The sequence below is a fragment of the Zootoca vivipara genome, chromosome 8 (genome assembly GCF_965207765.1).
Source record: "Zootoca vivipara chromosome 8, rZooViv2.hap1.1, whole genome shotgun sequence".
Lineage (NCBI taxonomy): Eukaryota > Metazoa > Chordata > Lepidosauria > Squamata > Lacertidae > Zootoca > Zootoca vivipara.
Genome location: NC_142591.1, coordinates 28694970 through 28839148, shown reverse-complemented (window position 1 = coordinate 28839148; position 144179 = coordinate 28694970). Strand labels below are relative to the sequence as shown.

Below are 144179 nucleotides of genomic sequence, written 5' to 3'. Positions count from 1 at the left end.
TCCCAAAGGGATGGTTTGTATATTTAATTTAATATCTCGGCTTATTATGTCTTTGATACCCTGTGAAACAACTATCCATTATTAACCTGAATACATTTCTACCAAAAGTGGGCCAATATTTCCTTGCTTCTTCAACATGAATCAGATAGGTACACTCGGATACAGTATATTTTTGCAATTCTGACAGGGATCAAATGTCATGTACAGTGGAACCTTGGTTCCCAAAAAGCTTGGCTCCCAAACAAAACGCCACAAACCTGGAAGTAAGTGTTCTTGTTTGTGAGTGTTTTTTGGAAGCCAAACATCCATTTTGACTGTCGGCATTGTTTCTGGGGCCAATCAGTCAATCAGAAGCCGTGCCTTGGTTTGCGAACGTTTTTGAAGTTGAACGGACTTCCAGAATGGATTGAGTTCGGGATCCAAGGTACTACTGTATACAATATATTATAAAAGTTTCTATTGAATCCACACAAAGTAAAATAGTTTTTGGCTTATGATTTCTATATATAATGCCATTCTATACCTGTCATTCTAACAATAATTTATTTCTCTGAATTTTGTTTTATTAGTTGTTCCTTGTAATATTTTGTAGATTTCTGATAATAATTCAAAAGATGGAAGAAGGCTGCTTATGTTTGTTCCTCTTACAACATTTTTATTGGGCTTCTAGATTGGCAATTTGGCATTTGGGTTGTTTTATGCAAGCTGAGCATATTAGAAAATAGCAAGTTGATTGCCACCTCTTCCTCCATTTATATGTATGAAACCGTGTACTAGTGCAACTAATATTGCACATGGTGATAATGGTTAATTTTTGGTGCAGATCAGTCATCCAGGCTGGAGTTTATTCAGATCTTTCAGTGATATGTTAAAAATCAGCAATAGAAAAATAAATATGATCTTAGGCAGAATCTTCATTTTTGCTTTTACTGACAATGAAATTAGTAATTCTACCAATCTACCTGTATACATACCCTGTTTGCTTTGTCCCAATATGGACAAGCAGTTGGTTTATAATAGATTTGAAATATTGATTGATAAAGATATGGATAGCTATTTTATTCTTGGTTGCTTAATGTGAGAAGGGAAGGGATATTTCCTTACTCACTTTATTTAAAAAAACCAACTACCTTCTGCTCCAGCGGTTTTCCCAAACCCATAGTCCTGCCACCATTTAATATTACTTATACTCTCCGCACCCTTAACTTACCAGTAACCTGAATAACTGTTGATATCAATGTACAGTAGAACAAAGACTATCAGGTATAGCTATTATATTTGACAAAGAAATCAATGTTTATTTATTGTATTATGCGGTGCACAAGTGCACAGTTACTTTATACTACCTACTTAAATGGATATGCACTTTGTTAACATGTTGCTTAAATGCAGCTTATTTTACACTATTACTAAACTAAGTCAGCTTTGAAGGACCTAATTTAAGATTATTTTGCCAGATTGTTCTTCTATTAACTCCACCCCAGCTAAGCCTCACCAACTCTATAACTGAAGACCTTTACTGAAGCCTCTCTTTTGACCTGTACTGAGCTGCTGAAGCATAGGGCTGTTTCCGTTGCTGTGCCCTGGAATCTTTCTCTCCTACCTGACACCAGACAGAGCCTGGCATTCCAAACTGCCTCTCACTTCTTCTCCCCTCTTCAGCCTGAGCCAAGCCAATTCAGCTACCCCAGCCTTCCCTTCAAGTCCTCTTCTCCCTTAATCTTCTTCCTCTGCTCTCTTCTTCTGGCTGCCTACCATGAACACCAAGCACCAACAAATGCTGATTCCTCTCTGAGCAACATGGACTAACCCTAACTGCCATATATTCACTTCTTCTGCCCCCTCTGGTCCAGCCCCAGCCAATCACATTGTTTAACTGAATATTCTAAACCTGCAACCACCAATCAAAATGTGGATACATTTTATCCTTCTTTTGCATACTGATAGTTCTGTCTGTTCCTTGGCTGTCTGTTAAGCTCCCCCAGTGACAGTTAAACCAAGTGCTACCTGATCAGGCAAAACACTTTCCCCATCAAATACATTACAAAAAAATTGACAGAGGTACTATTCAACTCAGTTTTACTTAGACTCATTGAAACCAAGGGACTTTAGTCATGTTCATTAATTGCTTTTGTTAATGTTGTGTTAATTGTCTAAGCATTTCTGTATTTCAGGAATGTTACAAGGGTAGGGCAAACATTTAAGCAATTTAGACCAGTTTCCTTTATAATATTCTACCAAATTGTGCTCCTAGGTTTCAGCCACTGCCGCATGGGACCCTTCTGTGCATGATTCAGTGCACTTGAATAGGGTAACACCTCCAAATGAGAGAATCTATTTGATTGTGAAGATTACAGTCCAACTCAGCCACCCTGCTGCAATGGAACTTGTGTTACGTAAAAGAATTGCTGCAAATATTTACAATAAACAGGTGATGGATGCATTCTGCTTAATGTATCGTGTTTTGGCTATATTTCTTTTTTGTTGTCTTAACTGTTGGGATAAAAATTAGAAATAATAAACTAAGCCAGGAAGTATGCACATACAATGCTGTTTTTTAAAAATAGAAAACCACAGAAATGTTTTATTGATGTTTAGTTTCGTTACCAAAATAACATGCAGAATAAGTTAAGGAACATAAACAAAAGAAGGTATACACAACTTGATAAAGGTTTAAAGAAAAAGATTATCTGATAGTTGTAGTAATTTACATTCCAATTTAGGCAATCAAATAAAGGTGTTTTTCCATAATGCTCCATGAGTTGATGGAGGGTGAAAACAATGTTCAATTGCTTTTACAAAGTAAAATAATACCATGTTTCTTTTAATTTTTTGCCATTCACAATGAGGTATTGGGTGGGATAAAAAATATGCTAGGGAGGCTGAATTGGGATGCCAGGATGGGAGTTAGCCCCTACCCCATTGCATGTGACATGAACCTGCAAGAAACCATTTTCTTAGCTTGCTTAATCACACTATTCATCATATGAATACTTTATTCTTTAATTCCCCCCTAGAGTTTTACCCAGAGTCTCAAACGAAGAATATCTTTGAAGAATATATGGTATGCTTGTGGTGTGGCCTATGAAATAGTTTCAAATATACCAAAGGTAAATTCTACTGTACTTTTTCAAGAAGATAGAATAAATGAAAAAAATCAAAGTAAAAGAGTGTCCTGTAAACTGCATCCTCAAAGTACTGTTTTAGGCATTCTGAAGTGGCATCTGTATAAGGAGTGCATAACGTTGCTTTCTGTTTTTGTCCCAGTTTTAAACAGATTAAATTAAATTAAACAGTTTAATTTTTAGGCCACAGAAGAAATTGAAGATCGGGAGACACTGGCTCTGATGGCAGCCAGAAATGAAAATGAGGGTGCATCTGATGGTGAAACTTACATTGAGAAGTATACTCGTGGAGTGTTGCAAGTAGAAAACATTTTGAGTCTTGAACGATTAAGACAGGTGAGTAGAAAAAAGCTTCAGGCCAAATTGGTTTATTTATTGTAAAACAATTGCCACAAGAGATGTCTCATATTTCCATTTTCTTTACCTTTACTATCAGAATGCTGGCAAACATTTAATGTGAACTTGCTCTTGGGATGCAATTTTGATATAATGTTCTATTGATTTGTCTTCAGAGACATCAAACCTGATTAAAATAAAAATGATTTTTTCTGTATTAATAAATATACCTTTATATATACTTTCTGAAGTGAGTTTTAATTTCCTTAGATCTCTATGTGAAACTATGGATTTCAAATTAGTCATTCTATCTTAACACAGGCAGTCACAGTCAAAGAGGCTATTTCTACTAAGACTCGACACATGCAGCGGAGTGTCAGTACACCAAACGTCCACAATGTAAGATAATTTTTCAAATATTACTAAAATTGTTAAGGTTGTAGACAAACATATTCATTTTGACCCTGGAGAAAATGAGATTAATCAGTAGAATAAGTTGTCAAAGGAAATTGTGGCATATTCTACATATTCCAGTAGTTATCAGGGATAATTGTCAGGGATAATTTAGGTTTAATGCTCTTTTCCTACATGCAAGTATAACCCTCCTTTCCTTTAAATCCAGGATATACAGTACATGGGTGTTCATGAAGTTATGTTGCCATGTTTGTCAGTCCATTGTTTATTTAACTTTCAAATGCAGTCTAGGCTTAGCAGTGGGTGAGGAGACTGTGGTTCTCATGTGAAGGCCAACCTGCTGCTAAGCAGGCTGATAGCATTCATTGGGCTCATATTTATTTATTGTTCTGTTTTAGGTATCCTGTACTCGATTAGATATTTCTGGCTGTGATGAAGATAAGGTATGATGAACATTAAGAAAAATGAACAGATGTGGTGGCACCTTTTTGAAAATGTAGTCAAATAGAATTGCCTTTTCCTTCCTATTTGATACAAGAAAGCCTTTAGTCTTCAGTAATAATTTGATGCATTACTGACTTGAGAAAATCAAGTTGAGCTGATCTCAGGGTGCTTCACAAAATAAAATATGAAAGACTGTCAGTTATTTCTCTGGTGCAGGGGCATGTGGTGGCGCAATAAATTTCTCAGGGTAGTTAATATTGAATCAATTACCAAAAAAAGTCCTAGGAATCTTCCTGTGAAATAGGAGAGATTACGGGGTATTTTTGTAATAGATTTTAACAAAATAAGACTGTGGTCCTAGACACACCATGGAGCAAGTACCACTGAATGCATTGGGGATACCTATACTTCTGAATAAAATGCACAGGATTGAATTGCATAAAATAAATTAGAAAGGTTTTGGTCGTACCGTAATAAAAAACATGTATGTGTGAGAGAACATTGACTACTTTGAAAGGATCTGAACTCGTTTTTTGTAGCTTGAAAATGAACATTTTCCGGTTGAGTTAGTGCTGTAGAGTGGAAGTGAAAAGGGCCGGTGAGGGGGAGAAAAGGGTCTTTTGTTTTTTTAAAGAAAGATGTTGAGGTTCCAGAGTGACGACCGTCCATTCAATGAGGACAAGTTTAGCCTCTCAGATGCAGGAAACAACTTATATCAGGACAAAGTATCCAAGCAAGATTCCAGTGGTGCTTGAGTGTTACCAGAAGGAGAAGACACTCCCTCAGTTGAGCAGGGGCAAATTCCTGGTTTCAGGGGATCTATCTATGTCTCAGTTTGTCTACAGTCTGAGGGCCCTCCTGTCCCTGACAGCCACTCAAGCATTCTACCTGCTGGTGGACAACAAGAGAGGCTGCCCTGCCTAAGCCTGACTGTTTCGGACGTCTGCGCAGCCAACAAATATGACAGCGGCTTCCTCTACGTTACCTATGCATCTCAAGATACGTTTGGTGATGTTGGCCCATGAGCCCATTCCAAGGAAGGCCTCTGCAGTCTTCCCCCTCCTCCCTTTCTCTCTGAGGCATAGTTACCGGTATCACAACATGGATTTTTAAACTGCTTTTGTGTAAGAGTGGCATGGGAGAAGAGTATTCACCATCAGCTCTGCTTTATTGTCATTGTCCCTGAAGCAACTGAACTACCTTCTATGTTGTATCTTCCTGAAAAGACGCCCAGATGACAGGGTGTATTTTAGGGTCATGTACTTTGTTAACCAACTCTGCAGGGCGATTACCTTAACCCACTGCCAGCTTATTATTTTATACTAATTTGTTCCCTTATCTCTTTAGACAGACATAGACATAGATATAAAAAAAGAGCATCACTACTATTGCACAGGAAACTTTTGTTTGGTTTTCTTTCTTATTTTAAGCAAATCTGATTGGCCTAATGGGGATCTGGAGGGTTCCACGAGTGGAAATTTTAACCGCACAGCTGTTTTTGTTACTTCATCTTTTTCTCCCCCCCCCCTTTTTTTTAAAAAAAGCCTTCTGACAAGACTGCAATAAAGAAATAAATGGGCACAATTACACTAAAAATAATAATGATGAACATTTTCCTGTTTCTTTTCTTGGTTGTTTATGACTTTAGGGTTGGTCAGAAGGTCATCTAGATGTATTAGATTGTTCTTCCAGTTATCAAGATGTATCATGTTATGGTACTTTACCCAGAGATTCTCCTCGCAGAAGTAAAGATGCTAGTGGTAAGATTTTTATTGTGTTTAGTTTTAATTGGGTCAATATATGAAATATATATACATATACATATACATCCTATATAATAAAGTCCAAGTGTCTCTGCATCCAGTCCCTGTGTCCCTGGGTTTGCGCTACTGCGCATGTGCCCCACGGACAGCCGTTGGGACTTGGAACACAGAGCGCTCGCGTGCGCGGTGCGCTTTCTCTCTCCCGCTCTCTCTCTCCCCCCCCCTCCGCTCTCCAGACTTAGGGGAACCGTAGTGCCTGACCGGACTGTGAGCAGCAGCAGCAGAAGGAGGAGGAGGAGCGGCGGCGGCGGCCTGGCTGCACCAGGCAGCTCATGGAAAGGCGTTTCCGCTTTCTACCCGCTCCTGCACCTCCCCCAGCCCAGCCTCCCCTGGAAAATGAGAGAGAGAGAGAGCTCTAGGCACACACTGTTTTTTGCCTCGCAGGCTCCCCTGGAGAGCTTTCCCGCGCGCGCCAGCTTCCCTTCGCGGAAACAAGCACCGTGTTCAAGGCTCCTTCCTCGAGAAGGCCTGCGTTTCCACAAGCCCCTACCACCTCGCGCAGAAAGGGGTGCTTTCCTCTCCCTCTCTTGGCTCGCCTGCTTTGCCTCAACGCCCCCCTCCTGCTTTTTCCCCTTCACACAGCCTGGGCCTCAGCCGTCTGTGCTCCATGAGGTCACTTGCTTCCATTCCCATTACTGCGGGCTCTCTTTCTTTCTTTTTTGCCTCCTTTTGCAAAGGGGGCTGTGGGAGGTGGGAGGGAGGGGAAAGGGGTGGTGGAAGAAGAACCGCTCGAGGCACACGAATGCATGTAATTTCCAGCCCCCACCATTCGGAGGGGGCAGAAAAGATTCGGCTGCGGAAAGAAGGGACTGGAGGTGGTTAATTGAGGCCAAAGCATCCGATGACATTCACACCAGGATGTTCTAGCACCCGTTAATTTAACGGGCTCAATGACACACACACACACACACACACACACACACACACACACACACACACATATATATATATATATATATATATATATATATATATATATATATGTGATGCAAAGGGTATTTCCCTCTGTTCCACTGTCTTTAAATTCTTGTGGTAAATATGTATGTGTAAAGCAGCATTCAGTCCTAACTAATACAGTGTTTTAATCTGCTCGCAAAGGCTATTTCTCCCATGATGGTGATGGTTAGCTTGTGGGTGCTTTGGTGCTGCAAGAGCCGAAAACAACTACAGTATCCCAGCACCCTTTAAGAAGGTTCTGAAGTTAAATGGGATGTGCCTCTCCAGACCGAGCACTTAGGATCATATACCAATACCAATATCTCCTAGAACAAGCCTTCATGGGGGTTGTCCTTTTTACCAAGTTATTATTTTATATAGTAGAATCAGTGCACATAGTGCTTTATGTAGTGATATGAGCAGTAAGACAGTTTCTCCCCTGAGGAGTTTACAAAAACAGAGGAAAGAGAAGTAGGAAAAGAAAATGTGCACATGCATATTTATGACAGCATAAAGGAAGAGGAGGGAGATTTAGTGATAAGAAGGAAAGGAAAGAATTATATTGGAAGCTGCCCAGAGTGGCTGGGGCAATCAAGTCAGATGGTCAGGGTACAATTATTATTACCATTATTACTATTATTATTATTACTATTATTATAATTATAATGAATAATTGTTTAGGGAACAAGTGGTTGAAATTTGGTTTTAGTACTAATAGTGTAGCTTTGTGACTTACTTTGTTTTAAACTGCTGAATTACATATAAGTTGTTACCTTATGCTGACCGGTACATTATCATTCTCTCTTGGGTTATATTAACCAGCAGCTGCACTGAAATTCTAGTGATGCTACGAGTCATATGTAAATAATTACCACTGTGTACTTCTACAAAAAAAATGGCAGACTTTTCCTTTTGAGACATCCACAGCTCATATTTAGTTCTCTTTGAAGTATGTTCTGAATTGAGACAAGCTTTTTGCTAAACTTCGTTTAAGCCAAACCTTCTTTATGCAAAAGGAGGGAGTTGTAGGCAATAAAGTATGTTTACTGTACAAATAGCAGAGAGCATGCTATGAGACATGCTGGACTGGTTTGCATATAATCCTGTACCTTGAGCAAACCTCTCAAACAGTGTGAGAGATGGCACTGTGGCTACAGGAGGAAGGGAAATCAGCAAAAGTTGCCATGCCCCCTCCCCGTTGCTTAATTAAAAGCCTTTTTCCATGGCAATAAAGTCTGGATCCAACCCTTTCTGTTACTCCACTGTTATTTTGTTGTACAAACAACAACATTTACCATGACTGGTAAGCAGGGAAATTAACATATTTCATAACATGGCACAAATGAGGATCTAATATGCTCATCATCATGGTTATTTCCTGTGGTGCTTTATAGCACTTTCTTTTTCATTTTTTACTTATTTTTGCAGTTGATGTTAGAATAACTAACCTATTTGTGTGTGTGTTTATTTTCATTATCCAAGGTTATGTATCAGAGAATCCACATGCATCAACTGTCAGCCCATTTAAAGCATTTTCTCCACAGCCACCCAAGTTTTTCAAACCTTTAATGCCAGTAAAAGAAGAGCATAAAAAGATCTCCTTTGAAAGTCGGCCTCTACTTAGTAAAGAGGTAGGTACTGTAGTTAAGAACTATTATCGTTTCTTAATCTTGATTAATTTATGTGCAAGTAGCTATTGTCTTTGCCAGTAAATAACTTGCAGCTTGCATTTGTGATACGGAGAATTCGGAATTCTACATTAAAATTCAGCAATTCCTTTTCTCTATACTGGAATGATAATCCTATTTCAGTTTTGTCTCCTTTTGTTCAGCATGGAGTGTGTTTCTGCTTAATCATTGTCTGTGTAAAACAGCTGTCCTGAATTGTCAATTTCTTTTATTAGGCTATAGGACCATTTTGGGAAACGGTGTCATGTTTTCCACAACTGAAGTCAAATGTGGTGTTGCATGGATTTCTGTAATTAACTTAGGGCATTTAACCTCCTTGCCTGAGTTGTTTTTAAAACATGTCCTCCTGTCTTACTAACATGCATGGGTTTGTAAATACCTTATTTGTGTGATGTTTTGTGTGTCTTAACCTTTGCAGAGCATGCCATCATCTCAGGTACATAGCGCTGGTTGTGTTGTGCCCTCAGGAAGTAATGCCAGTAGCATGCCAGTAGAACACAATAACATACATGAAGAAAATATTGTAAGTTTTGCATTGGTTTCTGTAGTGCCTGGTGGTGGTTTTAGGCCCTGTCATGGGGTGTAATTTTTGCTATACTGTAATAGTGAAGAAAACAGGATGTGCATACATGTGCATGTTGGCTTTTAAATATGTGGCAAAATGCATAATTTGTTACAATTATTTTAAATTGATCATTCATATATTTTGAAATGATCATTCATATATAAATTTTCAAGGGAAAATGTAGAACTTTGTTGGGCTTATTCACTGGTAAATTCAGAATGTCAGCATTCATGAACTTTCCAGTACTTCTACATGTTTAATTTGTAGATTGGTATAGACTGAAAAATGTAAATGTTGAAGTGTACAGCAAAGTAGACTTGCCATTCATTTTCATATATTTGAAATGTGCACCTTTCTTGGCTTCCTCACATAGACAATCAATTTTATAAAATAAAGTGTTGTATACCTAGCGTTTACACTGAACTGGATATACTGCAGTCTTGGGTTTAGGCCTGGTTTGGGGACTGAATAAACTTTGGTTGCACTGATGGATGACCTTTACCAAGAGGTAGATGGAATTGGGACCCTGTTACTCTTGCTTGGTCTTTCAGCTGCCTTTGATACCAGTGACCATGGTATCCTCCAGGATAAACTGTGTGGGGTGGGTATCAGAGGCACTGTATTACAGTGGTTCCATACCTACCTGCATAGCTGAGTCCAGAGAATAACATTGGGGGAGTGTTCTTTATCCCCTTGGGGTTCTAACATATATATGAAGTAGTTGGGAGTGGTCATTAGGAGTTTTGGAGCAGTACACTGATGATATGCAGCTCTATTTATCCATAACATCTGAATCTGGAGAGATTGTGCAAGCCCTGGACAAGAGACTGGATGTAGGCCAATAAATTGTGTTGGAATCTTATGAAGATTGAGGCTCTGTGAATAGGTGGTTCCCATTTCCAAATGATAGGCCAGTTGCCTCTTCTGATTGGGATTATGCTCCCTCTAAAGCATAATCCCTAAAGCATGCTCCCTCTAAAGCATCAAGAGGTACTCTAGGATACATCTTTGTCATTGAAGGCTAAAACATTTGCACTGGCTGCCTATATGCTATGCTACAAGCCCAGGTGCAAAGCCCTTGTGGAGATATGAAAGCTGCAAATAGGTTGGGTCCAAGATAATTTAGGTAACTATGTTGGTAGTTAATCCTCATCATCACCACAAAAGGCATTTTTTTTACCACTCATAGTCAAAGTACTTGCTTATTCTGATGCTACTTGACAGCAATTTATGGCCAATCTTGGTCTCTGGAAGCAGATAAGCTTGCAGTTACCTGGCAAGATTCTTAGAGATCAGGTCTCTGCCTAGAATGGTATGTAGTGAAGATAGGCCAGAAAGTTTGAAGTTAAGAGTGAAAGGAGATGAGGAGTAGGAATCAGAAGAGATAAGTAAAAAAAAATCATTTGTGAGGTTTTGGGTGGTGGGAGCAAGGAGAAAATATATCACGAGCTTTACATTTAGCTGTTGAAAGCACAGGAAAACCTTCAGCTCTTGGGGGGGGGGGGAGAGAAGTGTGGAGGGAGATTTAGGGAACAATTGCATTCCTGGTTGTGCTTTATCTTCTGAATTTCCTCTTTTTCCATTGCAGCCTTTATTGGCTTGGCTTGCCAATTGACCTGAAGACCCCATAGACAAGCCTGCTTTCATATATTTAACATCTATATGATGTGAGAAATCAGCCAGGATGTTTGTAGGGCATGGGAATCAATATGTCTCGCTGCTAATGGCACCCAGTGAGCTAGTTGTTGCAGGCAAAGAAGCAGCCAGAAAAGTTGGCAACCCTCTAAATTACACAGGAGCTTGGTTAGGGGGGGAAAGTTGGTAACCCTTAGTTCTAACCTTATTTCACTTAATAAATTAGCCACTTAATAGGCATGAACAGTTGTAAATAAATTATTGCCCTTCTAAATGGTGCCGTGTGATTTTATATTAATGAGTATCTTTCTTTCTCTCTGGGGTTTTTGATTTCAAGTTTGCCTGATTGTAGCATAGCCTTCTCAAAATGTAATCATATTTAATTAGCAAATATTCTGTGGTTATTCCAATTTCACCACTACCTTGGAGCTAGATGGCTATAGGTGTCAGTGCAGTGGACCTAGGTCCCAGATTTGTCTATGAGCAGATACATGGAGCTGCCACTATCCTTTTATGTTATGCTTTGTTTGTGGACAGCTAAGTGAACTTGATTGTGGTATCTATAAACAGCATTGCATTTTGGTTTACTGCACAGCATAATTCATTTCTATACAAAGAATGTGCAGAGAAAGCATTGAGACGATTTTGCACTTAGCTAGTGGAAGACTGGACCTGATGGTCAGGGCCCCCTTTACCTTTACCCTTTAGTGGAAGATTATATTTTAAATTATCTAAGTTTCTTTTGGTATAAAAACATCATTTACATTCACTGTTAAAATTACAATTATTTTCATATGTCAACAAATAGTTTTTGTCATAGACTGCAGAGCAGGTACTTATTGTCGTGTTCACCTGATACTGCCCAAACCTAATTTTCCCCTGGCTTTTATGTTTCCTCTGAAAGGATCCTTCAGTGTAGAAAAAGGTTGCAAGAATTTTTCACTTTTCAAGGACATTGACTGGACACAGTGTGCTGACTGTTGATTACTGAGCTAGTGGAGGATAAGCAAGAAGATTCTGAAATGATTAGACCATGTTGGACTAGTTAAAAATGTCTAATGAATGGTGAGCCCTATCTTACAGATTACTCAATCTATGTCATAGAAATCAATTTTTAGTGGGTAAAACTTCATTCAAGTTCTAACCAGTATACCTCTAACCACTTTTCAGTATTGGCACTGTTCCACAAATTGGATCGTATCATTATATTCAAACTTTATGGTCCTTCACAAGGAGTGCTAAAATTGTTGCTGTGCAACTTTAGATTGATATATCAGTGAGAACAACTTAATGTTAATTATGCTAAAACAAGTATTTTTGCCTTTGGAAAATATATATCTCGCCATAAATGGCCACTTGATAGTTAAGCCATTTAATAAATCTCTAATGTTAATAATTTGGGACCACTGTCTCAGAAAAATAATAATTTAACATGTCATTTAATCTTTACTAAGCATAAAGCTTTGAGAGCACTGCATGCTGTTTTTGGTTATGCAGAAGTCCCCTCCCAGCTGTATTACTGAACTGAGTTTTGGAGATTATCAGAAATAGAACATGTAGAAATTTCACAGAATGAATTTCTAAGATCTACGCTTAGAACCCTACATGGTACTCCAGTAGTTTGTTTTACTGCAGAAGTTGGATTAACGCCAACAAAGTTCCTCACTCTCATGCTGTTTGTATATTATTACAAGTACTGTAGTTTAGAATAAATTGTGATACAGTTTTGCAAAAATTATTCTTGGCGCAAAGCAGACTCAAATGCAAAAACAGTTGACTAGCTCACTGTGTGCAAATAATGTCACATCAGCCCCCATGACACCAAGAACTAATATTTAGCTTGCCATGACCACCCCCCTCCAATTATCCAAACTAAATTAAGGGTGTACCCTGTTTTCCCGAAAATAAGACATACCCATAAAATAAGCCGTAGCAGGATTTCTAAGCATTGCTGCAATATAAGCCATACCCCAAAAATAAGACATGGACACGGCGTCGTGCCCAGAGCCCTTCCCGCTGGAATAAGACACCCCCTGAAAATAAGCCATAGTGTGTGTCTGCTTGAGGAAAAATGAATATAAGACAGTGTCTTATTTTCGGGAAAACACTGTATTTCTATAATAAAGTTAGCAAAACACCCCACTCTTCTATTTTTTAAATATATCTATGATTATATAAAACATGCTTTTGAAGGTTATTTTCTGTGATTTCACACATTTTGTCCTATGTGTGGTCTTTTTCACACTGAGATTCCAAATCATGCATACTCTGTCTTGAGAAATTACGTATATCAGAAGTATCCTTTCAGAGCAATTGCTATTTGTGGAATGCAGTTTGTTGAGGTTTCTCAATATGTACTTAATTTTGTTATTTATACTAAACTCAAGAGGAAATTCCTGTAACCATTTTCAGGTAGCCTGGCCAATTTTGATGATTTAGCTAAAAAAAAAACATCACAACAACTCATAGAAATCAGTTACACTTAAGAGTTGCTAGAGTTGCTGTTACACAGAAATGGACAACATACCATAATTTACTGAAACAAATTCTGCAAACTGAAAAGTGTGTGATGCATGTAAAGATTTGGGCTTTGATCCTAACATCAATTCCATGGATGGAATGGAGTTCCTTTTCACAGAGTGGGCTTTCTTCTAAGCCCCTGAAATTTTTTCCTGAGGTTTAGGGGATTCTCCCAAGCAGTATACCCTGTTTCCCCTATTTTAAGACGTAGTCATAAAATAAGCCATAGCAGGATTCTTAAGCATTCAATGAATATAAGCCATAAACCAAAAATAAGACATAGTGATAGGTGCAGCAGCAATGCCAGCCACGGCAGCAGGAGGAGGAAAACATAAGACATCCCCTGAAAATAAGCCATTGTGTGTGTTTTTTGAGGAAAAATAAATATAAGATGGTGTCTTATTTTTAGAGAACCACGGTAGCATCTGATACAGGGGACTGCAGTAGGAAGCGGGTGGCATGACTACTTGGTTAAATAGAAGTGCCTTCTGCTTGTACACGATACCTTTTGGATGCAAATTCTAGAGTGCCTCTATATAGTTTGCTTGTTTTTACTTTAGGTGTAATTTTATAGGCTCACCACCTTCTGTCTACTTGCAATAGTGAGGATGAAGTCTTGCATAACCCACTTCAATTAAAGGAAATAGAAATCTTAGTAAGCTTTATTTAATCCCATTATACTTTCGCAAAAATCCTGGCTAGCACACAGGTGTGCAGTGCTTATCAGCAATAAGAATTTTCAACTCATCTGCATTACCATTACAAACTAGTTGGCTTGCCTATATCAGGCTTCCTCAATCTCGGCCCGCCAGATGTTTTGAGACTACAGTTCCCATCATCCCTGACCCACTAGTCCTGCTAGCTAGGGATCATGAGAATTGTAGCCCCAAAACATCTGGAGGGCCGAGGTTGAGGAAGCCTGGTCTACATACCCATAATTTTAAAGTGTAGAAGAAGCTTTGTAATGAGCAGGTGGGTGGGTGAGAGAAAGAAGTATATCCTAGGAAATTCAAACAAAGGTAACATATAGAGTGGTATTAAACTAAGTAACTACATGAGCAGAATGATTTCCATTTGCATAATGGAACTCTGAAATCTCCAAAGGATTGGGGAAACTCGTAGAACATATTTAGGTGGGGGTGGAAAGGGGGGGGTGTCCTTGCACTAATGGAACCACTACTTTGAATTCCACCCATAGATCAATAGCAATTTTAGCTAGATAATAGAAATTGTATCATAGCTGCCAAGTTATCCCTTTTTTTAAGGGATTTTCCCTTATGCTGAATAGGCTTCCTCGTGAGAAAAGGGAAAACTTGGCAGCTACCGGTATGAATTGTATACACAAATATTATATAAAAGTTACATGCATTACTAGAAGTAGTACAGAAAGAGCAGAAGCATTCCACTGCATACTTGAATGGGCAGGACATCATCTGTTAATGAGAGCTGATTACTTGTTCTGCATTGCTAGAAAACTATTTTCATTGCTTTAAAAGCAAAGCAATGCAGACCAATAGTTCCATGGTAAGACGCAGGTTTTTCCTAGTGCCTGATCAATTTCTCATAAGCTCCACTGTTTAAACTATGCCAGTATTTTCTATTGTTTAACACCTTGCCTATGAACACATAGTCCAGGACTAGTTTAATAGACTACTCCTACACTACCTTCCCTTCTTGTATCAAAGATTTAAAATCCACATGCATCTTATGATAGATGCAGACAGATGTTTAGTTCTAAATATTGTGTATATGGCAGTATGGCAATTAGGATGTAAACCGGAGTGAGCAGTTGAACCAGACTTTTACAAAATATTTTGTAGCCTGCTTCACCAGGGTTGGAATCTTGACAGAAATTTGCTGTAATCATTGCACATGGCAGGAATTTTGATAAAGCTAATTTAATCATTATCTTATTCAATTTAACACAGCTATGCAGGTGGCTAAAAATGGAGTTGCACAAAAACAAATTATTTGTATTGTATAAGAAAAAAATAAATGGCACTACAATCTATACATGGCCAATGAAACAATATTTATATTGGACTAACAAGTGAGACCTGAATTAGGATCAGACATCATTGCTTAAAATGTACAGATTAAACTCCTTGATAATGGGGTATCTAGTACCACTAGCCCAAAATAGCTTTAGACGGGTTGTTTCAGCTACAAGGGGTTCCACTCCCACCTGTCATACCTCAGTTAAACTGGGGGTGGGGTATGGCATGAGGAGTTGGCAAGTAAAAGAAAGTAAGAGCATTTCACTGGATGTGCTCAAATTATTGGGTAGCAAATTGGATCCCAATCATAAGGTGCATACACACATATATAATCATCTTAATTTCCTTGATAATCAAACTCTTAGAATTAAGTGAATGGCAAGTGTTCTCAAAATAGCCAAATTCTGGCAACATTCGGCATTAGCCAAGCAGATTTTTGCTTGTTCAGCAGAACTTCCCCTTCTCTCTTCCCACTTGCAACCCCTCCCTAAAAATCTGCTCCGGAGGGTTGGTGAAACCCTCCAGAGCAGATCTTTGGGGTACACAGGGGAGTGCAGGTGAGGCAAGAGGAAAAGGAATACTCATTGCACAAGTGGGCAGGCATTTATTTATCCTTCAGTGATAACTTGTCATGCCTTTGTTTAAAATGCACACGTAGTAACTTTAAATCTTTACAATTTTAGCAGGACTCTGAGGATGACGACGAGTTGGAGGCTATTAACAAGAAGCCTTATGTGCCCGAAGAATTTGCTGACTTCAGTGTCTACAATGCTAGCTTGGAAAACAGGGAATGGTTATCCTCTAAAGGAGACTTTGTAAACTCCCGTGTTGTTGAAAAAGAAGTATCTCGTAGTCCTACCACTAGTAGTATTACTAGTGGCTACTTTTCCCACAGTGCCTCTAATGCTACTTTGTCTGATATGCTTGTTCCCTGTAGTGATAGCACAGATCAATTAGCCAATCAGATGAGGGATTTGGATTCTAATGACCATTCTGTAGCCCATCTAACTCACGATTTAAGACCTTCAAACAAGGAGACTTCAGAACCAGAAAGAGACTTGGCAAAATATAAGGTGCTCATGTCACCAGTTAAAGAAAATAGTACCTTAGCAGCAGAGATTCCAATGTATGAAAGTACTACTACCATTCCCACACAGTTACAGTGCACAGGTTTGCATTCCTCAGCTAATAAAAACACACCACATGGGATTGAATTTCCATTTCGAGAAGCAACAGTTGAACACACTTCAAATGTTTTTGAGGATCACGCATTTACAGAATTCATGGGTGCTGAAGATGGAAAGGAACTTGAATGTTCTGTAGATCCACAGTTCTGTTCCATAGGCTCTTCTAGTCAAAAGAAAAAGGTCTCAACAGCTGGAATGAATTGTGCCTCAGGTTTCTCAGATAATATTTACAACCAGGACAATCCTTTGAGGCATTTGCAATCTGCACCAGTCGGATATCAGCGGTCAAACAGTACTGAAAATCCTTCATTGTCTGTCAGAATAAAAGAGGCTTCATATTGTCAGATGTATGCAGACTCTTTCCTAGCAGATGACTTCATTGGGAAAAATCATTTAGATGTCTCTCATTGTGAAGATGCTACTTCTGAAGAACACCCTAGCTGGGTGGAAGTGGGGGAACAAGTGTATATTGGTAGTAACAAGCCAGGAATAGTAAGATATGTTGGTCCTGTTGATTTTTCATCTGGTACCTGGGTTGGAATTGAATTACATTTTCAAACAGGTAAGATATGGTCCTTTCTGTTACATATTTAGAATCCTAGATACAAGTTGTCTGGTGATATTTGTATATCCCAGTATTTTAGGACTGGAGAAGTCCAACTGGTGAAATTAGTAATGCTTGTTTACTTTTATTCATTTACACCCCACCTTTCTTCCTTCATGAAACTCAAGGCAGCACACACAGGCATTTCATTGGGGACCCTAGAGGAAGGGGTGCAAAGTGGGGTTGGGTCCAAACCCTGGGATAATCGGGCAAAAAGACTGTTGTAATCAAAGCTAGTTGATAAAGAATAGAGAAAGCTGCAGCGTATCTGCTAGGACCAAGCAGATGATTCCATCGTCATGGGTGTAGAGCGTTGATGTGCCGTGAGGAGCTGTCAAATACTATTCCAATACTGGCCCAATCTGCATGTCACAGCAAGTCCTCGTTTGTCTTAAATCATGGTTTAATTGGATGCATGTGTCTCCCCTGCCTTGTTTCAAACAGGGAATACTGTGGCTTATTGTGTTTTCAAACAAACCACAAATGTTCTAGACTCTAGTCACAAAGAAGATCCAAATTTCTTGCAAGCTCTTCTCATAAGATAATCAAATATAGCCATCTTTAATTCCAACACTTTTTCTTACAAATTTTAATGATTAAAGAAATAAATTTAATCAAGATTATCTCACTTTATGTTCTGGACCTTAATTCACCATATGAGAGGGAAACATTGCTAAACAACTGAGGCAAGAAAATAAACCATCAGCAGCAAGCCAGAAATATACCAAGTATAGGGAAGGGGGAGAAACTGCACAAAGACCTTCATGGCAGAAGAGAGGCACTTTCACAATTAAACCATGGTTCAATACAAACAGACTTACAGTGTCATGCAAATGAGGCCATTGATTGCTACTGCATAGCAGAGACTTTCAAATATATTCTGATGTATTTGCATGTCACAATACTTCTAGAATACTTGCACAACCAGGGAATTTTATTTTAGAGAAGATTCATTAGTAAAATTGACAGCTGAAGATGTTGAGAGCTCTGAACAGGACTTTTCCCACAGGTTCCTTTAGTTAAGGACAGAATAAATTTATCCATAGAATCATGCAGTGCTTAATTGTCAGCAGCAGCAGAAAAATAAGCAACTGAAAATATGCCCAGACTGCTCATGGACACTATAGGGCATTGGTTACTAAAAAGTCACAATAGACTCAGAATTGCAGAGTTGGGACCCAAGGGTCATCTAGTCCAATCCCCTGCAATGCAGGAATCCAAACTACAGCATCACTGATGGCCATCCAGCCTCTGCTTAAAATTTAAAAAATAAATGTATAGTGCACAATTGTTTATTAAATTGGTATGATACACAACAATTGATGTGACCAGGCAAAAGCAGCACCATATTTTTCTATAAATTGCTGAAGTCTCTTTCCCCATTAAGATCATAGAGGAGCTGCTGTTCAACCAATTGGCTCATGAAGGAGTTAAGTAGGAATTGCAACTTCCAGTTTTTCAGATCAAACCACTTTACATACTGCAGAAAATATGAGTGCCACAATATGTCAGTTGCATCTTATTTTGTGCCATTTCAGTGCGCCCAGATGATACAGTTGGTTGAGGCTCTTGTGTGTGTTTTCTGATCACATGCTTCATCCTGTTTGTGATGTTTTCTATGCTTCCACCATGCTTGAGGCTTACATCTGATCAACCATGAGTAACACTTACCATTAGTTCCTCTTAACCAACTGGTTAGTACAACACAGTAAAGAGTGAGCCTTTGTAAGCATTAACCATGGTGAAGGCTAGTATCAATCACTATGCTTTAATAAAGATTTAATAATTCCTCCCATGGTTTCCAACTTCTGTTAATTCTTATTGGAATTATTTGTGTTTATTTAAGGGAAACATGATGGAACTGTAAAAGGCAGAGAGTACTTCCGCTGCAAACCACGACATGGGGTATTTGTTCGTCCTGAATGTGTCACTAAAACACCAGCTCCAACAAAGATATGCAGTAGCAGTTCACGATCTCAGGTATCATCCAGCATGGACACACGGAAGAATTCAGTTCTGCAGAAGTCACCCTCTTCCAAAGCAGAGGCAGAATCCTTCTGTCAATCAGGAGATGCAGCAGCTTCTGCTTTTTCTAGAAAACAGGAGATCAGGAAGTCTTGGATTAACTGAAGCTGCAGTTTTGTTCTTGTTTTTGCACTTGCAGCACACATCACTGTGTAGACATATTTTCAAAGTATTTGTATAGTTTTTAATTTGTTACTGAATGTTTGAGTCATGGGCACAATTCTCCGGTTCTCTTGAAAAATAAGTAATATATATATATATATTGAGTGTGTATCATTTGCCTGCCTAAAGGCAAACATGACTGCACACTAAATTAAAGTCAGGCTGAAATCCTAAATTCTCTTACCTGGGAGTAAGCTCCATTGAACTCAGTAGGTTTACTTCTGAATTGAAATGTAAAGGATTGTGCTGTTTGTAAATAAAACTATGAGGTACTTGACAATTTGCTACTTAACACATTAGATCAGGGGTCCCCAAACTACGGCCCCCGGGCCAGATGCGGCCCAATCGGCCTTCCAATCCGGCCCGCGACGACCCCCGCCACCCGCTGCCGCCGCCCGCTCTCACGGCGCGCGGCGCAGCGACGATCTAAAAAATCGGCAAAAAATCGCCGAAAATCCTTTGTGCGCATGCGTATGGGCCTCTCCCGACCCGGAAGAGGTCATTTCTGGTGCACTTCCGGGTCGGGGGAGGCCCATACGCATGCGCACAAGCGATTTTCGGCGATTTTTTCCCCGCCCGTGTGCGTGTGCGCATGCGCACGGGCGCGCACTCCCCCGCCCTCCGGCCCGCTGCGCGCGCACTCCCCTACCCTCCGGCCCACCGCGCAGTCGGCGCGGCGGGCACCGGCCCGCCGCGCGGTAAGTCTGGGGACCCCTGCATTAGATCATACAAAATATTGTGTGGGAGGGCAATGGGATGTAAATATGTATCTGAGGGGAAATCTACCATATGCTGTTACTTACCAAAGAACATGTATTAGAATGATACACTTGCTGTTTATATATTGGGTTGTATTGTATATGTTTGTTTTACTTGATAGCTTGTTGCCATATTTCTACAAGTTAACACCAGGCACCACGCTGCCTTATATCCTGTGTTTATTAAGCACACTGAAGAGACTGCTATCATTTTTGTTTTCTATTTTGTCTTCCTATGGGCCTGCCACTGTGCCAATTTGACATTTATTGAAAATATTAACAATGCCTAAAGTTTATGTGTTGGGCATTTTTCATGTGCCAACCAGGCAATCTGGGTGCAGAAACAGTATTACTGCAAAGGAGAAGGTGGACAAAATTTTCAACAAATGGCTTTTTTTTTTTTGGGGAAAATGGGGAAAATACAAAGCAGCAGTAGTGGATCACAACTACAAATCATGCACTGTTTGTTACTGGCAATGACCAATCTCAGATGAAATGTTCAGAAGTGATTTAATCTGTAAAGTTCATTTTAAATTGTGGATTTGTATTATGTGTTCGAAATGTTGGGGAACTATTCCATGTATAGATACTGTCTTGAATATTTGTAAAGTAGAAAATGGTAAAAAGGAAATACAAGAATGGCCTGCTGTATTCTTTATATTTTAGAAAGAAATTGAGATAATGGGACCTTACAGACAAGTTGCTGCTGTTCTTCGATTTATATGTATAGTAAGCTAACTCCTAGTATTTTGCAATTACTGTAAAGTGTAATTTATATTATATTTCTGCTATACTGTATCTAATTGGTTGGTACAGAACATTTTTGTGTTAGAATACAGATGGTTTACTTCAGATTTTATAAATGTTTCTGCCTATTTGACTCCATTTTCTGTAATATGACTTGAACAGATATATTGCTTAATTGGTTACTATTTCATAGCTTCATATATGCTGTATTTACCTTTTATATACATACTGAAAAGATAATACAGTATTAACTGAGGTATATTCATCACTGGTATCATCAAAAGCCCCTGCCAGGTAGTAAATGTTCTTCACATCAATTATGGGAAATATATAATGCTTGATACTTTCAGTTTATGAATTGTTCAGATTATTAGTATGGCTACAATTCTGTTAGCAGTTCTTTGTTCCAACAATAAATTTAGCCATACTTTTCTATATTGGCTGCAACATCAGTGTAATGTGGAGTAAACTACTACTGTTCATTACACTAGCCATATTTGGATGTTGCATTAAACTGACCTGAGTAATTCTAACATTTTTTGTGAAAACTGATGCTCTCCTTTCCTCCTTCCATGCAGCCAGGAGGCATTTGGAAACCTTTGGTTTTGGTTAAGTGTGGTTTGTCTTGTTCAAACCTGACAAACTCTGGATAATTGGCTTATTTTAAATGTCAAATAAAGGTTTGTAAAACTGGCTTATTTAAAGAAACCAAAATTAATGATAAGCATAGTTTTTAGACAATCCAACAAGCTGTGGTTAACTGAAAGTAGAAGTGAACGTTTCTGAAGCCCTCCTAGCCATGTGTGGGGTAGAGGGAAGACTGTAGTCTTGTTCATGTCTTACTAAACTAGTTTGGATGCATTTGGATGTCAAGCATACTGTGATGAAGTCCTTTATTGCTGAAATAGATTGCTTTTTGATAAGGTAGGTATGAATACATCAGTATAAAGCACAGAAGTGCTACTGAAACACAAAAATATTTTGTAATAATCCTGTAATAAATATTCATAGAGAATACTGCAAATTATAGAATGATGACTGCTTAAGTGATCTTAGTGTTCAGGTTACTTGAGCATGTTTCTAAACCTAATTTTGGCAGAAGTCTTCAGAGTGGCATATAGTTTGTGCACACAATTCTATTTATATTATGCAGAGCTGGGACTTTGTTAAGAGCTTCAGATAAAATATTGTCAAATTACTACACTACATGAAATATTGCTTTTTGTTAATGTACCAGTTTTAATGTTTTGCACTCAACCTGTCCCATTAAGGCATACACAATAATTTGTTTCGTTGGAATAGGTAACCTACCAGTATGTAATTTTTTTAGTCTTGAGGCTGTTGGTCCATTAGGGGGCAAAGTTTAGGTGGGGAAACATGCTAACAAAAAATAGATATGACCATTTAACAATTCAAAAATAATGTCCCAAGAAATTCTAATTCAGAGTTTACAGACTTTGTGAACTTCATCCTCTTCATTTTTTTGTTTTTATGCAACAGTTGACAATTTGCAGCTATGAGACAGCAGAAGCCAAACAATGTTCCACTGTCCTTGAAACTATCGAGTCTTTTTCTTTAGCTGTGACAACAAAAATTTAAAAAATCCTTCCAGTAGCACCTTAGAGACCAACTAAGTTTGTCGACAAACTTAGTTGGTTTCTAAGGTGCTACTGGAAGGATTTTTTTTATTATTGTTTTGACTACGTCAGACCAACACTGCTACCTACCTGTAACTAGTTCTTTAGCTGTGCTTATCTAAGACTTATGCAGATTCATTTAAGCTAGATGACTTACATTTTAACTAAAATGTGGTGCCTGGTAACCTACTACCCTAAATTAGGGTTGCCATATTTCAAAAAGTAAAAACCAGGACACCCCAAGAGTTGTTGAGCTTTATTTAGGAAGATGTCAAAAGATCCAGGACTTGCCTAAGATCCAGGACAAAGCTTTTGAAATCCCATTAATGGAACATATGGGACAGCCCTAACTAAAAATAATTTTTAAAAAATCCTTCCAGTAGCACCTTAGAGACCAACTAAGTTTGTCATAGGTATGAGCTGTCTATAAGGTGCTACTGGAAGGAATTTTTTTTATTTTTTGTTTCGACTACGTCAGACCAACACGGCTACCTACCTGTAACTAGCCCTAACTAAATGTACAATCTTTTTTACATACCAGTATGTAATTCAGTTTTTCATAAAGCATTCATGTAATTCTGCACCCAAAGTGCTTGGCTATTCAGAAACTTCAGATCCTATAGCACTGCTCTTTATGTTAGTATTTATCTACTTAAAGATGTTAGAGCTGGTTCCCATTTCACTGACTAAAGCTGTAGTCTGAATAGCTAGGGACTAAGCCTCCATGTGTAAAATGCAAAATTTCAGCAACCTTCATCCTAGTCTGAATTTACAAGTGTTTCATTTTAGCTTTGGTATTTTTGAGAGAAGACCAGGCAGTCAGAGTAGAGTGGCTGACTCTCTGGGACAGAGACTTAGTATTTGGCCCCTGTCTTCTGCTTCAGCCCTTAACTGTCAGGGGTCCTTTGCCTTTGCCTTAGGGACGTGGGTGGCGCTGTGGTCTAAACCACTGAGCCTCTTGGGCTTGTTGATCAGAAGGTCAGCAGTTAAAATCCCCGCAATGAGGTGAGCTCCCGTTGCTCGGTCCCAGCTCCTGGCAACCTAGGAGTTTGAAAGCATGCCAAAAAGTGCAAGTAGATAAATAGGTACCGCTCTGGCGGGAAGGTATACAGCATTTCCATGTGCTGCTCTGGTTTTGGTGTTTTGGTGTTTCGTTGCGCCAGAAGCGGCTTATGCTGGCCAGAGGACCTGGAAAAACTGCAGACAAACGGTGGGTCCCTCGACCTATAAAGCGAGATGAGCACCGCAACCCCAGAGTCGTCTGCGACTGGACTTAACTGTCAGGGGTCCTTTACCTTTACTTTTATCATTTGATACCTCTGGTTGGGTGACCCTGTTACCAAATGTCAGGTCTGCGTCCATAATAAGACCATGCTTCATCCATGGAGGTGGGATGGATGAAGAAGATAAACTGAGCTTGAATCCTAAAAACACAGGCACTATGGGAGAGTGGTTCCTGTTATGTATTAAGTTAACTGCAGTACTAGCCACCGTGGCTGCAGTTCTTACCCTGCCCATTGTGGCTGCAGTTCTCACTCAGGTCCACAATATGCAAATGAAGGATTGAGAGTGCTGTTCACGGATTGGGTAGCTAGGGGAAGTTTGTTACTGTTGCAAGTTACTGAATACTATATAAGCCAGTTGGCTAAGCTACTGTTCAGTCTGGACTCAGCTAGAATGAAGAGCTGGTTGTTTTGAGAGCTGTGTCTTCATCCTTCTTACCCCACTATTCTACAGTTCCCATGTGAGAGAAATTGGTTCATTGCCTGCCATGGATGGAGTTGCACATCCCCTGAAGCAGCAGGTATGGAGTTTGCGAGTGCTTCTGGATTATTGCACTCTCTGTGGGGATTCCCTTGATTTTTAAGCTTCAGTCAGTGCAGAATGCTGCAGCACAGTTGTCACAGATCTCAGAGATCTTGCACTAGTTGCCTGTTTGCTACTGGTCTGGGCCAAGATCAAGGTGTTACTTTTGGTATATAAAGCTCTTAATAGATTGGGAACAATATACTTTCAGTAATACCTTACCCCATAAATGTTGGCTCAACTACTTTAATCTGTGGTACTGGAACTGTACAGGTGTTTTGCATAATACTCGGTCCACCTTGGTAAGCTCTCAATCTTCTGTATGGGAACACCTACATTTTGGAACTCCCAAAATTGATATCAGGCAGTCATCTTCACTGTAATCTTTACATGCCCAATTTAAACTTTTGTTTAGTCTACCCACACATGTAGAAGTTATATGGTAGCTATTGTTGATTTTAATCATATGTTTAATACCTGCTTTTAATTCTCTTCCTCCACCAATGATTTAATGGTTTAATATGTATTGTAAACTGCTCACCAACACATTCAGTCTTTCAGTATTGAGCGAAGCAATATGAATCCCTATACTTCATTTGCATACACTTTCAGATCTTTAACCAGGCCTTTTTGGCTGAGTGACAACTTTTAAAATGTGCTGGGGAGCATAGCTGTCAAGTTCTCCCTTTTTTGAAGGGAAATTCCCTTACGCTGAATAGGCTTATTCGCGAGAGAAGGGAAAACTTGACAGCTATGCTGGGGAGTGGTTTCATTGACTTGTTTCTTGTTTTTACTTTTAATTACACATTCCGTTGGTTTGTATACAGTGTTGTGATTTTATATTGCAACCGCCCCGAGACCTGCACGGCATAGGGCAGTATACAAAGAGGATTGAGAATAACAATGTGCTTGTTTCCAACATAATTGTAAAAAGTATTTTTTAAACTGTAAAACACATCGATTTCAAAAGCCTCTGGGAGCGAGTTCTAACGCGATTTCCAATGGAACCCAAAACGTGCCAATTAAGAAGAGGGGGCGGGTAGGCTTTGCCTCCGCAGCGCCCGACGCCTCGGGCACCATAGTAATCTCTCCTCAGACCGAGGGCCGGGAGAGGGCGACGTGCCAGGCTCCACGCAGGCCTCTCTACTCGCGCCCCTCGGAGGCCGCTCCGGCGGCTGGGCCCTCCCTCCGCCTCGCCTCGCCCGTTGTCGTCGCTCCTGTTCCTGCTGCTCGGCCTGGCGGGGCGGGACCTCACGAAGCGGGCGGCTGGGCTGCGGTGCTGGCGGTGGTGAGTAGCGCCGGGCCGAGGGCGAGGGGCGCAGGGGAGGGTCTCCAGGCCCCCGGGGAGCGGCTTCTGGGCTGCTTTCCTCAGCCAGCTGCCTCTCCCTCCGTGGCCACGGCGTGCCTCGCACCTTTCCCCTCTGTTCCTTAGTAACCTTCAGGGCAGAGGAAACATGGGAGGAAACAAGTTTCCTCGCCCCGATATTCACGGAAGCCACATTGTGAGTATAGGAGCCTATACTCCCTAGCGGCTGAGGTGCCTTCGGGCCCCCCTGAAATATTTGAGGGGGCTGCCCACCCCTAAAGTTGATGGGCATTGCCATTCCAATTGGGTGTGTGTATGTGTATTTGTAACGTCATGTAATCGATTATGTGGGGTGGGACTTAACTGTCCTTCCTCCCCCCCCCCAATATTTAAGTTGGCACCCCTGAATGTGTGGCGGTGGTGTGTGTGTGTGTTTCCCTAAGCCTTTGGGTTTGGTAGGCTTGGGTTTGGTAGGCTTGGCTCTGCAGATCCAGGTGCTGTTACTTCTGTTTTGTGTAGCTAAAGAAACCAGCACAGGTACAAAATACAAGTTTTTTTCCAGCCCAATATATAGTCAGTTGAGACTGGATTTCAGCATAGGTCTTTGTGGTCCAGTTTCAGAGGCAAGCATACCAGTGCTTACATGTATCTCCAGACAAGGTTTTCCAGAACGTGGCATCTCACTTCTGGGATAAGGGAACATCAGGTTAGGAAGCTTGGTAGAGTTTGTATATGAATCAATCAGGATGGGGAAATTGCAACCCCTGGTTTCTGTGAAATGTGGCAAATATGGCTGGATAATATCCAGTTGAAAGGAATATGTAGTTAAAAACTTGGCTTACACAGGCAGTATAGGACTAGAAGAGAATTCCCATTTACAATTGAATTTTAATAGTCCCAGTGAAGATAAAATACATACTGTATTGTGTTGTAGAAAACCTCTTGAGAATAATCTCATATACTTTGTTTAATCCATGCCCCAGAGTGAAATTGATTAAAGAGCTCGAGGACAAAACGCTAAACATTGTTTACCTTAATTTTAATTTGGCAGCACTGTTGTCAAAGGCCAGATTAAAGAACAGAGCCTCTTTTCTACGGCCTGCAATTCAAAGTCCACATTCTTCAATTTAGCAGCAATTGCAACTAGCAACAGAGACACAGAAGTTTTTTTCCCATTCTAGCCCTAAAGAAGTTGTCAGTACCATGAGTGTTGCTCTTCTACCACTCATGCTGGCCTTCCTGTGTTAGAATCTTCCCTCAGCTAAGTCTCCAGCTGTTAAGCTAAAGTGTATTGCAGAAATAGCTCTCTCTTTCTGAGCACAGTGGCAAGTACTGGTATTTAAACAACCCAATGAGGGAGCAGGACACTAATCGGAATGGAAGTGGGGTCCCAAATAACTCCAGAGGCAGACAGCAGATGGAGTTTCCTTTGCCATCTTGTCAAATACATTCAGATTTTTAAATTTTACTTTCCTCCATGTTAGGATGTACAGTAATCCAGATGAATCTTTTCCACTTTACCACGAGAAGGCTGGTTTCTCAAGTATATTGTGGACTGAAACCTGCTTCTTCCAAGAAACAAAGGACTTGCTTTGAAATGGCCCGACCCAGTTCAAGTAAGTTAAGATTCTTCCCATGGTGTATATTTGTTTTTGTGTCCACACACAATATGATTTCTGTGAACTGATTCTTTTTGTTCCTGATGTAAATAATGAATCTTGAAATCTTAAAAGTTTGAAACCTTCCATTTGAATCACTTGGGTTTGGAGAGCTATGTTGGTGAAGATGATGATATTTGTTTAAGTACTCCTATTTTTAAAAATGTAGCTTATTAAATACAATACCTTCTTAAGGAGACATCTATTTACCTTCCTGCATGCTTTTCTTGAAAATGTGTGTGCCTCAAGTCCATCTGTGGAAAAAGGGAGTAATTGTAAGGGAGACTCTGTAAAAGGAAAAATTATCCCTTACAAATATTTCCCAACAGCTGGGCTTTCTTCTGGTTTTAGAGCCCAGCTAGATTTAATAACAAAAAAAATTAAAAAGATGGAGAATATTTGTGTTCCTCAAAATGTGCAACAGGATATTACCAATGTAATTTTTGAGACAGTGTTTTTTCCAATGTCTGGAAATTCTTTAAGTTGCTAATTCTTTATTTCTAAATCCATTTGAGATTGGTCTTGCTTTTATGGTTCAACATAATTTGTGGTCCTGCTACTTTTCTTAAAACTGTGCTGTGTTGTGTTAGCCATGAATATAGAAATGCAATCATAATGGGAGGCCACTAACTTGTGATCCTAAGAAGGCATCACTAATTTTACAAGAATAAATCAGTTAAAATAGTTAGATCCAACACAAAGGAGCTCACCCGCACAACTTTCATTTTTTAAACATTTTTTTACATTTAAATACCTTAAATAAAATGAGAAGTTGTATTCTGTTGTGTTTATAACCAAGTCTGTATAACCAAGTACTTCAGTTTTGAATATCAGCAGGTCATGTCTTGTTTCTAAGCACTTTCTAGTTCTGCTATGTAAGATTCCTTCTTTTTTAAATTTTATTTATTTATTACAACCACCAACATACAGAAATCCCAACAAAAATACATACATAAATCACAACAAAAGTACATACATACATACTAATGTATTAACATACCAACATACAACTATACTATTACAGTACAAAATCAATGTAAATATCATCCCAAATAATTCCTACTTCTTAAACATAAGTTTGGTTCTTTAACGTCCCCATTTTATCTCTCCATTAAACTCAGATAAAAAGTTAAAACAAAATATAAGACATGTCATGGACTTCTGACATTTTGATTCTATTCATCATAATATAATCTTTTTAGATTGTTATATTTCTATCGCTTTTCCTTATACAACAAGAGTTATTCTATTGCAAAGGTTGCGTTGGTGTTGCATCACTTTTTTAGATAATACAAAAAGCTGTTCCATCCTCAATGAAACTATTTCTCGGATTGTCTTTTATTTTTTCTGACAGGTAAGCCAGTTCCGTATATTTTAAGATTTTATAGAACCATTCTTTTTTGTTAGGTGCTACCGGTATTACATCTTTCCAGTGAGAAGCTATCACTGTTCTTGCAGCAGCAGAAGCATATAGAATTTTTTTTTGCATATTTTTTAATATATATATCCGGAGTGGTTATACCTATAAGATAAGATTCTGGTGTTTTTCGGAATTTGATTTTAAAGATCTGTTCTACTTCTGCATGGATTTCTCTCCAGAATTTTGCCACTTTATCGCATTCCCACCAGATGTGATACCTGCTTCCCACCTACTCGCATCTCCAGCATAAATTGCTCACGTTCTTATACATTTTCAATAGCTTATACTGTGTAATATGCCATCTGTAGAACATTTTTATTAAGTTCTCTTTAATAGAGTTACACACCGTGAAGTTCCAGCTCATTTTCCATAAGCCCTCCCACCTTGTCATCGTTATATTGTGGCCTATGTCTTGTGCCCAGTGTATCATTGAGGATTTAGTTTGTTCTTCCATCACTGTCCAATCTAGCAGTAACTGATAGGCCTTTGAGAGGGTTTTCTCCTTGGAGTTTATCAAGCTATGTAAGATTCCTTAATGAGCTGAAATGGAGGCCTCATAAAGCAAAGCATACATTCCATTTTATTTAATTTTTAATCATGAACTGGCTAACCTTTAAAGATCAATAGTGTATATACTTCAGTACACAGAGTTGCGTCATGAATGAAATTATTCATGCACTACAATTTTGCTATATCCTCCCCCATCAAACTCTTAAATGTTTCCAGGGTCAACACGTAAACATGTCTTCTGATTATGGTCTGCAGAAGTTTTAAGATACAAAATTTAAGCACAGGCAAAACTAGTCAAGCTCAGAGAGACTGATTTGTCCTGGTCATCCATTCCAGACATCTTTAAAGTTGGGAAGTTTCAAACTTTGGTTTTCCACTTTCAGATAAAAAATAGCTTTTGTATGTGCTTAAAATGAAGTAGAAATAAATCTGACTTTTTCATCTTTTTTTTTTAAAGGTATGGCTGATTTTCGAGAAGTATTTGCTAAAGCAAAGCATATAGCTATTATTACGGGGGCTGGTGTCAGTGCCGAGAGTGGTGTTCCGACCTTCCGAGGTGCAGGGGGCTACTGGAGGAAATGGCAAGCTCAGGTGTGTGCTACTGACCTGGTTTTTCCCCAGGATGCTAAATACTGCTATTTAATAGCCTTTAAGTGCAATTCTACGCATATTTACTCATAACTAAACCCTACTGAGTTTAATGAAATTTGCTCCCAAATAAGCATAGAACTGCAACCCTAGTAGCTTTGAGGGAATGGAAGAACATAATTTTTTTGTTTATAAACACGTTTCCTTTTCGTCAGGGAGCCCAAGGTATTGTATATGGTCCTTCGCTTCCTCATTTCATCCTCACAACAACCCTAGGATGTAGCTAAGGCTCGGAGATATTGACTTGGTTTGCACAACATGGTAAACCAAACTATGGCTTAGTTAAGGTTGGATATTGTAGCTATAAAGTCATCTTGTAGACTTGATCCCAAAATGGTGATTTCAGGCTAAATAAGTATCTTCTAGGTCAGAGCTTTTCAAACTTTTCATATTGGTGACACACTTTTTAGACATGCATAATTTTGTGACACAGTAATTCAGCTTTACTGTAAGAGTACAGGGAGCGTTCGTGCGACACACCTACACACTGCAGTCAACACACTAATGTGTCGCAACACACCGTTTGGAAAGCTCTGTACTAGGTGTTTCTGCTACCGTAGATATCAGGTTCTATCACGTAGGATTCTGGGATAAAGAAACAATTGGCTATAACCCATTTTTAAGAATGTAAAGTCTGGCTGCGGTTCAAATCGATCCCACGCCTTAAACAAAACACACAGATTTCCAGATAGGCAGTGAGCAGAAGTTAATAGAAACTGGCAGTCTTTATATTGGCCAAGCTAGGGATTGGTTTCGGTTGGCATCAGATAACAGACAACAGACAACTGTTAGCATAGCTGCCAAGTTATCCCTTTTTTAAAGGGATTTTCCCTTATGCTGAATAGGCTTCCTCGCGAGAAAAGGGAAAACTTGGCAGCTATGACTGTTAGATAACAAAGTAGTTACTGTACAAAGTGGTTATATTTGCAGTGGCAGAAAAACTGGAGGGGATTTTGTGAAGTTGAATGCATTTCAGTGTTATAGAGACACTCTGATCTAAATTTTGCATTGTATGAAAGTCCTGCTGATTGGCTTCTCAGTTCTGAATTGTTAAGGAGTGTTCTGATCCCGTGTTTTATCTTGTTCAATTGAATTTCTGTTTTGTTATTGCTTGTGATACAAAACGAATAAAGGGTGGCATTCATCTAAGTTTTACTCTTGAGTAGATTCAATGAAATTAATGAACACAACTAAGTTAGGTCTGTTAATTTCAGTGAGTTGTCCCAGAGTATAACTTAATAGAATACCACCCAAAAGACTTAACTTGATCTAGATTACTCCAGTGTCGTATGTGAAGTACTGAACACACTGAAACACAGTATATAAATGCCAAATATTGTGCTTATGGCTGCTTACAAAGGAATGTGAGGCTTTATAATCAGGTATGGGCGTTCTATTGACAAAGCAACAAATGATTCCTCCCCCTCTACCCCACAGGAACTGGCTACTCCAGAGGCTTTTGCAAGGAATCCCTCTAGGGTGTGGGAATTCTACCATTACCGTAGAGAGCTTATGATGAGTAAACATCCAAACCCCGCACACACTGCCATAGCAGAGTGTGAGGCCAGGCTTAGCAAGCAAGGAAGGAGTGTTGTGGTCATCACACAGAACATTGATGAGCTCCACAGAAAAGCAGGAACAAAGCACCTCTTAGAAATTCATGGTAAGGAATCCCCAGCAGTGTGTTGCAGATATCTCATTCAGCTATCCTTTATAGATGTTTGTTGATATTTCCAGTCATAAAGACATGGGAATTAAAGACCTGAGAATTAGCTGTGATGGAACATCCCCCCCTCCATTTCCTCTCTCAGATTTCTTTGAAGGTGGAACTTGCTTAATTGCAGCTGGAAGACTGAGGGTAAACATGTGATAGCGAATAATTGCATCTGTATTTTTCCTTTACTGAATTAAAAGCAAAGGAGGGGTTTTGATTGCGAAACAATATTTGTTGTGTTGGAGAAGGTATTAAGCAGCAATGCTGCTTTAATCAAATTGGGAAACTGCATGGCTGCATTTCATTAAAAAAGAAAACATTGGGAAATTCAATAATAGTTCTCCTGTATAATGTGTAAATCAGCCTTGAAAGGCACATTAGAAATTATCATAGAGGGCAGGAATTAAATTAGTAAAAAAAATCAGGGCCCAGAGGGTCATACACAGCCTTTCATATATGTACTAGCATGTTGAGGTGCTTCCCTTTCCCAGTGAAACATCCTTTGTCCGATTGAGCTATTCTTGAAGAATGGGAGTCATTCAAGGGGCTCCATCAGAAAAGGAAAAATAGCAGCACCCCTGCTTTAGGAGTGAGATTCTGCAGATTCTGGCTGTAATATTTAATTCACTTCTTTTAAGAAGTTTGTTTAGTGCTTCTACAAGGTATGATTTTTAGAATCTAGAAAAGTAGCCTCACTAAATCTGCTGTTGACTATGTACTTTGTAGAATTATACAATATCTGTGTGTATGACCTGTAGTCAGAGGAACAAATAGTTACTTGAGAAATGGTGAAAACTATTAACCTATGATATTTTATTTATTTGGGCTTGCATTTTTGCAGCTCCTGTTGCTTAAACACTTCAGTAGTCTCCTTTGGCTAGCCAGTAGGTTGTTTCACTAATAAATGCTTTATAATATTCTTCCAGGCTCAAAATGCTGAATTAGGCAATTTTCAGTTCTTGTAAGATGTGTGAGAATCACACTGCTGGTATGATGTGTTAGCAGTTTTGTATTATCAACTGTGAAGTCCATGTTTAAAATATGGGATTGTTATTCACAGGTAGCTTATTCAAAACCCGATGCACCAGTTGTGGAACTGTGACAGCAAATCACAAGAGTCCAATCTGTCCTGCTTTGGATGGGAAAGGGTAATGGATCTGTGCTGTGTTACCTACAGTTTGTGTCTGTTGGCTCCTAATGTAGACATTTTCTCCTGTCAGATTAGGTGAACATTCAGTAGGTGAGATACTGCATACTTCATAGGGTACTGATCCAGAGGGCCCTTCAACCTTTGGAAGGGGTGTTTCCCCCTGCAGGTGTGGGGGCTGATGCTTCAAGGGAATGATTAAAAGCTCCTGTCCTGCTCAAGAATAGAGCTGCCTTTCACACCAGTCTGGATCCCAGTAATAGAGTTTAAGTAGTCTGTTCTGAGTAGGTCCAGCATTAAATATCACTTCCTGAGCAGGATTTACCTAACCAGGCCCATCAACAGAAGCCTTGAGCAATTATTTCTGCTTGCATATGGGGCTTTGCGTGCCCCCCAAAATTGGCTCTTGAAAGGTTGGGAGAACCCCCAGAGCAGTGCAGGGGGCAGGAGAGGGGGATTGTTCCATCTCACAAGCTGTGGTGCTTGCATAGAAAAAAGAATTGGAAGAGTAGGACACTGAGTTCCACCCCATGTGATTATTATTATTATTATTTACACTTGCAATGTTCACAGTTTTTATTTGCATTTATAGTGCTCCAGATCCAGATGCTGAAGACAGCCGGATTCCTGTAGAAGATCTTCCTCGGTTAGTGCTGAGCTGCTGAAGCATTCAAAAATTGCATGCAAAGGAGATGCTCTGTTACTTAACCTGTTATAATTACAGCAGAATTTGTAATAAACTAGATGAAGATTTTTAATTGCTTTGCTTTCTTCTCAGCTTTGTGCCAGTCTAATATATATCTCCATAATTTTTCTTCACAGGTGTGAAGAATGCAATGGCCTCTTGCGCCCTCACGTTGTATGGTTCGGAGAAACTTTGGATTCTGATATTCTTACAGAGGTTGAAAAAGAACTTGAGATTTGTGATCTTTGTTTGGTGGTAAGTGATTTTTGTTCTGTATCTTTGTCTTTAATTTGTTAGAGCCTATAACTTAGTATTGGCTCATGCTTCCCAGGAAAGGATTCATGAAGTAAACTGTCAAATATAACAGACATAAAATGTCACTATTTTCACATAGCACAAGGTTGGGCATTTGATTGGTCCAATTGAGTTGTTCAGTTGAAGGCTCAAAAATTGTCAATGAATGGTCAGATCTTTCTAAAGCATTCATTGTACTAAAATAACAAGCTTCAATAGAGTTTAAACTTGTGGTGATTACAAAAGGAAATTAATTACCAATAAATGTGAAGTTCCCTTTGTATTGAGGCTCTTGTCATTTTGAAATTTCCAGTTTCCAATAGAATTGGCAGGTTATCACATACCAGTGGCATATATAAAAATTATTTTACATTACCCACAATACTTATTTTAAGGGCGCACAGAAACATCCTAAACTGTGCTAATCTTTGATCCAACCAGATATGTCTGCAATGATGTAATAGTAGTCATAGTTAACTTTAAACCAGTCTGCAGCTGGTTTACAAACCTTTTTTAAAGATCAATGCAGTTTTCAAGCTATAGTATGATTAATGTTGGAAAGGAGAGGAGCCTGTTGGGCGCTACCAATGTCTGGTTGAAAAAATGTGATAGTTGCACCAAACCAAAGTTTTGGGCAGTTAGGTTAATGCTTATGAACCACTGCATTTTCTTCTCTTTCTCAGGTTGGAACGTCCTCTATAGTATATCCTGCTGCTATGTTTGCTCCCCAGGTATCTGCCAGAGGAGTGGCAGTTGCAGAATTCAACATGCAAAGCACCCCAGCCACAGATAGGTTCAGGTAGCACCCTAATATTCTTTAGAACTAGTAAATGCCATTATCTGCAGAATTAATTAAAATGTAAAACCTGCCGTATCTAAAATGTTTGCTAGCAAAGGCAATGCAGTTTTCTCACTTGCAGCCTAATCTGTAGACCAGCAAATTTGCCATTAAACTTCTTAAACTCCATAGAAATAAATGGGATATCAAACAATTGTAAAAGATTCACTGGTTTATGGAAGGGGGGATGGGTAAAAGGACTAACAATGTTCTGACATTATATTTGTTTAGGGTTAGGGTTTTGGAAGTATTTGCCGAAGTACAATTATATTTGATTAAATACTATTTATATCCTGATTCTGTTTCAGGTTTCATTTCCCAGGTCCCTGTGGTACCACACTACCCCCAGCACTTGCACGCCATGAAACTGAGATAATCTCATGAACATTTATCAGCAACACAGAGGAAAAAATCCAGCGGCTCATTCAGCAGGATGCAAGCATAAGAGGAATGTGGGACTTGTAGAAAACATCATGCCTGCAAGTGAGCAGTAGGATCTAAGGGTGACACTGAAGAAAATAGATCATGATTTTCCAGTTGGTTACAAGAATGAGCAAAGCAAAAGATTTGTCATGGTCAAGGACACTGGATAAGCAGTTACATTTTTGTTAGACAAAAACCATTTATGTGAAATGAGAGCATAAAAATGCCAACAGTTCAAAAGAAGACATTTGTGCCCTGAAATATTAGGCTACATATTTGGCAAATCATAATGGGAGGGACTTCATCATGACCTTACACTTCTTTGTGACTACACAAAATAATTTTATAAACCAACTGTAAAATTCTGAGAAAGGTGAGAATAAGCAAATGGGGCAAATGACAGCTTTTCATATAGCCTACACTCTAGTTTTTGTAGGAAAATGGTAAACAAGGTGGTCTTTTCATGAAGCAGTGCAATCCTCTAAAAAGGTTTACTTCCAGGATGGTGTACATTTCTTTGTGGTGATCAGTATGAGAAAACAATTAAAGGAACATAGGTAGCAGCATCCATGTGCAAAGTATACATGCTTAATTTCTTCTCGCTCTTGGACTTGTATGAATGTATTTGTGGGTTTATTAGTCTTTTACTTGTTTTGTCTACTGTTCTAAGTCACTAAGATAAGATAAACCAATGCTTTGTCTATTTTGTTCCAAAGCAGTTTTCCTATCAAAATATTAATAGGTATTAGCAGATTTCATGATATAATTAGTGCTGCAGTAGATACCGCACTAACCATGTTTACACTTCCTCTCAACTATGATAAAACCTCAGTAACTGGGAAATGGAATAGGGCTCAATGTTGAGTTACTGTGAAACAGAACTTCCAACTTGTTGTATAATATGGTTCTGCAGTTTCCTTTTTATAATTTAATATTAATATATACTATATAGAATAATTTTGGAGTAATCAGTGTGCTTCACATAACATCCATTAATTGTAAGAGGCTTTCTCATGAGCAAAGTTTCTGGAGCTGCAAGGAATATGAGCTCTCTCAAAATTTGAAGTCAGTTTAAGCCAATATCCCCCACCCCCATAAACAAATGGCCTAGAAGGGGAAGCCAGTAGGGCTTATCCTGGCACCATTTGGCAGAATGAGACAGGAGTATAGCTTTGCACACAGTGCATTCATGCCAGTTTGGTGCTCAAAGATGTGCACCACCCTCAATCTTAGAACAATCATGTTGAAGAAATTTGAGATGGCAGCTTCTTGCAGCGAAAGCTATAGAAGGGCACTGGCGCCTTTTAAAAACTTAACAATTTGGGCAGCATTCTACATGGTTATATGGGAACAAACACTGGAATTTACATTTGGGTAAACATGGATAGGCTTGTGTTGTTCTAGTATATGCTTTTGCCACGTGTTTCTTTGGGCTAGTGCCTAAGCACAGTTGCATTCTGGATATTGGAATCTTTGGCAGTGGATCAGAAATGGAGTGGTTTCTGCTGCACAGACGCCTTATGCCCTACCAATGCGAGGGGAAATTATGTATGTAATTTGTACTGTTCTTTCACAAAATAAAATAAAATATGTATTAATCTGAAAACAGAATTACTGGTACTGTATCTAATTGACAGAATCCCTTGGCTGCTGCGTAAGGAACTTAGACTGCCCCTTTCGCCTCTTCCTGCATTTTCCCTGTCCAGAGGCTTAATTTCAAGTTTTAAGCGTAGCTGTGACTGGACACCAGGGTGTCCATCCAGAAGCATGAAGTGGCAACAAATATCACTTTCTATTTGGGTCCTGTTGTGTGGGCATGTGTGCTGGGTTTGGACATTTGCTGTAACAATCCCGATGCAAACTGTTAAGTACAGGGGGAAGCTTGTGCTGAGGGGGGATTATGTTTGCTTCGTTGTGCAAACTCAGCCTTAATGTTGCAAATTAAAGAGTCGAGACTAGTTTGCTTTACTTATAAAATCCTCAGTGCAAACCTTCCTTAAGCTGCAGCAAAACCCGCCCCGATCCAGTAACTGACTGCAGCAACGTTGCAACTGTCGCGGTTTATAAAATCACGTTTCCACAATCAATAAGAGCCAAGTTGGAAAGAGCAAGAGAGATATTACTGTGTTGCCATCTCTTGAGGGTCAGTGAGGGAAGAACAACATCCCTGCTAATCGACTTATTTTGGCTTCGACTCCAACGCCCTCGGAACCTCGCTGCTCGGCCAACGACGCCTGCCCGGAAGCTTATTTTAGCGCGCCGAGTCCTCTCTAGCAAGTCCCCGCTCCGCAAGGCTGCTTCCGGGTCACGGGACGAAGGGTCAGCCGGAAGTTCGAGGAGTGGAGAAAGATGGTAACGCGGAGGACTCGCGCGATGGTTAGGAAAAGAGTTGAGGCGGAGGCCGCCGCCGCCGCCGCCGCCGCTTCCTCAGAAGAGGACGAGGAGAGTGACGAGGCTCCCGAGGAGGTGACCTTCGAGAGTGCGCGCGCCGCGGCCGAGGAGGCGCGCCGGTTGGCGGGGGAGCGCGCGCGCAGGTAACGCTCGGCGTGGGACTCTCCATCCCGCGCCTAGAACAAAACGCCGACGCCTTGCGCTTCGGGGGTCAGCATCGTCGTGTCGGGGAAGGGCGGGGGTCGTAGTTAGTTGACCGGCGCTTGCCCTCCCTCCCTCCTTCCTATGGGGGCGGCGGGGCGGGAGGCAACGCCGAGGACCTTTCTGTGGCAAAATTGATTCATTCGGCAGGACTGAGGCGCCAGAACCAAAGAGAGAAGCTAACATAGCTGCATCTTGGGCTTCAAGGAGCTGCTGCGTTCTTTTCTTGTTATCCCCGTGTCTTCGTCCCTTTCTAGTGTTGTAAATGGCCTTTGCATAAAAGACCGAATTTGACCACGATAGCCCTCAGCTGTGAAAAAGTATCCCTTACTTCGGTAGGAAAATAGTAGGCGAAGTTTGTTGGGAGCTTGAATGAACGACCAGAAATAGACGCGCACAGCCTTCCCCCTGGCTTCCAGTAGCATAGCTGTCCCCTTCCCATAACGTTAAGGGGCTTGCTGCGTGCTAGGGAGAAGAGAGTATCAATTCTTCAAACAAACAGAGCCCGGAAATGGTAGTGTGATTCCACCTGGAGAAACACTTGATTCTATCCTTAACGGATCAGTTCTGCAATTCCTCAAGGACCGCCTCTCCCCATATAAACTGACCTGGACCCTCAGGTCTGAAGGGCGACAACAGAAAAACATGCCTTTTCTGAAGCGGCTCCCTAATCCTCTTCCACCAGGCTTTTGGCCGATTAATTTTCTACAGCCTTTTAAATGTGTTTGTGGGAGGGGGGTTATTGTTTTGTTTCAACCATTTTGTGCTTTTACCTTGCATTTTTTATGTTGTGAACCACCCAGAGATTTTCAAATGATAACAACAAACAACATCTTAGTCCAAAACTAAGGGAATGTATTGACAGATTTTTCTTGATAGATTTTACAATACAATGCTGTTTACTGAAAGTAAATTTTCAGTTTTTCATATTATAAAGACAATTTACTGTGTTCACGTAATAGTTACCATGTTTCCCCTTTTTAAAGACACTGTCTTATAACATTTTCCCTCAAAAAAACACAGGGTGGCTTATTTTCGGTGGGATGTCTTATTTTTATTGTGTCAGTATGGTACGGTACAGCAATCTACATTTCTTCAATTAAAATTAAGTCATCTTCTTCTGGACCATACAGAGATCCGCATTTCTTCAATTAAAATTAAGTCATCTTCTGGCTGCTTTTAGGTGTCAATATACACATTCCTGCCATCTTCCAGAAATGGCTAAAAAGATTAAATTTTGGCACCTCTGGACAGGGAACTCAAGAGCATATTGCAAGTTTAAGTTTGGCATAATTAAAGTGGATTAAAAAGCTTTGTTGTCCTAGTGCAACAAAACCACTTTGTTTTTTTAATTGGAACTTTGTGTTGTTTGGAAACTTGAAATCCACTGAGAACTGAACAAATTGTCAATGGAAAAACCTGCAAACACTCCACAAGCAAGTTGGAATGAATGCTTGCTCAATGAAGTCTGGATGATAAACACTAAAAGCTTTGAGTTTGAATACCAACAAACAGGTCATCTGGAAAAGCCCTTGGTTGTTTTTTTAAATAAACGGGAGGAGGGAGGGAAGGAGAGAAGCTTCAAAAGTGCCAAGTTCTCAACAGGGGTTCCTTACAGTTCCTGTATTTATCTCCTTGCATGTGACAGTGCTTCTCGCTCCCTCAATCATCTTTGTCGGCAATTCTCCTCCGAGCCCGCGGTGGTGGCAGGGCTCGGGCAAGAGGAGTCTTTTTTTTCCCCACCTCGCTCGGGCAAGAGGAGCCTCTCGCTGGTTTGCTGCTCCCGGCAGGAACAGGAAGAGGCGTATTTTTTCCGCGCCTCTCCCTTTTGTTCTCCCCGCGCGTCAGGAGCAGGCGGGGCAGAACTCCGGCAAGGGGCGTCTTTCCCCCCCCCCACGCCTCTAGCTGCTTTGCTGGCGATGGGGACAATGGCGGCACCATAGCTTACTTTCAGGGTACGTCTTATTTCTCCTACTTCTAGAAAAACTCTGCCAATGTCTTACTTTCTGACTATGTATTAAAATAGGGGAAACATGGTAAGTGTGTTACTTTCCTCTCTTCTAAACATAAACAATTGTGGCCATTGTGAGAACACATCCTTTCCCCCTGACTGCTTAGCTAGTTTCTCTTAACTTTGTTGATAGCACTTGGAACAAGCTCTCATAATTAACTGTAAATACATATTTGTTCTTCTTGTGCCCATGTCTTCTCTTCATAAACATCATCTTATTATTTATTTACTTAGAGAAAAGGCTACCTTAAAAGAAAAGAGACGACGGAAAGAAGAACTATTTAAGGAACAAAAGGTAATGTTGAGGTTGCTTTATTTTTCATGCCCGGCAAACTTTCTGAAAATGTTTAGCAGTTGTACCATACTGCTTGTACAGTTTCACACCATAAAACTGAGAATCGCCATGAATCACATCAAAATTCAGTCCCAATGTGTTATTTTGCTGTGTGTATTATCCCTATGTGAGGGATTTACATGTGTAATACAGTGGTGCCTCAAGCAAAATAAAAAAATTACTTCAGTAGCACCTTAAAGTATATGACGAAGTGTGCATGCACACGAAAGCTCATACCAAAATAAAAACTTAGTTGGTCTTTAAGGTGCTACTGAAGGAATTTTTTTATTTTGCTTCGACTCAGACCAACACAGCTACCCACCTGTAAACAGTGGTGCCTCGCTAGACGAATTTAATTCGTTCCACAGGTCTTTTCTTATAACGAAAAATTCATCTAGCGAATCCCATAGGAATGCATTGAATTTTTTTTTTGCCCATAGGAATGCATTAATTGAATTTCAATGCATTCCTATGGGAAACCGTGATTCACTAGACGAATTTTTCATAAAACGAATTCGTCTAGCAAGGCAACCTCCGCTCGAAAAAATCCTTTCGTTAAGCGGAAATTTCGTTAAGCAGGGCATTCGTTAAGCGAGGCACCACTGTATACAATTGTTGTCTACAAACTAAATTTCTAGAGTTCCCAAATGTTTTTAAATGTAAGTGAAATATTATACAAACTCAGTTTTGCACCATTATCTTAATGACTGCACTCTATTGAGGTAGACTATTTCACTATAGGGACGCTATGGTCTAAACCACAGAGCCTAGGGCTTGCCGATCAGAAGGTCGGCGATTCGAATCCCCGCGACGGGGCGAGCTCCCTTTATTTTTTAAAAAATCCTTCCAGTAGCACCTTAGAGACCAACTAAGTTTGTCATTGGTATGAGCTTTCGTGTGCATGCACACTTTGATATTCCACCATCAACCTCCCCAAAGAAGTAGTCTTAAATATTTCCTCTTGTGATTGATCCCAATGCACTGCTACACCACTTTTGCAGGGAAGTTTGCATGGCAGAACTTTCAGATCACCACTTCACCACACTCACTTTCAATCCATCCTGACACAAAATCAGCACAAACTGATAAAAACCCTGCAAAGATTATTGGGTTGTGATTTGTGGGTGGCGCTGTGGGATCAGAAGGTCGGCGGTTCGAATCTCCACGACGGGGTGAGCTCCCGTTGCTTAGTCCCAGCTCCTGCCAACCTAGCAGTTCGAAAGCACGTCAAAATGCAAGTAGATAAATAGGTACTGCTCCGGTGGGAAGGTAAATGGCATTTCCGTGCGCTGCTCTGGTTCGCCAGAAGCGGCTTAGTCATGCTGGCCACGTGACCCGGAAGCTGTTTGCGGACAAACGCCGGCTTTCTTTGCCTATAGAGCAAGATGAGCACCGCAACCATAGCTGCCAAGTTTTCCCTTTTCTCGCGAGGAAGCCTATTCCGCATAAGGGAAAATCCCTTAAAAAAAGGGATAACTTGGCAGCTATGACCGCAACCCCAGTGTCGTCTGCGATTGGACCTAATGGTCAGGGGTACCTTTACCTTTTATTTCACTATACTTTTAAATGTATTTTTAATCCTAGCCCCTCCCTTTGCTTGTGGCAGTTTACCACAGTGCACATCTTGGGTACAGCATAGGCTGTTTTGCTCAAAATAGTAACACTTTTCCAACCTACGTGGTTCATGTTTGTTCCTGTTTGTATGGCTTTATAAGGACCCATGAACAAAGTGAGGCAGGATATAAATATGCAAGCTTAACGACTTAAGCTCTACCATTCTGGGTCAGACAAAATCTCTATCTAGTTTATTGTGCTTAAACAGCAGCCAATCAGATGCCTCTGAAAAGTTTATGAAGTGTCCTGTTCCCTTTTCCCATGGCAAGACTTCTCTGAAATTTTAATATGGGATATCCTTAACCTAACTAAAGATTTTCTACATTGCCCAGCTCATTGGTGATTCATCCAATGAGATGTCAGGACAAAGCCTATTTATCCCTTCCCCAAATGAATGCATGGTTAGATACCAAACTTTACACTCGACTGTCAGCTAGGCATGGTATACCATTACTGCTAGCATTGTCAGAGGGCTAGCTTAATAACAGCCGTTGCTTAATAATTTGCTAATGTTGGTTTCTTTTAGAAAAGAAAGCTGCTTCCTGAAAATGTACTGGAGGAATTGGCATCATCAACACAGACTAGGTAAGCAAAATATGTTCTGGAGCACCAATAAACATTTCAGTGAGACTGGGTTGTATGCTTCCTTTGGCTGAAATACACATACTGTAAATGACTAACCCCCACCTACACTGATGGATTTACAATTTCCCACCAACACCAATGGCCAGAACAGGGAGAGCAGCACATGAATCAAGTGTCATAATAGGCAGCTGGTGTATGCCCTACATTTAAAAATGTCTCTTAAATAGTAAGGGAATTGGAAAGTTGGGTGCTTGCAGAAGCCTTCCTTTCTTAGTTTTGCTATGATATTCATGATAGGTAAGCACAGCTATTAACAGTAATTGCTGTGTGTATTTTAATACCAGTAGGTTCCATATGAATGTGCCATTTTTGTATTTGTGAATAATGGATCAAAAGGTTCTTTACTAAATGTCTTCCAATGTTAATTTCTCCTTAGCAAAAATCTGCCATCTTCCATGCAAGAGCAAGGTATGTGTACGATTCTGCCGAATATTACATTGTGTTTATTATGTACTTTGTATCATGCCATAAATATTAGGATCTACTTGACAATGCCCATAAAATATTATGACTAATATAATAATGACCATAATAACAATTTTAGTGTTGTTCATTAATCTTATAGTTTGAGATATTACTTTCACTTCTCACAAAATACATTAGTGCTGTAAACTTTGTTCTTTAATTCACATATCCATCATAAATGTGCTGGGTGCCCAATTAGCTGCAACTGTTTCTCTGATAACAGTGGTCACTCTCTTACCACATACATTTGTGAATAGTTCAGTTCCTAAAGAGGCTAAAAAAAACTACCGGAATGGGTTTGCAACTAATTGAAAAGTATTATAGTCCTGCATGCTATCCATTGAGGTGTAAAGTTTCAATGAAAGTTTACATTATTTTTATAGGTCAGAATGTTGAAGATGATTCTGAAAGTGAGAATGGCCAAAAAGATACAAAGGAAGACAGTGATGAAATCTTGGCAATTAGGTATGGCTGAGTGATTCTTAGTATGTCATAGTGTTGTAAGAAAAGCCCATTTATTCACTCTGATCTCTTCTGCAAGTACATACAATGTTCTTATTGCTCCATGCTCTGCCATAACAATTTGGTTGCAAAATCTCAGATCCAGCTGCTTAAAGTGCTGTCTGTACACAGATAGTGTTGCATGTCAGTTGTATTGCAGGATTCTCCAAGTGCAAGATTTAGCTATTTCTGTCCATTAGTTTAATAACACTCAGGAAGCTGCTGTGCTTGGTTTGAGGACGATCCTGGGTTTTATTACTACAATTGCCTTTAGAAAAATCTGATCTTGAAGACCCACAGCAGGCACTCCCAAACTCAGTCCTCCAGATGTTTTTGGGACTGCAATTCCCATCATCCCCGACCATTGGTTCTGTTAGCTAGGGATGATGGGAGTTGTAGTCCCAAAACAGCTGGAGGGCCAGGTTTGGGGGTGCCTCACCCACAGCCAGTCAGATAGTACTAATAGAAGGCATCTTTTATTTATTTACTTAGGAAGGTTTATAGCCCTAAGAGGTTTTTTATACTGTTGATGAATTAGCAGTTTATTTTGAACAAGCCTGAATCATTATTAGTGAAGCTGAGTAGAAACTGAGGAGTTATTTAATTTTACTTTGATAAATCAAGGTTTTAGTTGTAACATTATCCCCCAAGCCATTTCTAAAATCATGCAAGCTTTAAAATATACTGCCATGCCACATGTGACAGTTTACTGTATTTTTCGCTCCATAGGACGCACCTGACCATAGGACACACCTAGTTTTTAGAGGAGGAAAACAAGAAAAAAATAATTTTCTTTCTTGAATTGTCCTAGGTATAGCAGCCAACTCCTAGAGGCCTAGGTGCCTTTGCCCCCCCAATAAATATTTGAGGAAGCTTATTTTGCAAAGGGGGAAAGCCCCGTTTTTTTGGGGGGGGTGTCAGCTCACAGTTGTGCATCTTTTTTGCAAAGGGGGAAAGCTCCATTTTTAAGGATCAGCTCAAAGTTGCTGAGTTTCCTTGCAAAGGGAGTTGGGGCTCAACTCACAGTTCTGCAGCTTCTCTAGGAAAGGGACCCAATTCTACAGTTTCCAGACAGATAATCTAATCAGCCAGTCAGTCACGTCTCCCTCTGCAGACAACAATTGAGACCTAGGCAAGGGGCCTGGAGGGGCCAGGAAGGGAGCTAGCTCCCTTATCTCCCTACCCGATCTTTTGCAATCAGCTGATGAGCGGGTTCCATTCTCTTTCCCTCTTGTTAGCCTTAAGCACTTTCTTTAAAAAAGAAAAAAAAGCACAACCTGCCTTTAGCCCCTGGGCAATTCGGCTCCAAGGACCACACATTCACTCCCTAAGACGCACAGACATTTCCTCTTATTCTTTAGGAGGAAAAAAGTGCATCTTATGGAACGAAAAATACGGTATGTTTTCACAAAAGGCATCTCCATGTTAATACAAAGCCAAGCTTAGAGGCAACTTCAGTACTTGCAACAGTATCCTTTGAAGATTGTCAATAGTACGCAAAGTAGGACTGCCCACTAAGTAATAACCTTAATACCTGTTAGGTATTTTGACTTGTCACTTAAATTAGCTGTGTGTATGAGATCTTGATCACATACATTAAATTACTAGGAAAAAAGGGAAGTTGGATATAATTTCACTAAAACTTTTTTAATGTAGGTCTGCTCTAGTAAGAAAAGTTACATTACAGAGAACTAAGTGTCATTTTATCATTAGGCTCCAAGAAAGCTATGCGGCTGTGCAGCTAAAAGATCAGGATTTAACCAACAAACAGCAGGAAGTGGCCAAAGCCTTCCTACAAAAACACCTCTATGGAAGAGGCTGCCACCGAACAACAGGTACAGTGGCCGTTTGCTTAACACATTTGTAGAGTTATACATGTAGCTTTTGCTAATTGACTCTTGTCTTTTCAGCAAACCAGTATTTTTCTGTTGAAAACAAGAAAAGTGCTGTTAAAAGAGCTGCAATCCAGTTTGTGAACAAGTCTTGGGGTAAGCGTTTTTTATTTTTTGGATGTGCATCCTATGTGGGTAATGAAGACATGGTATAAATACAACCCCCCATGGAGTTGTTTGTTATGTAGGAGCGATGTAAAGGTTTTCTTCCTGGGACGGTGGTTTTGAGTGTCATGTTCAGGTTTGACACTGACCCATCTTTAAAGGAGAAGTGTTTTTGAAAAAGCAGAAAACCCGGCCAGAAATAAACTTGTGTGTTTACAGTATTTTTTACACTGAAGTGTAATTAGCTCAGTGGTAGAACACATGATTTGCAGAAATGCCCAGCATTTCAAGATAAGTGGGGGAAAGGTTCCCCTGCCCGAAACCCCAGAAGAGCTATTAGTCAGTGTAAACCAGGGACAAGGTTTATCATGCCTGGGCTGGATTCGTCCTGCGGAGATCCCTCCATGGGCTGGATTGCACATGTGAGCATGCGTTCCCCCCCCCCAATTTTCGGTGTCTGTGTGTGCGAAGACCTGATTTCTGGTGTCTGCGCAGGCGCGATTTCCAGCGCCACGGAAGTGAACCCCTGCGCTGCGCCGGTTTAGCACAGCATGCGAGTTGGCGGCTCGGTTCAGGGGTGAATAGTGGGCCAGTCCCAGCCCATGGGCCTTAGGTTGTTGATCCCCGGTGTAAACAATGCTGAGCTGGACAGGAGTGGTCCATCTTGGTAGACAAGTCAGCTTTCTGTGTTCCTAAAGAAGCTCTGCTTTCTTGTTTGTGGGAGATTGGCTGGCCATGTTAATATAAATAAAATAAGGGTTGATATATTCCTGAGCATGGAGCTCAAAGCACCTTGTTTCTTTGTATTAGTACCGAGATCAAACGAGCCTCCTAAGGAAGGGAATGATTGTCTAGGTATTGTGTATGATGTGTTGAGAGAATGGTGTCACACCTAGTGCTGTGGGGTAAGTTGATGTGAGACTTGAACCAAAAACTACTGCCTTACTTAATGTACTCAGCTGCTGTAGCTTTCTCAACCCAAAGGTGAAGGGGCAGATTGGCGCTTCTTTCATGGACAATTTGGACAGGACCTGACAGCAGCTGTTACTTAAAAAAATCTTTTTCTTTCCTACAAGGTGAAATGGAAAAGCAAAAGGCTAAGAAGTTCACAAAGCACTGGGTCTCTTCAAAGATAAGCTGCTGAAACACAGACTACGTTTTCACAAGTTGTGGAAAATAAATTGGAGTTTTTTACATAAGAGCTGTTCAATATGATTTCTTACATGTGTATTGAAAAGAGGTTTCAGACAAGCCAACTTTTGTAAGTATTAAGGGCATTGTCATATCTCATCAAAAGGTTCTTTAAACCCTTTTAACACACAGGAATCCCCTGCCACAACTTTCATAAACGCTAGATGTTTAAGTTAACTAGTCCCAAGTCCAAAACACAACACAAGCAAAGTAAGGTAGCCATCCTATCATATGTAGAAGTATTTAATGGCTGGTTAATTATGGTATCACTACATTTTATTGCAATAGAGTACTCATTTAAGCACTTTTAAAAATGCAGGGTGTACAAAGATTAAATTAAGACTGAAATTGACTAAATATTTGGTTTTTATATAAATAGGCCATAACCACACTGTGTTGACATATAATACTGTTATAATACAACAGTTAAACAGGTGAGTCTACAACATAAGTTGTCTGCAGTTAAACAGGAAACAGAGTTGAAAAGACCATGTTAAAACAAAAACCACTAGGAAACAGGTTGAGATTGTAAGTAGCAACAAACATATTCACTCAGCTCCTGAGTATTTCAAGTTTTACAGTACACATTAAAAATATTTCTTCCCATCAATACTATACAGCCAAACTGTCAGGTACTTATGCATTTTGCAAATTACACTGATTGATCTATGTAATAATGGGGGTGGAAGTTGGCAAATTATCCTGCTTGAAGTTTACATCACCCACATACTAACACATCCACAACATCATCTATTTCATCCCACCTTCCATGAAGGCAGGACTTTTTTGGTTTGTCTGGAACAATTCAAGGGTTTGTCAATCTGATGTTACCAATGATACTTAACTCTGGTTAAAGATGGAAAATTTATCCTAACAGTAGGTTAGAAAATCATTTGCGTCATGCTGTAAACTAGGAAGCAATGTAAAGCAACAGACCTGTCCTTAGTACATAATTTAAAAAATCCAAACTCCATTCAGCAGAGCTGGTCTACTTTCATGTTGAATATAGCCACATTATACACCTTGGACATCATCATATGCATAGCTAGTGTAGGTAATCTTCCACTGTGGCAAATGCACAGGATCCAATTCCTGACCGGGCCATCAATCCTAGACACTGTGAAGCCTGTCCCATTGCAAGAGCAAGTGGAGGTTGCTTTGGTAGATTGTGCGTCTCTGAAAAGATTACGCAATATGTTATACTTCAGACCAGTGGAGGGGGAAATGAGATACCGTACTTTTCCTACAAAAATATTGTGCCTCTGCAGTTACCAAACTGGACTTTAAATTCTTCCCAGCATCCCAAAACAGAGACTGAGTATTTCACATATTGTCTTATAATTTAGTATATCACAAGACTTTACTATATTATAAACCATGCAGGAATTATATGGTATCAAAACCTTGTGAATCATACCAGTCAAGACTGAAACGTCAATTGGACGAATTTAAGGTTTGTGTCATTTGACTGGATTTGGGCATTTACAATGTTATACAAAAAAATAATCCTATGAAAATGGGTGTATAACTTTGACATTTACTGCTAAGTGAGGTACAAAAAGGGTTTTGGTCAAGTGCCAAAAATTACCCTAAATCTCTACACTACTGTTTTTGGCACAGAACACCATAATTGCTTTAGGTTAACTTACAATAATAAATGTGCTATGAAAAAAAATGGCAAGCCTTACCTAGTATTGCACTATTGAGAACTGAACACACAGGCTCTCTCTGAATGGGATCCAGCTGATTTCCTACTGGACTGCTCCAGGGATCTGAATATGCAAGTAAACTGAATGCATCCTGTTGAGAAATCCGGGCTTAATTTTGTCATTATCAAATTATCCGATTAAAATCAAGTACACTTGCATCAATTTTTTTAATCTTGCTAAAAAAATGAGCTTATGGTAGAGGGCACTACCGTATTTATAATTTGCCAAATGTAAATTCCAAATTCTCTTTTTAAAATCATGAAAATGATTGTTACATCTGTAAAAAGCCACAGTTCCTAACTACACAACATGAGATCAAGTTCTCACTATCAGAGCAGGGGTAGGACAGAAAGTGCTTAAAAGAAAGGAAACCGGTTTTTTTGTTGTTGCTTAAACGACTAAACCGGAGAGTCAGACACAACTAATTTAGTCATTTTCCACTGCATTTCCTTAAGCATGATACAATTCATTCCTCCACACAGAATTAAAAACCAAAGCTATTCTAGCTACCCAAAACAAGTCAAACTGCTTTTCAGCTGCACATTGTACTACCTGTAGTTTTGTTATTTGGGTGGCTGTTTTGACACAAATAGGTGAAAGCACATTAATGCTTCACAGATATCAAGCCAGCGAGCTGAGAACTGCAAACATTACCCTCTTCCTTGGCATAGACTGGATTGATAATATGTCAGCTCAAGCTCATATTTTACTGGAAAGACATTTTAACTTACTTTGAGCATTTTCTTATTTGCTGTGTTTTTGCCACACTCTCTTCTTAGCTGCTCACTCATGGCTTGCAATTCTCTGCCAAAGTGAATCATTCTTTCAATAGCTGCTTGGCTACCTCCACACAGCTGACGTCTTAACTGACTGGAATCAACCTCTGTGAGAATGATAAGGCACCATCACTAAACAGCACAGCAGTGAGAACACAGTGCTTTGACTACACACAAACACAATGAATTAGGTCAAAATAATAATTGTAGTTGATCAATTCACGGTTTAGGCTTCTGATTTAAGACTTCATTTTCTAATCCATTTTTCAACTTTGAGAACTGCAAAGCAGCATACAATAAAAAGTGACAACACCCCAGATAAAACCAAAAGGAAACCACATAAAAACACAAAAAACCCACCACACAAAACCAAAATTCAAAAGGCATGACAGAATAATGATTTATTGTTCTTCCAAAAGAGCCAAGGATGTGGATCTGGAACGCTTCCTTGGGAAGAAGTTCCACAAAACTGAGGTCAATGCCAAAAGTGCATTAATTAAAACACAAGCTGGAGCTGTTTAAGTATTTAAGATACTTTGGTTACAAGGAAGGTCTGCTGGCTCAAATAAAAACTAATTTAGGTTTGCTTAGTGTGTCTATACTAACCCAGAGGATGGAGGAGGGGAAGTCATCGAAGTCATATTATCAACTGCTTTTGAAACTTCCCTCAAATTCAGAAGCAGTTGTCTATGAGGTAACCAAGACTTTCTTGGGCTCATGGAACTGGATCCTGGATCCTGACCACTGTAAATATTACTGCATATGTAATGAAGCAAGCTTTATTTTGTTTTTGGTGTGTGTGTTCTGTTTTTAAATTTAGCCAGTCATTGTATCAAACATTCCTTATTAGGCATGTTTATATCGATTAAATGAATTTAAATATACTATTCTAAGGTGTGATAAGCTATCTTAAACCATGCAACTGATTCTGCAACTTGCTTGTGCTTTAAACAAATACTTGATATGTGATATTCTGGGCTCACCACATAGCAAGGCATCACACTAGTGTTGTAGACAGACACTGGGTTTCACAGAATATGCCTTTTTGTGCATAAACATTTTTACAGGGCATGAAAGTGGTGACAATTTCCCCTTCAGTCTAGAAGCCCTTGTGCTGGGTTGGATCCCCTCCAAAGCATGGCGATGGAAGTTTTATTACAAACAAGTGGGCTTTTATTTTAAATAAAACCTGGTAAACATCTCTCTGTAATTTGACACACTATGGAGAAATACCAGAATGTGTTTACAGTACACCCTCCCTAAAATTATAGAAATAAGCACCCGTAATTCTTAAAGCAAAGGATATTCACTAACTGATCCTGACTCTTGGACTTCAGCTGAGTAAAGATATTCCTTTCTTGGAAATGGCTCCCTTTACTATGGTTATCGCTCCAGACCTGATTCAGGCTTGGTAGCTATAGAAATGTAACTGTTTACTGCAAGGAAAACAAATCTTTTTTCTCCTAAAAGTGCTACAGAACCTTGTATTTGGATATTCCCAGGAATTTGTTTTTTAACTAAGTAGTGCCAAAAATGGGGGGGGCGGGGGGGTACATTAATTGTCACAGACACTTTTCTATACACACCTACAACAATAGCTAATCAAAACTTAATTCTTAGGGTAGTGCTAGTAGGTGTGTGTTTTGTTTTTCAAGTTACAACTTGGGAAAGTATGATGAAAATCTACAAAAGCTATCCAGAATGCACAGATATTTGCTAAATTTCTTCCACTCTCTTCTACATGTAGTTCTCCTTTATCTGATCTATTTAAACAAATCAAGTTTGTTGGGGGATGACACCAAAAGCACACTTGCACACTACCTCAACCACACCAATCAATCAAGCTTTATTACGGTCATATACCAGCTATTAAAAATAAAAATGCTTTACAAGGCTATGGGAGTTGTCATTCGGGGTGGATATAAGAGTCTATGAGTTTGAAGGGGCTATGTTTCCAGAGGGAGGGTCCAGCTGGCCTTTCCCCTGGTGCTGCCTCAACCACACAGATACGGACAGCATCCTTGTGCCTTATTGGTCTATGGCACCGGGGAAATGAGTAACATAGCTCATTATGCAGATCAACCTTCCCCAACCTGGTGCCCTCCAGATATTTTAGAGCACAGCTCTCATCATGCCTAATTATTGCCCATGTTGGCTGGGGCTGATGGGAGTTGTAATCTAAAACATGAGGAGGGCTGAGGCAAAGTTGATGTAGTTGTTTCTACTTCACTCATTAGCAGGAAAAGTGTGATGCTGGTGTGAAGACATTCCACACAATAAGAACCACTTAGGAGTTGTGGTGGGCAAAAGTCATAACGCTGAACCATTTCAAGCAGCATCTGTGTGACAATTCCATCTCTTCCAAGGTTAATGCAAACTCAGAAGATATTTTACAACAACAGGAAGGAATTGTGAGTCAAGCCATAGTGAGGCACTGCAGAGTGAAAATAATCCAATGCAAACTAAGTAAATTATAAATGCAGACATTACATATAAAGATTTTCCACTAACTATAGCACTTCAGAGCTATATAAACTGCCTGAAAACTGGTTAGGTATGTCTTAATTTCATTTGGAAATAACTACAAGTAAACAAAACAAATAAATGGTGATAGTAATAGTAAATATGTAAGAAATTTTGCTGCAGACCCATTTCTGTGTCACATTCTTCCATTTCGTGATCATGTTTAGAACTACCGTTAAGGAAGCCATTGGATGATGTCTCTGCAACCCCATTGGAGTAGTGATCTGTTTCCATGTCTACATCATTGCTGAGAAGAGGAAAAATGCATCATTAAGTGTATAAAGAGTTGGAATGGGGGTCTCATTTTTAAATGTGCACCTCACTATGTCCCACAATGCAACTGGGGAAGAATAAAAACCTATTTTACCACACATCTGCATCTGACATGGTAAAAAAAATATCACTTGACTGATGGGGTGACAGAGCTCTTCCTTGGATATTCTAGTTCTATGTGAGCTTGTGCAATGTTGTAAGAAACATTACTATTAGAATATCAGAAAGTTCATTTCATGATGAATTCTATACATTATGAAGAATCCTTGATAAGGGGTGGATCAAAGGGTATAAAAGCAAGCCCAACTCAAGCAGGTTGCTCCCATAAGCCTGAGCTTGCTGGCACTGACATCTTAATTATGCTGCCTGACAGAAGCAGGTGGGTGGCATGGCAGTGGGTGGTATGTATGTAGGTGTACTATACACAGAGCTGGGATAGCAAGCTAAGCAATCATAGGCCTCACAGAAACACATGATGGAGGCAGTCCAGTGGTGATGAAGCCTGCAGGAACCTTGGCACTTGTTGCCCAAGTACCGGTATGACATATTCTGGCAGCAGGTTTGTCTAAAAGCCAGAACACGAGCTCCTTAAAAGTTAAGTATGTGGGCTATGAATCTCCAAAGTCACCACTTTTTATGTACAGTGGTACCTCGCTAGACGAATGCCCTGCTAGACTAATTTTTCGCTAGACGAGTGGGTTTTGCGATCGGAGGTTGCCTTGCAAGACGAATTCGTTTTGTGAAAAATTCCCATGGGAATGCATTGAAATTCGATTAATGTGTTCCTATGGGCAAAAAAAAATTTCAATGCATTCCTATGGGATTCGCAAGACGAATTTTTCGCAAAACGAATTGACTCACAGAACGAATTAAATTCGTCTTGCGAGGCACCACTGTATTACAGTTCTTGTAATAGCACAATACGTAACTACAGGAAACAAGACCAGCTTTCCCTGTTGTTCCTGACCACTCCAGTTCATTTTCTTAGCCTATCAGAAATTGGTGCACCAAGTAAAATATAAGCCCCATTCATATGTAGAGTACATCCAGTATATTCCTACCGCTGGTCATATTCATAATTTTCAAACACTGGGATTTCTCTGCAGACATACATATTTTGGGAGCCGTGCTAAAAGCATGGCCCTCCACCACATCAACATAGATAGGGCCTAAATATGATAATGCATCAGCAGGGCTAGAGTTTCTCGTTTATCCACATTGGTTCCAGGCAGGCAAAAATTAAAATAGTTTTAAAATATATAAATGCTAAATAGACATGTGAAAAATATTTTTTGTAGCTTGTCTGTGTGTTTAATTTTTAAAAAATAGACATGTATGGGATTGTCCAGTTTCTCCTCCCAGATAGTGCAGAGTATCTGAAATATATCCACATTTGAGGTGGTATATAGATTCCTCTAAACTTTCTCTCTTTGTACAGGGGGTTAAGAGAGGGAAAGGGATTTCACAGAGAAGTATGTGCTGTACAGCAGTTTCAAGAATGGTGGCTGCCTACAGTTGATATGGGAATGGGAAGAAAAGTCCCTGAATAATAAGTGGTTGACATGGGGAAAGTAGTGACTGATTAGTGCATACTAATGCACTAATTAGTGCAGAGAGAAAAATATTTTAATTGAAACCCACCCACTAGGGTGAGATGGAGGCACTGAAGCTTGTAATAGCCTATACAGGTAACTCACAACTTGCACTTATCTTACTTATTCCCCTGCACCTATGCAAAGCTGTGATCATGGGTTTACCCAGCTTTGGGAAGGTGGTGTAAGGGCTCTGGCAGCATCCCCAAACCCCTGTGCTGCCTTCCCAAAGCTGGGCAAGCAACCCTCCACCTTGCAAGGAGGTCCCCTGGCTTTATGCAATTTCGCTTATATGTGAGATGGCTAGGAACGCAACCGCCACATAAGATGCGAGTTACCCGTACTAGAAAATCAGTACAATACATCAATGACAAAGAACAGTGGTATCAGGTTGGAATGAGTGTACTTACCTGGAGTAGCTGTTAACTTGCTGTGATCGTGTTACATTTATATTATTGAGCTCTGGTACATTCAAACTGGTGGACTGATGTTTACTGTGACAGTAAGACTGATATGCTTTGTTTGATATCACTCCATTACTGCAACTACTTTCAAAACCTAAAACCCAAGAAGCAAAAATTCTTTTTAAAAATAATCTAGGTAGTGTTTGAATTTTGCTTATTTTGAATATTCATAATTCCATACAACACGGGTTTTTCATAGAGGGCAGGCTAACCTCAAAACGATATGGTTTCTATCTTTCGGCACCTGAGAGGACTCTCCTCCCATAATCTCTCCTCCCTCTCCAGCAGCAGTATGAACAAGCTGCTTATTATTTGATCTACTGTGGTCTAGGTAGCATGGGAAAAACCCCTCCTGCCTGTGAGACAAGTGTAATGAGGTTCAAACTTTTGGAAGAATCTCTTTGCTTGATCCTTAAATAAAATTATGACAGTGGCAATAGCTTCACTGGTTAATTGAAAGAGAGGCCCACTTGTCTCCCACTCATACACTATGGGATATATCTGTCTCCATTGTTAGAAATAAGAAAGGTGCAGAAGAAAAGTTGTTACTGTCAGCAAGGAGCTGAGTGGCAACATTGCAGGACACCAGCCACAACACAAAGCATTTCATGTGCTAATAGACAGATGGATGAAAAACTGAAGATTCAGAAGTGAAACACCTCTGTATAACACCAGCTTCTGCCAGCTCAAACTCACCAGAACAGTGTGTGCTACTTCCTTTGCCTGCTGCTATACTGTGAATATTCATTCCATGGCTGGGGCTCATACTAGGACTACTAAACGATCGAGGACTAACAGGATAGCTATCTTGAGATTTTGGACTGTGACCTCCTAGACATCGTACTTCACTGTCTGTACCATTGACCATTTCTATGAATTGCCGTACCCTAGGAAACATGAGAAAAGAGTTAGTTTATGAAGCCAATATAATTTCAATATAATTTCTAATTGCTCTCAGTATTATTGATTTGTATTATAGTAATTTGGTTGCTGTTTAATACAAATCAAGGTCAATGAAACATATAATCATTACTGCAGAATGAGAACATCTTCTACTTCCCCCACCTTTCTTCTACATCTTCTACTTCCCCCACCAGTTACTGTAACAGTAACTGCCGCTTGGAAACCATTCAAAAATAGAAGATTGGGGAATAAACGAATGGGGCTTTGTGGCAGAGGAAGGGCCTTTTCTCAATTCCTAACTGCAGCTGCTTCCTCAAGTTCCATAAGCCTTACAGCAAGTTTTTTAATTCTTCTGTTTTAAGTAGATTACATGGCCAATAGTGGATATTCACACACCTTAGCGTACAAGAAAAATACTACTCCAGTGTTGTAGGAGAAAGCGGTGAATTGTATTACTCATCCCCAGTAACAGGGGCACTATTTTTAATTCTTGAAGTGCCACATGATACCACTTCACTATATTTAAAAAATCCGGTTCAGGTATTGGGGAAAGAGAGGACGACATATTTCAAATTAGCACAGACCTACATATGCACTTCATTTTCAGATAATTGGGAGGGGAGGGGCATCTGCTCCCTCTCTCTTTTCCTGGTTAGAGGCTGAAATTATAGAAGGAAAATAGAAGTAGAATTTCTGTGACATTGTTGGGCAACTGGCCTACAGAGTTGTCCAACACAGGGATGTGTGAAGTGTTATTGGAAGTTTCACAGAAACCAGGTATAATCTGATATTAACTTCACATTCCAAAAGTTCTGCTATAGAATGTTCAGGATTATAACTGTGCTCTTTCATAAATTAAATTAAATTAAAATAAGAGATTCTCAAGACTGAGGAATAAAAGCCAATACTCAAAGTAACTTTTTGCAATTCACTGCACTAACATAACCAACAAGGTCATTTGCTACTGTGGAAGCTTGAAAGTCGTAAGGGTGTCCACATAAATTCCTAACAATTAGACATCAATTTACTAACAATTTACTTTAAGACTTACTTCAAAGCAAATAAGAGATTAGGATTTCTTTCTAATAAACTTGGATACAATTGTTGTGTTGTTTCAATGGCTTCTCCCATTCTTCCTGCTAAAACCAGTTTCTGAATTCCTGTGGAGAAAAAGAAACAGATTAAGAACTGTAAATTTCCCCTCTGCTTTAGCATGCTCTTTCAATGCAAACCACAGTGTCTAATGTAGCAGGTCTCTTGGAAGGCAACACTTCCACCAACCATCAGCTGAATGGTGCTGGGAGAGTACCTTCAAGAGAGACCAACAGGTAAACTAATATCAGCATACTGGAAGAAGCAAAGATCACCAATGTTGAAGCAATGATTCTTCAACATCAACTTCATTGGACTGGTCATGTTGTGCGGATGCCTGATGATAGTCTTCCAAAGCAACTACTCTATTCTGAACTTAAAAATGGAAAGCATAATGCTGGTGGTCAACAAAAGAGGTTTAAAGACTGTCTCAAGGCAAATCTAAAAAAATGTAGTATAAACACTGACAACTGGGAAACCCTGGCCTGCGAGCGCTCCAGTTGGAGAACAGCCTTTACCAAAGGTATCATGGGCTTTGAAGAAACTCAATCTCAGGACGCAAGGGGAAAACGTGCTAAGAGGAAGGCACGCTTGGCAAATCCACACCATGATCAACTCCCACCCAGAAACCAATGTCCCCACTGTGGAAGGACGTGTGGATCCAGAATTGGCCTCCACAGTCACTTACGGACCCATTGTTAAAATCGTGTTTATGGAAGACAATCTTACTTGGCTAGGAGTGATCGGCAAAGAAGAAGAAGATGGAGATCACTCAACAGTGGTCTATCATCTCATGCCACTGTGACATTAGGTGATTGACAGATGTGTGTAGTCCTACTCACCTGTCAAATTTGGCCAGCAGAGGAATCCCTGCACCCCTGATAAGAGTTCCACACCCTTGATGTGGTTAAATATTTTCTTTCACCAGATTTTGCTAGACATGTTTGCAACAAATACTTTACATCAACTGTGAGCCCTCCACGTATAGGGAGGTATATAAATTCAATCAAACATACAATCAATATAAAAATAACATAAAATAAACTACAAAATTGCATCTTTCTTACACACCCAGTTAGTACTTAAAACTTGCAAATCCTGCTTTTGAAAGGAGGAGACCTACAAAATAGCTTACAGATTTCAAAGAATTTTTTTAAAAAACCATAATAAAAAGCAGCAACAGCAACAATAACAAGCAGAAGCAGCCAGGCAAAGAATCCCTTCAGAAACTCTTGACAACTGCACCATAGCAAATCAAGAGAAATATTCTGTTATACCAATTATAAGGCAAAACTCTAATTTGAGGTAGACTACTGTAGTTAAATAGCATGACTGAAAGTTATTAAGAGCAATCCTCAAGCATGTTTTTTCAGAAAAGTTCAATAATCAGTTAATTTCATATATGTATTAACTATGGCTTTAACTGATTAACAACGCAATCCTATATACATTTATTCAGAAGCACATCTCATTCATTAAGTTTAATAGGGTTTACTCTCAAGTAATTTAGTTTAGGACTGTTGCCTAAATCACTAAAACCCAAAAGTAATTGGTAGGGCAAAGACTAATAGGAATGTAAGAGAAAATATTATTGATGATCTCTCAACTGTGGAATAGGTTTTGTTGGATAAACTGTCAAGTTATACATCTGTTGATACAGTAATCCTGCAATTTACATGCATTTAACTTGTGCACATTCAGCTTCACATGCTGGCAAAGAAATAAAAACAACTAAAAAGGGGGCAGAAGTCAGGGAGGAAACACTTCAGCAATCCCACCTGCCATTGCATCCAATGTGGTTTGACTATATGTGATTTTGGCTTTAAGTGTAATCCCTGGAAGGTAACCCCAGCATATATTGAGAGTTTACTGTATTTCAAAAATGCACTCATACCAAGCGCATTAATATGTGACTGGGGAAACCCAGCCAAATGGACGGGGTACAAATAAATAAATTATTTATTTATTTAATTTATTACTACTACTACTATTACTATTATTAAAATCTAAATGAATTAATTTTAATCATGGTTTTATAGGTGGCGGCCCTGCTAATTATATTTAGAAAACCATTTTTCTTTGTATCATCTGTGGAACACAGTGACCACAAACTGCTGATTATTCTGTAAATCTGAACAAGGAGCACTAAGAAAAAAAATATCTGAACATTTAAATTACAGTATTTTTCAGACTTACTTTGTCTATTTTTAATGGAAGCCAATTCTTCTAGTACAGTCTGATCAGTAGATCTAGCAAAGGCCTCTGCTGTTGCACAGTACCCATGATGTACCAAATAAGATGAAACCATCCTGTAAAAAGTGAACATATGCAAGTAAATATATAGCCTGGAGGCAACTTTTCAAACAAAGAACTCCTCAAAATCCTTGAGAAGTGGTTTAGGAAAATTTACATTATGAAATATCCTGGGATAATATTCTAATTTAATATTCACTTTTAAAGGTAAAGGGACCCCGACCGTTAAGTCCAGTCACGAACGACTCTGGGGTTGCAGCGCTCATCTTGCTTTACTGGCCAAGGGAGCCGGCGTTTGTCTGCAGACAGCTTCCGGGTCATGTGGCCAGCATGACTAAGCTGCTTCTGGTGAACCAGAGCAGCACACGGAAATGCCATTTACCTTCCCGCCAGAGCGGTACCTATTTATCTACTTGCACTTTGACGTGCTTTCGAACTGCTAGGTGGGCAGAAGCTGGGACCGAACAACAGGAGCTCACCCCGTCACGGGGATTCGAACCACTGACCTTCTGATCAGCAAGCCCTAGGCTCTGTGATTTAGACCACGGCGCCACCCGCGTTCCATTCACTTTTAGCACTACAAATTAATTTAAACAAGTAACTTCCATGCAGAGTTACCACTTTTCATGTTTTCAAATGAAACATGTATGCTTATGTATATTTTAAGTAAACAGCAACATTTATTTAGCTGCTTGTTACTAGGAGACTGAAGATACAAAACACAAGAGTGGTCAAGGTAACAACCCTGAGACCCCCTGCTCTAACTTCCTATTCAAGACAATGGAGCTAGTCTAGAAGAATTAAGTGATTTAATGCTGCTGCTAAATCAAATATTTAATTTAGGCATACAAAGCAGCACTGAGCATAGGAAATTCCTTAAGCTCTGAAACCTAAGGCAGTTCTGGATGTTAACACACAGAAGAGGCGCAATCTGCAATTCCCTGGAGGAGCAAACAAGCTGGTCTTAAGGTTGCTGGTGCAAACTTTAGCATCTTCAGCTGCAAGGTAGAAATAAGCTGATAAATGGTATGTTAATTTTGTGTTTACAGAACGGAGAGCGTGTGCAGTGTTATTCCTCCCTTCCTCATCCAAAGCAGAAACAGAGTAAAAACTGGAGTAAAAACTGTGTCCATATGGCACAGAGGGCAAATAAATAGATCAATCAATTAATTATATGCACTGAGCCAAGATTTTCATAAGCTACTCAAGAGACAAAAATCAACAGTATTTTGAAGTTTGTATGGTGGCATTATTACTACTATAGCAAAAAGAGATATTGTCAGGGGCTTTTGTTGTTTAACTGGCACAATCTACGGTAGTATAAACTGATAGCACTGAATCAGAAATTAATGTGCACATCATCATTCTATCATTATTGTCAGATACTGGTGTGACACAAAGTGTGCAAGTCTTTTAATTGTTATATATAGGAAGCAGACCTAGAATCATTGATTAACAAAAGGTAACAACTACGTACTTCTCATATTATTTAATCCAAATTCACACATACTGAAGGAGACTGTCATGACACAGATTTTAAAAAATCAAGATGCATGGGATGATTTTTGCACTGCTGAAGTTTGAGAGAAAAAGTCGGCATTGCTTTCACATCCAAGTACCTCTCTCTAAAAAATTTACATATCACTTGGGAAGACAGGCGAAATAATATCAGTGTACTGGAAGAAGCAAATACTGGAAGAAGCACTGTGGAAGGCGTGTGGATACAGAATTGGCCTCCACAGTCACGGACTCATTATTAAAATAGTGTTTATGGAAGACAATCTTACTCGGCTACGAGTGATCACCAAAGAACAACAACAACAACAACAACAACAAGAAACATTATTCTACATGGAGATAATGTCACCAGACAAATACAAATACAAATGACACAGTTTAATAGGTGTTGCAAACTTACCTCCACTGACAATATGCAGACTAGGATTTCTAAGACTGAAGAGACTAATCAAATCTCTTAAATTTGAATAGAAATTTAGGAAGGACTTAGTATAATCTTCAAATGCTTACTTTTGAATCATAGTCTGCCATTCTCCTTCCCGATCTCCTATAGGAAATCTGTCAATCTGAGCTTGAATTTTGGTTCTCCATTCTCGCATATAGTCTTCAATATCAAACACAAATGGATGCTGTCCAAAATTCGCATCCACCACTTCTCCTGGTGTTTGAAGACCAACTGTAGGATACAGGTTTGGCTGCAAGAGATAATTGCAATACAGACTTTAATCTCTCAAAATCCAAATGTACTTTACTTTAAACTGGCATGAAAGCAAATTACTGGATATAAAGTGCAACAAAATGACTGCAAGTGCCACTAGCAGAAAACAAAACTGAATCACACTTGCCCACCCATGCTCTAAGGCAGTGGTTCTCACCCACTGGTGTGGCAGAAGAGGATGGCAAGTGCGGCAGGAAGAATCAAGGGCAATCTAAGGAATATTTGAACATTTCAGTGTAGTGTAGTATAGTATAGTATTAGTAGAGAAGTAGAGAAGTAATTTTATACACAACACAACCAGAAGCAGTATTCATGCCTCTCTTCAATAGCATTGCCTATTCTTCTACATCTCCACAACATATTGTTGTGAACAGGGATTTTCAACTCTGACAAATATGAAAAATCAGGAAAGAGAAAGGTTTCTTTGTGTTGTTGAGGAGACGAGTGTTTTGACTCAAATTAGACCGAATATAAAGCAAGCTCACACCTCTCACTGAGTTTGAATACATACTTAAGGTACATATGTAATAGGCTCATTAATATTTTGGGAATGATTCATGTTCGTACATAGCTGCATTGTTTTATACATTCCGAATGTCCCATGATCATATTATAAGCAGTTGTGTTCTGTGTTATAAATCAAGGAGTTGTTTCTTTTTGTTTTCCAATGTATTTCTTATCAATAAAAAATTCGGTGTAGCATGAGCAAATTTTGATTCTGAAAGTGTGGCCCAGAGAAAAAAAGTTTGAGAACCAGTGCTCTCTAGGGTTTCAACAGAAGTCTTTCCAAGTCTTACCTTCTGCTGCCAGAGATTATATCAGGGACCTTTTGCATGCACAGGTTGAGCTCTACTACAAACTTATGTCTCCATACTTGTGACTCCTACTATGTAATCTAAATAGCTACTGAAGCATCAGAAGTCATAAATGCTAACACAAGGTACTAACACACCAAATGGAAGGCAATGTTTATAGCATTTTGCCAATATTCTTGTGAAAATTGGAAGTTCCATAAAAAACCTCCATTAAAAATGAGAAACTTTTGTTTCAAGTTCAAATTGTTGTTTTGCTATCATGGTTGTCATTTTAAAATATATAAAAAGAGAGAAAAACTCATATTATACAAGTAGGGAAATGTGTATTTTACATAGGAATGTTATTGATTTTTTGAGTATGTTTATCTTACCGGCAAATCCGTGAAAGCAATACCTGTAATCAAGAGACATAAATTAAGATTTGTGCTGCCGCAGTCACATAGAAAAATGTATTTTAATCATACAACATACTCAGTGCTCATATAATCTAAGTTGAGCAGCTTAGATCTCAAGAGGACAGGAAATATTACTGGTTAGTTATTCTCATTTTTTAGAATTTACTTAGGTGTACTCTTACGCTGTTAAGAAGCAGGCAGAGTATTTTGTGTACCTATGATAATGCAACATAAAAAGGCAATAAAAACAGGGATTATCAACTCCTATTTTACCAGGTAAATCCTAGTTTACACAGTTTATGGGAAATCTTGTTAAGAAACCTGTATTGCCAAGGAATGAACCAACACAAAAGTTAACTTTCAGCATCTGTTTTAGGGAGATGGCAACAGTATGTAGCTTATTTGAGAATTTGTTTTTCACTTTAAAATAACCAGCCCATGGGTTAGAGCTAGATTTCACCTCCACAAACAGAAGGTATTCTTCTATCCACAAAATGCTTTTGATTCAGAGGAAACACATTGACTTTTGCCAATTTTCCCATCAGCCTCAAGCACAAACTCCCACACTGCTCCACAGAGTATTCCAACCCTCTGGAACAGATTTCCTGAATGAGCAGAGTGCTGCAAGGGGAAAGGCAAATTGGCAAAACTTACTTCTCTAACTTCTGCCACAGCAGAAGTGAAGCCTAGATCCAAACAACCGCAAAGCTATTACCAGATTACCAATGTTTTTACAGTTTTCATTATATTAATTTTGTTTTATGTTTTGCTGATAAAAAAAACCATAAGAACTGTGCAAAATGAATTTTGGCTTAGGGAACAACATAATAGAAAGAAAATACGATCCACATTATTGAGATATATAAAGTCATAAGGTAAGTTGCCTCTAGGCCAGGCATCCCCAAACTGCGGCCCTCCAGACGTTTTGGCCTACAACTCCCATGATCCCTAGCTAACAGGACCAGTGGTCGGGGAAGATGGGAATTGTAGTCCAAAACATCTGGAGGGCCGAAGTTTGGGGATGCCTGCTCTAGGCTGAATGTTTATTTTAAATTTGATTTTCTTTTAGTTTTGAAGTGAGCAATTTTGTATATTAACTTTTGCAAAATTGGAGCTCTTTTGAAACCTCAAAGACCTACTGACAAGAGCCCTGACAAGTGTCCTCCTAGAACTGAGGAAACAGTATTCGAACTTTCTTTCTATAATGTTTTCTTTCAGTGCTGAGCTCCAACAACAAAGTAACACTTAACATCTTAGATTTGGAAAGAGTGCCATCACCATTTCATTAGGTGTATTGATATATATTTAATTATCAGTGACTTTTCTTCATACCCAAACTATGTCCGTTCTTTGTGTAGAAACAGGTATTGTTGATAAGGTTTACACAACAGCCGATGACATCACCAGTTGTAAATGTTGGACCATAGGGTTGTCCAGTTCCAGAGGAACAAAATGAGTGTCCATCATCTCCATGGTACCCATATGAATGCTTATCCCAACCTTAAAACAAAACATGTAGCATTTAGCTTTGTAGCACATCAGATGATACATCTGAAAATAAACACAACTGAATTCGAAAAGGTTAAGCCATAGGCATATGCCTAAAATAAGCATAAGACTAAGAAGAAACTGGAAATTCTGAGGTTGTGTGAAACACAGTTTAACTTCAGGGCTGGGGGGGGGAGCACAGGAGAAGAGTATAGGAATGCTGGAAGGAAATTCAGATGTAATGAAATATTTATCTTCTTATCAAGCTAAAACTTACTTTACTACTTTAAGAACATGAAATATATGGGTATGTAACTTGCAACATAAAACTGTAGTTTAGCATATTTATGAATTTTTAGAGTATTAATGCTTTGCTGTATTAGAAGAACTACAAAGTAGCATTAGAGCTGCAGCAGCAAGCTGCTAAATCCAAAAGCCACTTATCATAGAAACAGCAATACAAAGAAGCACAGAGATGAGACTTCTGAGTGTTTGGTAGCATATTTGTGAGGTTGGAGGAAGGAATATGTTTTAAAGCCTGGGGCAGCAATAGGTGATGCGGAGATAGAGGATGAAATCATGAAGTGTCGGTATTTTAGATTGGGAGAATGGGGAAAGTGCCTTTCAGCCAGCACCACCTTCAGGAAGCTCATTTAAGCTTAATGGACTTTTCCCCTAAGTAGACATATATAGTATTGTACTGGAATGTGGATAGGAGGAGGAAGATAATCCTTCCCATCACTGCTTATGGAGGGAAATTTAAGAGGAACTATTTGAGGGTGGGATCAGCTTTGGATAACTTTATTAAGTGATGGGTGTGTCAGCTGGAGTATTTTTCTTGCTTTGATAGCATTTTTACAAACCCCACACTCACATGTGCGGGTGTAACTTACAAAATGCTAGCCACAGGATTTAAAGGTTTTTACAGGTTATCAGGATTAGTATCTAAAAAAGAGGTACTGATTAGCATCTCATAGGAATAAAACTATGTTTTAAAACCAAAACAATGATTTCTTATCATACCTGGTAGTCTGTTCATATTCACACCTTGAGCAGAGAGCCCAATCCCCATATAACTGTAATAGTGAAAAAAAAGTTTATCCTTTTTGAATTTCAAATAAATGACCACTTCAAAACAAACCAACATTGCAAGAAATTTTTTTAGCTACTATTGAATCAAAGAGGTATGGATTGGCATGACAATTGAACATTCAGTTTCTCATACAGCACAATATATCACATATGCTCTTTTGACAGGTACTAGATACACATTTCATTGAAAGGTGTGAAGTTGGATTTGTGGCATAAGCAATCTGCACTCCTGGCTTCTGTAAACTTGGGCCATTGCAAATGCAGGATGTTTCTATGCATGTGAAAAGAACAATATTGAGAAAAAACTTGCATTTTGGTTACACCCAATAGCAGGTGATTTGGTAGGTGGGCATGGTTTGGCCAAAATGGTCTTTGGACTGGCCAAAGTAGTAAGCTATACTACAAACAGGAAGGGGAAATGGAAAGCTTATTCCTTCTTGTAACTTTTTTTTTTTAGACCCAGTGAGACTCAAACCAACACTAAGAAAAAATTGCACAAAGCCACCTGGTACTTCATTTCTTCAATATTTCTCAATATCCACAACAGAAACGGATACCTTCAGGAAACGAAAAGCTGATTAGGGGTCCCCAACATCCCAATCCATTAAGCTCTGATTCCCCACTACCCTGTTAGCTAAACAGGGTTTTCTGCATTTTCTTCAAAGAGCTTGTCTAATGTCTCAGCAAGATCAATACACAAATGAAATGCAGCATGTCAGCATTTCTAAGATAAAGTGTCATCATCAAACATGGACTGTTAACTGGTAAGGCTATAGCTTAAGAGAAAATAAGCTAAGGAAGAAAAGAAAGAGTAAAGGAGCTTCTTCCTAACAAGGGAACATATTCCAGCATGAAGAAAACAAGTTATGTAATACCTCTTGGAAGTATAGGGACATTGTGAAATGCAATGAATAGAAGACAATAAAAAGGAGTAAAAATTAAACTACTAAGGTTAAAATCCTATGCCTACTTTCTTGTGAGTAAGCCAAACTGAATTCAGTGGGATTTACTTCTGAGTAAACATGCAGGATTACACAATTACAAGGCAATTTAGGTAAACCTATTACGATTTCTACCAAGCTGTAGAAAACATCAGGAACCTTTGTGAGTATAGTTCTTCCCAGATCCAAACCCACAGTTTATGATCCACATACTGTTAGCTACGGAAAAACTGGCATGAATCAGACACATCAAGCTCCAATAACTGATCAAGTATACCTCTAGATACAATCACTATGGCAATTCATGTCTGATTAATCAATTTTCTTCAGATAAATGCAATAAACTAGGAACATGAAATTCATTTCAGCAATAATTCTACTCTTCAAAATATATCCATATGTTATTCAGTCTCCTAATGCTACTTTGATATACAGTGGTACCTTGGTTCTTGAACTTAATCCGTCCCAGGAGTCAGTTCGACTCCCAAAATCGTTTTAAAAACCAAGACGCGACTTCCAATTGGCTGCAGGAGCTTCCTGCACTCAAGCGAAAACTGCATCGGACATTTGGCTTCTGAAAAACGTTTGCAAACTGGAACACTTCCAGGTTTGCAGCGTTCAGGAACTGACTTGTTCGACAACCAAACTGTTCAAGAACCAAGGTACCACTTTAGTTCATATATTCCTGTTTTACCATCGACAAATACAGGATGAAAGGAAGCAAACTGACCAGGTATACCCACTGAATCCAGGCTAACCAAAGTTAATGTTTAAGATCCAAGTCTAAAATCAGCATTGCCATACAGTGGTACCTCGTGTTACGGATGGGATCCGTCCCGGAGGCCCGCCCGTAACGTGAAATGCCTGCAACTCAAAGTGCTGCGTCTACACAGGTGCGATTTGGCGATTCTGCGCATGCGCGAAGTGCGATTTAGCGCATGCGGTGAAGCCCGGAAGTAACCCATTCCGGTACTTCTGGGTTGCCATGAGATGTAACGCAAAAAGATGCAACGTGAAGCAGACGCAACACAAGGTATGACTGTACTGACTTTCAGCTTTTCCTGCACTCTCCCATATCTACAAAAACTGTCAATTATACCAAGGTGCTTATTGTGTTATCCATACAGCACCTTACAATCCTAACCTATTGTCACACCCTCAACCATTGTCACAACCACATTGCAACAGATCCTAGCTGTTCACATTTTACAGATAGGAAGTTCTGGAATCGACCATAGTCACCAGACCCATACTTAAACTTAGGTCTTCCAAATTCATCTAAAACAGCTACTTCATATTATAGCCTCCACCACAGATGCAAGTTTTGACTCTAACAATGCAAAACATTAAGGTGTTAAAACATTGCAATATGAATGGCAGTATTTGCATAGACAGCCTTTTAGTCAGAGTAAGTCTTATTCTGAGACTACTTCTTTGAGATTCTCCCAAAGGCAATTACTAATTGAAACTCATTGTTGCCCATGCTGGAATTATTAACAACTTCAGTTCAGCACTCTAGTTATAATATTTCTAAGACTGGTTCTTTAAACCACTCAGGCAACAATTGAGACTTTTCAAGATGCCACCAAAACAATCTGTGAAAGCCATGATCAATTTGTGTCCTAGATATTAACTTTCTGCATGCTAGATAAGCAGGATTGTAGAGTAAGACATATCAATTCCAATCACAGAGATCAGAATTTTCACATTCTATACTGCAGTAAACCATATAAAACGAGTGGCAACATTTGAATTCACTAAAATGTTATCACAGTAAAAGAAAACCCGAAGAATACTATACTCTGCTTACTAACACTAGTCTAAGGAATGGCCAGGTGCTGTTCCTATGTTCATAAAGGCCAGCAAAGAATACAACTCAGGAAATTCTGGACTCCATCAGAATGTTACAGTAAATACTTATCAATGGAAATGAATTGTCTGCTTAAAATTCAATTGTAACCTTTCATGTCAAAAGTGATTGGAGAATTTGATTTCTGTAGATTATTTGTGGAAACTTGGGTCTGCAACTTTAAAAACAATTACTAGGATTAAATTTTAAACATGTGGAGAGATCTTGATTAAATATCTACTACTTTTTACAGATCTGAACAGAAAGTAGAATCTGGACATTTTTCAACATGAACACTAAATTATTGTTTAGCAGAAAAATAGATGGATTGTATAAATTAAATTGTTTCTGAAACAAAGGTGCACTCAAACCTTACCCATCTCTTCCTTTGCTGACAATTTTAACTTCAAAATAGTATATTCCACAAGCTGCAGGTATGGGATGAGTAGCTCGAACAGAAGCAGCATCTTTTGGAGTTTTTCCATGGCCTGAAAAATATATTAAAATACACATCAGCATTTACTACTTCATATAATAAATGAAGTGTGATTGTAAATGAAACAGTTAGGAAATGAAACATTCACTTAACTATTTCCAGACATCCTATTGGCACCTGCCTAGGAATCAATACTAAATCCACTTGCAAAACCGATCAAATGACTGGTCCATCTACTAGCCTCTTAGCAGGCTAGTAAAAAGTGCAGGTTGGTAAGTTTTGAAGGTTTATTTACAGAGTTCCATTGCTCCAAGTCTGGTCCCACTTGATATGTAGCCTCACATCAGACAACCTCTAGTCCAAATTTCATCATGTTTGATCATATATTTTGCTTAACCACATATCTGCATTATGCAACATGGTTTTTAATAATCTGAGCTGCAATTGTGCACATATGCTGCTTAAATCCCACTGACTTCAACAGGATTTAATTATCCCAGCTGTGCACACGATTGCTCTCCTAGTATATTGATATTGTGACACTTGGTTTCTGCATCAAGGACTTGTCAAATTAGAGAATATGAGTTTTAAGTAGCCTTGGCAGAAAAACAGGCATTTGCATCTGCCACAGAGAAAAGTGAATTGTTATACCCTGTTTCTCATATTTTAAGACATACCCATAAAATAAGCCATAGCAGGATTTTTAAGCATTCAAGGAATATAAGCCATACCCTGAAAATAAGACATAGTGATAGGCGCAGCAGTAATGCCGGCCGCGGCAGGAGGAGGAAGAAAAAAATAAGACATCCCTTGAAAATAAGCCATAGTGTGTGTTTTTTGAGGAAAAAATAAATATAAGACGTGTCTTATAATATGAGAAACACGGTATTTCCCAGACCAGTATATCTGGACTGATCACTGCGCATATCATCTTACTCTGAAATACAGAATCTTAAAAATGAAATTTGCAGTTACTCCAACATCTGCATATACTTTAAAAGGTGAACCTAAGCATCAACTGTCAATCAGAGTATTATGAAAAGCTCTGGTAGAATCAGTTTGTTTCTTAAAAAATGTTAATAATAATAATAATAATAATAATAATAATAATAATAATAATAATAATATATTATTTATACCCCGCCCATCTGGCTGGGCTTCCCCTGCCACTCTGGGCGGCTTCCAACAAACATTAAAATACATCAAATATCACAGATTAAAAACTTCCCTAAACAGGTATTTCTCTCTCTGATGGCCTTTAGGTATTTCTCTCTCTGACCTCTGATGGGTGGGTGTTCCACAGGGCGGGTGCCACTACCGAGAAGGCCCTCTGCCTGGTTCCCTCTAACTTTGCTTCTCACAGTGAGGGAACTGCCAGAAGGCCCTCGGCGCGGGGTACTCTCATTTTCCTACTCATACTGAAATACTGCCCCTCAATGAGGCCAAACTTAAGATTCACAAAATGTTTAAGGGTATGCGTACCCCTACATCCCCCCAGAAAAAAGCACTGGGTAGAATCATAGAACTGCAGAGCTGGAAGGGAACACAAGATCAGGGATTAGAAGTTAGAGTCCAGCAACATCTAGAGGGCACCACATAGGCAACCCTTGCCCCAGTCTGGAAATGTTTTCCTTATTTTGATATTTGATTGCAACCCTTCTTCCTTTGCACTGGAGTAACGCATCAGTGAGTGAACTGGAACTTTGTCTGAAGCAAAACATAGAAGATTACTGCCACTAATTTTTGTATCATCTTTTGCTTTGACATCTGTTATGTAAAAACATTCCACCAGCATTGAACATCAAATATTTTTAAATTAGTATTTCAATAGATAGAAATCATTATCTCATCAGCAATGAATTATCTAGTTTCTCCAGAGTTCCTTGTTTACTGTGAAGAAAGGGTTAAATAAAATACTTAATATTTTTATATATTATTTGATCAATCAAATAATATTTCAGCATGCCATCCAACAAAGATGTATTTTTGTATATGTTATTCAGCTGTGTCTCACAATATAATATGTTAACACAAACATATATTACTGGATTTACAACTTTAAAAAAAGAAAATCCTATGGATGTTTACTTAGAAGTAGTAACTCCTGCAAAATTCCCTGGTACTGTAAGTAGGCACAGGATTGCAACTTGAGGGTACAAGCAGACATGCATAGGTTGTGGCAAGTCCACTATGTACTTAAACACATGTGCCATGTTCTTAGAGCAAACTTGTTTTTCTAGTTTGGAGCTAAAGGTAGATTACACAGCACTGATTGGTCAATTCTTGTGTCACATTATGAAGACCCTCTCCTCCATTTATTATGAGTATGGTTGTGAACAGTGCTAATTTGCTGAATCATGTGACACAATACTTCGCGCCCCCCCCACTCCTTTGGAGTAGATTAGGTGTAAAACAAAGAAAAATAAAACACCAAATGTTTAAGCACATAGCATGTGGGTACTTAGAAAACAAAAACAGAGCAGGCAGCCTACACAAATTACAGCAGAACAATCAGCATTCAGCTCAGGACCTAGTACATTTATGTATTAAAATGCATTACAGTCATACCTCATGTTGCATCCGCTGTGGGTTGCGTTTTTCCCGGTTATGAACGCGGCAGACCCGGAAGTGTTTACTTCCGGGTTTCACCGTGCACGCATGCGCAGAATCGTCCTGCGTGCTTCACACATGCGCAGAAGCACTTTATTGTGCTTTCGCGCGTGCTCAAAAGTGCCAGACAGGTTGTGGACTTTTCAGGGTGCGAACGGCACCCCAGAACAGATTGGGTCCGTAACCAGAGGTACCACTGTATTTATGTTATTCAGGGTGCAGACAAAACTTGTCCCCCTACACCTGTTTCCATATATGTATTTTATTTACAATATCTACACTACAGTATATAAAGTAGAATGCAATTTTTAAGTAGTGTTTTCATTTTATTTATGAATATCCCAAAGCTAACTATATTATCAGTTCATTAAGAGTCAATGCTGAGATGGATAGGATTTAATAGACAGGATTTACACTGAAATTCTGAAAATTAATGTAGTCACCATGAAATATAGAGCTCATGTAATTCTATCTAACTTCTTGAAAGATGAGTAAACTTCCTCACTACAAGTACATTACATAGCTGCATAGGAACAGATAGATAAATTCTTGCACTACTACCTATCCCATGCATATTCTACATGAAAACTTGGCAATAGAGGTCTCATCCACTGACCAATTTCATACTTTTATGTGATCCTATCTAGAGTTTAGCAAAGAATGCTGTTATAATAGTTTACTTTTAGAAAATTTGTCCTTAAGTTGATATGACTAAGCAATAACTGATTAAGCATTCAGAAATTTCATTATATGCAAAATACAAATACTATTTTCTCCTAAAAGATATTCTCTAATTTTCTAACACTTGAGTCACTGTGCAAGTTATTTTTCTAAATATTCTAAATGACAGTGGGGCTGCTGCTTGCATGAAGAAACTGCTTTTCTAGCTAAAAATATCACAATCCCACATACAGTAATGGGGAAAGCATTTCACCATTTTCTTATTTAGATCCAAGCAAATCAAGTCTTATCAGATACAGGCCCTTGGATTTCAGCGATGCCTACCTGCCCAGCTAGTCAAAGCTTCAAATATCTTTCCTCCACATTCTCAGTAAACTGAAGGTATTTTTCAATAACAGTACAGTAAATTACAAAGTGGTCTATGAATAGTAGATCTGAAGAAGTGTGCATGCACACAAAAGCTCATACCACAATAAAAACTTAGTTGGTCTTTAAGGTGCTGCTGGAAGGAATTTTTTTATTTTGTTATGAATAGTAAGTTATGAAGCTTTCCCTTTTTCTCCACAGTTGTGGTCACAGCTCACTGTAAACTCTGAAGAAAGAGAAATATGCTACTATTTCTGAGCAATGCAATGCAGTGCAATAATATTTCTGAGCATTGCAGCACAAGAAAAAAGACACCACTAAAGATAGTTTTACATTAAGTCAAGCCATTAGATATAAGTATTCTATACTAAGAAAGTACCACACAAGGTAACACAAAGCAACAATAGTGATAGTTGAGACAACCACAAATTAATCCCCAAAGTGTAGGCCACTACATAATAACCATACCTTAGCAAGCAAAAAAGAAGCTGAAAGCATTACACACATAAACCTAACAGGAAGTTCAAAGTAATGCCTGCAACTTTCTTATATACAGTGTTTCCATACAACACAGCACTTCCATATAACACAGTGCATGCATGCATGAACGCACACACACAAAAACAAAGCAGAACAACACTCATCCTAAGCAGAGGGCTTGAAAATTTTAGATTCTGGGTTTAGATTCCTTTGTGTTCAATCAGTAATTTTACTTTATAATCTTACAAGAACCTGCTTTTCATTACCAACTCTATAAACAGCTTCATATACAATAGGTATATTTTTTCTAGATTCACATTAACTTATATACTTTAAGACCCAACAGCATAAGCTCTACAAAAGAAACCCAGCAGCTACCTCCTCTATTTAAAATCATATATTGTTTTGTATGCCATTTCCAGAAGCTGCAGAAAGAAAACAATCTGTTACAAGAAACCCCCTTCCCTAGTAGAAAATTCAGTTTCTTTTATTTGATAAAAAGCCATACACCCCACTACTGCTTGTGAACATAAGGAGGGAAAGTCTGTCAAAATATATTTTGGGGCTAATTTTAATGTGATAAACATTTTGAATTCCTGGAAATGAACAATGTTTCTCCAACCTATTTTCTTCACTTTTCCATGCTCAGTAGTTTTACATTTGTTCTTCCAACCTGTATTGACCTTTGCACTTTTGCTAAACAAACACACATTTCTTGCCATAACTGGTTATTTTTAATTGGACACGTCACACTGACTGACTTGCTTTTCTCCTCCCCTGACCCCAAGCTGTTATTCAACAAGAGAACTGATCGGCTGAGTTTGTTTATCCTCTTCCCCCAAACCAGAAAGCAAAGGATCCTTGAGTGTCCCTTACATATTTGAGACCAGCGGAGAGAGACAAGCAAGGAGGGAGGGATAAAGCCAGATTGTCTCCACTTGGCTGTCTAAATTCTTCGGAAGACCCAATGAGAGCTATTTCCTGTTGTTCTATTTTTCTACATTTCCCCCTCCCCCATGATGGCTCCGTCTCAAGATGCTTCTGTTCCCCCCCAAGGAAATATATGTTACCTAGAGATTGGGGGGGGGGGTTGAAGAGCAATGGCCTCAAATTAAAGTCCCAAATATCTTTCTTTACTCCCATATATACACCCCACCCTAAGATCATAGGAGTGAAGGTTTGACTAAAAGGTAATCCGAGGCCTAGCTTCCGGAACAGGCCTGATTGCTCAAAGAGGTGGTATTGGGAGAGGGGGGCGTAGAGAAAGAAAAACAGAAAGGATCAAGGAAGGAGTTAACTGGGGAGGGGGGAGAGCAGGTGCCACCAGATCTATCTGTGGGCGAGTTGGGGAGCATACAGAACTGGCGTCAGCATTGTCTGCCCGGGATGGAAAGAAAAATAATGTTGGGGGGGGGGAGTGAGGGACTCCTCCAACAACCAGGGTGGGGGAAGAAGAGAAAGGACTATTCCGCTCCAAACACGAGAGGGGAATATGTACTGGCCCAACTGGTGTGCCGTCTTCGGAAAGCGGGGTGCGGGAAGGAAGTCTAGGCTCGGGGTCCACCGATCTCGGCGGAGAAAGGCAACAACCGAAGCCTCCCGACGGTTTCTGGGGGAGACGTTAGGAGCATCCCTGGGAGTTTCTCAGCCTGCCTTTCAGAGGAGGAGGAGGAGTGGGGCCTGGGGATGGAGACGGCGGCGGCCTCGGACTCGCCCTCCCTCCGTCCCTCTCACCTTTGTAGTGGACGCGCAGGTTGTTCTGCGAGAGGCCGATGTAGCTGAATTTGTCCTTCGGGCTCCAGGAGCGCGGCAGCGGCGTCTCCTGCTCGTCCACGGCCGGGTAGAGCCGCTTGAGGCGCCGCTTGAGCTCCTTCTCCTGCTCGTTCAGGGCCGGGTCGCCGCCGTGAGGGAAGGGCGCAGGGGCGCTGCTGCCGCTGCCGCTCCCGGCAGGCATGGGCCCAGCTGAGGCGGCGGCTGTGGTGGTGGCGGCGGCGGCGGCGATAGCGGGAGGAGGAGGGGGCGGCGGCGGGGCCGAGGTGGCCGGCGGCGGCGGGGGAGGCGGCGGCGGGTGGAGCAGGAGCGCGGCCGAGGCCGGTGAGGGAGTTGGGTTGCCCGGCGCTTGAGGAGCCGTGGCCGGGAGTTGCTGCTGTTGCTGCCCGGACATGCCGGTCTCCTCCTCGTCCGCTGTCCCAAGTGAACTGAGAGGAGGCTTGAAGGAGGTGTAGTATAATATAAAATGGGAAGAAGCCCCAAACCGGAGTGAGACCCGAGGAAGACGAGAAGGAAGAGGCGGCGAAGAGAGGCTCCGCTTCTTCGGCTGAGGGACCCGACTGAGCTCGCGCGAAGGCGAGCAGGGGGGTTGGAAACAAACGGAGCCGATGACGAGCCGGCGCGTGCGTGCAGCGGCTGGCCTCGAGCTGGGGAAGCTGCGCGCGGCGATGTTGACGCGGGGCGCGCGAGAGCTCGGGGGCGGGAGAGAGAAAGAGTTGGCAGCGCCAGGCGCTGTTACTTATTGCGCTGCGGACGCTGCCAGCAGCGTCGGTGGTTGTGCAGCCGCCGCCGCAGAACGTCCTCCTCGCCTCGGTCAGCTGAGCTGCGTGGCGGCGTAGGGAGCCGAGGGGCGGGGCTTCCTTTCCGAAGAAGCTGAGGGCGGGGGTCCTCGGGCGCCTTCGGCGAAACGGCGTTGTTGCTGCTGCTGCCGCCGCCGCCGCCGCCGGCCCATAGCGCCTCTGGGAGGCTGCCTTTGTGCGCAACGTAAAGCCCTCCTTCCCTCCCTCCAGCCCCGGGTCACCTGTGGGAAAGGGGGCTGGATCCAGTGACGTAACTCGGAAAACTGTTAGGGAAGCCAGAGCAGGAAAGAGAGTGGGGGGCGCCGCCGCTTTAACCCACGTTTCGTTTTTGAAAGAGAAACTTAAGTGTTTATTTCACATCATCCGGAACACGTTTTTCTCTGCAGTCAGCCCTGCTGATTTTTCCCCCGACGTTGTTTGCTTTCAAGTATGCCTACTCACCGTCGCAGCCTTATTTTAATTCCAGTTTACAATCCAGTTATTACTTCCATAAGGATTCAGCAACGGGAAGGGTGGGAGACTTGGTGCCTCCTTGCCTCCCTCTCGCAGAATTTGCCAATAAATTGTATTTTAAGGAAAATCAAGATTGCTGTTCAGTGTGCTAGGTTGCTGCCAAAGGTGAATTGACTCTCAGTATGTGTGTGTGTGTGTGTGTGTGTGTGTGTGTAAAATATTTTCTTGGTATACGAAAGTACATGCATTGTTTCCTTTTCAGGTTGTAAAGTATTTTGTACAAATCAGTTACATTTGATATGAGACATTAGTTTTGTATTCAGTATGGGGTAGGGGAAGAGAGAGGAGGGGTGGGGAAACTTACATTATTTTATATAGTGAACAGGGGGGGGGGGTCAGAATTGGTTCTCTTTCTTAACATGAGCCCCAAAGGAAAAGGAAGATAGCTTGGGTTTATTGTTACCTTATTGTTTTTCTCTTCCCACAGAAGAAAACAAAAACACAAAATCCAAATTAAGCTGGGATCTCAAAAGATGGCCTGATATCAATGATTAAGCAATCTTCAGTTGTTTACAAATTCAGTACTAGGCAAAAGATGATGATGTCACACAGTCTTAAAATATATGTTTAGTATTATTAACTTGATTCATTAGCCCTAAGGTCCTATGATGGGTCACAACAATCTAAAACACAACATTACAAAGTTTAAAACAAATAACAAACATAGAGTGGGTCCTAATGATATCCATATAAAATAAAAATAATAACAGCGAAAAACCTCGAAAACTCGTTATAATTTTTTTTCTAAATATAAATGAATAAATCATACAACACACTTCAGTTGGATAAGCACCATTCTGTGGGAGTTCAGTATAAAGAACTGTGATACAGATAATCACTACCTCCAGTGTGGGCTAATTTTAAGATCCAAGTCCAATCCTTCAGTTATGAGTAATAGAGAAACATTTTCTGGCAGGTACTGCTTTCCACAGCTAGAAATGTCATCCCTCTCCATTTGGATACTTGCCTTTTATTGCACGTTCAGTGAAAGGCAAAACCTGAAATGCTTGCATATGTCATTTTTAAAAATGGGCCAAGAAGTGAAACCAGCCAGGCCTCTATAAGTTATGGTTCCTATAGGGAGAACTACTTGTCATGCTGGGTTTGTTACTTTATTGATCTCAATCTCAACTAGAACTGTTCTGGTGAACTGTGGCATGATGTAGTACACCTTGCTTAAAGCAAATATAATAATAAGCGCTCTCACTTTCTGGAAGAAGCTCCTTTGTACTCAGGTGCACCTCTGGAAGGCTGGAATCCATTTCAGAGGGGTGCGTGTTTGTGGAACGATATCAGGATGATAACATTTCAGATGTAGACATACTAGCTCTTCCAAAGTGTTCCTTTGGTAAAGTGCAGAACTCAGTTGGCCTGTGTTACTTTCTATTGATTTGCAGCCTCAAAGCCACGATACAAGAAAGCCTCTCTTATTCCAACCCAACATAAGTTGTAGCCCTGTTCGATCATCCTGAAGTATCATGTTTTGATAATAATGTCTTGGGGTGGAAGGAAGGGAGCAACAATTCTGCTGGCTCCAATTAGATAACAATTATGTAAGAGGTTAGTTTGAGGCCTTTTAAACAGAGCAGACACAGCCAACAACCCTGTCCCCACTGTCAAAACATGATTTTGTGCATTTAGGATATGTCCATTTTGGATATTGTGTGTGTGTGTGTGTGTGTGTGTGTGTGTGTGTGTGTGTACATGGGGTGTGTGGCATTCTGTTTTTTTTAAAATGTGGTGAGATACTGCACTGATTTGTGTTTTGAAACTGTTTTAAAACTGGAAATGCTTAGCCTAGTCTTCCATGCATTCATTACACCAAATTATAATTCTCTATAGGAATATTTTTCACTATAAAACTTTTTCTGCAGCCTTTCACTCTCAGAATACCAAGGTGGTTTACAACCAGTAAAACAACAATAAATCCTAAAACATATATGGAAAAATGTATCAGTAAAATATTGACATCAGTTACGCTAAAAACTGGGATTAACAGCCTGGGAATGCCTGAGCAAATAGGTACGATTTTAATGCCTACAAGAAGCCCATAACAGTTGGTGCCTCCATAGGGTAGACATTGCCCCAGAGAAAGATATTTTCTGTACTATCATACAATGAACGCCAAGCCTCTGCAGATCTGAGTGCTAGAGCAGGTATATACAGGAGAAGGCATTTTCTTAGGTAACCTGGTGAGCTATTTGGTCTTTGTAACTGATAAAAGAACCTTAAACTGGTCTCGGTAACAAATTAGCAGGCACTGCAGTTCTTTAAGTACCGGTATATGTGTTATATGCATACGGTAGAAACGCCCACTGAGCAACACAGCTGCAGCTTCCAGATCAATCTTAAGGGCAACCACAAATAAAGTACATTATAATACAGTAGTTCAGTTTACCCTCTCCAGAAACAGCAATAGACACTTCTAGCCACTGAAGTCACTTGACCTTCAGTGACAATGGAAATAGGAGCACTCCAAACTATGTACTTGTTCCTCCAGCAGAAGTGCAACCCTGTATAAATCAGGTGCAGTCCAGGCCTCTTGGCCCAGGCCTCTTGGCCCAGATGTTACAGAAAAATAGAGCTGAACATCATCAGCATATTGATGACACTTTGCTTCAAATCTCATAATGACCACTCCCAATGACCACTCCCAATGGTTTCATGTGGCTGTTAGGTAGCATTGGGGACAAAATAGTGCCTCGTGGCACCACATAGGATAACTACCAGGGGCCAAGACATAATTCCCAACTGCTGTTCTCTAGAACCAGCATGGCTTCCGCGTGGCTTTGCTGCACAGCCCCCCCCCCGCTGGCCCGGCACCCCGCGCCACCGGGACTGCACCTAGAGCCGGGCCTGCTTGCATGTTTCATAGATAATATATTCTAAAACAAAATGATAAACCATATGGAATGCTGAAGCCCCCATTGCCTGATTTGTAGTAGTAACCAACTTCCAAGTTAGTGACCACTTAAGCAGTGATGGGGAAATTGTGGCTCTCCAAATGTTGGCTGGTGATATGATTGGAGTTTGAGTCCAATAACATAGAGAGGGCAATAGTACCTATGCCAGGCAAAAAGCAAAGGTGACATTGTCTCTCACCAAGAAAGTCTATCCCAGCTTACATCCTATCTATCATAGCACAGTTTGTCATTCTCCCAGATCGGAGAAGCAATGTGTTCCTTAGGCTCAACAGAACAAAATCCCAACCACAGTTTAAATAACATTTTTTCCATCTGAAAAATGCTTCAGGTGTTCTGATATGCTTAATATTCTGTTTAAAAAGAAAAAAGAAAAGTCCTTTTGTGTAATGCCAAAGTTCTTTTGTTTCAACTGAGCATGCCTGGTCATGCGTTTAGGACATAAAGAGTTCTGAATATTCCACTCTGCCCCCTAGATGACTGAAACCCAGGCACTAAATTTACCTACTGTAACTGCCAAAAACCTATTTAAGAGGAGGGCAGGCTATGTGCTTCTTTCTCTCATTATGCTTAGTAGGGAGAAGGGAATGTGCACCACACCTTCTGAATAGCAACACTTCAACTGTTGTGAAAATTCTGTCAAAGATGCCTGGCGATCACAGATGGCGAGTCAGCTAGAAGTTAGGCAGGGTCTTGCACATCTGTAAACAACCCTTTTGCCTCACCCTACAAGCTACATTCTCACTCAAATCCTTTCAACTTTCAAAGTGTACAATTTAAACAACTTTCCAGTACAGGATTGGCTTTGGTAGAATCATGTGCCTTGGTACATTATGCAATATATTCTCCCTTCACTGCACAAGTACAATGCCAGCTTTGTGCCATGTCAGTGCAACAACACTGCATATTCACAGCAACAATTATCTTCACTCCTCACACCTTGTCAACAGATAGAGGGGTAACAGTCAAGCTGGGGCTTGTACATATGATCATTTGTGTTGGGTCACTGTGCCCTGCTTTTGGGACCAGATTGCATGAGGCCCTGGTGTTCATTACTCTGACATAACAGGTGGAAGTGGCATTGGTGAAAGGAGGATATTCAAAATAGGGATGAAGATCAACTTCCCATCATTGCTGACCATTGGTCATGCTGTTTGTGGATAATGGGAATTGTAGTCCAATAACATCTAGTGTGCCACTGGTTTCCCACTCCTGTTCTAAAAACTGGAATACCACTGGTTCTGTAGCTCAGATTTCCCCCATGATTATAACATGGTTCAAATATAGGGTTCCCACTTACCCCTACTTCCACATCATCCCCATTGCAACTCCTAACCTTTAACAACAGACTGACATACGTGAATTTAACAAGAGAAGTTTCTCCAACTACTTTTCATCCTGCCAGAAAAAGCTGCAGCAGCAGTGACATTTTTATGGGCAAGGGTTCTAATCAAGACAAAACCACCATCCAATGCAGATTTTGAGTCCTAACTCCTTAGCTGGAAATTCTGCAGCCTTCATCTTAAAAATCTTGATCGTTGTTGGACTCCAGTGGCATCACACCAAAGTTCAAATTCCCTTTGACACAAAGTTCACTGGGTGACCTTCAGCCAGTTACCATCTCTCAGATTAACCTTCCTCACATGATTGCTGTGTGGGTAAAATAGGGCTGGGAAGAGAACCACAAATACTCCTTGAAAAGGCAGCATATACCGGTAATATAAATCCAATAAAGAAATACTTCTGAGATTTAAAACTTTAACTCAGGAGCTCTGAGCTCTGAAAAATGGGGTTGTGAATACATAAAATAACATATATATATATTTATTTTAAAAATGTGGAAGTTTCCAAAAGGCAAACCATACAATTATCAGCTTCTTAACCTTTTTTCTCTAATGTGCTCAAGCAGTCTCTTGCAGTAGACTGCCAGCAATTATAACTTGGGGAGAGAGACAAAAGGAACAAGCAATTTGATGTATAATGGTTATGTGTTTTTGGTGTGCTTTTATTCAGGACCACATCTGAATGGGCCCATATTCCAAAGACACATATGAAGCTGTCATTTCACTGATCTCTGCATGAGCATGTGCATATGCCAAACAGCAGTGTGGCAAGGAAGCTGTCGACAGAAATAAAGCAAAGGCCATTAAAAATGACACTGGTATACCTTTACGCAAAAATCAAACTATTTCTCCAGGTGCATTATGTAAAGGTTCAATGCTATTCTAAAATATGTACAGACAGTTAATGGCAGGCTAGCGCCTGCATGCTTCAATACTTTTATTGTCATTCAAGAGCATTAAGGACAGTATTGCTTTCATGCAGAATAAAAGACCACCTCTCTTAGAGATATCAGACTGTTGAAGGACAGGGATGAAAGTATTTCTTAACACACTGTTGGGCTTCTTTTTAATCTTATCTAGAGCAAAGTAAGAAAAGAATACTGGTACGTACAAAGAGCTCACAATGTCATAATTTTAATAGAAATTGAAAATCTTAGTAAATTCTTTTCAAGTTACTGTACTCCAGATTTAACAGGTTTTTTTAAAATAGACACACATCCTCATTTTTCTGCCTGGATGACACTTTTAATTTTGTCTTGTACATCCATCACTACTAGCCAGCTGATTTTCTAATTCTAATTTTCATAATGTTTCAGGAGGTTCCTGCTAAGGCTACAGTCCTTTTCTTCCCTACCTCAAGAACTGCAACAATATTGCTTCTATTATAAATAATTATTAACAGCGTTTACTGATGCTGTTAACAATTATGCAAATCTCCCTCTCCCTCATGCCTAGGCAGCATGGGAAATACTTGCGAAAGATTTTGCATAACAATAACAACGTGGGAGGGAAGTGGGACCTGTGGCCCTTCAGATGTTGTTCAGCTACCAACTTCTGTCCATTCCAGGCAGCATGACCAACGGTCATTTGAATCATTAAATCATTGTGTCATTAAATTCATATTCCCATCTGCAATCCAGAGGTTTGCAGTTGTGGGTGCTGATTCTACACTCCTGATTTAGTGCTTCTCTAAACGCGGGTGGCGCTGTGGTTTAAACCACAGAGCCTAGGGCTTGCCAATCAGAAGGTCGGCGGTTTGAATCCCCGCGATGGGGTGAGCTCCCGTTCGGTCCCTGCTCCTGCCAACCTAGCAGTTCGAAAGCATGCAGTGCAAGTAGATAAATATGTACCCTCCGGCGGGAAGGTAAACAGCGTTTCTGTGCACTGCTCTGGTTCACCAGAAGCGGCTTAGTAATGCTGGCCACATGACCTGGAAGCTGTACGCCGGCTCCCTCGGCCAGTAAAGCAAGATGAGCACCGCAACCCCAGAGTCGTCCGCGACTGGACCTAATGGTCAGGGGTCCCTTTACCTTTACCTTTAAGTGTGAGACTATCCCTTCCATTACAGCAATGGTCTACAGTTTTCATGAATAATTTCTTTTCATTTTCATTTTGAAGGACACACCCTCTCCTTTGCCCCTCCAGCACTATGGTTCTTCCCTTATTGCAAAGCTATTTTGATTATAGGAAGACTGGGAACAGAAATTAGCTTTTGATTTCTGCTGCTATGCAGCTGTTAAAAATACAGAAAACTGGACAATACTACTTCCGATTGCCTAGTTGGTCACTATCCTCTGCAGATAAACTTCTAAATTTTCAGGTTTTACAGGACATGCATGGAAAGACAGTTACATTTTGAACATAAAACGTCATAAAGCAATAAAAAATGTTTTGCACTTGCTCTCTCCATTTAAAGAGTGATCATTTTTCTGAAGGTTACGCTGTGACCTTTGAGGTGAGCTACATTTATAAATCAACATATATTTAACAATGCTGCTTCTCTTAGACCTGGCTTTGAAGTCTGCTTTTGCTTTCTCTTGCTCAGCCAATAGGAAGACACACACAAACACTTTAAAGTCAACCAGCAGCCTGAACTAGAACAATAAACCCGCACCTCAGCCAAGTGACCCAGTTCTTCCATGTACTGTAATCACAAAGATTTCAGAGCTGGAAGGCAAACTGGTGAGCCCACAGAGTGAAAAACGATGCCCATTAAGATAATTAAAAACACTGTGTTCTTTTATCTCTGTTTTCCCACTCATCCCCTGCTTCTTTCATTAGCTTGCTAAAAAAAATTATTTATTTATTTTAGGTCTGTTCAAGAAGCTATCCTTCTTTGAAGAGCTTCTTTCCATAACAGTTTGAAAATATTTCTGCCATCGCAAGTATCATAATCTGGATTCAAAATTCCATCTCATTCCATGCATCTGCCTAAAATAGGGAGGAGAACCATGTACAGTACACAATATTGAAATCTTTGGAGGAAAAATGGGATGCAAGTGTAACATACCATAATTATCATCAAAGGCTGCCAACAAGATCTTCTAAGCACAGTAAATAAAATGGTGTTTCACGATGTAATGTTAATTTTGAGTAGCTATATCGGAGTGGTGAAACGGACCATTTGTTTAATTTCAATGTTGCATAAAGGTAAAGGTAAAGGGACCCCTGACCATTAGGTCCAGTCGTGACCGACTCTGGGGTTGCGCGCTCATCTTGCATTATTGGCCGAGGGAGCCGGCATATAGCTTCCGGGTCATGTGGCCAGCATGACAAAGCCGCTTCTGGCAAACCAGAGCAGCACATGGAAACGCCGTTTACCTTCCCGCTGTAGCGGTTCCTATTTATCTACTTGCATTTTGACGTGCTTTCGAACTGCTAGGTTGGCAGGAGCTGGGACCAAGCAACGGGAGCTCACCCCGTCACAGGGATTCGAACCGCCGACCTTCTGATCAGCAAGCCCTAGGTCTCAGTGGTTTAACCACAGTGCCACCTGGGTCCCTTCAATGTTGCATAGAACATACTATTTTTTAGTCTTAACAGGAAAGCTGACCAACTACTATTGAATAGTGAGTGGAACTTATAATACATGTCAGTTCCAAAATGCTGTGCTGTCATTCTGTAATGGGTAAAGACATCAACACACCGGATTTGCTAAACCGATCAGCGAATTGGCCCATCTGTTCTATTTTCATGCCTCTACCAGTTGCCTTGGTTTCTTCTTTTCAATAAAAACAAAAACTAAACTCTTTTATATAGAAAGTTTCTTCTCAGTGAAACCCCTGATTACATTAGTGTATACAATTATCAATTTTACCTACTAATCTGAAGATACACTCCATGTGCACATGAGATCCAGGTTTGTTTCTGGGAGCACATCCCTATCTCTTGTTTATTAACAAGTCAGGCCCAACGAATAGCTAAGTGAATACAAAAGGATATAGACACTGAATGTATTTGTCCCAAACTAGGAATTATTATTGAAAGACAACATAAAAATAGGTATAGTAAATGCTTCTTGAAATATTCAATATGCAATTGATTTTCATTTCAACATTATTGCTTTTACTCATGTGAAAGACCTCAATGGTTAAAATACTTCCAGTATTTCTACTGTCTCTAAATTCATGTTGTTATGCTGAGCTTGTATCAAGATTTTTTCAACTTGGTACACTTGCTTTATACCCTCCAACAAAGGAATGATCTGGGCAGTTGTCCATGCTTTAGTAACATCCAGGCTTTAGTACTGTAATATGCTATTTATGGGAATGCTTTTTTAAAGGGTTCAGCAACTTTCAACTACAGTATTCTAGAATATGGCAGCCGAGCTGTTGGCAGGAGCTCACCATTGTGAATATATTACGCTAGTTTTAAAGAAACTGCACTATTTCCAAGCCCAATTCAAGGCACCATGAAGATCACTTATTCCTGCATGAACCTTGTATGGCAGCCAAAACAGTAAGCTGAGAACCTTATTCGAATGCCTGTAGTGGTTAAGTGGGTGACCATCAGCAACTGGGCATTTTCTGCAGTTGTGCCCCACCTGTTAAACTTTGGCAGGGAGATCTGCCTGACTGTCTTCTTCAGGTGATAGGGGAAGTCCCCTCTTTTCACCTGGCTTCCAATGTCTTCATCTGCTGGCTTAACTGAGTTTGTTTTTCTGGCACTACATTGGTCTGGTCAATTGCTTTTATGGGTCTGCTGCTTCATTCAGCATGTTTCCAGGTGGACTATTTATTTTGTACTGTTATACTATATATTCTTGCGATCTCTGTGTTAAGTTTGGGGAAAGGCAGAAAGCACAGTAAACAGTTTCAAAATGAACGTGTGAAGAAATCCTGTTTATCTGAATTAAGTTTTAATGGAAATTGTGCAATGTGCTCTGACATTTGTAACGTAACGTACATTGAAGTGTATTTGATGTTGGAGGGTTTCTGTCTGGTCTGATGAAAGTAAGTTTAACTGTCGCTTGGGGCCTTAACTGACAGCTGTGAGGAAGGGTTGGCATTCGAATTCTCCATATACAAAGTATATAAGGTTTGCATATTTTGATTGTTGGGGGCAGGTTTGGAATTTTCAGTTAGTGTGGTTAGCTGGAACTGGAGGGGCCTGAAGAAGTGCTGGTCAGCAGAGGGGAGCTGGAGTTGTTGGTGCTTGTGGAGTCAGCCAGAAGAAGAAGATGGCAAAAGATGATTGGAGAAGATGGAAGACCTAAGATGCACATGGAGTTGCTTGGTCGCCAAATACTTGCTGGGCATAGCTGAAGAGACTAAGCTGTTTTAGGCTGAAGAAACCAGGGAGAACCTGCAGTGCTTAGAGGAGAAGCAGCTTAGAGTATAGGTCACTGGTGTCTGGCAGTAGAAACACCAGAGGGATGACTACCACTTCCAGGGCAAGTACAGAAAGGCAAAGTTGCATTTCAATAGGTCAGTAAAGGGTTAGGGAAACAGACTTCCAGCAAAGCCCTCAGTTATAGTGTTGATGAGGTTTGACTGGGGTGGAGGGGTGGGTAGAAAGGGCAATTTTTATAGGGTATCTAGCTGCTTCCTTAAAACCACCTTAGCTTAACATTAATAGCTGTGAATATAAGTTGTTGGTATATAAACTGACAGTAGCAAGTTAACATAGTTTATATTCATTTAATAATACAGTACTATTTAAAATAGTCAGATAAGCTTGTCCTAACCTTGTAATAAAGACACACACCTTTGTTAAATATAGCATTTGTATATGACAGGCTTTGTACTGTGCTTGTACCCCGCAGTTACAAAGTTATTGGTAAGGGTTCAGAGGAAAGGAGAGAGTCTGAATGGTGGCAGTGGCACAGATTAAGGAGAACCATTCAAACAGGGGAGGGGCGTGTTTTGTTATTACAGTGCAAGTCAATACTCGCCTTCCCTCCATAGAGTGTATGAACATTTTCTCAAACATGCCTGTCTTCAGTGTTACTATGGGAAATGCAGTTAATAGGTCAACAGAGTAATAATATATATACAGCACTTATATTCAATATGTTTGAATACACTATTCAGTTATACTGTACCTTACTCTGGGGCTTGGTAACCTGTGGCCCTCTGGCATGCTGTTGGACAACAACTACCGGTATCAGTATCCCTGACCAGTCACTATGCTGGCTGGAGTTGCTGAAGTCCAGCAACATCTGAAGGACACAGGTTCCCCATGTCTGCCTTGCTTCATGTTTACCCAGTTTTCACAGTCCCATAGGTTTCTAATGAGGAGCACATCACTATTGAGCCAACATGTTAACCAGTTTGGAAAAATTGATCCTTACTTTTATCTGTTGCAATTCCAATGCTTCAGTTTTTCAGAAAAACTTTCATATCCCACCATGTGATTTAATTCAACTGAACTAAAGTTGACCATAGACAGGATCTGCCAAAACAGATCTTGCACAACTTGCATTCATTACTCTTGCTCCAGCCCCTCTGCAGTTCTTGCTTCTGAGCAAAAAGATAAACCTGGAGCACAGATGGAACACAAAGAGATAAATCTGGAGCACTAAGTAAGAAGCTCCACACCAAATGGCAATTACTCTATCTGCCCTTTCTGGAGGGGAACTATTTTTCCTAGGTTAATTGCAAGACCTGTAAAGGACAGCAGTGGCATGAGCATCAGAGAGTTGGGCAAGGACTTCAACATCACATTTCCACAGCATCTCTCAGCTGCCCCACAACTGAGACAAATTAATAGTTTGTACTGAAAATTTAAATGAGAAGTTAAAAGGCTTGGGTTAAATATATATATATATATTCGCCTTGCTCTCCTAATATAAACATAGGCATCAAAGAGGAATAGAAATCAACTTTATAGGTTTCACCACAGCAAAAGTATGTAGAAGTATGTAAACCTACATTCTGCACACAAAGTGATGAGAATTCTAGGGAGATGTAGAGACAAGGAATTTAAATTCCAAAATTAAATCAAATCCACCCTTTCCCAACCTGGTGTCCTCCAGATATTTTGGTGAGGCGTCCCTTTGTTTGTACTTATTTTTGATTTGGATTTGTCATGGCCAATGGCTAGTACAATAAAGGTGGATTGGATTGGACAACAAAAATTTTGTCATCCCTATAACTATTGGAGATGTTGACTGGGTCTGATGGACACTGTAATCCAAACGATCTGAAGGGCAATAAGTTGGGGAAGATACAGACAGTATATAATACTAAGCAAAAAGACCACATAATTTATTCATGTGTAGAAGTTTATTTCACATAGAAATAGTCTGGCATTAAGTCAATCCATGTTTCCAACCTCTCTCTCTGTAGTATCATTCTCAAAACTCTTAGGCTTAACCATTAAACATCTGTTTACTAAACCTGTGGTTTTCACACATGAACCTTACACACACCATGTTGGAAAATAAGAGACAATACTTCAGGGCTAGGTATCTGGATCTTTGCTTGCAATAAAGCTTGTTTAAATAAACAGAGAAAAGAATCAACCTAAGTTGATTATCCAAACAATGCAGGATAAACTTTTTGGGTCTATTGATTAAGGTGCTTTAGAATCAGCACAGAAAGCAAAGTATAGAAAAGGAGCGGGAAAGCACAGAGGATCTCATTAAAAATGCCAATGAAGCAATAAACTGTTATCCTTCCATCCCCATTTATATCTCAGAACCTCAATGCTTACTTGGGATCACAAGGTTCTGGAAGAAAATAAACATGATGCAGTAATCTAACATACACACACCAAGACAGTGCCAAAGATAAAAATATTATTCTCCCCCAGCCCTCTATACCAAAGTAAGCTTCTAATGTAATTCAAAATTCTAAAAATCAATGTAGAGCCCAGTGTTAAACATGGTTACTTGGAATCAGGTCCCACAAAATCCCCAAACTTCCATGGGACATCAGGGTGTGATTTTAAGCATCTTGCTCAAAAGTACATTCCACTGAAATCAATGGGATATAATTCTAAACAGCTACATACATGATCATAGGTACTGTTAAGCTTAAATATGAAGGATTTATATTAACTAGAACTAAACTATAACCAAGTAAGCTTTTTAGGGTATCTTGGTCCAGGAAGATATCTGTTTGCAAAGTATTCTTTGCCACTGGTTTATATTAGATAGAATTTAGTTGGAACTGCTTGTACAATATATCAGCTTACAATATAAAGAGGCTTTGGATCAGGTTGCAATTACGTAATTCTTTTTAAAAAACCATTGTGCATGCAGCATATTGGCAACAACAAAAAAGAGGTCAATATCTTCAGTGCTTACTTCTTTGGCATGTTGATTATTCACTCGTATTATTTAGCAAATCCTGCTTGTCTATTTTACTGCTCTTTAAATGTTAATTAAAATGGTAAAAGTAGTGGCCAACAATAAAGTCACTATACAGTAACTAAACTGGGGGGGGGGGCATGTATTGAAGTAAACTAAGTATGTGACTTAAACTCTTTCTGGAGGCAGTGCCAACATTTCAGTCCCTGAAACGGGGATTGTTAAGCATGGAAAATGAGTGGTATAGGAGGTTCCACAACAGAAAGGCTGAAGTAGAACACTAAGCGCTTACCTCCAGCGAACTCTTACAGCCCATTCCATTTAATTCCTTCTGTACAGGGATGTATCTATTCTGTATTATTATTATTATTATTATTATTATTATTATTATTATTACTGTTGTTATTACTGTTGTTATTGTTATTTATTGAATTTGTATACCACAGGTCTCAGGGCAGTTCACAGGCTAAAATCACAATATATAAACACAGAATCAAATTAAAAACAAAAACAACCCAATAACTACCCCCCCCCCCAAAAAAAAACACATTTTGAAAGGGCACTGAACGTCAGTCAACCAAAGGCCTGGTTAAAGAGGAAAGTTTCGGCCTGGCGCCTAAAGGTGTATAATGAAGGCACCTCTCAGGGGAGAGCATTCTACAAACGGGGAGCCACCGCAGAAAAGGCCCGTTCTTGTGTTGCCATCCTCTGGACCTCTCATGGAGAAGGCACACAAAGAAGGGCTTCAGAAGATGATCTCAGGGTCCAGGTAGGTTCATATGGAAGGAGGCGGTCCTTGAGGTATTTCGGTCCTGAGCAGTTTAAGGCTTTGTAGGTCAAAACCAGGACTTTGAATTGGGCCCAGAAACTAACTAGTAGCCAATGCAGTTGGACCAGGATCAGAGTACGTAATATGCTCAAGCCATCTTGCTGAATTCTGCACTAAGTGAAGTTTCCAAACCATTTTCAGAAGCAGCCCTGCGTATAACACATTGCAGTAATCTAACACTAAGGTTACCAGAGCACTGAATTGTTATTATTAATCATATTTTTAGTTGCTTTCCTCGCAAAAGCAACTTTCAACAAATTCCAGCAGTCTCTGCAGGAAGTTTGTACACAAGCGTCTCTGGGTCAGAGCAATTATACACAAGTGTTCTCCTAATCTCAGTGGAACTAATTTTCAGGTAAGTATTTGAGAACAGTGACCTAAAAAATATGTTCTAGCTGCAATTCCAAGTTCTACTATGATTTTTTTATTATTTAGAATGGCTTGCTCTAAAAAAAGGTTACATTCATCAGCCATTAGACTACATATAGACATTCCTCAATAATAGCAACACTAGGAAGTACTTATTAATATTTCCAAACTGTTCAAGACACCTCACAAAATAAGACTATCATTCTAATGAATTTTCCTACTACTGAGCTGCATTTGCATTTGCTTTCATGCTCCACTGATCTCAACAGAACTTACTATTAATATGATTATTACTAGTTTATACACCGCTTACTTGCCAAAATGCCTTCTAAGTGGTTTTAAGTAGATATGTATAAGACTGCACTATCTGCTTCTTATTTTCCCTCAATGAACTCTACCTTATTTTTCCTAAATTTTTGAATGGAGGCCACTCTCTTCTATCAAGCAAGAAATTTTCAGTGCCTATATAAAAAGCTCATGTATCTCACTGAGCTTTATTTTTTCCACTTTTATATCAAGGTAATGGCTAGCATGTGATGGTTTCTAGTCTATCGTTTCTTTGGCATTTGCTTATGAACATGATATTGCTACATCTGCTCGTAAAACATTATTATTTGGACGGAATTTTGCAACAGCAGACCACAATAAAACCTGTCAATCTATTAAAGTACAATAAAATATTTACAATGGGTGCAATTCAACTAACCAGCCCCATCTGTGGAAGCCCTGTGCAAGGATTTTTGTTTGCACAACGGGCCTTTCCCCCCTCTCCCTGTGATCCCCAAAATTGGTTCCCAAACAGTAAGTGTGTGGGGTGGAGAGGGGGAGGCATTGTTCCATCTGGCAGGCTGGAACAATTGCACAGATGGAATGATTGGAAAAGTGTGATGTTGAATTCCACCCATAGTGTTTTATCAACACTAGTGGAAAGATAACTTGCAATTGAATTAAATAATTTTTCACCTCTGCAGGAATGGTGTCAAAAAGAATGCTTATATTTTTTCCAACCTTGGTACTTGACATATAAAACCCTAGTACATTCTACTATAACTTATCATGCTTGATATGTTTATAACCTGACATTTTAGTTTTACAATAGCCCAGAGACCCACAAAAATTTAGATGAGTGGGCACTGATGTGCAAAATATAGCTGCCTGTGATTCCAGGCTATGTTTCTATCAGTATTTCAGTACTGTACTTACATTTGTTTTGAGGCACATTCTTTGGCCACATTCTGTAGTCTAAACAAATAAATAAAATGGCAGTGGCAAAGACTACATTATTTCAATAAAGTGACAATACTTCTTTGTTGGGTTTTTGCTGTTGTTTTGTAAGACAAGATAGTACAAGTCCTTTCAAGAGAGATGCTTTGTTATATCCATAAACGGTAAAACCCCAGTGCGACTGTAAGGCATGTAAATACTGAACCTGGAAGAAAATAAGGGTGGAGAAGAAAGAATGCATATTGTCAGATTTTAATCCTTTTGAAAATGAAAGTCTGGCTAAAGAAAAGTCTTTAAACGCTTATACATTTTACTTGGATCTTGCCTGCACTGTTAGACAACATGGAAACTGATAGGATTTGCATGATTCAGGCTGGATCAAGGGGGCAGGGGCGAGATGGGGCATGTGCCCCTGGCAACAGAGTTGCAGGGCTTGCTGTGCCTGCTCTTATGAGCGTGCCCCCACCCTCGACTTTTCCTTGCACTAGTGTGGAAAGAAGATTAAAAGGATCAGCGTGGTGTTGGCTTTCGAAGCTTTCCAGCTGCACACAACAGCAGCAAAAGACGCTAATATCCAGATACTAACCAGAGGTCTCCATGTTCTAAAATCAATGGATACAACTCCACTAGATAATTAGTAACTCTTAGACACCAAAAGCCGTCACACTTGATACAAAGAATATGAAACACATGCATATGAGTACCAGACAACTGAGACTGTTACTAAGCATCTGCACCATGACAGAACTACATACCTGCTAAATATTTAATGGTGTCAAGTTTGTGCGATTCAAGCATTGTTTTCAGGCCTGCAACTTCAGTGTCTATTTTCCTGTACGTTTGTGTTAAAGCTCTATCCTGTTGTGCATGCTTTAAAAAAGAAAAAAGGGAACAATATCTCAATACAGTTTAAACACTGCATTCACATTTCTAAAAAGCAATACAGTACTGTAACTTTTAACAGAGTGAGACCAATCAACAAAATGTTGCTCTGCAGATGCTCCCTCTTCAGGATTCCAGCTCCTCCACTGCACTCTCTCTCACCATGATCTTCTGTTCCCTCTCCCCAACAGGCAGGCAGTATTCCATGGCCACTAAACATGCTCAGTCGTCTTTGGGCTGCTTCTGCAATCAATCCTTCCCCAAAGCTCTTTTTTCTGATGAAGGCAAGGTTTTTTGTTTTCTACAATACTCTGCCAGTTGCTTGTGTCCAACATTATATTATGGTTGGACACTTATTGGTAGATTCTCTCCACTCCACTTGGGAATTAGCTTAAAAAGTCACTTCTGCTAAGGCTATAATGTACAGTACACACAAACCTCACTTCCATGCTGTGCAGTAAGAAAAGGGATTTCTTTCTCACCTTGCGGGATGGAAGCAATAGGCAATCAGGCCAGCAAAGCAGAGCAAATCACTCTGTCGTTGCTTCACCAATGTGATCTACTTCTAGACACCACTGCAGGAGTGAAGCCACTTCAACTACTCAACACTGAAGCTGACTGGCCTTACAAAACAGGGATAACACTCACTGTTTTGCCAGCATGATAGTTAGAACAGGAACACTGAGGACTGTGAACTGGGGGAAAATCCAGTAGCGCAGACCACCTTTAGCCAATGGGTCAGAGGCTCCCCCCCCCCACTATATAGCTTGTGTGCCTAACCTAGTGGCATCATCCAATTAGCTTTCTTGGAGAATATAAAAAAACCAAAATGAGAACCTAAGCAGTTAAAATGTTTCTATATATGGATGAAGTAACATTCCCGCCCCCACCCCAATGTGAATGTTGCTGTTATAGCAAGAGCACTTTTTTAAGGGGAAGGGCTGTAGCTGATGGATGGTGGTGCATGTTAAACATGGAAAAAGGCCCCAGCTTCAACCTCCACTATCTCCAAGCTGAGCTGAAAAAAAGATTCTCTGGGCAGGTTTAAAGGTTACACTTTTATGAATGTTTCATCTGTGCAAGCATTCTAGCTTTCACTCCTCCTTTTACACTGTTCCAGGGGTTCTCTCAATCCCTGCAAGCCAATTTTTGGGGGAAGGGAATGCAGAGGGAGAAGTGGGGAAACCCTGCTGTGTAAGTTTGTGTGCACAGTTTCCACTGGCGGGACTCCTTAGGCAAATCTCACCTTCTGTCTGAAACAGATGCAGTAGATCATTTATTTATGGCTGCAATTTTAAGTCATTTGTTTTGGATGTAATCTCTTTTAATCTCAAATGGGACATACTTCAGAGTAAAATTAATTAGAACTGAACCTGCATGCTTAGATTTTTTAAGAAAAAATGATTTTTTTAAAAAAAATTCATTGTTGGCTAGTTTGATTGTAATAAATGCTTCCTACATGCAAATACTGAACAAGCAGAAACAAGCCAATTTGATTTATTTTCATACACATAAAAGCACCCTTCCCACATACTTAAAGCATCTCATGTTCAAACAGAGACAGCGCCAAGTAAAGCACACTATCTGCAATTATGCCTCCTTCTATATGCCCCAAGAGCTCAGTAAATGCAAAAGGAATGATGGAATTACAAATGGTGGTGTAATTTAGGCTACAGGTAGCTCCCAAGAGGAAAAAGTTAGAATTGTAAACAGCACGTTGAGGCTAAGCCACTGCCAACAGAAGCACATCAGATGGCTTATGCTTTCTTCTCTATTCATATCTCAAAACACGGCTACTTCAAAAAATTATATATTTCATTGGGATATTTTATAGAATTCAGGGTAAGTGTGTAGTTAGGTGACCAGCCACATTCACTTCAAATATTTTTTACTAGAAACTCTCAAAAATCATTCATATTGGTAGTGGATATACCGCATTTTTCCGTGGTTTTTTTTCTTAAAAAACAATGTCCAAAATTTTGGGGTGTCTTATACATGGGGGCCATCTCCCCCCATTTTCTTAAATTGGAGTCCCCCAAAATAGATGGAAAAATATGGTATGCTTGTATTATGTATTAATCTGGTAAGTTAAAATATACTTGAACATGTACAGTACTACACTAACTTACTGGGCTGAATTCACAAGCAAATACAGTACCTAAGATATTTGTCCAAATCCAAAATTCTTAAATATACAAAAAAAAATTAAGGCTGACTGTGCATAAAATTAATCTTCCAGTTTTGTATGCTTCAAACCCACGTAAGCTTCATGTTCCATATTGAGTTGAATCCAGCATAGACCTAGGAGAAGTCTATTCTGCTCACATACCCAGCAGCGTTGGATTCAACCCATTGTGCTTACATGGTTTTAATAGCAATTCAATATTGAACTTTAAGCACCAGTTGACTGCCATTTTGCACTTATTTCCTCTTCTACCACATGGATATTTAAATGCCATTCCCATAATGGTGGTATGCATGTAAACCTATACAACAGATGTGAAGAGGACTATTACCCTGATCAAGCATTAAGTTCATCGTTCTTACCAATTCCACTACTTCTGTTCTCATTTTCAAATGTTTCCTCTCATTAAGCGAATACTGAAATTTAAGAACAATGGATTACCTTCCGTGTAAAATAACCAACACCCTTCATTCATGCACATCTTTCATTAACACTATGAATGTTAGCCCACCTTCCAGTACCGTACTGGAACGACTTCTACTGCTCAGTGCAATATAGCTCAGTGCAATATAGCTCAGCATGGTGCTGATAATGCCAAGGTTGTAGATTTGATCTCTGTGCTCCAGCTACCGCACAATTGCACTCATTTCACACGCTAGCAAGGTTTTGCTCAAAATTCTACAGGGCAGGCTTCAGCAGTATGTGGACCGAGAACTTCCAGAAGTGCAAGCTGGATTTCGAAGGGGCAGAGGAACCAGAGACCAAATAGCAAACATGTGCTGGATTATGGAGAAAGCTAGAGAGTTCCAGAAATACATATACTTCTGCTTCATAGACTATGCAAAAGCCTTTGACTGTGTCGACCACAGCAAACTATGGCAAGTTCTTAAAGAAATGGGAGTGCCTCATCACCTCATCTGTCTCCTGAGAAATCTCTATGTGGGACAAGAAGCTACAGTTAGAACTGGATATGGAACAACTGATTGGTTCAAAATTGGGAAAGGAGTACGACAAGGTTGTATATTGTCTCCCTGCTTATTTAACTTATACGCAGAATTCATCATGCGAAAGGCTGGACTAGATGAATCCCAAGACAGAATTAAGATTGCTGGAAGAAATATCAACAACCTCAGATATGCAGATGACACAACCTTGATGGCAGAAAGTGAGGAGGAATTAAAGAACCTTTTAATGAGGGTGAAAGAGGAGAGCGCAAAATATGGTCTAAAGCTAAACATCAAAAAACAAAGATCATGGCCACTGGTCCCATCACCTCCTGGCAAATAGAAGGGGAAGAAATGGAGGCAGTGAGAGATTTTACTTTCCTGGGCTCCTTGATCACTGCAGATGGTGACAGCAGTCACGAAATTAAAAGACGCCTGCTTCTTGGGAGAAAAGCAATGAAAAACCTAGACAACATCTTAAAAAGCAGAGACATCACCTTGCCAACAAAGGTCCATATAGTTAAAGCTATGGTTTTCCCAGTAGTGATGTATGGAAGTGACAGCTGGACCATAAAGAAGGCTGATTGCCAAAGAATGGATGCTTTTGAATTTTGGTGCTGGAGGAGACTCTTGAGAGTCCCATGGACTGCAAGAAAATCAAACCTATCCATTCTGAAGGAAATCAGCCCTGAGTGCTCACTGGAAGGACAGATCCTGAAGCTGAGGCTCCAATACTTTGGCCACCTCATGAGAAGAGAAGACTCTCTGGAAAAGACCCTGATGTTGGGAAAGATTGAGGGCACAAGGAGAAGGGGACGACAGAGGACGAGATGGTTGGACAGTGTTCTCGAAGCTACGAACTTGAGTTTGACCAAACTGCGGGAGGCAGTGGAAGACAGGAGTGCCTGGTGTGCTATGGTCCATGGGGTCACGAAGAGTCGGACACAACTAAACGACTAGACAACAACAACAAATGGCTCAGCTGCATATTCCTGCATTGCAGGGGGTTGGACTAGATGATCCTTAGGATCCCTTCCAACTCTACATTTCTATGATTCTTTTGTGTCAGGGATAGATAACCTTTTTCAGAGCAAGGGCCATGTTCCCTTGTTGTAAACCTTCCAGGACTCACATGACAAAGGTAGCATGGCCAAAGGCAAAAGCGGCCAGGCAGGCAACAGGTGTTTTGCTTTTTTATACACTGGTCCATGAGGTCACAAAGAGTCGGACACGACTAAATGACTAAACAACAACACCTCCCAGCTGTACAAAAATTAGAAGTTTATATTTACACTACAGTTAAAGGACACAATCTAGCCAGGCATAAGTACTTGAGGAGGGTTGCTGATGAGAGGTATGGCTGGGGGGGTGGGGGGGTAGGGAAGAATAGAGACATTGTCTGGACAGAGTTCAGTGGGCCAGATGAAGAGGTCTGGAAGGCTGCATTTGACCCTGTGTGTGTTTCTCTACCCCCATGTGATGGCCATAGCAAGTTAACCATCACCCAAAATATCAGCTGTTGAGATTTAACGTTCAACGCTTACAAACCTACAATGAATTACAAATGCTCCTCAATCCGTTCCAAAAGTTTATTTTTGGAAGTTGCTTGTTATGAAGCGTTTACAGGATGGCAAAAGACAAGTTTTCTTATTAAAAAATGCAGTACTGACAGAGTTCAGTGTTACGAAACACTCATCAAGATCCAAAAATGTAAACACGTCAATTCCCCGCCCCCTATTTTGCAAGAGATTGACCTTCTACAAACAAATCTTGTTTTAAATCCAGCATTATGTCTAATCACTCTACACTACACCACCATTCCCACAGATGACTGCTATAATTCTTAAAACAAAAAGTCTAACAGATTAAAAATTCTACTTTTTCTAAAGTTAAACTATACAGCATGTGAGTTTCTGAACAACCTTTCCTGAACAACCAGTGTGGTGTAATGGTTAGTGTTGGACTATGACCTGGAGACTAGGGTTCAAATTCCCACTCAGCCATGAAGCTGACTGGGTGACCTTGGGTCAATCACTGTCACCCTAACCCTACCTCACAGGGTTGTTCTGAAGATAAAATGTGTGCAGGGAGGAGACCATGTACACCTCCCTTGAGCTCCTTGGTGGAAAAAAATGGAATATAAATGTAATACATAAATAAATTTTAAAGAAAGACTACATACCAATTCTTTTGTTCTGCTCTTTTCCAAGTTGAAATCTAGCTTGCTGTCTGTACGAACTTTGGAGACTTCATCCTACAGAAAGATTAAACAATAAATAGACATACAAATTCTTAATTTCTTAAGTAAAGAATCACTGATTTTAGCTGTCCATCATTGTCTACACTGGTTTATTTCAGATGTTTGGGAGCGGGGGGTGGGGGGATTCACCCCTACCAAGCTCTTTCTGCAACTGAACTCCCGCAATACCGAGGACCACAAAAGTGCCTAACTGGGAACTATGCTCAAATGTTTATCAAGAATATGGGTGGCTCCAGATCCTGGTATTGATACAGCTAGTCAGGGTTTATCTTTCTAACAAAAAGTCAGCCAACTTTAGAAATTAGCTGCCATAATTCTGAGCTCAAAACACAGTGACGGCTGCTATTATACAACTTCCTCTTACCTCAGTTACAGAAACACCAGTCAGCGAGATACTTATTTAGCAGCTATAAATGGTTCATTTAGGCCGACGAACTGACAATGCCACCATAAAAGGTGCACAACAGACTACACATAAACAGGAGTTCAAGAAATTCCACTGTTTTATACAATTAAAGTGTTTTCATTACCAAGAAAAAAAACATTTTGTCTCCAAAAGGGGCTACAGGCTACATTGAGAACTTAACTGAAGAAAATGGTGTGACAAGAACAGAGCAATAATACTGCAAGGAAGACAAAGAAGTGAACTAAAAAAGGGCAAGGGAGCACATCCAAAGGGCATCTCTTCATGCACATGCTTGTCTCAAGAAAGATGGTTGCTACTGCCATGCTCTACATCTCAACAATAACTACCTCAGGCCACAGGACTGCATGTGTCTAGGGATGAGAGAATTATCTCTGTTTTATTGCGCTTTAAAATCCATTTCATTAGGCTTTTAGTTCTTTTATGATCCATTATCCTCTTGTTGTTGTATTATACTTTAAAAACAGCAATCAAAACCTTATGTAAACTGCTCTGAAAGGTCTGGTCTGAAAATCAGTATAAAAATACTATAAATACAGATACTGCTGAAGTTCACCAGCCTCAGGCCCAGAAAGAAGCTTGTGTTAGTCTCAAAGGGAGAGATAATGTATTATGAACCCAACTTCTTCAGCTTGGATTAAAATGCAAGCCAGATAAAAAAATTCCATTTCGTATGTTGGCTCAAAAAAAAGCAGCTACTATGGGTCATAAGCCCATCCCCGGCAGTTGTCTTTTATGTGGTTCAGTTTTCTAGACTAATGCTGTACATAGGGGTCCCCCAGGAGAAAAATCCTGAATCTAGCATTGGGCATGTGTTGTGCTCCTTCCTGGATTAGCAGGTAGCTAGTCGAGAACATCACCTTTGACATTTGTTCAAAAGCAGTGGTAGTCTTAAAATATCTTCTTACAGAAAGATCAGACATGGTTAACTAGAATATTATGTTCAGTGTAGTTATATTATTCCAGTCCAAAATATCTTACCATTACTTGCTTTCTTAGCTGGTAAAGTTCAAGTTTTATTTTCTTTTTTATTTTTGCATTAAAAAGAGAGAGAATACATGTTAAAACTACATAAGTACAAGATACAAAAATACTGATGCATACATATTGGTTGTTTTGATGTTACACAGGGACTAAGCAAGTGGAGACTTTGGAATTCCAAAGATAATGTCTCCAACACCAGTGAACAACTTTGCCTATTTTGCAAGGATTGGGTTCAACTCACGTTTTCTACATTATACCCAATTAGTTGTTCCTGCTAAATTCAAAAGCCATCTCCACATACTGGTTTCTATTCTTGCTTTTATTATGATATTTCCTCTTCCAAACATCCCAAATGCTTTACTAAATCAAAGGTTAATTAAAATGCAGTAACTACAATATTTCCCCTTACTGCTAGATGTGGGTTGAGGGGGTTCACAATCTTATCCAATGCATGTTGGATAAATAGACCTGGATGTTTTACCAAGGATGTTTGCCTTTACCTCATTTTCTGCTCGAAGTGCTGAAAATTCACTCTTTTCCAAAATAATCATGTCCTTTTTCACGCCACCAATATGAGACATTACCTGCTGAAGAGCAATTTCCTTTAAAAGAAAAAAAAGTTACTTCAGTCTAATATCACCAATGCCAATAAGATGTTTTCCTCTACAGCAAATCTTTTAAGCAACTAGTACTCCAGTAATTTTGCTCTGTCCGAAGGTTTCATCCAGCACCCAACCAAACGCAAAGAGAGCCCTGTTTTTCCCATTCTTCCCAACTAAAGTTCAGAGGAAGAGAAGGGTGGGGATAACATGGGTGGAAAGGGAGAAATTTTATTGTGCAGTAGCATCTAGACCATATTGCACAATGAACTAGGTCAGGGGTGGGGAACCTGTGGCCCTCCAGATGTCCATTGTTCCTCATCATTGTCCATGCTAGCTGAGGTTGATTGGAGCTTGAATCCAACACCATCCGGAAAACTACAGGTTATTTGCACGCAAGCAGTCTATTCAGTTCTTGCATGAAATTTTTTACACCAGTAGCCAGACCATACACTGGTGTTGCTGAGGAGACCAATGATCAAGCCCCTCAGGGGATCCACAGGGCTTTGGATCCAGAGCTGCTGGCATCCCACCCTGAAACCACCCCTTTCCAAGGGTCACTGCAGGCTTCTACTGTCAGAATCTTATTGCTTGACTGGGTGTAGTGCAGCAAAGGTAAGGGGGTTTAGCACTGGACAGAAAACGAAGTAATATCAAACTATTAGAAAGGACATATCGTAATTGCTAACAATAAAGGGATTTGGTTTTTGCTCCAGCTTTTAAAACAGCAATTAACAATAAATATTTAAGAAATTTCCACATTCATTTATACCTGTTGTACTTTTGTGACCATGTCCTTGTATATCACATTAATATTGTTATTTATGATGTTTATTAAAGCAGACACAATAATCTCAGATTGCTGAGTAGTGAATCCTAGAATACAGAACATTGCAAAATTCAGAAGCATTAGCTATATACATTTCATATATAACTAAACAGAAACATAACATTCACATAAACAAAGGCTTCTGTAGGAATTATTTACATAACAGCCTGAAGTTTAAAATGGAAGATTGTAGCTTCTTTAGAGCCTCTATGAGGATTTGATGTCTTATGCAAGTGTACATATCTAACAGCACAATCTCATGGACATGTACGCAGGGGTTTAGGAATGCAGTATAAATAAATCTAGTCCCCCCCCCCCAAAGAGTTTTGCAATATTGGAAAATGAGGAAAATTCAACAGTTTCACAAAAATTACATGAAAGTACTGGCACAGACAGAAGGGGAAAATACAGTTTTTGCATGGAAACATTTTTGTAAGTTGCCAGATTTCATTCAATTAGAGCTAAAGCCCATAATCAGAACAACACACGTAGAAGAAAGTGACTGCATTTTTTATTGAAGAGAAACAGATTTTTTGGGGGGGGGTTCCACAGTTACTCATATGAATATGTTTATAATTTACATATTAAGAATCACTGCAAAAGAATTACCATTTTCTTCTAGAAGGCATACAAAGGCATGGGTGTCAAAATAAAGCTTTCTGTTTCCTGATGGGGGAAAACTACTCTTGTTTTCAGGTTGTGGATACGATGCATGGATATTCACATCTAATTTTTAAAAAAGAAAAATGCATACAAGTAGTTAAGTGCCAACAGTAGAACAATAGCATACTGATATATGCAATTTACAAATCCCTCCCCTGGTTTACAGAACAACTCTACAGGATCCAACACCAACCCCACCACAAACACCCAACATGGGCAGGGCCGGATTTAGGTTTGATGAGGCCCTAAGCTACTGAAGGTAATGGGTCCCTTTATATGTACAGCTGTCCTTTGTCAACAACAAATTGTTGCTGTTTTTTGTGTTGAATTTCTTAAATGACTTACATCATAGGAGCCTACGGAACACAAAAGACTGTTGCTGTATGTAGGTTTTATTTTATTTGTTTTTTATCTTATATTTTGGAAATGTACATCGGGTTTTTTTTCTCTTTAAATTTTTTGGGGACCCCCCAAGAAAGTGAGAGCTGCACCATAAAGAAGGCTGATTGCAGAAGAATTGATGCTTTTGAATTATGGTGAGAGTCCCATGGACTGCAAGATCAAACCTATCCATTCTGAAGGAAATCAGCCCTGAGTGCTCACTGGAAGGACAGATCCTGAAGCTGAGGCTCCAATACTTTGGCCACCTCATGAGAAGAGAAGACTCTCTGGAAAAGACCCTGATGTTGGGAAAGATGGAGGGCACAAGGAGAAGGGGACGACAGAGGACGAGGTGGTTGGATAGTATTCTCGAGGCCACCAACATGAGCCTGACCGAACTGCGGGAGGCAGTGGAAGACAGGAGTGCCTGGCGTGCTCTGGTCCATGGGGTCACGAAGAGTCGGACACGACTATAATTATTATTATTATTATTATTATTATTTATTATTTATACCCCGCCCATCTGGCCGGGTTCCCCCAGCCACTCTGGGCGGCTTCCAACAAAACATTAAAATACAGAAATCAAACATTAAAAGCTTCCCTAAACAGGGCTGCCTTGAGATGCCTTCTAAAGGTCTGGTAATTGTTGTTCTCTTTGACCTCTGGTGGGAGGGCATACCACAGGGTGGGTGCCACTACCGAGAAGGCCCTCTGCCTGGTTCCCTGTAACTTGACTAAATAACAACAAGAGAGTGGGGCCCTAAGCTATAGCTTTTTTAGCTTATACGTGTAAATCCGTCACTGAATGGGCAACAGGGCCCTGAACCCAAAGCACATTTCACAAACATTTACGTATTTTATTCCCAAAGTAAGCAGGGGCGGCGCTCAAGAGGCAAACGTTTCCCTCGAGTTTGACAGCAGCCCCGAGAACCGAGTCCCAGAAGTCGCCGTGAGGCCGCACTCGGCCATAGTTCCGCAGGCGCCTGGCGCCTTTCCCGACCCCTCCGCTCCAGGCTGGCCTTTCAACCGTTCTCACCTCGCGCTCCGGCGGCTGGGCAACGGCCCCCCGCGCCCAGGCTGAGGAAGCGATGCCCCGCCCCACGCCGGCCTCCCGGGAAGGAGCCCCGCGTCGGCGAGTTCGCGCCGCCGCCGCCCCGCCCGAGGCCCGGCGCGAGGAAGCCGGTGCGCTTCCAGTCTCCTAGGCAACGGCGGGAGCGGGCGGAACGCGGCATGAACGGGAGGAGGACGAAGCCGCCCGGCCCTCGCGGATCCCAAAAGCCCTTCCTCCCGCTTTCCAGCGCCGCGGCGGCCGCGGCCTGACCTCTGACCATCACCCCGCTTCGCCTTCTGCTCGAGGTCAAGGCCTAGGGGCTTCGCCTCGGTCGTTTCATGGCCGCGTCATTCCCTCCGTCTGGCTGCCCAACCCGGCGGCGTAGTAGTTCCGGCACAAACATGTTCCGCCCTCCTCGCCAGCCGCAGCTCCGCGGGAGGAGGAGACGGGCTCGTTTCGGAGGGTGCTGGTAAGGTGCAGCCACCCACTTCAAGTGGTGCTGCTTCTGTGACACCCGGCGCTCCTCGCTGGGGTGGAGACTGGGAGGGAGGAGGAGGAGGAGGCGGAGGGAGGAGGCGGTTGCTCAGCTGGCTCAGCTTCGCTGACAGAGCTTGACGTTTGCCAGGGAGTAAACTAGCTCGCTGGTTGTTCTGGGGCGTCCGCGGGGCCCCTCCATGAATATGTGCAAGTCGTGGTACCCCTAAACATTTTTAAGGGGGAAAAGCTCTCCCCCACCCTCTGTGTGTGTACACATCATAGACAGTCTACAGAAGTAACTTCTGGGTTCAGTTTTAAACCTTGGGGAGAAGTGAATTGCTGGTGGCGAGGATTGGAGTTTATGATCTTTCTTAATCTTATTTCATACCTCAAACATGACCCCTGTTACTGCAAAGGTAAAAAGATATGCACAGGTGTGAGGAACAATCAGTTTATTGTCTCTTTAGCATATTGAAAAAATTAAAACATTTCTTTTAAAAAAATATTTGTGATTTTCAGTTATATAAGTTTCAATAGTTTTACAGTCATTTTAACATTTCAAAACTTGACTTCCTCCTCTTTCTGCAGTTCCTTAAATTTATATTTATCATTTCCTGCATATTCTAAATTAACTTATTCTTTTATTCATCTACTTTAATTATTTACTATCATGAAGCTGCAAGTTGTTGCAATAATCCTGACAATGTCTTTATCTGTTTACAATTTATTTGTATATATTCAATTAAAACATTTCTTAATACCATTAAGTAATGGCAGTAACTTTCTTTTTAGTTTTCATGCAGTTTTCTTTTTAGTCTGAGAATTTTACTAGATGTAACAAGATTTCCTTTGATATTTACTCTTCAAAGAATCACTCACTGCTTGTGACTATAAAAAATACATTTGCAAAGACTGAAGCACTCACATCATCTGCATGCTCTCAGATTGTATGCAAGACAGAGATGACAAACACAGCAGCAACATAAGGCGGCCAACGTTTCTTCAGATTTGTGACAGGCAAAAGTTTAAAAGGTGAAACTTTTTCAGGAAGGGAAAGCTCAATCTGTTGAATTTCTATCGTGCAGAAAAGAGGGGAAACTTACTGTTTTATTTATTTATTGAATTTATATCCTACCATTTCTCCTCAATGTAAAATGTAATAATTATAAAGAGACCTTCAAATTCTGTTTCATTATACTGTAATGATCACACTATCCATATTATCAATTGAAATACAATGTGAAGGCCAGTCCTGTTATACAGCAAGTTGAAACAGTTTGCTTTAAGCAACACTTCTCTATTGTTCAGGAATCTAAATAGCATAGAAAAACTTTTTAGATTATTGACCTTTTTGAGGAGGGAGGCATTTGGGTTCTGCATTTGAGCACATACATTGCTCACTTTAATAGTGGACTTAACTAAATTGGTGGTAGGGTTGCCAGACTCAATAAAGGAAAGGACGTCTGTGCCTTTGATTGCCCTGCTCTCTTTTGAGTCTGGAAACCTTAGAGAAACCAGCAGACCCTTTGCTTGAAAATTAAACAAAGGGTCTGCTGGTTTCTCTTTAAGGTTTCCAGACTCAAAAGAGAGCAGGGCAATCAAAGGCACAGAAGTCTTTTCCTCTATTGAGTCTGGCAACCCTAATTGGTGGTGAGTGCCAACAGGTTCACTATGTTGGCCCTGACTCACTGGTGGACATCAGGATTCTAGTAAAAACAAGGGAGATCCTGCAAGCCTGAATTCTGCCCACCCCAGCTTTCAGAAATATAGCACAGATGAAATATTTGTAGTGGAAACAAACCAGATGCAATTGTTTTTCCAAGGGAAGAGAACAAATCCTAGTGGATTTGGTGCTAATCTGTCTTGTGTAAGCATTCAGTTGTTCCAAAACTTTCCCACCTTCCTCTGAAAGAATGTTTATATGCTGTCTCTCTGCTGCTTCTCCCTTCTCAACACATAAAGAAAACTGATGCTTCATGAAGTAACTCACTTGTAAACATTTATGGAATATATATGGTTTGCTATGATTCCACCCATAGATGGCAGCAGTTTCTTACAAAGCTGTCTCCTAAGGCTATTTCAGGTCAATGAATGTTTTGGACACAAAAAGTCAAACATTGAGAGGAAATTTCTAAATTGTAGCTTCTCATCAGAAACTGGTGTTCCATCGGTTCACATCACTTACTGGGCTGTCCAAGCAGATCTTTATCCTGCTCACGTTTCATATATAGATTAACCAAACAACTGCTGCATAACCTCACTGCATAATTTTCCTAATTGCTACCATTACCCAATAGCATGGTAAACCTCCTGATTTTCCTAGAGCTGATTGCCACAAATTCCTACATCTCCACTGCTATATATTGTTAACATCCCTTCAAAGATCTTGCTGTACTCATTACCATATATTGTTATCTCCCCCTCCAAGAATACCTTCAGTTGCTCCACCACAACTATCTCAAGCACCTTCCCTAACCAGGTAGGGAACCGGGTAGTAGCTGTATGCAAGGAGGTTCAGCTTGGATTTTTTCAGGATGCACACTACCACCTCTTTTGAAGCAGCAGATACCACTCCCTCATGCAACAAGGCATTTATCACACCTTGGACCCATCCAGCCATGGCGTCCCCAGCTAGCTTTAACTGACCAAGAGGAACAGCTTGAGGAAGCACAGGTCAGATATATTAGGGCAAGCACCTTGACCATGTCCTCAGGCCACAATAGCCAAAACTGATCCCAAAACACAGGGCCAGATGTAGCATTCGGCACCTGTCTTGACAGCTGTGGCATGTACGCTGACAAGAGTGGTACCAAGATCATTGTAGAGATGAGCATTTTTATCCTCAAAATGTTTAACAAAAGATTCACAGCAGGTGGTAGGCTATGGTCTGTCTTCAAAAGCTCTGCTGGATAGCTCCTTGAAGATGTGCTGGAGGAAACAAAAAAGGCCTCCCCCCCCCACCTCCTTGCTGCCATGCAGCAGGTACAATAATGTGCTCTAAAGTGTTTGGTCAGCTTCACACAGCTTCTAACCATCTTGTACATCACTCCAAACAGTAATGGTCACCAACAGCAGGGATCAAGGGAATGCAGCAGTTTGACAACAAATCTTTCTGTATTCTCCGTAATACAATAATTGAGTCACATCAATGCCAGAGAGCTATAACTATTGCTATCGCTGCCCTCTCTGCGGTCTACAGTAACACTGTAGGGTGGCCAGATGGAAAAGAGGGCAAGGCTCTTTTAATAGTTGTGCAGAGGGGAGAAATAACAGGAGTTGGAGCTTGTCATGCTGCAGAACTATCAGAGATACAGGAACCCTATACTCATTTTCATCTGGCCAGCGTATTGAACTGTTGTAAGAACAGCTGAAACAGAGGACAGAATGTACTTTGAATACTCAGGAGTTCTATATAAATGCTACAATGATGAAGAACAATAGTCTGGAATGGTCCTGAAATCAGCAAAATGGTCAGAACAGCTATAATGGCACAGTGTCCATGTGCACTTACAGTGCATAATTACACAACTCCATCCATTTTACTGAGCACCTTAGCAGATCAGGAGTGTAATCATCTTCAGAAATGGCTGCTCCATCACATGAGGCATGATAGGAGGAGCTAGCATAGTCCAGTTGTTTAGGTCGGCAGCACATGAAACTTAGTATAGCTTTACATTCAGGGGCTAGGAGGTAAAAGCCCTTTACTGAGACACCCAAGAGAGCAGGATACAAGATGCAATGTTATCTCAGCTAGCCGAGATCAAGTACTAATCAGTCTAAGTCCAAAACATGACCCTGAAGCAAGGCCTGGAAACAACCCAGTTCAGCAAGGCAGGGGAACCAGAAGCATGATCAAGAAACCAGAGACCTGTGCTTTTTACAGCAACTGTGAGACTTGGGAGGGAGGCCTTATATATTTGGGCCCCTTAAACAACCCTTTCAACCCACCCTTTCAACAGCTGCTGACAGTGAAGGAGCATTAGGGATTGCTCATTCACAAGTTGACTGATGACTCTGGAAAGATACACACACACACACACACACACACACACACACACACACACGTACATACGTATATATGTCATTGCTCTCTGGCCTGGACCCAAAGCTGTTGCTGCTGGTGCTCTCAAGAACTGGGGTGGTTGTTTCACCTCTGACAGTTCTAGGGGTTCTGATGAAGTATATAGTAACCTGGAGGTCCCCCCAAGGGATCATCAGCATTGAATTCAGGGGGCCCTGCCTGCTACTCAAGGTCATCCTGTAGGGAGTGTTTGGTTCATCCTCAAAGGAATCAGTGTGGCATCAGGCCAGAGCTGGGAATGACACACACTGGGTAACTTGGACCAAGTCACACACACTCGGCATAATCTACCTCGCAGAGCTTTTTGTAAGAATAAAATGAGGGAATTGCATACACTACCCTGAGTTCCTTGGAGGAAATTTTGGGCAGGAATATAACAAATATATTTTCTTTCCTCCAACCCAACTCAGGTTTCTTTTCCCTGGATGGCCTGATTATAGTAGATGAATGATCCGGCAACTTAATGCACATTTAATTGATGGATGTAATTGTGTGCTGGATGGCAGCCAGTGGTTTTATACTAAAAAATTCAAGCTGACTAAAAGCAAGGAACATCTTTATTAGGAAGAATGTGGCAGATCAAACAGAGATTTAGCCTGTCATATTACATCCCAGAATGTAGATACCCACCACATCCAAAGCAATTATGTAAAGACAAGATGTATCATTTTAGATTAATGAAGTTCAAATTCACGTTTCTGAAACCTTGTGAGAGAGGCAAACTTTCCATTTTCAATATTTGTGAGATAATGTTATTCTTACACACAATCCAGTAATGTGTTCCTTGCACTCTGAGTGGATGCAATTGATATGACAGAAAATAGCTGAAAGAGAGGGGGAAATGGAAAAAGGAAGTCAATTAGGATGACGGTTTCATGTTTTCTCCAGCTGGTTGCCCATCACAGAGAAATTTAAAAAGAGCCATTTGATAAAATGTTTGAAGCCAAAAGGTCTGTGGCAACTGGGTGAGACCCACAGCTGGCTTTGCTGAGCTGGGAACTCTACAGTCAACTTTTCTGGGAATATGGGACATGTGAATAGAAATCTTTGGATGACTCTGTACTGTAGTGCTCTTTCCAAACCTGGTCTCCTCCAGATGTTTTGGAATACAACTCCCATCATTCTTGACCATTGGCCTTGTTCAGGTCTGATGGATGCTGCAGTCATAGAATCATAGAATTGTAGAGTTGGAAGGGACCACGAGAGTCATCTAGTCCAACCCCCTGCAATGCAGGAATCTCAGCTAAAGCATGCATGGCAGATGGCCATCCAACCTCTGCTTAAAAACTTACAATGAAGGAGAGTCCACCTTCCAAGGGAGAGACCGTTCCCCTGTCAAACAGCTCTTACTGTCAGAAAGTTCTTCCTGATTTTTAGTCCAGAGCACCAAGTTGGGGAAAAGCTTACCTGCTCCATGTACTTAAGACATAGGAGTGACTAGTGTAAGAAATATTTCCTTTCTCCAATGACCCTTGGGAACTATAAGTCTGCACAGGGAATATGGATCTCCAATAGAGAATTTTCAAGAGAGGTGTTCAGCAGGGCTGTCCCAGGACATTTTGCTCCCTAGGCAAAACTAAAAATGCCACATGTATGCATGCCACCACATGCACACTGCCTGAGGTGTCCCAGGAAGTAAAAGGGGGGGTGGGCATTAGTGGCAGTGGGTGGGTGGTGTCATGAGGCATCATGCAGATCCACCGCCTGAGCCAACAGCCTCACCTCGCTTCATTGTCAGGCTGGCCCTCATGTGTTGCATGGAGCAACACTGCACCTGCTGGCTATGGTTTCCCATGGCTAGTGCGTCTGCCAGCTAAGCACCACACACAATAATTGTGTAAAGCAGGGGTAGGCAACCTTAGGCTCGTGGGCCGGATGCGGCCCAATCGCCTTCTAAATCCGGCCCGCGGAAGGCCCGGGAATCAGCGTGTTTTTACATGAGTAGAATGTGTGCTTTTATTTAAAATGCATCTCTGGATTATTTGTGGGGCATAGGAATTCGTTCATTTTCCCCAAAAAATATAGTCTGGCCCACCACATGGTCTGTGGACAGTGGACTGGCCCACGGCTGAAAAAGGTTGCTGATCCCTGGTGTAAAGGGACCCACCCTATTCATGCACCAGGGTGAGTGTATAGCAGGGGTCCCCAGACTTACCGGCGTTTGGGCCGGTTCCCACCGCGCCGATCGTGCGGCGGGCCGGAGGACGGGGGAGCGCGCGCCTGTGCATGGGCGTAGTCAGGGGGCAGGAGGGGGCAATTGCCCCCCCTAGAAGCAGGGCCACTGGCCAGCCTGCCCCACTGCCCGCCCGGTGCCGTCTCCCTTCTCCCTGGCTGGCTGTGGGGCGGGCGGCGGGAAAGCACCAGAGCCGCGCAAAGCGTTTGGCTGGCTTTCCCTCCCTCCGCCCCACAGCCAGCAAGGGAGAAGGGAGACGTCCCTTCTAGCCGGCTGGCTGTGGGGCGGGCGGAGGGAAAGCCAGGCAACCGCTTTGCGCGGCTCTGGTGCTTTCCCTCCACCTGCCCCAGCGATTGCAGAGGGGGAGGAGGGGATCGGAGCAGCCCAATTTCGGGCTGATCCTGGCTCCCCCTCGTCCCTTCCTATCGCGGAGGGGGAGGAGGGAGTCGGAGCAGCCCGATTTCGGGCTGATCCTGGCTCCCCCTCATCCGTTCCTATCGCGGAGGGGGAGGAGGGAGTCGGAGCAGCCCAATTTCGGGCTGCTCCGATGTGGCCCCGCCCCCGCCCCTTGGCCCCGCCCCTTGCTCCCCGCCCCTTGGCCCCCCCTGATTTTCATCCTGGCTACACCCCTGCGCCTGTGCGGGCCGGTGGGCGGGGGAGTGCGTGCCCGTGCGCACGGGCGCTTACTGGCGCGGCGGCGCGCTTCCAGGGTGGAAAAAGCGCCGAAAATCCGTTGTGCGCATGCGTATGGGCCTCCCCCGACCCGGAAGTGCACCAGAAATGACCTCTTCCGGGTCGGGAGAGGCCCATACGCATGCGCACAAAGGATTTTCGGCGCTTTTTTCCCAACCCGGAAGAGTGCTGCTGCGCTGCACGCCGTAAGAGCGAGCGGCGGCGGGGGTCGTCGCGGGCCGGATTGGCAGGCCAATTGGGCCGCATCCAGCCCCCGGGCCGTAGTTTGGGGACCCCTGGTGTATAGAGTTCCTCCACACAAGGGGATGTTCCTGGACCAAAGGCCACTCCCAATTCTTCCTTTGTGGCCATGGCTTGTGTTTGCTGCTTTTTGAATTGGGAACTTTTTCTGCTGCCTTGTACAGTGCCAAATTCAAGCTGAAGCTGCAAAGAATCACATGATGTCAGGTGATGGAAGATTGGAGGCCCTGCCCACTTGGTGAAAGGGTCCCTTCCGAACTGACTACATGGCAATATATATTATGAGTGATCTGGGGACATGTACTGTAGGGAATGGGGATGTCATGTAGAGATGGCCCACTTTCACTTACCATGTTGACTACCAATTTGATTCAGGGAAAGAATAAGTCTGGGATATTTTGGGGAGTCTCTGCAGAAGGATAATCAACCAATCACAATCTGAGACTGGCAGGCATGGAAAATTGCTACCCAGAAGCAAAAGCAGCTCATCCCCTTGTGCTTTGTTGTTACAAATACCAAGTGCTGGCAAGTAACTGGGAAACCCCCAGACTACCACAACCCACCAGTTAAAGAATTGGTGTGCTGAACAACCTTCCATTTGACTGGCAAACCTCCAGAATCCCTTCCTAAGAGCCAAGAGAGCCTGCTGAGAAAGTGTCTCCAATATCTAATCAAGACGGCTGTAACTATTCAGAGCGAGAAGAGGAACAAGAAATTAACTGGCAACCTCTCTTTCTTTAGGCAATGGCTTTCATAAGAACCTGGCTTCTTTGAAAATTACACAAACATTCGCTAAAGCACACTAGGCCAATTTCTAAATGATTATTAATGGATTTTGCAGTGGAAGGAAGAAATCTAACAGGCTGCCTTTTGTTAATGAACCATGTTGCAGCTTTTCATTTAACATAAAGTGTGTCTGATGGGGAGAAGAAAAGCTGAATAACAAAAGAATTTGGAGTCTAGAAAGTGATTTAAGGATTCAGATTTCAACCATATGAATGTGCAGCATACATACAGCCACACATACAAATCCAGGTTTTTTCAGCTGGCACAAATGGTATTTTTCAGATACCCAAACATGGTACGGCTCATGGTATACATACATACATATATATATATATATATATAGAGAGAGAGAGAGAGAGAGAGAGAGAGAGAGAGATGAGTTTGTGGGGTGTCTGGACTTTCTTCTAATAATTCCTGGGTGTCAGACACTAGATTTAGCATGTTAAAGTTAAGCCAGACTGGCTTCAAGAGATCGCCTAAGATGAACCATGAAGGAGAACAAAAGAGAAGTGAGGAGCCATTAGGAATCTTTTCAGAGAGGGGGGCTATCCTCAGGAGTTAGTTAGCAGGACAAAGGCCAGTGTTTGAAGGAGAACAGTTGTTTAGGATAGCAGTTGGCTGGGATGAGAGCTTGTGGTAGGGGTGGGGGTGGCAGTCTGTTAAAGTAAGCAAGCAAGAGAGAGAGTCAGAGTCATGTTTAATTTCTTTTTTAATCCAAGACTGCAGTAATGGGAGAAACAGGACCCTCCTGGAGTGTTAATGCTGTGAGCCCCTCCATCACAGGTTCAGGTTGTATTTAAGTGTCAATAAACCATATATCTTAAAGACACCAGTCTCCACTGTGCCTCCACTGTGCCCCTGGATTCTCACATTGCTCAGAGAATGGGGTGGGGTGTAACAATATATATGCCACTATGGTCTCCGTCAAATAGGTTTTGCCTGTTTGTAGTACTGTACTTCAAATGCCAGTCAAATCAGTTTGACATGAGATGAAAGTGGGACAAAGGAAACAAGTATGTACACCTCAGCAACAATGGCTGTCATACTAATGCCATCTCTTGAAAATGCTGCTGTCTGCATCGAAAGGATTGAGGATCTTAGCACTAGCTCAGATGGCAGACCACATGATGAGGTATCAGAAGGGAATCCAGCACCTTTACTGAGGGGAATGGTGAGGTGGCGGGGAGGCACGAAGACTGCTAGCTCAACACCATGGAAGCACTTAGCTGCTGGGTGGCCAGCAGTACGCAGTGTGGGCTGCAGATGTAATTATCATTATTAACTGCTCCCTCCTGTGCTTGTACCTCTGCACTGCCTCATAATGCCCTCTAGGTACACCAAGCTCCCCTTCCCTTATTGGGGAGAACATGTTAAATGCTGCCATCACCCACTATATCCAAAGCCAATCTGAAACTCTCCATAACAACACTTGAGTAAAAGATTTATTTATTTTTTAATGCTGTGAGATCCAAGATTGCCCATTCACACATAATTTATTCCTTAAGCACTGGTGTGTGGTTTTTTTAATGTGTTTCCCTTTTAACAAGACTGGTGTTTCCATGACAAACATCTTAGTGGGAACAGGAGTCCAAAACATATGGAGACCACCAGGTTGCCAAAGGTTCTTCTTAGGCATTTGTTGTTGGGTGTTAGAAGACCCAGGTTCTAATTGCTGCAGGCTTGGAGCTCACTGGGTAGTCTCAAGCAATTCAATGACAGTGTGTGTAACTCAGCCCATGTATACCACAATAAGCTCATTGGGGGAAATGGTGGGATGCAAATGCGATCAATGCTACGACCGTGCTGGCCATGCAAATACTGGCAATTGTCATGTGCAGGTCAGCAGGTGCAGCTTTTATTTAGTACGTATCCCACCCTTCTTCCCAAATAATATTCCTTAATTTAAAATCCCCTAAAGTGAACCATTGCATTCCAGGCGTAAAACTTTGGAACAGTTAAATATTTGTTACAATACTCCAATTATTTTCGAATGAGACTTTGTAGTTAGCCAAGGGCATGTGCTCCATCAATATAATTATACCCCCTTTGTGCCATCTGCCCCCTGAATGTCAGTGCCCCAGCAATGGGCCTGGTGAGCATACAGACAGAAGCAGGAGGGAGACGTGAAGTCATGCAGGGAGAGAATGACAGCTTTAGGCAGTCTTCCTTGAATTTGAAATTCATAAACCATAATCTAATTAGCACTCAGCTGCTTCACTAGAGTGATGATTAAAATGCTGCTTCTACATTTCTTGGATGGTTGGAAGTATGAGGCTGAAGTCACCAGCAGCTTACTAAAGGAGGTTCTGCCGTGGGCAATAGCTGCCTGCCTGCTAAACAATCCCTTTGTCACCAGTTGGAGCACAGGAAAGATGTGCAGGGCTATGAACTGATGGCTCACCCAATCACTTGCTGCGCTGTCACTGTTGCTCACAGAGTGTTTTCTCTACTGCTGCTGCTGCTGCATCAGCCTGATCAGGAACAGTGTCGGAGTGACTTTCTCCCAAAACCTTGCCAACACTGACAGGTTTCAAGTTGTCAGCGTTCACTCTGACAACTTGAAACCTGTTGGCAAGATTCATAACAAAGGAAGGGAAAGCCTTTTTTAAAAAAACAACACGTGTGGCTAACACATGCCCCAAATCTCCAAGCTAGCGAAAAGAAGCATGGCCTGTTTGTCCTATAAGCCTCATTAAGTGGAGGCTGTAGTAGTGTCTTCATGCATGTGGAAATTAAATCCTATTGATTTCAGTTCAACTCCCAAGAACTGATGATTGCTACCAAAGAACCAGAAAGTGTTTAGCAGGTACTGATTAAAACTGGAAGGCCATGAGCTGCAAAAGGAGGTTGAACTCTGCAGGGCTCTGTGTGGTTTTGTTTGTTCCAAAGCCACTGTTACTGTCCCTGCTATCACCCCAATGGACTCAGTATGGAGTTTTTGTTCTTGAGCACTTGTCTGAAAAAGAAAGAAAAAGAAAAAGAAAAAGAAAAACCTTCGCTGTGTTGGCTTTGACGTCCACACAACTGGGACTTGAAGGTGTGGTGCCAGTTGACTGACAGGTGGGGACCCTTTGGGGGGGATATAAGCACCTGATCTGCCAGCCAGAAAAAAATTCCCCCACCCCCAGCTCTACATGGTTGTTTTTATCTGTAACTACCACAGTCAGGATCAATTTATAAGAACTGATATTTATTTAAAGGAGTGACTTGTTTAGATGGCTCTCAGAAACACATATCCAATTACATGCACAGAGGCAGATATTCAATCTCTGGAATCTTTAGGTAGGGTTGAGAGTGTTATAAACTCACCAGGGAGGACCAATTTGAGTCATTCTACCAGCACTCAGAATTTCCCAGGGAGGGTTATCTGCCGGTTGGGAAGCGAGAGACTTGCAACCAAGTAAGGCGGCTAGTAAGCCAGATCTTTATTTGAAATACTGTTGCAACAGAATCCCCATTCACAACACGCAGGAAGGAGAGAGACCCCAAACCATAGGGGGTTTCATACTTTATGCAACCCTTGTTTTAAAGTTTATAGATGCTGTGCATAGCTGCCAAGTTTTCCCTTTTCTCGCGAGGAAGCCTATTCAGCATAAGGGAAAATCCCTTAAAAAAAGGGATAACTTGGCAGCTATGATGCTGTGTGTTTGTCAACATGCTACAGTATATACTTTCACTCACCTTCATTAAAAGGATGAAGGGACAGCTGATTCCATCTTGCATAACAGCTAGATAGGCATGCCCAATGTGTAGAATGTACAAGAATCCAATGGGTTCAGGTTAGTTTTACTGTATCCTTAGTATAATCAGCTGTTTATTGAGCTGTAAGGGCTACACGGCTGTGGCAAGGAACATGTTTTAGGAAGTACTGCAGTGCTCGTATCTTTGAAAGCTACAGTAATTGTTCTCTTCGTTGTGACTGCAATTTAAAACAAATCAAAGAAAGCTCCCTTAAGACTCATTAAGAGGCTTACCGCCAACACATTAGTGTATTGTGCTAAATATATTTGCTGAAACTGATGTCAACAGCAGCTAGCATTTAGGAAAAGCTTATGCAATATTAGAAAGAGTTTAGAAATATTAACATGTTTCATTTAAGAAAATCAGTTTATGCTTAGCAACAATTAAGCATCTGCAGTGGCAAGCTATCAGAAATTAACACAGCCCAAGTCTGAACAGTATCACTAGAGTTCATATATAAATTGCTACCGGTAGTTGGCTGATTTTTGAAAAGAAATAATATTGTTTAAACAGATGATTGTTAAACACTTGAATGATCAATGGATTACTGTTTGCCTCTGCCTTGGCAAACTACATGTTATGCTTAATACACAGCATGCAGCTATAGCTCTTGTTTTTCTTTAATTAATTATAGGCATGGGGGGCAATTATTACTGTGACTGAGTGCACAAGAAGATGAGGATTGCCCCCTTTTTCTCCTTAACAGTGACTACCTGAAAACCAATCCCTCTGGCTATGAGACTTGGGAACAAGTTTGTGTTGGCACCAATGAGAACATTTTTTTTCAAAGCCACACAGCTGCAAACCCCAATTTCTGGCGGAGGGGGTAGTTGCTGGCAGGGTAGAGAAGGGAAAAACCTTCCTCCTTATACACTGTTACTCCAATAGCAATCACCCTTTCACGTGTAATTAAAAGGAAAGCAAGAGCATTGAGTCTCAACATGCAATTTGGCCCTTGACTTCTTGGAACAACATGTTGTCTTGGAACAATAGCCAAGGTGCAATATAGAATGGTCAGAAACCATTACTGGCTTATACAAGTTTAAACTCAATCGATTCCATAACTGGGTGCACTGGATTGTGACCAAATGTGTCCAAAAGCCTTTTGATCAGGTCTGCAGACCTAGAGCCAATGTGTTGCAGTGGTTAAGGGTGAGATGCCAGGGTTCAGATCCGCACTTGGCCATGAAGCTCACTTGGGTGGCCTTGGACCAGTCACTGTCTTTCACCCTAGCCCAACTCACAGGGTTGTGAAGATAAAGTGGATAGGTCGGGATGGTGAACCGTTTAGAGACCAAGTGCCCAAACTGCAACCCAAAACCCACTTATTTATCGCAAAGTGCCAACATGGCAATTTAACCTGAATACTGAGGTTTTAGTTTAGAAAAAGCCAACTTGTACATTAAAAATTTTTGTCTTAGAAAAACACAATGACAGAGCTTTCAATGATACAAACCCGCTTTTTATTGAAAGGTAAAAGTTTGCATTTGGCATGCTTTTGAACAATTAATGTGAAGCCTCAACCTCACAGCGTTTCCGTGTGCTGCTCTGGTTCACTAGAAGTGGCTTAGTCATGCTGGCCACATGACCCGGAAGCTGTACGCCAGCTCCCTCGGCCAGTAAAGCGAGATGAGCGCCGCAACCCCAGAGTCCTATTTCAACTAAGATCTTTTAAAAATAACTACTAAAAGTTGAACCATGGACAGAAGGCTGGTTGCTGGACAGCACAAGTCCTGCTTGTAGAATTCCCATAGGCATCTGGTTGACCACTGTGAAAACAGGATGCTGGACTAGATGGGCCTTTGGCTTGACCCAGAAGGGCTCTTTTTATATGAAAAACCTGTGCTCCACCAATTGGATCCCTGGCCAAAGCTTACCTTTTGGGAGGGAGTTAGTGTCTTGTGTTGCTGCTCATAATAGCTAAGCATTTTGAAGGTTGCCAGGTGAATCTGCTTAACCAGATTCTGATTTTCTGTTGCATTGACCACCTGCAGTTCCCTATGATTTCCTCAATTTTGCACAATCAAGCCTCAAGTCAGTCAAGGTAGGAGGTAAGAGGCTCTCCCCCTCCTTTTCAGTTTGATTAAATGTCAACCAGCCAGGGGCGGGGGAATCATTTAAAGGGAGCACAGCTTGAGCTGCTGCTGGTTTCCCTTGCTGAGAGCTCTCTTTCTGAAGTCTGCCACTAAGGCTATGCATCGGTACTATTCATTTCTGTTCCCCTAAGGCACATTTCACCGCATCTCAGTTTTGTCCATCAGTCACTTATGTGGGAGTGGGATCTTTGTTATTGTAAATACACATGAGCTTCCTCCACCAATAATTTATATTTATATTTTAAATAATGACTTTCCACCACATATCAATTTATTTCCCTTTTCATAACAAGAACCCAGAAGGCAGATATTGAAATCAAAACAAGTTGCTTTTTCATTCCTTTTTTGTTTCTTACCATTTCTGTCTTCGTTCTTTTGACCTCCAACGCCTTTCTTTCTCCTCTTTCTTCCTCCTTCCCTCTTCTGTTTCTAATTGGCCCCTCTAGGAACAAACTTCTGAAAAACAAACTACCAAGACATTTGAACAATAAACCAGGCAGATGAGAGACTGGCAAGTAAACTAAGGCCATCTGAAGTAGAGCTGGACCAGAATCAGATAATTTGACTCTATGGTTTTATATGACCAGGTTCAATACCATTGGCATCTCATGTCACATGGCCCCTGCTAACACAATGCTTGTTGTGCAGTTTTGAAGCTACACTCTCCACCCTTACACAGAATGGTGTTTCATGTCAGGAAAAAAATGGTTTGGCTCTTTTCCTTATTTACATAAAGGACAGCATAAACATTCAACTAGATTAAGATTCCAGGCACCCAAGTTTTCCTTTTTGAATCTAAAATTTGCCTGGATCTGCACTGCATTTGCAACCATAGATGTATGGTCCAGGGAGGAGCCAAGCTTCTTCCGCAGCGGAAAAAACAATCTGGCTCCTCCTATTCTGTCATAGGTAGCAAAATATGCAGTATATCAAGGATTCTGAGCATTCCCCCCTATACTCACATTCATATTATCAGACTTCTGACTTCAGTGCAGAGAGAATAGTTTACTCCCTTCTCTCTATTCTGATCCCATATCACTGTATGTCTCACCTGCACAGTGTCTATGATTATGATGCTGGAGAAAGACTACTTTAGCATATCATGGTAAGAGCATCTGAACACAACTCTGCCTTCAGATTTATTTGTTTACACAATCCAAAGGCCATCCCATGGGATGTCATGAAATTGAAAGGGAAGGGCTTTTGACTCATTCTGCTATTCAAAACTAGTTATGCAAATGCTGATACTGTTATGTATTCAAAAACAATGCTTCAGGAACTATTTGGGGCAGAATGAGAGAACTATAATAACAAGGTGATGAGGTGGTCTTAGGCATGTCATTATTTTCTCAGTTTCTGCCTGTTTCCCCAGTCTGCAATATAATACTGTAATAGTGCTGGCCATAAAGAGTTGTTGTAAGGCTATGTGAAGACTTTGAGCCCTTGAAATGAATTACAAATATTAAGTATTATTTCTGAGTAGACATTATAAACATTTGACATGTGTTAAAACATAAAAAGTATGTGTACTACATCAATAGCAGATCTTAAAAAACATACAGGTTAAACATAGACTGATAGAAACATCAGAGATGACAACAAGCACAGTACACAGTCATGTACAGAAATGACACACATTTATACCTACATTCCATCCTACGTCAAGAACTCATTTATTAGGAGATAGTACATCTTGGACAATTTTGAAGGTGAATTCCCTACAAATATATAAATTCTTGTAACATGTATGCACACAAACAAATTATACAAACGTTACTGACACTATAAAACTTTTTTTCCCCTCTTGGATGGACTTTTTCGTATCTGATGGAGTCACAAATCAGTTACACTTTGTGGTTTACTGCTGCTGGCCATGCCACTACCCATGCCTTCTTGCAAGCACTTTAAAGTAGTAGTAACAGATCATTCTAAGAAATATTAAGTTTTCAATGCTAGCCATTAGTAATGGACAAAACTAACACTTATTTAGATGTGCTTTGAGTGCTTTCTTTTGTAAAAATACAGGGTTTTTTTGGGGGGGGGAGTCCTAATGGGACTTATTAATTGAATCCCACCAGTTATTTCCTGCATCAGCTATTATGCACTACTTGCTTTTTCTTCTTCCATGACATGCTGCATGTGATCCCCAAAATTATATGCCTCTTATGAAGTCCTTAAAGATTTCTAAATATTAATATCATTTTGCTTACTTAAAATAAAAAATAGGGCAAACAATTATACAACTTAATGCATTTTCACACTTCAATACGTCATTCATCCTGGATGTAAAAAAAAGTGAGACTACGTTGCAAAACTGAATCCAGTTTTTAATTGCTATAACGAGATTTGGTTTTGATTGTATAAGCCATGAGGTTTGTATGGCCTCATAAAAATAAGTTCAAAATTATTAGGTTAAGTAGGCAAGGCTGTGATCCTCTTCCAACCTGTTTACTAGGGAAAGCTTAGTTTAAACCAACCTAAGCACTTTATAACAACCCCTCTATCTGTTTATTATTATTTTAGCTTATGCATATTACAACACCACAACTGCAATCCAGAGGTCCACAAGTGGCAGAATAAGAAATGTGCATGGTTGTGTAAGACCGTGCAAAAGCTATGGGCATACTAAACAGGTCACCACACAAGGAACAGACTTCAGGATGCAGCTGGATTTTTCTTGCACAAGGAAAATAGCAGCTTTTCATATTTCTGCATGCAGAAGATATTCACAGGTAAGGCTTTGTAATGCTTTTAATCAAAAACAGATTTGAGAAGAAATGTTAACAGTGAAGATACAGTACATCCATGTATTGTTGTGGCACATATGCCTCCTTTACAATTTTCTACCTATTCAGTTAGGTAGTTAAAAGCAACCATCCATTCCTCAGTCTCTTTCACTGTCTGGAAGCCTGGTAAAAAGTTCTGATGTGATGGAAGCACCTATTTTCTTTGTGCATGTTAAAGATCAGAGGCACCGATGAAATGTCCAATTGCCTTTTTAGATCTCTGTTCTTGCCCTGTTTCAGTGGGACTTAATCAGTAGAGGGTCACAGCTGATTATCACCAACGTAAATAAGAGACAGTTTAGAATATTAACAGGCATTTCTTCTGAAATGGCTCCAGTAATCTTAACTATTCTCCTATATGAATAATCTATTGAAAATGAAAATGTTACTGCAGCATAGGATCAGGCACCCAGTTAGGTGGTTGTACTTGTCTCACCCTCTTTCTATTGCTTAGACTTTAAAAAAATGTTATGTGTTTATTCATTGGTAAAACAGGATAGAGCAGAAGAAACCAACCATTCAATTACCCTTTAAAATAATAAAAGGACCACAGAACTTGTCAGCACTCCTATTTTCCTTGAAGGATAAACATAATAAATACAAACAAGAAATTTTAAGTTAACAGTGCTACATCTATGGCAATTTCACATGTTTCGTTGCAATTGCTATTAAGAAGACATACAGTCCAGAAACTCATGACATATACACTGGCAAAAGCCATAAACCATGAGAATAACAAGACTCGAGGGAACAAGACTGACAAAGACTACCCCAAGGGTGACTTTCTTTGATACCAGTAAGTAGATCCCTAAAGGCAGGGAACTAAAATATAGCAAGCCTAGCAACCAAACTAGGACTCGAATTGAAGTCTGGAAGAGCAAGGATGTACAGTTCCACACTGTCCAGTGATGGGGTACAGATGCAACAGAGTCAAAGCTTGTGGGCCTGTAGAATTCCACAACAGGGGTTGAGTTCAGGGTTGGAGGGCTCTCTCTCTGAACCTCCATGATAGTTATAACCAGACAGTTGGAGGAAGTGTGAGAGGGGCTAACGAGAGAGGCCAGCCTTTTGGGAGTCAGCAGGAGTTCTGTGGGATTGTCTGGTAGGCACTTCTTCACCTTGCCTCCATAAGCCAAATTTACAAGGATATTGTTGTCATCAGGAAGACTACTGACCTCATCATCAGGCAGGCATGTTTCAAACCTACAGAATGGGCAAACAATGACTCCCTGAGGAGAATCCCCAAAATCTATGATCTTGCAAAGACATTTGGCACATACTCTGTGGCAACACTCCAGTACTTTAGGTTTTCTCTGTCTCATGTTATAGCGGTTGTAACAGATTTTGCATTCAAGCTCATCTGAGCCCTGGGACTCCACAGTATCTTCTGGAAGTAGGCTGGTCATTTCTTTTCAATGTGCTTTAGACTTGTGGTGATGTCAGACAAAGACTGTTGCTTTGTCTTTCTTTCTTTGTGAAAAGAAAGATGTTTAGAGTTCCCTTCAGATTACCACAGTACTCAAATCAATCAGGGATGGGAGGAGTACCAACAGTCATAATTTTCAACCTCTTACTAGGACTATCTGCTTTTTTCTTCAGTGTCTTTCATATACATAGCTTTCATATAATATATAGTTTCTGTAGAGGGGAAGAAAAATAAATACATGAATTCAATTAAAGATGTTCCATTTTATATTTTTCAAGGTTTTGCTCTTTCACCCTCATAACAACTTTCAGAGTAAGGTTAGGCTGAGAAGTGATGACTAGATCAAGGTAAGCAGTTAGCTGTCCCAAGGCTGAGTAGGTATTTCTACCCATGTCTCCCTAGTTGTTATTGTTGCTATTATTTGATTTCTGTTTAAAGACTGCTTAGGAAAAGGCAACGGAGCTGAGGTGGGTAAATGCAAACAACCAAACATAGGGTTGTATCCAGGAAACTTATACTGTTCATGAAAATACTTCTGCTTGTGCAATGGAACTTCCTCTCCTCCCCCTGCACACCACCTTACAACATTCTTCTGCAGTTTTCCCAAACTCTCTGGAGCAGATTGAGGGATGGAGTGCGTGTGGAGGTGTGAAAGAAGTCCTGTTGCACAAACATGTATTGCACAAATGGGATGCAACCCATGGGCACCAATTCTTAAAGTTATAGAGCAGATTTTTTTTTTTATAAAAAAAACCCTATGGTATATGAGTTAAAAATATTCATTTAATAGTTTCATATATATTCACATTATATTTATATATAATATGTACATAATATGATGCTTATAATTCTAGGTGATAAGCAAATAACTAAGAGAATATCAATGATCAGAAGCTCAATCGATTGTGAAGAAGGAAAGAAAAGAATCCAAATCAGTTTAAAATAAGTTAAACCAAACATATGGTTGACAATTATCTTGAAATTTCAAGTTCTAGTAACTTAAAAACAAACTACTTACTTTGATCAATTTCTTAGCATATCATTTCTTACACCTTTTATAATATGTTAACTTATTGAAAATAACTATATTCCAGATTTTCATATACCACTACATTATATATGGTCTATTAGATTTTCAATTACCCAATATTACTAGTTTCATTGCTATCAATAACGTTGTATGAGTTCTAGGTCTACATCATTAACAGTTCCTTGTGAACAACCAAGTAATATTTGCTTTGGATTAATGCTATATTCCACCCAATTAAATCATTTATTACATTTAAGATCTCCAGAAGGGCTTTACTTGTTCTTTATCTGTTCTGTATCCTGCTGAAGATTACAACTTTAAAAAAAGAAAAAAGAGTAAGTGCCTAATGCCACCGGTACTGTATTTTGCAATCTCAATCTTACCACAGACCCTGAATGGGTATGGGGCAGGGACTAAAGAACAACTTTAGAAGATTCCTCATGTGGGCAACCACTTCTTTAGATGATATCCCAGTCTCATTGCTATCTGCAAAACAAAACAATTCATTTACAATGGGTCCTTTCATCTAGAGCTGTGTCTTGTAATATGTGTATCTGTGGCAGACCAGCACATGGGTTAATTGGAGCTGTGGAATTGACAACCATAACAGGCACCCTGGACTACATGCTCCCCTCCCCTTTCCAACCCATTGCATTTTCCACTCTCTTGATGTGACATGGATTCAGGCAGTCTGACTATATAAATTGCAATAAACAAATTCATAAATTTGGAAGCTCCCCAAGGTACAGTAAGTGCAGGACAGGAGTCATTCTCTAACTTCCATGGCTGTTTCTCTTACACCTGGCAGAAAATCCCAATGTTTAAGATAGCAGAACCAGTCATTTTCACTAAGTGCCAAAAAGTATATTCTTCCAGCACAGAATGACCTCATAACCAATAATTCCGTCTTTCACACGATTTTGCTGCGATCGAAGTGCATTTAAGAGCTGGATTTAAATAGTAAGATGGAAATTTTGGATAATCTTTTGTAAGCCACTTTGGTTGGCCTATCCTGAAACGCAGAGTATAAGTACTTTCAATAAACACACATACATATATCCCATACATATGTGCCATGCTGCTAAACCATACTCTGCAAATGTCCCAGAAAAAATGGGACATCCAATTTTTTCTTGCGAGAGAACAGTGGCCATCTTGCTCAATTTTGCACTATGATTCCCCCCCCCAAGCACTGGGGGGGGGGGACTGCAATCTTGCACGGCACTCCAAAATGTGTATTTTTTTGGTGCCATGACCGAAAAAAGCCCCTTTTCAGGGAGAAACCGTGCAACATCTATTGTGTCAGTAATAATCTCTGGACACAATTATCTTGATGTTCACCTACATCTTCAACTCTGTAATCAGAAGCACCATTGACAATTGAAACAGTCATGGGACTACATTTTAGTTAGGACTATCACCCAATTAAAGAAATCTTAGTTGATGGTTTCAAATGTCTAATTCATTAATTGACTAAATTTGAACAAATTAACCAATGGTTCTAAACAAAAAGGGGAAAAAACCCTATGTTTTTAGATGATACACACCTCCTTAGTCCAAGCCTATAAAAAGCAAAGTCTGATATGTTTGGGGCACATGGAGATTTCTGCATTCATGTTCAAAAGTTTCCATCTGTTATCTGATTCCGAAGAAAAACCCCACATTGTGTTAACTTTTAAAGCTGCCTTACTCATCCTGATGCTTGTATATACACATTCCTGTATATACACATTCCTAGCAGCAAGTCTTTGCTCAACCTGTTTCATGCCACATTTTCTGCTAGCTTTAGTCAGCTTTTAACAATAGGAATTTCCCTGTCAGTTTTAATCAATGTGTCACATTGCACTAAAGTTACAGGACATGGCATCATATTGATCTGCTTTTGGTTCATAGTCAGGAGGAAAATGGCCTTATACATTCTTCGCATGATAAAAAGATTCTTACTGGCAGAAAACAGTAAAGGTTTTTTTAATGCCTTCAAAAGAGCACCTGAAATATAATGTACATGGAAGAATGCAGCTTCAGCAATGTGTGCAGCAGAAGTGTTACATTTTATTACTGTGTCAAAAATACTTAACATTGCTAGGTTACTGAAATATTAAAACAAATCTGATGGGGCCTGAACTGGCAGAACATACCATTTTCTATGGTCTATGGTGCATGGATAACAAGTATGGTGATATGGTCAGCAATGCCTTTGCTTTGCCTTACCCAATGGATCAGACTATTGCTATTACCACCACTTTGGGTAATGTTAAGTGCATTGAAACTGACATTTCATGGTACATAAATATATTTTGGCTAATTACCCTTATGTCAATAAAATAAATGTGTATGTTACAAAAATTCCAATCAACATGACTTTCTGATGGTCTTGTCAGAAACAGGCAGTTTCTCATAAGGGTAAAATTAACCTGCAGTTCACTAAACAATAGCTACACCTTATTCATCACTGATATTTCCTTTTTAATCTAATTTGGGAACATGAAATATTATTTTTTACAGTAACATAAAAATACTCAAGATGAAGGAAGAGCCATATATAAATTATATAAAAAGCAGAGTAAGGAACACTCCCTCCTCAGTCAAAGGAAGTCCTCTTTAGCATCCAGCTTCTCAGATATAATTAGCACTTCTGAGTACAAGAAAGCATCTTCTTACAACTTTGTCACTAGTCTCTCATTGAGGTGTTTGTTTGGGTCCCACATTATCCCAACACGAAAAGAAATAGGCATATTTGTATCACTGTCCCTTGGCAAGCATTCAGTTCCATACCCTCCACCTTTCTCTGATGAAAATAGGAACGTCCTATTCCATGATGATAATGATAATTTTATTAATTATGCTCTGCCCAGGGCTGCCTTCAGATATCTTCTAAAGGTTCTATAGCAGGCATCCCCAAACTTCGGCCCTCCAGATGTTTTGGACTACAATTCCCATCTTCCCCGACCAGTGGTCCTGTTAGCTAGGGATCATGGGAGTTGTAGGCCAAAACATCTGGAGGGCCGCAGTTTGGGGATGCCTGTTCTATAGTTACTTATCTCCTTGACTCGGGGGTCACATAACTCCATTACCTCCAACTTTTCTTCAATGAAAATAGGAAGGTCCTACCATATATGTATGGATGTATGGAAGTGAGAGCTGGACCATAAAGAAGGCTGATCGCCGAATAATTGATGGTGCTGGAGGAGACTCTTGAGAGTCCCATGGACTGCAAGAAGATCAAACCTATCCATTCTGAAGGAAATCAGCCCTGAGTGCTCACTGGAAGGACAGATCCTGAAGCTGAGGCTCCAATACTTTGGCCACCTCATGAGAAGAGAAGACTCTCTGGAAAAGACCCTGATGTTGGGAAAGATTGAGGGCACAAGGAGAAGGGGACGACAGAGGACGAGATGGTTGGACAGTGTTCTCGAAGCTACGAACATGAGTTTGACCAAACTGCGGGAGGCAGTGGAAGACAGGAGTGCCTGGCGTGCTATGGTCCATGGGGTCACGAAGAGTCGGACACGACTAAACGACTAAACAACAACAACAAACCATACATTCCAACATTTATGTGATAAAAATAGGGATGTCCTAAGGAAAAGTGGGACATTCCAGGATCAAATCAGAAACCCGGGTGGCTTCTGTAAATCTGGTACTGTCCCTAGAAAATAGGAACACTTGGAGGGTCTGCAGTTCTCAGCCAATAAAATTCATTGGCAAGATGAAAAATGTGTCAAGTTTCAAATAGCAATCCAATTTATACTATATAATGATTTTCAAGGTTTGAAGCAGATATGTTGCATGAAGGTTTGAACTATTAATTTAGTTTACTTCAACCATTCCTAAATCCTCCCCACTCCCATGGCTATACCAGCATATCAGTTCAGGAATGACATTTGTTTATGTGTACTGACAAAAAGACAGTTGTGATTTCCTGTAATTCCGGGTTCACAACAGACATAGGGTGTAGTCTGCGCTCTACTGAAGCCAATGGCAAAGCTCCCATTGATTTTATTTTTATGCTAATTCAGATACAGTACAGATTAGGAATATATGGTTTACAACCAGATTTGAATACTGAATGCTGACAAAGCTTGTAGTACACAAACTGTGGCCTACAATCATGTGTGGAAATAAGATAAAGCAACAATTGGCTTGCATGAGACACACCAAAACATGAAAACTAATTAGAAAAATGTTTTATTTGCTTGTGCAGTCATAATCTACCATTACCGCAAACATGGAGTGTAGCCTCTGGCAACAGACATTTATATCAAAGACAGTAGGGCCTACCTAGTAAATGAACACTTTCTTAAAACTGGGATCAGATGCAAGTACTTTCTGAGAACTACCGGTATTATAATTCATCACAAATTATTAGCTGATAAAGCTAAAATGGTAAAATAAAGTGCTGCATCACTAGTCCTAGGATTGCTGGAGTGTTGCCGTGCTCAAATTAATGCTGTGGTGGGATTTTTCAGGCTTCAGGAGAATTTAAACCGCATTGCTTAGACTGAAAATATTCTGTAGTATAGAAATGTGATGGTCTTGTTCAGTAGGAAAGGAACACTGACTGCAATTGTAAACTCAGACTATTCTTTTGACTCTAGCAGAAATGCTTTGATGTTGACAAATTCTCACCATGATCAACTCCCGCCCGGAAACCTATGTCCCCACTGTGGAAGGATGTGTGGTCCAGAATTGGTCTCCACAGTCACTTAATACCATATTCATGGAAGACAATCTTACTTGGCTATGAGTGATCAACAAAGAAGAAAGAAGTTAAACAATCCAATTCCCTTCTGCTATATAGTATGTAATGTGGATGAAGGCCGCTAGATTAGATGGCTTTAAACTATATAAAAAAAATTAAAGCATAAACTCCAATTTAAAATGCTGTTAAATGTTGGTCTGCACTCTGTCACTCTATGCTTCATAATATTGTTAAGTGAGTTTGGGGAATCAGGCTGTATGATGCTTGAGTACCTTCTAATTCCTGGGGTCCTGGATACAGCAAGGTTTAAAATCTAATGTATGATTGTTAGTCTGACAAAGGAAATTGCTCTGTGCCAGAGGGCAAATGGGTGGGCCTCTTCCCTCATCTGGCTGGTAGTGAGAAAGATAAAAGTCAGAGTAGTGTGTGAGAGCTGAAAGTTGGGCTAGAAGCAGACAGAAGCCAGAGAATGAGAGCCACGCTTGATTTCTGCTTGAATCTACAGTTGTGGCTATGGGTGATTGTATATATGTGTAAATAAACCATATATCATAAAGACACCACAGTCTCTGCTGTCCCTCATTCCAAGGAAACCAAACCCTGTGTAAGTGCCTGGGACTTCTGGAATCTCCCACCACTCAGAGATTGGGGTGGCGTGCAACCATATCAGTATGAAACGGGAAGGACATCCTGCTGATTCCATCAGCGTTCTGCAGAGTTGGATGTGCTATAGAAAATGGTGCTCACTTTCATAATCTGGAGTGAAGCAATGACAGGCAAGAGATTGGTGAAATCATTATGAAATCATGAATTGTGGCAGCTCTTTTGGCAAGGCTACAAATCTGAAGGACTCTGCAATTCAGTATCATCTAAATGAACCATTTAATACTCCTGTGTTGACATCGTATTGTGTCTGAAAAAGCCATTATTCTACACCCTCAACACATCTATAAATTCACTATGTGAAATATACAATGATTTGATGGCTATGTAGGGTCTGAAAGGCAACCAACTGGTGGCAAACTGCAGCAAGATTATTGCTGTAATCTTTAGTGTTCAGTATTTTCTTAAGGCTGAATACTGCAAGTTATTTAAAAAACAGCTATACTAGAAAAACTCCAGACTGTCAGCTGTTCTTAACACCATGGATCAAATTCCAATTAGCTTTTTAAAAAGGGAACTAGCAGCTCATTTCCATAGGACTGTTGGGCTGAACAGAAAAGCAAGTAATAAAGAAAACCCTGTTCAGAAAGCTAGTTTCACTCTTACAAGGTTATGTGGTACACAGAGTATTCTGTGGTAAAACAGGGAAATCTAATTGAGTCTCAATCATAAAGGATGGAAACCTTTTCTCTTCAAGGAATTGCATCTGCTGAGGCAATTATTTCTGCAGAGCATCCAATTTCTGTAGAGGTCTTTACCCTGAGTGGTCTAGTGGTGACTGGCCTCATAACCTCTTTTGTATAACTGTACAAGTGTAATAGGGCAAGGGTGTAGGAGGGAGAATATCCCATGATTTATATTTGAGATTCAGTTAGGTCTCTGTGTTTTATTGGATAATACTTCCTGCACCACAAGACACTGTAACCATTTTCTTAAGACTCCGTAACAGCACATCATGGAGCTCCACACAAACCATTCTTTTGTTGATTAGCCATTTCTACAAGCATCTTCTAGTCTAATCAATTTCACTCCTGTTCACACTTTTAAAAATATTGTTATTTTTATGGACAGGATTCATTTAACTGTTGAAAACATGGAGCACACACACTGACCAAAGAAAAACTGATTTTAGAAAGAAAATATTGTTCAAATCATAGGAGCTAATTCCTAGGGGACATGGATTTTGGCATCCACAATAAAATGTTTGTGGGGGCCAGGCCCCCACAAAGTTGATGGGCATTCCCAATCATATGATATGTGTGCACTGCATCATGTTATTGATTACGTGAAGCGGGGCTTACCTGGGCACCCACAATATTTTATTCAAGTTGGCACCCCTGATTAAAATGGTGGGCATTGGGGGGGTGTCACATGGAAACTTTTGTTGATAAGCACCTTTTGTTATATTCTAAAATCAAAAAGCTTTCAAAGCATTTTCAAAACTTTTTTGGACACTGAGGTTGGTGGTTGGGTAATATTCATCTTGTGCACAGTTTATTAACCACATGTTATATATTTTACATTTCTTGCCCTGGTAGTAGACATTTTGACTCGACCATGTGCATAGTGATAATTTCTGGCTTTTGAGTATAGTACTTGAATGCTCGTGCTCTCCCCCCCCCTCATGTCCCATTCCCAAAGCCTGTAATATCCTCAAACTAATTTCACCACAATCCTTCCAGAACTATTTGGCATTGAAAGGATTGCAGGCTTAGAACAGGATTTCCTTCAATTTTGCTTTGGTTTATATTGCTCATATGTAGATAAAACAACACTTTCAAGGCAGAGAAACTACCTTTCTGAATCAGCATTTTTTTACAGTCTTAGCCAGTGAACTCAGTCAAAATAAATGCATTAAGAATGTGAAAAAGCAGGAGATGCCGATGCTGGGAGGCAGGGAAGACAGTGGAAAGGTATTGTTAAACAGTTTCCCAATTGTAGATTGCTATTTTATAGTTGTGTAGTGGTGTGATATTTTCTTCTGGCCTCAGGTATCTAAATATACTGTGGTATCTATCACATTGTGTGAAATTACATGTCAACCTTGAAATATTATAGCATACAAGGGTTGAAAGACATGAGATATATTAGCAGATACGTGTGCAAATTTCAGTCTCAATGCTACATCTCTGATCTTACCAGTAAACATTTATTTTGTATTAAAACTACCGGGACTTGTGAAAAGCTGTGCACTTCTTCACCCCACCCCATTCCTCCTTCCTGAACAACCCAGTGATTTGTATGTAGATGTCCACTTCTGCCCCTGAATAGACAATTTATATTATCTTCTGTTAAAAATGCACTGAAGGTATAACTTATAATTCATATAACATGAGGTGAATGATTTGGAAAAAAGCCTTCTTGGCGGTCCCTTCCTAATAGCATTTTACTAACAAGACTGCAGTGACTCACAATCACTGAGACGCAGTAGCCTCTTTCTGTGCATGACTGTGTCACAAAGCAAGACTAAATTTAGAGTAAAAAAATGGATATATGTCTAAATTTAGTCTGAACAGTATATATGTATATTCAAGAACAATATCATATTAGAATGCATTAACAGAAGTGTCAAATATAATCTTTGTAAACATAATATACAAATTTAATAAATATGTAATAATTTACATTTCTGAATTGGAGGGAGCTACAATATCATCTAAAGGAATTCCTTATGGTTAGCAATATTTTTAATGACAGGATTCTTATTCCATTAACAGCTGGGTAACAAACTAACTTTGCTGGAAAAGGTTTTCCTACCACGTAGATGCAGTGATGGGAAAAGCTTGGCCAGTTAAATTTCTACTGGTTACACAACTGTGAAAAAAGCAGTTCTGCCAGAAAAATGTTGGCAACTCTACCTCTGCTCAAAGGCAGGACTATCGCCATACCGGTACCTAATCATCCTATGACATTCAAATGACACCGTAACAAGCAGGTGCACCACAAGAGGTACATAAAGAACAATACCAGAGGATGGCTCATGCAAACATGTAGCCAAGGTTCACAAGTAGCCAGGGTCAAAGGGAGGACATTTTTTACAATACCATAAAGCACTGCCTCCCAGAGCTTTTTGCTTACCCCAAGTATTATGTGTTGCTTGCACTTCATTGATCACACACCTACTACTTTGAAACGATAGTGTGGGAGATTAGGTTTCCAAGTGGTTTTGTGGCAAATACAGTGGTACCTCGGGTTACGAACTTAATTCGTTCCAGAGGTCCATTCTTAACCCAAAACCGTTCTTAACCTGAGGTACACTTTCGCTAATGGGGCCTCCCACTGCCACCGGCACGCAATTTCCATTCTCATCTTGGGGCAAAGTTCTCAACCCGAGGTACTACTTCCGGGTTAGTAGAGTTTGTAACCCGAAGCGTTTGTAACCCGAGGTACCACTGTACCACTGTTCTTAACCAGCAGTTAGGTAATGCCAGTTCTGCCACAACTGCATGCCGTCTAGAGCATACAAATGTGCCTCTGGTGGCAATTCTGTAGTTATTTACCTGGGATTAAGCACTATTCAACTCAATGATATACTTCTAAATAGGCATGGATAGGACTGTATTTGTCTTTTACAGATATCGCCCCCAATTCCATTCCCTACCTGTCACACAGTGGCCTCATGCAGTGCCTTCTGAAGAGATCCCAGGGAGTTATAAAGTGGGTGTATACTTGCTCATTTTCACAGGAATTAATTTCCCTGCATTGCACTGATATGAGAACTTTGAAAACACAAAGGGAGGCCAGCTCTAGTGCATAGCACTGCTGCCAAATTTAACAATGTGAAACTGGATGCAAATTTGGAGCTTCCGACTCAGGAAAAGCATCAAACAAATCTTGAAGGAAATGGAGGAGTTCACCAAAACTGGATGCATCTTTCAAGGAAGGTGGGGGTTTATATCACTAACATACAGAGTTATCCCAAGTTATATTGCCACTCCACGCCAAAATTAATTTTGCTGCCTATGCTCCATATCATGTTTTTTATTGATGGAGAAGGAATGTGTTCCCCCTTAAGGATTTTCCTTTTCAGCTTCTTTTCCTTGCTCTACAGGTGAATGGAGACAACAGAATAAGCAGCAACTGGGAACACTGCAGGGTGAAACCTGCACCAGATTGTTGTTTTGAGATCCTAGGGTAATGCCAATAGTGTTCCACCCTTGAGGGTTTTCCAGAGCATCCCAGAACTTCTTGAAGTCCAATTGTCCAGCCACCTATACTACTTACTAGGTTGTCCTGCCCTTGTGAATGTAGTATATTAGTATCATATAACCTCATGTCATGCAAAAACACCTTAAAGACAGAATAACATATTCAACATATTCAACAACATATACTAGATACGTTGGGTTTCAGTAACTGCACACCCTCCTCCCGGTAGAGTGGTTCCCAATTGGTGGTCTGTGGACCCCAGAGGGGTCCGTGTGACTCAGCCGGCAGGGTCCGCGGCACCATCCACATAACAAAAACTACCATAGAGGTATCCACATTTTCCAAAGTGGGGGTCCTACTTTTGGCTTTCCAAAAACGGGGTCTGCAGTCCTTAGCTCACTGGGAACCACTGTCCTAATACATTGCTGACTTGAATTTCCCTTGTGTCGTTCTCTCCGTTTGCAAGAAATTGTGTACTGTGACATTTTGAGAGTTAAAACAGCAGAATCCATCAGGACACAGTTCATGGGGTCTTCATCAGGAAGCAAATGGCATGTATCAATCACAGTCTGAGTGCACGTTTTCTTTGGAGGTCTTTAAGCAGAGGCTTGACAGGCATATGTCAAGAATGCTTTGATGGTGTTTCCTGCTTGGCAGGGGGTTGGACTGGATGGCTCTTGTGGTCTCTTCCAACTCTATGATTCTATGATTCTAACCTCTTCTAAACATAAGCTCCACTGCAGGGGAGCTTGATGGAGGCAAATACCCAGCCAGAATAAGTTCTACCCACTCTTTATCCTATTTGTATTTTAATTTTATTTATTTCTATATTCCACTTCGCTGCTGCTTAAAGTGGCTTATCACATTCAGTACCGGTAGTTTCAGTCTGTTCAGACCTAAGACCCATCTCTAGCCCAAACGTGCATCTTGGGGTCTTACATGGTAAAACAAAAACAAAAAACACAGGTGTATGTGTATGGTGGGAGTGATGCTGTTGCAACTCATCTTTTTGTTAGGTAATGGCCAACAATGAGCACCAATCAACCAAAATATCAGGTCAGTTTATCCTCTTGGCTAGAGGTGGGATGTTCTCATTTGTGAGCATGAACTAGCTCAGTAGTTTCTGGGCAGGAATTATTGAGAAAAAGCAGAGCTAACAGCACCAGCCTATTGATGTCTACTCAGAAGTAAATCCTACTAAATTCTACGAGCCTTACTACCAGGTAAGTGGAGTTTGGATTGCAGCATAAATGCCCAAGACTAGTCAAGGACTCTATTGTTTTTCATTACGTTTATCAGATCAAAATGTCAAATATGAGAGACACTGTGAACTTGATGTTCTATAGAGATGTAATTTTCTGAAATATGGGACTCATAATGAAAAACAGTGATGTTTTTCATTAAGGGCCATTTCCTTAAAATATGAGATGCTACTAAATTTAAGACACATCTGGTGTTCAGCAAGGAACAAATGGTTTCAGACATGAAATCAGAACAGAGCAGTGTTTTAAGACAGGAACACTTGAGCTGATTCTGTGTCCTATTTGAAAAATACTTTATGATGCAGTTGAATATCAATAGCTTGTTACTACTGTATCGTTGACTTAATAAATAAATAAATAAATAAATTGGTAGAACTACTCTTCAGAATGTGTATAATGGCCACAGGAGATTTTCCCGAGACACCTACTGCTAGGTCCCATCAGTGTGCCATAGCAACAATGAAATCACAGTCTCTAGGGGTCATTGGCAAGTGTCTGAATATGTGTCTGAAGTCGCTTCTGGCAGGTACCTAAATCTTCAGGAGGATACTGTAGTTCTAACAGCTACTTTACATCTTACTGACATTTCAAAGCCATGCCTTCTTCTCTTCACCCAAACAGATTGTCAGGTGGATGGGGTCAAGAGGGTTTAGAATAGACATCTCAGAAGATCATGGATAAGATGGATATTTTACTTGTATCCTAAAAGATATAGTGTACAATAATGTGAAGTACAGAAATTATGTACATTCTGAGCACCATATTGTTCTTATAGCTTGAAAAACTATTGGACAATCCTACATACTGTATATGGGACACGGGTGGCGCTGTGGGTTAAACCACAAAGCCTAGGGCTTGCCGATCAGAAGGTCAGCGGTTCGAATCCCCGCAACGGGGTGAGCTCCCATTGCTCGGTCCCTGCTCCTGCCAACCTAGCAGTTCGAAAGCACGTCAAAGTGCAAGTAGATAAATAGGTACCACTGCAGTGGGAAGGTAAACGGCATTTCTGTGTGCTGCTCTGGTTCGCCAGAAGCGGTTTTGTCATGCTGGCCACATGACCTGGAAGCTGTACGCCAGCTCCCTCGGCCAATAACGCGAGATGAGCGCTGCAAATCTAGAGTCAGTCATGACTGGACCTAATGGTCTGGCGTCCTTACATGCTGTTTACGTCTCTTGATATCAACTAGCAATTTTACTATATATGTAATATCTGCTTTTATTCATATAAGCATGAATTATTACCGTATACACATACAAGCAATAACATATAAACTTATAATGATATCATTGAAGGTTTGCTTCATTTTCTTTCTGGGTTTTCATCATGCTTGCTTTTAAGACCAACAGAGCTTTCAGAGCTATTACTCTATATAATTGTTACAGTATAGTAGGTTGCAATCCTGTGCACACTTAACTTTTGAGTAAGCTCCCATTGAACTCAATGAAAATAATATTTGGATGAAGCACAGAATTGGGCTGCTGTGATATGAAAGGGGAGGCTGTGACTTTCTTTTGTGTTTTTAAAGATGAATTTTTATTAGGTCCCTGTGTTTTCCTTTATTTGTGTCATGCAGATGGTGAGAGCCATGGTTTAGTGAAAAAACATACACTGAGCTGTTTTTTCACCATCCTGATATGCACATTCTGTTTAATATCACTTTTAGGAAAAGGTCTAGCAACATCATGGCCTTTTGTGCTATAGTACTAAGACAGGTCATTGTTGCAATGAATTTTACAAACACAAAAGGTATCACAATGTTACATAAGAACAAAGGGCACTGAAAAGGAAATAGCTTTCTCAACAAACCAAGTGCACTATGATGGACAATTAAAGAAAATTACCATTGACATAGCATAGAGCATGCTACAACACAGAACCAATCTTACCAAGTGTATTTTGTTCTCTCACTGATCAGTATTTCAGCAGTCATAATTTCATACGTATTTAAAGGAAGGATGTGACATCTTTAAACTAGGGTGTACTCATGTATAAACCCTAATAATAATTATTTCATAAGAAAACTCACTTAGGATCGGCATCTCATTGAAACAGATAAACTCTTAGGCCACAATTCTATAAACATCTATCTGGAAAATGTCCAACTGAACACAATGGGTTTTTTTTAAACTTCTAATTAGTACTTTTAAGTACATATATAGGACTCCACTGCTTAGCTGATGCCCATGCTACTAACTGCTAAAGAAATCTCAATTGCCAACTTTTGGGAGTGAGGATAAGGCTCCAGATTAGAGCCCTATTACAGCCTTCAATAGCAGAGTGACAAACAAAATTCAACAGGGGAAATATTACATCATTACTACATTTCCATGCTATAAAAAGCTTCAGTTGCTAAACTGATGCTTGTTGTCACACAACCTTTAAAGATAAAGGAATTCTGACAAATATATTATTATATATTTATTGCCTTGGGTTATGAACAAAATTAAGCACTCTGGGATTTTCTCAGGAGTAAAACAGTAGTAATGTTAGAAATTAATGTTAACTGTATTATCAGAACTAACATACCGCAAACTTGTTGAAAGTTGTAAATCATTCCTGTTTTTGCTCCCTTTTGTCACTGAACAAATAACCCAGCTATTTCACTTTCCAGGTGGCAAAGTTATTCCCTTCTGGTTTGTCAGAACTGAACAGCTATTTGACTTTGTTCTTTTTAATATAAAAATAAAATTTATGCATAACATGGTATTTCACATAAACTTCCAAAATGGGTTTAAGTGTACTGTATATTTAACCCCAAGAACTCAAGAGAGTAATAAGGCACATCACATTTCAGGCTTTCATATCTGTGTGTGTTTTGATTAAACAGTTCACTTCCAACCACAACACAGTGGTACCTCGGGTTACGAACACGATCCGTTCGTACACTTTTCATAAGGTCAAAAGTCAAAGCAGATACAGGAGAAAACTTCCAAGAGGAAAACATGCCCCCCCTTATTTGACAGTCTATCATTAGCTTGGATGTTTAAATATAGAAACATAGCTCCCAATAGAAAGGAGAGAAGCTAGGTCCACCAGTTGCAGGCAATGAAAATGGCACAAACTCGTCAGCATCACTTCCCTGGAATCTTTAAAATCATTGCAAGGACAGCAAATCAACTTGTTACAAGTCTAACAGAAAAAGTGATCCCCATCATCAAGGGGCTGGAAGTGCACAATTGAAGGTGTACAACTTTCATCCTCCCCACCCTTCTGAGAGGGACATTGAAAGAAAGAAAGAAAGAAAGAAAGAAAGAAAGAAAGAAAGAAAGGAAGGAAGGAAGGAAGGAAGGAAGGAAGGAAGGAAGGAAGGAAGGAAGGAAGGAAGGAAGGAAGGAAGGAAGGAAGGAAGGAAGGAAGGAAGAAAGCAAGCAACAACAACAACGGACCGTATGCTCCCGTTCAACCATCGCTTCCAATAAACCAGGACAAGTCACCCCTGTGTAGACTTCTCGATACACCTGAGGAAAAGCAAATTTGCAATGCAGTCCAGCTCCTGTTTTGCCACTGATTTCACCTACCCCACCTCTCCTGAGCTACAGCCTTTTAACTCCCCACAAAAAACAAAACTTTCCTCACTTCTATCCAACTAGGCTTCATCTTCCCCACACCCACTCCAAGCCTTAGTCACATTTATTTCCTCCTGCCCTCCCCCCACCGCGACCCTACGAGTTTGACCCTCAACGACCAACAGAAAGTGCACGAGAGGCTGTGTCAGGTTGCATGTTGAAGGAGCCTCCTCCTCAGGCAGGGCTGTTTCTGCAACACCGTGCCGTCCCGTCCCCCCCCCCCCCACCGCCGGCAGCTGCAGCAGCAGCCCCGTTTCGCGAGGAGACAAGATACTGGTGCAGTAATAAAGCAGACAGAGCTGACAGACTCTGCGAAATGGGGGGAGTGGGTGAGTGAGGGGGGGGCTGACGGGGCGAAGGGCGCCGCACCGTACCTTGCTTGAGTCCCTGCCGGCGGGCGGGCTTTCTTCTGCAGACGGCGCTCTTTCCCCCTCGCCTCTTTGCTCCGCAGCAGCAGCACCATCAGCAGCGAGTGTTTGGCAGAGAGCAGAGGGCTGCCAGGCTTTGCCGTTACTACCGCGAGGAGCCCCGGATCAGCGCCGTCGCCATGGCAACCTGCCCGCTGCCGCCAGCGACGCTGACGAGAGGGGTGGGCGGGGGTGGGCGGCCTTTCGCCATTCATTGAAGAAACGTCCTCCCGCTCCCTCCGCCTCAGCCCAGCCCTCAAAACAGGGCGAGAGAGGAGGAGGCGGTGACTGCCCCCCCCGGCCGTTATATATTGTCGTACACAAGCGCCTCACACGACCGTTTGAAACGCTCCCCCCCCCCGACGTCCCCTCCTGTAGTTTGTCCAGCAGGTGCCGGAAAGAAGCCGCTTCATGAGACAGAGGGTGGGGGAAAACGACTGTCTTCTCCCACCATGCACTCCAAATGCTTCCTAGTGATGGGGGAGAGAGAGGACTTGTAGTTTAACTCCAGAAGTATCGGCTTGTCGTTTCTCTGGCCCCAATGGTTAGGCAAGGTCACATCCTGACAATCAGTGTGAAAAATGAAGGTGACTGGAGGTGCCCTAAGGATCCAAACAGCCAACGCTGCGGAGTTCAGTTGTTTTCCTCGCCATGTGTTTGTGTTTAGCTTTATCGGTTGTTGTTGTTTTGGTGCTCTCTATCTGATTACAACCCACAGACCAGTGTGGTGAGCCAGGATGTCACTATGTAGAGTCATGATATACCTTTTTATTTATTTATTTATTGGAGGGGCACCCCACTTCTCACATGGGCTTCAAAGCGCCTTACAATTAAACAATTCATCCTAACGTAAATGGCACGTTCTGCTGTAAAAGCTTCGAGGCGCCTTCTTCTGCTTGCAGTCGAATTCATGCGCTGATAACTAAGTGTCTCCAGATACTGTACTGCAATCCCAATCAGGCCAATTTCACCAGTTTATGCTTCTACTTAGTTCCTAAGGTTCTCCCCCCTTTTTATTGTATTTATTTAATCTGCATACCGCCCTATACCGGCAGGTGTCACATACCCGCAGTTTTAACATATCTCAAGCAAGTTAGTAGTACCGTAGTAGTAGTAGTAGTAATAATAATAATAATAATATCACATATATTGTAGCAGAGTGGACGAATCAATTCTTCATCTCCCCACCCCTTTACTCTGCAGTCCATGTAAGATACTGCATGATAGGGAAGGGATAGCCTATATGGTCCCCGGCGCACAGGCACCAACTCGAAGGGGCCGAGATACCTTCGGCCACCGCAATAAAATTCAGTCTCTGTTGCGCCTCTTTGTGCTCTGCCCCATAGCTGCCAAGTTTTCCCTTTTCTCGCGAGGAAGCCTATTCAGCATAAGGGAAAATCCCTTAAAAAAAGGGATAACTTGGCAGCTATGCTCTGCCCGGAGAGGCCAAGGAGTTCTGCCGCTCGGCTCTGCAAGGGTTAGCAGCAGCAGCAGAAGAGCTGTTGTTCCTAGAGTGGAAGAGAAAGCTGCGAGAGAGACGCTTCTCTGCTCATTCCCTGGGGGGGGGGGGGAGATGCTTGCCGTGGCTGCGTCTGTCCTTCCTCGCAGAGGCGCTGGAGGTGGGGTGGGGATGGGGACCTGCCTTAAGAAGCACCATGAGCTTAACTCTCCCCCCCCCCCAAAGACACCCTAGCCCAGGTTCTTAACCACTACATAGTTAAGCTCTGTATGTGGTTTACTCTATTAATCCAGAATGTAACTCTTCTGGTTTCACACTCACAGCCACTAACTTGAATTACTGCACTCCACCCAGAAGCATTCCAGTATGCCAAGAGGTTACAGTATGTTAAAGTGCATACTACTACTCTATATTAAAGGACGTTAATTGGGCACTCTTAATATTTTAGGAGGAAAAAAGTGTCTTACCTGTCAAATACACTGGGATGCACCAGGGGGCAAATTCTTCATCATCAGTCACTTCACTGTCAACCCTGTGCTATAGTATTTATTAAGGGATTCCCGCCTCCCCTTCACACCACCAACATTTTCTAGCAGCAACTACTGATGAGTAAGCACTTTTATTTACATAAGCAAACAAATGAATCAGTTCCCTCCTCCTATGCTCCCTTTCCAAGCAGGTAGATTCATTTACCCACCCCCACCCCCACCCCACATATTTCTGAGACTACAGGATGCCCATTCAAGAACATTATTTTATAAAGATCTCATAATGTGCTCCATTAATTTATAAAGATATCACAATGTGCTTTACTAATTTGTTTGTACAGGAGATGTGAGTCATACAAAGCCAGACATTTTCACTCATTCACCGCAGGTTTATGGATTTGAATCCATTTACTCTTTGAGAGAACAGGGCTAGTAATGTAGAAAACATGGCTTTGAATTGACATGAGGCCTGTTATTGACTATAAGTTGCTGTCTAAAAATCACACATTTATTTTGAACCTATTTTATAAGGAATGAGTGGATTGGACCATTACAATTACTGAAATAAATATCAATAGAATATTTACATTCATCCAGTTTTACTAGCAAGTGAGACTACAGCTGAAATATTCATTAAAATAATTACAAAATGTACCTTAGAGATGTCAGTTTCAATATCTAGAAGTAACAGGGAGTTTAAGCAACCACCCCCCAAAAATCCCACACACAGGACAGAAAGAAAATGAAATGGACAGAAAATAACTAAATAAAACAAATAATGAAAAATGTATCAAAGAAATAAAAAGCAGATGTGCTGGCATTTAATTTAAGGGAGCTGCTACGGCCATAGTACCCTTGCAAACAAAATCACGGGAATATCTTGAACTTATTTGTGACGGCTATGGCAAACTTTTCAAGCCTCACTGTATTCTCCTAAAGGGTTAGACTTCTGAATAGCTTAGACTTCAAGTGTAACCTAAGGTGCCTCTTGAGTTATTTGTGCTTTTCTGTCAGGTATCTTCCTTTTATCTAATTTCATTGCTTTTCAGCTGTGTGTGTGCAGATGCACGCAGAGTATATTTTTTCTTCTTCGGTCTTTATTTCCCCCCTCACTGTTGCTTAATTTTATGCTGGCAGCTACATATCAAGATCTGGTCTGTTTGATTCCCTTCCCCTTAGCTTCTCTCTGAAACAGAGGCTGATAATAATCCTTTGAGGAAGATTGATACCTCTCTCTCCTGCATCCTTTGCTTATATTGATGAACTGCTCTCTCAGCATTGTACTGATCAGAGTGGGAAGAAAAGGAACACACACACAACACAACTCTCAAGGTGCATTATAAATCGTAGCTGCTGCTGCTGCTGCTGTCACTGAACTCAGTTACTGGTGGGGACTGTTAAGTAGCAGCATTTCAAGTCACTGCAGAGGAATTGATTCTTTGCCAAAAGCTGCTTGTGGACTGTAGATTATGCATTCCTTCAGTGCTTGTGGCCAAAATAAGGAATGTCCCACATGTCCTCTAGACAGCAGCTGGCTTAGAACAAAACTTTTGGTATGTTACAAAAGAGGAACAGCCTGAAAGATACCTGTAAGTGGCAGCAGCCAGGGTGAGTAGGGGAGCTGCAGCGAGGAAGGAGATCCTACTCAATAAGGATACCTTACCAGTTGTCAGAATGGGAAGAAACTTATTATTCAACTAACTAAAGGCCGATCATAATGAAGGGTGAACATAGAGGCAGAGAGAGAGAGAGCTTCTGGTCCGTCGCGCCAAGGAAGGAGGACGCAGGGACTTCGCGCTCCGAAGTCCCTGGCCTCTCGGAGGGGGGGGAGCCCGCAGGGCGAGCGGACTCCCCACAAAAGCACCGGGAAGAGCGTCCCGGTGACTCATGACCCAGCAGCTGCTCCGTTCCGCGAATCCTCCGCTGCCCGAGAACTCAGTAGAGCGATCGAGAGCCCGCGGAGTGGAGTCTCGGGAGCCATTTTGGGATCCATTTTACCTCCGAGAGGTGAAGCTCCGAGTCTTCACCTGGCAAGCGGCGGATTCTTCCAAAAAAAATAAGAGACTTATACAAAGTAAGTGAAATTTACATTTGGACTTTTAAAAAATTAATCTCGAAAATAGGAGAGATTTTTTTAAAAACGGAAGTCGATCTCTTCCTATTGGCTAATTGGGAGGCGCATTAAATATCCTCAAGCCGAAAAAGGAAAAAAGTTTTTGGATTGTGAACCTGAAAGAAAGACTTTTTCAACCCTTCTCAGCTCCCGAGTCAGGCACCCCTTGAGGTTCAGCATTAATAAGGGGAAAGTATTTTGACAGCTGTCAAAAGCTGTCAAAAGCTGTCAAGTTGCTAAAAGACTAAGGAAATCTATTGCGTTGTTGTGGAAGTAAAAATTTGGAATTGGGACTGGATTTTTGATGGAGTTAAAGACAAAAGAGAAGATCAGCCAAGATGGAACCGACCGTGTAAAAGCAAGGAATTTTCCAGCACCCTTTGCCCTCTATCTTCTGCCTGTCTGCGGTTAAGAGAACTATGAAAACAAAGTATTCTCAAGCCTTCCAGGTGGCTGTGCTGAATTATCTACAAATATGGGAGGACATTTACAAGGAACGACAACATCCTAATGGATCATTATTAGAAAATGAGGTTCAAGATCAGGATTTGGACAATTTTGACTCTGATAATTTTGACTCTGAGACAGAGTATGAGGAGCAACAATTTGATGACAAAGAAGAAGGTGATCTGGACCATAAAAAATACTTTGCGGATGAGGTAAAACAAGGATTTGAAAAAGAAGAACAGAGTGACAAGGAGAAGCAAACTGAAATGAAGATTAATGGAAAGAAGGAACCTGGAGGGACTGAAGTGGGGAGTTATGTCATTGTGGGAGAGGAAAGGCAGGGGGAGGGGGGAATAGGGGTCTGGAGTTGCAAGGGGGAAAGAACTGGTGTGGGGTGAGAGAGAGAGAATCTATGAGATTCCCTCTACAGTACTCAAAAAGGGAATTAGCAGAATGAATACCGTATTGGCCTAAATGAGAGCCTGGGGAACTACACACGGGGCAGGCACCGCTTTGCCGCGCTCCTGGCACTGTTTGACTGCACTCCTGGCTGGATACCATAAGGTCATGAATATAAGCCATACTTTAACTTTTCAGGGTCGGAATTTGGGGAAAAAGTGAGGCTTATATTCAGGCCAATATGGTACTAGAGGAAAAAACATAGAATGTTTATACTATGGGCACTTCCATGTTTGACCCTACCCCATAATAGTGATGATGATGATGATTGTTATTATTAATTTCATTTCTATACCATTTTATATTTTTAATAAAAAAACATCAAAGTGGTTTACAACCTATATTAAAACATCAAATAAAACAATCCAGAATTGAACATTACTAAAGAAAGTCAAGTATACATTCAAAGCAATAATTAAGAATCATATACCAGCAAATTCAGGTTACCTATGGTAATTTAACTTAATGTGGAGCTGCTGTGCAGCTAACTCGCTTTTTATATAAGGAAAATGAAAAGCTGCAATAGCCAGGTGACCCTGGTAATGGCAAGCTAAGTATGGGTTACTAAGGTAACAAAGGGAGTGACTCTGTGTCAGAGAACAAATGGGTAGGCCTCCCTCCCTCAACTATCTGGTACAGTTACACAAACTAGAACAGAGCTCTCCAAATTGTGTGTTGCGACACATTAGTGTGTTGGCTGCAGTGTGTAGGTGTGTCGCGTGAATGCTCCCCACGGGACTGGAAAGGGGTTCGTTTAACCCCCAGTTTCCTAGTAAAACTAAATTACTGTGTTGTGAAATGAGGCACATCTAAAAACTGTGTCCATAGCTGCCAAGTTTTCCCTTTTCTCGCGAGGAAGCCTATTCAGCATAATAGAATTTCCCTTAAAAAAAAGGGAGAACTTGGTAGCTATGACTGTGTCACCAACATGAAAGGTTTGGAAAGCTCTGAGCTAGTAGCTGGAAGCAAAGTCACAGCCTGGAAAGCCAGAGAGACAACCAGGCCTGATCTCCTCTGGAATTCAAGGCTGTAGGAGAAGCAAGATCTTATTGGGGTGTAAATGCTGTGAACCCTTCCATCGCAGGCTCCTGTTGCATATGTGTGTAAATAAACCATATACTGTGTAAAATAAGCTGCATTTAAGTAACATGTTAACGAAGTGCAAATCCATTTAAATAGACAGCAGTATATTCAAGTAACCACATAAGCTTGTGTAACTACATCATCTAATAATAAATAAACATTGATTTCTTTATCATATAAAGTAACTATATCTGGCTGGTTTATATCCCACAGTTACCAATGATATTAAATGCTGGCTGCAGTACATTTTAAGGGGGGAATACCAAAAGCATTGGAGGGCAGGAAGTTGGGTTTTGTTAACAAAATAAGTAAGGAGAAAAAACCCTCCCCTACCACACGGACTCAGTATGTTCAGTACTCAAGGTCACAAAATGCTGACTCACTGTGTATGGTGTGTCTGTGTGTGTAAAAAAAAAAAACTAGGAGGAAGAGGGAATGGATATCCTGAACAAGAGCACTCTGCAGTACAATGTTTTGTAGGTGCCACGTGTGACATCTGTAAGGCAGTGAGGCTAGATACAAACTTAATAGGAGGATCATTTGCATAAATTTCATTCCACAGAGGTCGAAACAGAGTCGAAGTGTCAGCAAGCTGAGGACTCTTCCGTCTGGCTGGATCTACTGAGAGGAAAGGCAATCTTGGAGTCTGCACTATTAAAAGCATTTTCTTTTCACACATGGCCCACAGTATTTGTCTGCGTATGTGATTGTTCTTAACAGTGTTAGAAAGCAGAAGAGAAGAAATGTAGGTTCTACATCTGGTTTACAAACATGGGAAGTGCAAAAGGGAGTCAGTAGGGTGTGGTATAGTAATAAATGAGATGTGTGTTTTTTTACTGATATCTGTGGAAATGCCCTTGTTTTATGTCTCAGGGAAGATTACAAATTGGATAGTAAAGCAAGGTCCAGCTTCTTACTCATTTCGTATGTATTTGCCTTACATCTTTTCTTAGGGCTGTGCTCCCAGGGCGCAAACTGTGGATTATTAGCAAGCAAATAAGGGCATCAAAAGTGATTCTGATCATCAATGGACGTGGGTTTTAATTTGTAAATCATTTCCTAATTTACGGTATATTTGGCTACAGTAGTATCTTTTGACTATCCATTTTGCTTACAACATAAAATAGTAAATTGTTTCCCTTCTAGCTGCTCCCTGGTCCAAAAAGGTTGTACAATGATTAATTGAAATCAGGTCAAATTTGTTAAAGCGGGACAGATGGATTATAGAACGATAGGGTAGCCCAGATTCCTACACTTAAATTTTGCCCACATCTAATGGTACTTTGCATTTAAATAACACCCCCAACCCCCCCAAAATTCAGTGAGTAGTAACTAAGAAGCTGGACTATTTCATTTTCCTTCCTTCCTTCCTTCCTTCCTTCCTTCCTTCCTTCCTTCCTTCCTTCCTTCCTTCCTTCCTTCCTTCATTATTATTATTTTGATATCATGACTTCTGGAATATACTGTGGTAAATTTTGGAGGCAGCACCACAATGTTAAATAAAATTTTGTGCATACACTTTGGGATCAAGAGACAGGCTGGATAATAATATAACTAGATTACCGGTGCCATGAGACATGCAGACAGGTTGAAATAATGTCACACCATTTTGATTATTTATGTAAATTGAATATTGAGCTATCCATTCCAGAAGAATGGAAAGCTTTCACAGCCTATTACAACCTGCAGCTTAACTTGTCAGGAAGCTAAAGTCCTTGTCTAGCATCAAGGGTTGACACATCTTTTCTGTTTATTTGTGATTGAGATTTGAAATATGATTAGACTGGTTCTGCTTGCTGTATGAGAAATGCAAAACATTCCTTCTTTTTCTATGCTCATACAAAAAAAATTAATTTCTCAGCAGTGGTGGGAGTAAAATTGGTTTGGAATATTCATAGCAAATCTTTCTTGATAGATATTGCCCTCGATACTGATTTTATCTATGTATTATTGATAATTGTTTTATATTGTTTTATGTACACTGCTTATATATTTTCAATTACACTGTTTACATTTTTTAAACAAGTATCATAAATGCCAAATGGTCATCAACAAGTAGCTAAAACAAGTGAACTCCTGATGTTTATCCCTTTATGTTGTATTCATGTTTAAAACTCTACCTACTGTCATTAGTTCTTTTCTTCAGCTGACCATAAGAACAATCTTACTAGTTCAGATCAAAGACCCATCAGGACCTGAGTGTGACAGCATTCTCCCTACCGTGTTTCTCCTAAAATAAGACGGTCCTCAAAAATAAGCCATGCCAGGCTTTTAAGTAGTAGTATAAATATAAGACATCCCCCGAAAATAAGCCGGGGGTGGGAGCCGCTTCGGGGAGCGCAGCGCAGCGCGAAGAGCCTGTTGAGAGGCAGCTGCGGCTGCAGGTGAAGCCCGGGATCTGCGTGGGCGACTGGGGGCGAACGCACTGAGCGCTGCGGCGGTGGCGAAGAGGCGCCCGATCAGCCCGCTTCTCAGCTGATCGGGCGCCTCTTCGCTACCGCCGCAGCGCTCAGTGCGTTCACCCCCAGTCGCCCACGCAGATCCCGGGCTTCACCTGCAGCCGCAGCTGCCTCTCACCGGGCTCTTCGTGCTGCCGCTTCGGGGAGCACAGTGCAGCGCGAAGAGCACTCTTCTGGTGCTCTTGTGCGTGCGTGCGCGCGAGGGAGAAGTCCCCTTTTCCTTACCCAGGTGCACACACACACACACCGTTTCGCCTCGCTCCGTCTCTCCCCCCTCCGCAAAGACACCAAAAAAAAAAAGACATCCCCTGAAAATAAGCCGTGGTGTGTTTTTTGGGAGGAAAAATAAATATAAGACGTGTCTTATTTTAGGAGAAACACGGTATTTGTGATTCTCAGCAATTGGTATACAATAGAGGTAAATCATAGCCATTATAAGCTAGTAGTTTCTTTTCTTGATAAGCCAAATATGATTCCATCCTTTCCTAATAATCCCTCGCATGGAACTTGCCTTTTCCACAGCTGAAACACACTGGGTTGATGCTATTCACTACCACCACAAGGTCTCATTCCTGGTCAGGCACCAATTTATCAGTTTTCATTTTGTCTTTGCAACTCATAGGGTTGTAAAGAGTTATACACATCCTAAAAGTAGCAACCAGTTTTGTCTACGCTCTACATCAATATCAAGTTCTCTTTCTCTCTTTCTTATCCAGTCTCCTTTCAGTTAACCAGAGCTGGCTTTGAATTCCTGAAGATCCAAAGAGTTTATTTAAAATCAGGGCAGCCTG

General features: G+C 40.7%; 6 protein-coding genes, 2 long non-coding RNA genes and 1 pseudogene across 20 annotated transcripts in view; 4 read left to right on the top strand and 5 right to left on the bottom strand.

Moving 5' to 3' along the window:
* Positions 1–21082, top strand: part of KIF13A (kinesin family member 13A) — a 78496-nt gene extending 57414 nt beyond the window's left edge. For 4 of the 8 annotated variants that reach the window (XM_088675236.1, XM_088675235.1, XM_035126355.3 and 1 more), the window contains 10 exons: positions 2255–2431; positions 3018–3110; positions 3309–3461; positions 3783–3860; positions 4274–4318; positions 5968–6079; positions 8561–8709; positions 9185–9289; positions 16167–17232; positions 19121–21082. In XM_088675236.1, coding sequence (XP_088531362.1) covers positions 2255–2431; positions 3018–3110; positions 3309–3461; positions 3783–3860; positions 4274–4318; positions 5968–6079; positions 8561–8709; positions 9185–9289; positions 16167–17232; positions 19121–19404 — 2262 coding nt within the window. In that variant the 3' untranslated portion in view covers positions 19405–21082. The remainder of the gene's footprint in view (positions 1–2254; positions 2432–3017; positions 3111–3308; positions 3462–3782; positions 3861–4273; positions 4319–5967; positions 6080–8560; positions 8710–9184; positions 9290–16166; positions 17233–19120) is intronic. The other 4 variants (XM_035126358.3, XM_035126356.3, XM_088675234.1 and 1 more) reach the window with 3 other exon arrangements.
* On the top strand, positions 4819–5489 carry LOC148684785 (microtubule-associated protein 1 light chain 3 gamma pseudogene; annotated as a pseudogene).
* Positions 21083–24278: 3196 nt separating the features above from the next.
* Positions 24279–36663, top strand: SIRT5 (sirtuin 5). Of its 2 annotated transcripts, none has more exons than XM_035124557.3 (9): positions 24279–24407; positions 27200–27331; positions 29761–29894; positions 31389–31614; positions 32726–32813; positions 33405–33458; positions 33635–33752; positions 34475–34590; positions 34938–36663. In XM_035124557.3, the coding sequence occupies exons 2-9, from the start codon at positions 27217–27219 to the stop codon at positions 35011–35013; spliced, it is 927 nt and encodes a 308-aa protein (XP_034980448.1). In that variant the 5' UTR covers positions 24279–24407; positions 27200–27216; the 3' UTR covers positions 35014–36663. The 2 variants fall into 2 exon arrangements, with proteins under 2 accessions (XP_034980448.1, XP_088531365.1); XM_088675239.1 differs by lacking the exon at positions 24279–24407 and adding an exon at positions 25479–25697.
* A 715-nt stretch (positions 36664–37378) lies between these two features.
* NOL7 (nucleolar protein 7) lies at positions 37379–46410 on the top strand. The gene is made up of 8 exons (XM_088675240.1): positions 37379–37586; positions 39890–39950; positions 42130–42188; positions 42625–42656; positions 43097–43178; positions 44928–45049; positions 45125–45202; positions 46288–46410. The coding sequence occupies exons 1-8, from the start codon at positions 37402–37404 to the stop codon at positions 46353–46355; spliced, it is 687 nt and encodes a 228-aa protein (XP_088531366.1). The 5' UTR covers positions 37379–37401; the 3' UTR covers positions 46356–46410.
* Positions 46411–46629: 219 nt separating this feature from the next.
* RANBP9 (RAN binding protein 9) lies at positions 46630–73714 on the bottom strand. 3 transcript variants are annotated; one of them, XM_035124555.3, is made up of 14 exons: positions 73111–73714; positions 67180–67291; positions 63945–63997; positions 62766–62933; positions 61410–61432; positions 60016–60200; positions 57931–58043; positions 55694–55802; positions 54436–54626; positions 53686–53833; positions 51536–51657; positions 48843–48994; positions 48091–48202; positions 46630–47578 (listed from the first exon to the last, which is right to left on the bottom strand). In XM_035124555.3, the coding sequence occupies exons 1-14, from the start codon at positions 73538–73540 to the stop codon at positions 47448–47450; spliced, it is 2049 nt and encodes a 682-aa protein (XP_034980446.3). In that variant the 5' UTR covers positions 73541–73714; the 3' UTR covers positions 46630–47447. The 3 variants fall into 3 exon arrangements, with proteins under 3 accessions (XP_034980446.3, XP_060133932.2, XP_088531364.1); XM_060277949.2 differs by having other exon boundaries at positions 51584–51657; XM_088675238.1 differs by lacking the exon at positions 73111–73714 and adding an exon at positions 72253–72267.
* A 5201-nt stretch (positions 73715–78915) lies between these two features.
* Positions 78916–85202, bottom strand: LOC148684784 (uncharacterized). Its single transcript, XR_015951390.1, has 3 exons — positions 85016–85202; positions 82541–82643; positions 78916–79049 (listed from the first exon to the last, which is right to left on the bottom strand). It is a non-coding gene; the product is annotated as an uncharacterized LOC148684784 (long non-coding RNA).
* A 725-nt stretch (positions 85203–85927) lies between these two features.
* MCUR1 (mitochondrial calcium uniporter regulator 1) lies at positions 85928–101111 on the bottom strand. Of its 3 annotated transcripts, none has more exons than XM_060277951.2 (9): positions 100587–101111; positions 99116–99232; positions 98450–98553; positions 97579–97680; positions 97076–97117; positions 95593–95664; positions 92829–92882; positions 90155–90269; positions 85928–89604 (listed from the first exon to the last, which is right to left on the bottom strand). In XM_060277951.2, exons 1-9 carry the CDS (start codon positions 100879–100881, stop codon positions 89549–89551), a joined length of 957 nt encoding a protein of 318 aa, XP_060133934.2. In that variant the 5' UTR covers positions 100882–101111; the 3' UTR covers positions 85928–89548. The 3 variants fall into 3 exon arrangements, with proteins under 3 accessions (XP_060133934.2, XP_034981959.2, XP_088531358.1); XM_035126068.3 differs by having other exon boundaries at positions 100872–101111; XM_088675232.1 differs by lacking the exon at positions 100587–101111 and adding an exon at positions 99773–100015.
* A 4587-nt stretch (positions 101112–105698) lies between these two features.
* On the bottom strand, positions 105699–116714 carry LOC148684783 (uncharacterized). Its single transcript, XR_015951389.1, has 3 exons — positions 115245–116714; positions 112733–112970; positions 105699–105983 (listed from the first exon to the last, which is right to left on the bottom strand). It is a non-coding gene; the product is annotated as an uncharacterized LOC148684783 (long non-coding RNA).
* Positions 116715–118230: 1516 nt separating this feature from the next.
* On the bottom strand, positions 118231–119221 carry RNF182 (ring finger protein 182). Its single transcript, XM_088675230.1, has one exon. The coding sequence runs from the start codon at positions 119078–119080 to the stop codon at positions 118343–118345; it is 738 nt and encodes a 245-aa protein (XP_088531356.1). The 5' UTR covers positions 119081–119221; the 3' UTR covers positions 118231–118342.
* Positions 119222–144179: the final 24958 nt, after the last annotated feature.

Excerpts from the sequence above, each read along its gene's own strand:
- RANBP9 (XM_035124555.3), bottom strand. The coding sequence starts at position 73,540 with ATGTCCGGGCAGCAACAGCAGCAACTCCCGGCCACGGCTCCTCAAGCG. Across the intron at positions 55,803-57,930 it reads TTCCATTAAAAATAGACAAA|GAATTCAGAAACTGGTTTTA; the intron begins GTAAGTCTGAAA and ends TTTTCTCCACAG. Across the intron at positions 47,579-48,090 it reads TCTCAATAGTGCAATACTAG|AGACGCACAATCTACCAAAG; the intron begins GTAAGGCTTGCC and ends TAATCTTTTCAG.
- SIRT5 (XM_035124557.3), top strand. The coding sequence starts at position 27,217 with ATGAATCTTTTCCACTTTACCACGAGAAGGCTGGTTTCTCAAGTATAT. Across the intron at positions 27,332-29,760 it reads AATGGCCCGACCCAGTTCAA|GTATGGCTGATTTTCGAGAA; the intron begins GTAAGTTAAGAT and ends TTTTTTTTAAAG. Across the intron at positions 32,814-33,404 it reads CCTGCTTTGGATGGGAAAGG|TGCTCCAGATCCAGATGCTG; the intron begins GTAATGGATCTG and ends TTGCATTTATAG.
- MCUR1 (XM_060277951.2), bottom strand. The coding sequence starts at position 100,881 with ATGGTCAGAGGTCAGGCCGCGGCCGCCGCGGCGCTGGAAAGCGGGAGG. Across the intron at positions 98,554-99,115 it reads ATGCCTTCTAGAAGAAAATG|GATTCACTACTCAGCAATCT; the intron begins GTAATTCTTTTG and ends TCTGTATTCTAG. Across the intron at positions 89,605-90,154 it reads CACCATTAAATATTTAGCAG|GTTCAGTATTTACATGCCTT; the intron begins GTATGTAGTTCT and ends ATTTTCTTCCAG.
- RNF182 (XM_088675230.1), bottom strand. The coding sequence starts at position 119,080 with ATGACCAGCCTACTTCCAGAAGATACTGTGGAGTCCCAGGGCTCAGAT.
- NOL7 (XM_088675240.1), top strand. The coding sequence starts at position 37,402 with ATGGTAACGCGGAGGACTCGCGCGATGGTTAGGAAAAGAGTTGAGGCG. Across the intron at positions 39,951-42,129 it reads AACTATTTAAGGAACAAAAG|AAAAGAAAGCTGCTTCCTGA; the intron begins GTAATGTTGAGG and ends GGTTTCTTTTAG. Across the intron at positions 42,657-43,096 it reads ATCTTCCATGCAAGAGCAAG|GTCAGAATGTTGAAGATGAT; the intron begins GTATGTGTACGA and ends TTATTTTTATAG.